The sequence below is a fragment of the Lithobates pipiens genome, unplaced genomic scaffold (assembly GCF_037356315.1).
Source record: "Lithobates pipiens isolate NorthernLeopardFrog02 unplaced genomic scaffold, aLitPip1_a1.2 Scaffold_22, whole genome shotgun sequence".
Lineage (NCBI taxonomy): Eukaryota > Metazoa > Chordata > Amphibia > Anura > Ranidae > Lithobates > Lithobates pipiens.
In genome coordinates, this window is record NW_027507784.1 from 312,369,099 (window position 1) to 312,513,277 (window position 144,179).

At 41.9% G+C, this 144,179-nt stretch overlaps 1 protein-coding gene across 1 annotated transcript; it reads left to right on the forward strand.

Moving 5' to 3' along the window:
• Nucleotides 1–45,642: 45,642 nt before the first annotated feature.
• On the forward strand, nucleotides 45,643–110,724 carry LOC143924890 (uncharacterized). Its single transcript, XM_077449398.1, has 33 exons — nucleotides 45,643–45,671; nucleotides 45,997–46,054; nucleotides 46,861–47,022; nucleotides 54,374–54,570; nucleotides 58,248–58,351; nucleotides 66,334–66,449; nucleotides 67,372–67,533; nucleotides 70,258–70,463; nucleotides 70,787–70,881; nucleotides 71,212–71,330; nucleotides 72,641–72,796; nucleotides 74,573–74,778; nucleotides 77,361–77,455; nucleotides 77,571–77,701; nucleotides 79,164–79,285; nucleotides 81,091–81,244; nucleotides 83,030–83,242; nucleotides 84,147–84,308; nucleotides 85,646–85,795; nucleotides 87,406–87,455; nucleotides 90,093–90,213; nucleotides 91,458–91,543; nucleotides 93,159–93,300; nucleotides 94,893–95,089; nucleotides 95,987–96,077; nucleotides 97,167–97,278; nucleotides 99,013–99,197; nucleotides 100,775–100,921; nucleotides 101,651–101,784; nucleotides 102,396–102,529; nucleotides 104,892–104,986; nucleotides 107,973–108,171; nucleotides 109,956–110,724. The coding sequence occupies exons 3-33, from the start codon at nucleotides 46,981–46,983 to the stop codon at nucleotides 110,024–110,026; spliced, it is 4,194 nt and encodes a 1,397-aa protein (XP_077305524.1). The 5' UTR covers nucleotides 45,643–45,671; nucleotides 45,997–46,054; nucleotides 46,861–46,980; the 3' UTR covers nucleotides 110,027–110,724.
• The last annotated feature ends 33,455 nt before the right edge of the window (nucleotides 110,725–144,179 follow it).

The following is a 144,179-nucleotide window of genomic DNA, read 5'->3' on the forward strand; positions in this document are numbered from 1 at the left end:
TCCGCTTCGGATTCCTGCTCATATTCAGATTGTGACTCTGATGTGGACTACGAGCCTGTCCTCAGCAGCGGTACCATGACAGCCTCAGATGATGATAGTCCGCCCGTCAGACGAAGGCGCACTGGTGAGGAGGCGGTACCATCCACCAGCACCGCAGAGCCATCCACCGGCAACCCAGTGCCATCCACCGGCACCACAGTACCTCGGCAAAGGCCACGTACAAGTGGGGTGTCAACTCGGCCCCAAAGGGTTAGGTCCCATGCCAGCCTTCCCTATTCCCTCCAGAACCCCTTGTGGCTTCCTCCTAACTCAGGAGAAGCCAACGTTCCCCCTTTCACTGCCAACCCAGGAGTCCAGGTGGACACACACAATTTTTCCCTGATGGACTTTTTCCACCTAATTTTTACAGAGGACATGCTTGAATCCATTGTGGTCCAGTCCAACCTATATGCCCAACAATTTATTGAAAGCAACCCAACGCCCTTTTATGCCCGTCCCTACAAGTGGAGAGCCCTAACAGTGGAGGAGTTTAAAAATTTTTTGGGCCTCACATTTTGTATGGGACTAAACAATAAAAATGAAATATGTGCATATTGGTCATCCCGCCCCATCTATCACATGCCCATCTTTTCCTCAATAATGTCCCGGACCAGATATCTAACGATAATGAGATTCCTACACTTTAACGACAATACCCAGTGCCTTCCCCGGAATGACCCAAATTTTGATAAACTTTACAAAATTCGGCCGCTAATAAATTATTTTTCTCAGATTTTCCCCCAGTTGTTTACCCCAGACCAACACATATGTGTGGATGAGTCCCTGATAAAATTTTCTGGCAGGCTGGGCCTAAAGCAATTTATTCCCTCCAAAAGGGCCCGCTATGGGGTGAAAATGTATAAATTATGTGATCGAGCCACAGCGTATACATATTCCTTCATGGTATACGAAGTAAGGACACCCAGCTACATCCCCCTAATTTCCCCGAATACATCGGATCGAGTGGAAAAGTTGTTTGGGAACTCATAAACCCACTCCTGGAGAAAGGCTACCATCTGTATGTGGACAATTTTTATACCAGTTTACCCCTGTTCCGCAACCTGCATAGAAAGCAAACTCCAGCATGTGGCACCGTAAGAACGAACCGGAAGGGCTTTCCTCAAAGCCTCGTCAACAAAAGGCTAAGAAGAGGCGAAGCGGCGAGTTTACGGAACGAGGAAATTTTGGCTGTGAAGTGGAGGGACAGAAGGGATGTCTACATGCTTTCTTCGATCCACAACAACACTTTTGTTGAGATCACCAGGAGGGATGGCCCAATACAAAAACCCACTTGTATCCATGATTACAACATGTTCATGGGGGGTGTCGACTTGAACGACCAGATGCTCGAACCCTATCTTGCCACGAGAAGAACATACAAGTGGTATAAAAAAATTTCAATTTATTTCTTTAATTTGGTCATGTGCCACATATGTAATTTATCGTAAGTCCACAGAAAGACCCATACCCTTCCTTGGCTACCAGGAGGAAATCACCACTGCCCTTATATACCCCAACGGCCCACCACAAAACATTCGATCCGATGTAATTAGCAGACTCTCTGAACGCCACTTTCCTGATAAAATCCCTCCCAGACCAACAGGCCGAAGACATCAGAAAAAATGTCGGGTGTGCAGCAAACGAGGAGTGAGAAGAGACACCACTTATCATTGTGCCCAATGCCCTTCCCAACCAGGCCTCTGCATAGGTGACTGTTTCCGCCGTTACCATACTTCAGTTAATTATTAGTGAAGTATGGTAACCATAACCCTCACTTCCTGCCATTTACCTTCAAACCCCTTATGCCTCTGCTTGCTCTGTAACTGACCCTGGCTTGTTATTCGACCACGCTTCTGCCTACTGATTCTGTTTATGCCTCTGCCTGATCTGGAACTGACCCTGGACTGTTATTCGACCACGCTTCTGCCTACTGATTCTGTACATACCTCTGCCTGATCTGGAACTGACCCTGGACTGTTTGACCATGCCTTTTGCCTGCCTCTTGGACTGATCTTGTACCCTCTGTGGACTAGTGGGATTCATAACAGGGGTCTCACATATGTGAGGGGCTCTAGAATCGTTTTTTTGGATAAAGAAGACAATTTCCTTTGTTTTCTCATTCCTAGATTAGGGTCTGGAGACTCGGAGGCTTCAAAGAGATTTGGGTGGGAGAAGCCTCTACCCCGATCCCCATTCTGTCCTGAACAAGGCCCTACTTCTGCCTGCTGCCTGTAGGACCTATACCATCATGCCTCTGCCTGTCGCATGAACTGACCACACCACATGGATGGACCATGTTCCTGCCTACTACCAGGACCAATATTTTGGCAATGCTGACGATCTCTGCCTGCACTGACCTTGGACTGTATATGGACAGTATCCCTGCCTGCTGCCAATATTGACTATGGACAGTATACCTGCCTGTTGCCTGGAAAATTGTGTTCACTTTTGCTGACCAAGTCCCTGCCTGCTGCCTGGACCAGTGCTATCATCCTGTGGACAACTGCGCTGCTAAAACCACAGGTAATCTTTTGTTTGCTCTTTTCTCAGTAGAATGTATTTTGGGGTGTAATTCTTGGTATGTGCATGCTATGTGTCCCTGGAACACCTGATGGTGTTCCTTGCATGTTGGGCCTCTGTATGTGGCCAAGCTGTGTAAAAGTCTCACATATTTGGTATCGTTATACTCAGGAGGAGTAGTAGAACGTATTTTGGGGTGTCATTTTTGCTATGTACATGCTATGTGTTGGAAATATCTTATAAATGGACAACTTTGCGTAAAAAACTGCGTTTTCTTTTTTTTTTCCACATTTTCCCAAAACTTCTGGAAAAAAAATGAACCATTCAAACGACTCAATATGCCTCATAGATTATACGTTGGGGTGTTAGCTTTCCAAAATGGGGTCACTTTGTGGGCATTTCCATTGTCCTGGTGCTCCAGGGCCTTCAAAAATGTAATAGGTGGTTGAGAAATGAGATGTGTAATTTATGCCCCTAGAACGCCTAATGGTGCTATTTCAATATTGGGCCTCTGTATGTGGCCAGGCTGTGTAAAAGTCTCACACATTTGGTATCGTTATACTCAGGAGGAGTAGTAGAACGTATTTTATTCTCTAACTTTCACAAAGACCAAATAATATCCACTAATTTGGGTTATTTTTACCAAAGATATGTAGCAGTATAAATTGTGGCCAAAATTTATGAAGAAAAATTATAATTTGCAAAATTTTATCACAGAAACAAAGAAATATGCGTTTTTTTTTCAAAATTTTCGGTCTTTTTTCATTTATAGCGCAAAAAATAAAAACCCCAGAGGTGATCAAATACCACCAAAAGAAAGCTCTATTTGTGGGAAAAAAAGGACACAAAATTCATTTGGGTACAGTGTTGCATGACTGAGTAATTGTCATTCAAAGTGTGAGAGCACCAAAAGCTGAAAATTGGTCTGGTCAGGAAGGGTGTTTAAGTGCCCAGTAAGCAAGTGGTTAACAGAAAATCTAAAGACAGTAAAATAAACTCCTGAAGTGCCAGTGAGAATTTCCCAGATTGTTTTAAGAAAAAGGTAACTGCCTGTATACCCAGGACATGTGGAATGCTAAAATATAGGCTTGTCACATCACAGGTTATACACCTGTAATTGTCTTTCCATTGTTTACCTTTTAGTTTGTTAAGCAATTGTTTGGTGTCCCTGAGAAACCCAGGGAGACCACAAACCAACAGTTGCAATTGACTGTCCAACCATTCCCCAAGGCGCTCATTCAAGGAGCCAATTCCTGCGACAATAGGTTGACCAACAAGGGTGTTTAACCTTGGATAAATGGTGTAACACAGGCATAATTGGACACTCAGGAATAAACAAATCTTTCTCTCTCTGTGAAGAGATACCAATGTGAACTGCCCTATCCAAAAGGGAAGACAGTTCTTTTTTAAAAAGTAAAGTAGGGTCAGCTCTGTTTTTCATAAGTAGTGATGTCAGACAACTGACGTGAAGCATCAGCTTTAAACATTAGAGTCTAACACAACTACAGTACCCCTTTATCTGCATTTCTAATCACAATGTTACTATCAGAAGATAAAGATTTCAAAGCCTGTCTCTCATTCATAGATAGATTCAGGGCCGCTGCTACCACTAGGCAAACTAGGCAGCCGCCTAGGGTGCCCTGCTGCCTAGGACGCCCAGCCACTTGTGTTCCTACTCTCTTCACTCTGCAGCAAGCAACTAAGGCCGCTTACACACGGGCGAACTGTTCGCCCAACTTTGTCCGCTGAACAGTGTTTCAGCGGACAGTCCGCTCGTGTGTGGGCTTCAGCGGACAGTTTCAGCAGACAGTCTGACGAACAAAGTTTTTCGGAATTCCCGTTAGACAGTCCGCTGAAACCTGGTTTGAGCGGACAGTCCACTCGTGTGTAGGCTTGTTCGTCAAACTAAGTCTTGCGCATGCTCAGAAAGAATTTACAGGGCGGACAGGGCGGAAGCGCTCGGTCTTGTAAAACTAGTGTTCGTATTGAAGCTAGCATATTCGTCATGCTGCTAATTTTGTGGTTTTTTAATATAGCCCGTTCTTTTCTTCTTCGTAATGCAAGAAAAGTGAAGTAGCTTTGCTGCTTATATTCACACAGAGTTATACCACATGTTTTTATTCATCCTCATCCTATGATTAATCTTCCAATTATCGAAAAAATATATTCAAAAAAAAAAAAAAAAAAAACCCCCAAAAAAAGGAAAAAAATAAATAAATAAATAAATATATATATATATATATATATACAGTGGTGTGAAAAAGTGTTTGCCCCCTTCCTCATTTCCTGTTCCTTTGCATGTTTGTCACACTTAAGTGTTTCGGAACATCAAACCAATTTAAACAATAGTCAAGGACAACACAAGTAAACACAAAATGCAATTTGTAAATGAAGGTGTTTATTATTAAAGGTGAAAAAAAATCCAAACCATCATGGCCCTGTGTGAAAAAGTGATTGCCCCCTAAACCTAATAACTGGTTGGGCCACCCTTAGCAGCAACAACTGCAACCAAGCGTTTGCGATAACGTGCAATGAGGCTTTTACAGCGTCCTGGAGGAATTTTGGCCCACTCATCTTTGCAGAATTGTCCTAATTCAGTTACATTAGAGAGTTTTCGAGCATGAACGGCCTTTTTAAGGTCATACCACAACATCTCAATAGGATTCAGGTCAGGACTTTGGCTAGGCCACTCCAAAGTCTTCATTTTGTTTTTCTTCAGCCATTCGGTGGTGGACTTGCTGGTGTGTTTAGGATCATTGTCCTGCTGCAGAACCCAAGTTCGTTTCAGCTTGAGTACACGAACAGATGGTCGGACATTCTCCTTCAGGATCTCTTGGTAGACAGCAGAATTCATAGTTCCTTTTATCACGGCAAGTCTTCCAGGTCCTGAAGCAGCAAAACAGCCCCAGACCATCACACTACCACCACCATATTTTACTGTTGGTATAATGTTCTTTTTATGAAATGCAGTGTTCCTTCTACACCAGATATACTTGGACACACACCTTCCAAAGAGTTCCACTTTTGTCTCATCGGTCCACAGAATGTTGTCCCAAAAGTCTTGGGGATCATCAAGATGTGTTGTGGAGAAATTGAGACGAGCTTTGATGTTCTTTTTGCTCAGCAGTGGTTTTCTCCTTGGAACTCTGCCATGCAGGCCATTTTTGCCCAGTCTTTTCCTGATGGTGGAGGCATGAACGCTGACCTTAACTGAGGCAAGTGAGGCCTGCAGTTCCTTGGACGTTGTTGTGGGGTCTTTTGTGACCTCTTGGATGAGTCGTCGCTGCGCTCTTGGGGTAATTTTGGGCGGCCGGCCACTCCTGGGAAGGTTCACCACTGTTCCATGTCTTCGCCATTTGTGGATAATGGCTCTCACTGTGGTTCGCTGGATTTCCAAAGCTTTGGAAATGGCTTTATAACCCTTTCCAGACTGATAGATCTCAATTACTTTCTTTCTCAATTGTTCCTGAATTTCTTTGGGTCTCGGCATGATGTGTAGCTTTTAAGGATCTTCTGGTGGACCTTACTGTGTCAAGCAGCTCCTATTTAAGTGATGCCTTGATTGTGAACAGGTGTGGCAATAATCAGGCCTGGGTGTGGCTAGAGAAATTGAACTCAGGTGTGGACAACCACAGTTATAGTATGTTTTAACAAGGGGGGCAATCACTTTTTCACACAGGGCCATGATGGTTTGGATTTTTTTTCACCTTTAATAATAAACACCTTCATTTACAAATTGCATTTTGTGTTTACTTGTGTTGTCCTTGACTATTGTTTAAATTGGTTTGATGTTCCGAAACACTTAAGTGTGACAAACATGCAAAGGAACAGGAAATGAGGAAGGGGGCAAACACTTTTTCACACCACTGTATATATATCTTTAAAAAAATATAAAATAAAAACCCCCCAAAAATTATATATATATATATTTATTTATTTCTAAAAAAAAAATATAGAATTTATCTATTACTATATATTTTTGGAACTACTATTGTCATATTTTTTTTTTTTTTTTGGGGGGGGGGGGGTTGAAACAAGATGGACTTGCATTTTTTTTGGCCAAGCAGGACTATGCAAGTAGAGATAGATAGATAGATAGATAGATAGATAGATAGATAGATAGATAGATAGATAGATAGATACCCAAACCAGCATTTTAGCTTACACATGATTGCATGTTCAAAATCAGCAGAGCTTCCCCTCATTTCAAATGTTAAGCCTCAAATTTACAGCGACTGCACTTCCAAGTGCACTTGCAGTGCTTTAAAAATTGCACTTGAAGTTAGCATATTTACATGAACGTGTGTTTTGTAAATAACCCCCAGAGTCTTTTGACATGTATCTGCCTACTCACAAATAAACTTTGTTTTTTAAGCCAAAATTAAAAAAAAAAAAAAAAAAAAAAACATACAAGATTTTTTTGAAATAATAAATTTTTATTTTTCCTCAGAACAAAAATAAATCAAGAGGGAGGCAACACTGGAGACAATTTTGACGTTTGTGAAGCCTTTTGTCCCCCAGGCACACATCAAGTGAGTGGCCACCAAAATTCCGAACCTGTGTAGCATGTAAATAGGGAGCACAACCAGGTCCTAGAATCCCAAAGACCAGGAACAGCAGCAGATGAGATCTATGTCCCCAGACTGTGGTACTACAACAGCCTGCGTCTTCTTTCAGAGCAGACTGAAGCCAGGCAGTCACTTGCGACTCTTCCGTCTAGCCTTCCCTCCACGCGTCGCTGGAGGCTGTGCCTCTGGTGGTGGAGTTGTGGTAGGAGGAGGAGGAGGAGGAGGAGGAGGAGGAGGAGCAGTAGGGTCTGCGTTGTAAAGCTTGGTGGTGGGTGTGAGCTCACCCTTCAGACCCCGTTGGATGGCATCAAAAAATATTGCTTCACACAAGTTGCGCTGTGGTTTGTCCATTTCAAGTAGCTTACTAGCCAGATAAGTGGCATAGGCCTCCTCCGGATTGGGGGGTTTGGACAGAACTTGTGTGGCTTGGCGTATAAGCGCCAAGGACTCCTCCTCTGTACGTGTCATCCTCCTGGGCCTTTTGCTGGCTAGGCGGAGGGGAGGGACCTGGCTTTCAGTCCGACTCCTGCTGGGCCCAGCTAGCTCTTGTGGGTGGCTGGTCCTGGCCTCCTCCTCCATACCACTGGTCCCGGCCTCCTCCTGGGTGAGCTCATCCTGTGTAAAAAACAAAGAAATCAATAAATAAAATATGTCTATATTTTGAAATCATCAATCACTAACAATTTTACAGTTCTCACTTGCAAATACATTTGTCTTGAAATACAAAAGGCTATCATTTTGACACCATCATTTTTCCATCAGTTCACCAAGATTTGAGCCACATTTGTGTAAACTACTGTATCCTTCTATCTAATTAAATTTGTGTTGAAATCCTAGATTTGGAAGCAATTCAAACATTGAATTTTACATCATTAATATTTGAGCAATCCAAACTTTAGAAACTAAAATATACCTGGCTCCAGCTGGGCGCATCAACTTCGTCCAGCAAGGAAGGGTCTGGATCTTCCAGGGATGGCTCACCTGAGGCGGAGGGAAGGGTGGAGGGACGGGTAGACGGAAGAGTCGAAAGTGACTGCCTGGCTTCTGACGTGTCATCCAGAAAACGCAGCCTGTCATAATACCACAGCCTAGGTACATAGACCTGACCTGCTGCTGATCCTGATGTTTGGGACTCTAGGATCTTTCTGCGCTCCCGCCTATACACGCTACGCAGGTTCTTAATTTTGGCGTTCACAAAGTCAGTGTCTGCCTGGGGGAGTCGGGTTTTCACAAACGCCAAAACTGTCTCCAGTGTCTTCTTCCGGGCAGCACGGCTTGAATATTGGGGGTGTTTTGAATCCCAAAGACTACTGTGCGACTCAACTAAATCCAGAAATGTTGAGAGGAAGGCCTCCTCCTTAAAGGGGTCTGGGGTATACCTTTGCATTTTCTGAAAAAAAAAAAAAAAAGTCAGACCAAATGCACACTATATTGTGACAATGTAGACGAGACACACACTACCACACACGCTACCCCCCCACACACACACTACCCCCCACACACACACTACCCCTCCCACACACACAAACACTACCCCCCCCCACACACACACACCACACACACTACTGCCCCATACACATATACACACACACACACACACACACACACACACTACCCCTCCCACACACACAAACACTCCCCCCCCACACACACAAACACACACACACACACACACACACACACACACACACACACACACACTACACACACTACTGCCCCATACACATACACACACACACACACACTACCCCCACCCCCCTATACACCCACCTCCACCCCCACACTACCACACAAAACACCAACCCCACTCAATCACCAACCCACATAAAAATCAATTAAACATCAATAAGATTAAATTTCAATATACACATTCCCAACGCAGGCTTTAAATTAAACGAAAATAAAACGATAACTATCTTACCGTCACGTGTAGCACTCGCTGCTTCCGTTCGGACAAGCGTACGGCCTCGCGGTAACGCTTTATATGCAGCGCATGCGCTCAGGCTCCGCCTGCGTCGCCCGCCCCTGACGTTCCTTGTGACCGTATTTCCCCGCCCCTTTTACCCTCGTTCCGCTGTGGGTGAATGATAGGAGAAAATGGCGGATGCAAATACTATTAGCAGCGTGAGCAGCGCGGAGGAAAGCCATGGCCCCCATGCTTCTGGAGCAAGGAGGAGATATAAGGCCACCAATATGGCCTTTGAAGAGATGGTGGAGATGGTGGCTATATTAAGAAGGGAGGACTATGATGGGGAACATGGCCCGTACCCTAAACCCAATGTCCGGAAAAGCGGCATCTTGGAGGAGGTCGTCACAACTTTGTACAACAAATTTGGGGTACGAAGAGGCAAGGACCAGCTCCGGAAACGATGGTCCGACATCAAGTCCAGGGAGCCGGAGCAATATCATCGCATCAAAAAGGCCCTGAAAAAAAGTGAGTAAACTCCGCGTTTATCGTGACTGTCGGACATAATCGTTCGTGTAGGTATTGTATGTGAATCTGGCGGATTTGATCGTAATCGTTCGTGTAGGTACCGTATGTGAATCTGGCGGATTTGATCGTAATCGTTCGTGTAGGTACCGTATGTGAATCTGGCGGATTTGTTCGTAATCGTTCGTGTAGGCATTGAATGTAAATCTGGCGGATTTGATCGTTCGTGTAGTTAATAGTTCATGTAATGAGCGCATATGGTTGTTCGTATATGTGGGCGTAAATAGCATGAATTTGTATATGGTGTAAATTTATCTGGTGTTGGATTAGATTTTAATTAGTTATTAATTTTCTTGTATTGTTCATGATAAACTGAATTGTCACGCTCAGTTTATAGGATATAAATTTTTAATAAAGTTTCATAAATTTATTCAGTGCAATGTAGACTCAATAAAAAAAAATGAGATAGATAGATAGATAGATAGATAGATAGATAGATAGATAGATAGATAGATAGATAGATAGATAGATAGATAGATAGATAGATAGATAGAATGCTGGTTCAACATCTGGACTGGGAAACATTTAAGTGTAGTTTGGGACATCATAGAACATTTTTTGACATAATCACACACAGGTACTCCAGGGGATGATTCGAGTGTGTCCGTCTGTGAATCTTGGACAAAAGATATAAAGTATCACAGTTTGGTTAAAGGCTAGGTTCACATTGCTGCAATGTACGAGGTCAAATGTGATTTGCACCGCACTGCATTGCAAATCACATGTGATCTCTGTGTGATGCGATTTCAGCCATACATATGGCTGAATTCGCATCGCATCCGGCCCAAACTTGTACATGGCCCTTTTTTTAGTCCACAGCCGAATCGGATCACATGGGTGTTCACACCATGTGGTCCGATTCCTGTCCGAGTTTAAAGATTGCACTGTGAAATGAGAACTAATTTGGAGGTGTCAATAAAACTTTACACTGATGATACTCCCAGCAGGTCACATAGGGCAGTGCGAACTGCGCATGCGATGCGTGAAACCACAGTAGATTTTCAGCGTTCGCACATCGCAGCAGTCTGAACACAGCCTAACTAAAAAAAAAGTCATTTTAAGGATGTATTAAACTAGGATCTTGTAATAACCAGCTAATAATTGTACACCACTTCAAACCAATGTTTCATATTCAAATTTCTGAACTCAAATATCACTATGCTTAAAAGTATCTTTTTTTTTGTTTTTTTTTTGTTTTTTCATTCTCATAGGGGAACAAAGACTCAGACAAGAGGCGGAGCAGCCCAGGACCCCCCGACCTCGCCAGCCTGATTGGGCACTTAGCCCCAGCCCCGCGTCGGTATTGGAGCTGCCCAGCCCAGTGTCCGAAAGGGAGCAGCCAAGCTCGGTATCCTCCGCTGGACCAAGCTCCGTAGCTCCACTGGATGAGCCGAGCCCAGGGCTAGATGTGGAGGAGGAAGAGCAGGTGGAGTTACACACCCCACAAAGTGAGTGTCTGACAACCCAGCTTAAGGTAAACAATTAATGGCTGTATATTTTAACCAATTTTTTATCTACACATGTTTTTAGGTGATGATCTGGTTGTGGTAGGAGAAGCCGCGGAGCCATTTTCAGCGGACAGTGCCCAGAGGCTAATTGGTGACATCATGGCCTGGAATGGGCAGATTGACCGGATGGAGAACCAGATTCTCAACATCCAAAGAGAACTGGTCACTATGAGGCAGGGAATGAAGAACATGATCGATGTTTTAGGGAGAATCTAAGCCCCTTTTCCCTAAAACCCAATCGATCATGTTCTTCATTCCCTTGTAAAAACGTTTTTAATGTTTTAAAAACAGAGTTTTTAGAGGCCAAATTTTGAAGATGCACACGGTGTGTCAACATGTGCTATGTGCCATCAGAGGATCGCAATGGACGCATTTGGTGTTTGCAAACCCTTCCTCATTCTAGTATGTGAGAGGAAGGGATTGCACACACCAAACACGTCCATTGATCACTCATGATGGTACATAGCACATGTTGACATTACCAATTTTTGGTGTGCATCTTCAAAATTTGGCTTTACCCCTTGTTTTATGTAAATAGTTAAAAATATGCTTTTATTTTTTTTTTTTGTGATAATTGTATTTTAGATATATCTATATATTTCTATGTTTACAAAAAAATAAAAAAAAATAAAAAAAAAAATAAAAAAATAAATAAATTAAAAAAAACAATTAAAAAAAAAAAATTTCCAAAAAAAAATAAAATAAAAAAACGATCTAAAAAAGAGGCACTGGTTGGAATGTGCACTATTAAAAAATCAAAAAAAAGATGTGTGTGTGTGTGTGTGTGTCTACTTCTTTCAATACTCAATACCAGTTTGGGAAGTCATTTTGTGTTTTCTGTCACAAAGGGCCTTATTTCCTATTGTCAAAAACCACTTTGCTATACAAATGCACTAGGACAGGAATATGCAATTAGTGGAAATCCAGCTGTTGCAGAACTACAAGTCCCATGAAGCATAGCAAGACTGACAGCCACAAGCATGAGACCCAGAGGCATGATTGACTTGTAGTTTTGCACCAGCTGGAGGTTGGCCAATTGCATATCCCTGAATTAGGACAATGTAGGAGACAAGCAACGTGAAAAGCAAACAAGAACCAAACTTAAAAATTTGAACAGACAAGACATATTTCAAGAAAAATAAATTTTTATTGCTCAGCTGGAATTGGAATAGCCCCCCTACCATTAAAATAGCTGACATAGCGGTCACGCACCTCACGTGCTGTTTGGGGGGCTAAGCCAGGAAGGGCATGATCCAGCCCTGTCAGTTCTGGAAATATGAGTCCGGCCTCAGGCCCAATAGGCTGCAGGTACTGGTTACCTGAAAATTTCCGTAGAAAATTGTGCAGAATGCAGCAGCACAGAATCACATAGTTCAGTTTATATTCTGCAAGGTTGATGGCTGTCAGTAACAGACGGAACCGGCTGGCCATAATGCCAAAGGCACTCTCCACAACCCTTCTTGCTCTGGCCAGCCGGTAATTAAAAACCCTCCTCTCCAGGGTGAGGGTCCTTTGGGGGAAGGGTCTCATAAGATGTTCACTCAGACCGAACGCTTCATCAGCCAGAAAAACAAACGGTAGCCCCTCCACATTCTCGGCATCTGGTGGCAAGTCCAGGCCACCAGTGATAAGACGGTGGCAGAACTCGGTCTGCCTAAAGACTCCTCCGTCAGACATCCGGCCGTTCTTCCCCACATCCACATAAAGAAAGTCACATTGTGCCGACACCACCGCCATTAGCACCACACTATGGAACCCCTTATAATTCCAATAGTAGGACCCCGAATGGGGTGGGGGCACAATCCTCACATGTTTCCCGTCGATCGCCCCTCCGCAGTTGGGGAAGTCCCAACGGGCAGCGAACTGGGAAGCCACAGTCTGACATTCCTGTGGCGTGGAAGGACACTGGGGAGTCAAACACAGGAAAAAAAAATTAGTCATTGAATAAAAACAATTGATAAGAAATAAAACTCAAAAACATTTTGGAACAACAGTTAAACAGAAATATTGCAAATTTGTTTTCTGCCAAAAAAAAAAAAAAGTAGGCGGACCAATTCACAGATTAATCAGCCCTCTGATGGACCAGGGGACATAAATTAGGTGGGTAAGTGGGGTGGGGGGACTAATTAATGAGTATCCAACACCTGCAAGCAATTTGAGTGGGGTGGGGGGACTAATTAATAAGTATCCAACACCTGCAAGCAATTTGAGTGGGGGGACTAATTAATAAGTATCCAACACCTGCAAGCAATTTGAGTGGGGTGGGGGGACTAATTAATAAGTATCCAACACCTGCAAGCAATTTGAGTGGGGTGGGGGGACTAATTAATAAGTATCCAACACCTGCAAGCAATTTGAGTGGGGTGGGGGGACTAATTAATAAGTATCCAACACCTGCAAGCAATTTGAGTGGGGTGGGGGGACTAATTAATGAGTATCCAACACCTGCAAACAATTTGAGTGGGGGGAATAATTAATGAGTTGACAATCCATATCTATATATCTATATATCTATATATCTATATCTATATCTATATATCTATATCTCTATATATCTATATCTCTATATATCTATATATCTATATCTATATATCTATATCTATATATCTATATATCTATATATCTATCTCTCTCTCTCTCTCTCTCTCTCTCTCTCTCTCTCTCTCTCTATCTATCTATCTACACACACAGGGTGTATACAAAGAGTATACAAAGGGTGGGGGGGCAAGTAAAATAGTACAATGGAGCTGACAATATGAATTATAGAGAAAAACAGTCTCGGCTGTGGGTGTATATGGGGCCCAGGATTGAATGCTGAGGACGTTAATGAAAGCAAATATGCATGTGGGACACAAAAAGGTAAAAAGCTAAAAAAAAAATGACACAAAAAAATAAAAAAAATAAAAAACATTTAAAAAAATAAATAAAAAAAAATAAAAAAATGCATGCATTCATATAAAGGGGACATTCACATCATATTCCTGTCATGGATATTAAAAGTCATGATGAAATGAATACAAACATACAATGCATATAATGCATATAATGCAATATTAAAAGAACAAACTTACCTTCATATATTCCTTCTGCAGGACCCGAATAATGGCAGAACAGGTCTCTGGAATAATGATCCCCAGAGCCTGGGGGGAGATGCCTGTCGAGAACTTGAGGTCCTGAAGGCTTCTCCCTGTCGCCAAGTAGCGCAACGTGGCGACGAGCCTCTGCTCCGGAGTGATGGCTTGCCGCATGCAGGTATCCTGCCTGCTGATATAAGGGGTCAGCAAAGCCAGCAGACGGTGAAAAACGGGGTCCGTCATCCTGAGATAATTCCTGAAATCATCAGGATTATTCTCACGGATCTCACGGAGTAAAGGCATATGCGAGAATTGGTCACGCTGGCGCAACCAATTCTTTGTCCATGAACTCCTCCTCACCCTGTTCACAGACTGGGCTCGGGTCAAAGTATTAACCCCAACACCAAGCCCCAATATAGCACGAACTCGTTCCCGAGTACGTCCACTCTCCATGGCTTTGAAACGGTCGGCTGGACAGACAAGCTCAACTGAACGCACTGAAGAACAGCCAGACCTATGAAGAACGACCTGAAACCCAGAAACGAGCGGACCAGAAGCGCCTAATAACAGGTACAACTGATCCACGCGTACCGAAAGACAGATATAAACCTCACAGGTAGACTGCGCCGCAGTGAACGGACAAATTAAGCTGAAGTCTGAAAAGCGCGAATCGTCTCTAACCAAACTTCTACTAACGCAAAGTCAGCAGAAGGAGCCCAAAGGGTGCTTTGCTGTGTCTTGGACTTCCTATTTCTAGTCCCGTCGTACGTGACGTACGTCATCGCGCACGCTTTCAGCGGACTGTTCGTTCATCGTGTGTGGTCAAGTCCGTTCATGCTAATTTTGAGCGGACTGTTTGTCAAACTGTTTGACGAACAAAGTTGGGCGAACAGTCCGCCCGTGTGTACGCGGCCTAAGTCTCAGCTTCAGCAGGCAGCCACCGCTCTGTTCACACATAGGGGGTTATTTACGAAAGGCAAATCCACTTTGCTCTGCAAGTGCACTTGAAAGTGCACTTGGAAGTGCAGTCGCTCTAAATCTAAGGGGTAGATCTAAAATGAGTGGAAGCTCTGCTGATATTATCATCCAATCATGTGCAAGCTAAAATGCTGTTTATTATTTTCCTTGCATGTCCCCCTCAGATCTACAGCAACTTTACTTTCAAATGCAATTTCAGTGCACTTTCAAGTGCACTGAAAGTGCAAAGTGGATTTTCCTTTAGTAAATAACCCCCATAGTGTCAGAGGCGCAGGACTGTGTCTGCATCTCATCTCCCGAATTAATGGAAGCAAGCAAACATTCATTGATGGGTGCTGGTAGGCTGCATTTGATGGGCGCTGGTGAGGCTGCATTGATGGGCGCTGATGAGGCTGCATTTATGGGCGCTGGTGAGGCTGCATTTGATGAACGCTGGTGATGCAGAATTTATGGACACTGGTAAGGCTGCATTTGATGGGCGCTTGTGAGGCTGCATTTGATGGGCTCTTTATTAAAAAGGTGGGGTTTACATGGGCAGTGGAAAGGGGGTGGAGCCAAGGGGCGGCAAAAGGAGGTTTCACCTAGAGTGTCAAAAATCCTTGCACCAGCCCTGGATAGATTATCCTGCTTATCCTGCTTTCGACAGCCCTGGGCCAGCCGGGGGCCAAATCTCTCTCTATTCATTTTTGAAAAAGATTGAGATCCTTGCCTCTGGATGCCACCGGATAGAAGTCAGATCTGCACAGAATATGATTGGACATATCGGTGGGATCATTGAGGCAAGGACTAGATTCAGAAGCCAATTCAATGAGGTCCTGCAAAGCGAAATCTAAATGGTTTGTCCTCTGGTGCAGCAAGGGTTCTACTAAACCCAGATTCCGTTGTGGCTGGGGTGGTTGTAATGACATCAATTTTAGGCTAATATCTCGTTTGTCCCATTTTTTGCTGTGGCTTGTATCTGTTGGACTTTTTACAAAAAAAGGCCATATTCCAGAGTGCGGCTGTCCAGAACTTCCTTTTTGCCTCATGTAGAGTAGGAGATAGCCAGACAGTTGAAGTAGAGAGTTCCAGAGGATGAGAGAGGCTCTGGAGAAATCCTGGAGATGAGCATGGGAGGAGGAGATAAAGGGAACTTGAGAGTAGGAGGTCTTAAGAGGAGCGTAGAGGAAGGTTTGGGTGATATTTGGAGACAAGATTGATGATGTAGCTCGGCGCAGTGTTGTGAATGGATTTGTATGTTGTGGTTTGTATTTTGAATTTAATTTGCTGGGTGATCGGGAGCCAGTGTAGGGATTGGAGGAGAGACGTGGCAGACACTGGTAAGGGGGATAAGTCTGGCAGCAGTATTCATGATAGACTGAAGCGGGAATAGCCTATGGAGAGATAGGCCAATGAGAAGGGAGTTGCAATAGTCAAGGCAAGAGATAACAAGGGAGTGAATGTGGTGTTTGGTGGTTACATTTTTTAAAAAGGGGCGTATTTTAGAGATGTTATGGAGGTGAAGTCTACAAGTTTTCAACAGCAATTGATTTGGGGCTGAAAGGATAGGTCAGAGCCTAGGATTAGACCTAGAACCCTGGCATGAGGGGAGGGATCGATGGTTGCATTACTGATTTTGATGGAAATGTTATGGGGGGCACAGGCGGGGGGGAATATTACCAGCTCGGTTTTAGAGAGATTTAGCTTAAGGAAGTGGTGCGACATCCATGCTGATATGTCAGTTAGTAAGTTAGTAATGTGATAGGAGACTGAAGGAGTGAGGTGAGGAGCAGACAGATATATTTGGGTGTCATCTGCGTATTGATGGTATTGGAAGCCATGAGCAGTTATCAAGTGACTAAGGGAGGTGGTGTAGATACAGAAGGGGTCCAAGAACAGAGCCTTGGGGAGCCCCATAGAAAGGGGCAATGGAGAGGAGGAGACAGTGTTGTAGGTAACACTAAAGGAGCGTTCTGATAGGAAGGAGGAGAACCAGGATAGAGCAGAATCTTGGAGGCCAAGGGAACAGAGTTTATTGAGAAGAAGCAGGTGGTCAACAGTATCTAAGGCTGCAGAGAGGTCAAGCAGTAGGAGTATGGAGTAGTGGCCATTGGTTTTAGCAGTTAGTAAATTGTTAGAGAGTTTTCGTAAGGCAGTTTCTGTGGAGTACTGCAAACAAAATCCAGACTGCAAGGGGTCATGAAGGTTATTTTCACTAGGTAGGAGCTAAGATGGTTGTAGACTAATGGTGCGTACACACGATCGGACTATCCAGTGGACTTAGTCCGGCGGACAACCCGCCAAACTATGCATGGGAGGTCCGCCGGACTTTCCAAAGGAGCGGACCTGCCCACACACGACTGGACTTTTCCGGCGGACTAGGTCCGGTGGACAATCCGCCGCACTAGGTCCGGTGGACAATCCGCCGGACTATGGCGGGAGTCCGCCAGACTTTTGAAATTAACGGACTTGCCCAAACACGGAGTAAAGTCCGTTCATTTTGAACGTGGCTCCAGGTAGACGAACTAGTGAAGGAAGTCAATGTCGCCGCCTCCATCGGCGAGATTGACACCTCGCTAGCCCCATCACCTGGTGCTCGGATAAGGGTCTGCTATGAACTTTGGGGGGACCCCATGCAGTTTTTTCAGCGTAGGGGTTCCCCTTTAAATCCATACCAGGGGCTAGTGAGGTGTCAATCTCGCCGATGGAGGTGGCGACATTGACTTCCTTCGCTAGTTCCGTCTACCTGGAGCCACGTTCAAAATGAACGGACTTTTCTCCATGTGTGGGCAAGTCCATTTATTTCAAAAGTCTGGCGGACTCCCGCCATAGTCCGGCGGATTGTCCACCGGACCTAGTCCGGCGGACTAGCACATAGACAGGCGGATTGTCCGCCAGACTGCCGAGTCCAGCAGACAATTTTGAGTCAAAACTTCTTTCTAAGTCCACTGGTCTGCCGGATAATCCGATCGTGTGTATGCGGCATAAGCATTCTAGAAGTTAGAGGTGAATGGGAGCAATGAGATGTGTGTTAAGTTGTTCAGATTGGTGGGGTCCAGTGAGGGATTTTTTGGTATGGGAATGATCTGCACATGTTTTAGAGAGGAGGGGAAGCTACCACTAGAGAGGGAGAGATTGAAGATAAGAGTGAGGGTGCATAGGATAGAATAAGAGGGTGACCGTAGAAGTTGTGAGGGAACAGGATCCAGGGGACAGGCTTGCTAGAAGAAAGTGAGCTGAGCTAAATGTAGTTTTGTCATATATCAAATGTAATTGCTAATACCTGTAAAATAAAAAAGAGCCTTAGATGCAGATGCTGTCTGAACAAAATGAAAGCTAGTGTCAATCATCCTTGACTCCAGCTACACCATATTAATGCACAAACAATACATATCTGATGTTCAATAAATATTTATAGGAAGCTATAAAAAAGTGTGTTGATATTTATAAATTAATTTGAATTGCTCTTGCGTTTTTTTTTGTTTATTTTTTAGTCATGTGACTGGCACAGCACCAATCAGGCCTGGTCAGACACAGACACAGGGAAAGATCATGTGACCACCCAACAGCGCTGTAGGAATAAGGTATTTAGAGGAATTTGAATTAATACAAAATAAAGTGGCATAATATACTGTATATGATTTATGTAAATATATTATGGCAATTAACACCTCCTTGTTTAATATCACTTTAAGACTTGTTATTTTGGGTATTTATTTACTCAGAGCAACTTCATATTTTACATTTTACCATGGTAATATATTGTGTTAGTGTGCTCTAAAATTAACTTGTATATTTTTTACTGACATTTTGCACTTGATAAAGTGTTGTGCCAATATTGTGAAACTACAGCTATTTTAATCTCCAGGGTCTCTGCTTTCAGAAAATATATAATGTTGTATAAGGTTTAACCACTTGTGGACCACGCTATAGCTGAAAGATGGTTAAAAGTGCAGACGTCCTGTAGCTCCCTCATGTTTAGACTAGAAGTAATGTTAGTGTAGTTGTTAGTGTAAGAAATGTTTAGCTTGGATAAGGGCCAAGCCTGGGCTATGAATCTGGGTCAGGGTTTAGTGACTCTGGGCTTGGTGACTCATCCTGGCAGCTTCTCCGGTGCCTCCCTCGGTTTTCTGGGACATTGGAGAATGTTCTGGACATAGTGGGTGGAAGCTAGGGGGAGCTGCTTGGAATATTTATGAGGTCCTCAGACAATCCCCAGTGAAGGACTGGCAGGGGGCAGGCCACCTCATCAATAGGCATGAGTCATGCCAGGGAAGGGCAGTCAGGTGAAAGATGGAGATGGAGTGCTGAGGAGGCTGTCGATGGCCCTTGTGGGTGCCCCCTAGTCTGCGGGGTGACCTTGGGCCTGGAGCTCGGATTCAGGAAGATTCCCATTAAAACACACAGAGGACAGCGTGAGCAGGTCAGTACATCTGGGAGATCTCCTGCGAGTCAGCCGGGTGGGCTAGTGACTGTCAGTCTGGAGGATTGAGGGGAGAAGTAATCCTGAAGAGGTAGTGCTGGGATTAGTAGCCACAGGATAGATGTTAGCTGGACACTGAAATTTTGCTACACAACTAAGAGACCCACAGGTTCCTGCCTGTGATGGGCCATTGCTTCATCTGACTGAGTGACTGTCAGGTACACACAGTGTTCCAGCTAGGTTCTGCAAGCAAGTGTGTGTTGGAGTGAAGAAGAGGAGCTGTATATAGAGACTGTATATAAAAAAAAGTTGTCCCTGAAATATTGTTGAAGTCAAATGAGCATCCCATAACCTTCCATCCCTATCCAAGTTATTACCCTCAATAAAACAAAAAAAAAAACAAAGTCACAGACAGTTCTCTTAAGTGTGCCTGTAAAAATTCTGCGTGCTTGGGTGTGCATGGTGGGGGATCCCATACTACTTGCGGCTTCTTAGGGGATACGCTACAGTCCAGTTCTGGGAGGGCATTTATTGATGTCCTCCCAGAAGCCCGCCCCTCTGCACACCCTCAGGGTGCACATTGGGTGCTCCGTGATCGCTGTGTCTTTTGAACACAGTTGATCACAGATTTTGTGATCAGCTGTGTCCAATCACATCACATGTAAACAAATCATCACATGTAAATACCAGTTATCAGCATTTTCTTTCCTCAGCACTGTCACTGTGAGGAAATTTGGCCTGGTCAGGAACGGGGTGGAAGTGTCCAGTAGGCAAGTAGTTAAAGGATGGTTTTTGCATAGAATGCATTAAGGTGAAAAACCTTCTGTACTGCTGCAGCCCCCTGAGGTCCTGTTTTACTTACCTAAACCTGATCTTTCTCCGGCCAGGAATGAGCACACCAGCTCTGGCTAGTGTCCCATGTCCTAATAGCATAGATTGATAGCAGCGCAGCCAGCGGCCTACATTCTGTGTGAATGGACAAAGAAGCAGGACTCGGGAGAGCTCCCGCATGAGTGTCTACCTTAGGAAACCCTTCTGCAACATGGGCACTCGATGCGGGGAGGAGCCACCAGCTCTGCCGGAGGACCCAAGAAGAGGCGGATTGGAGCCACTCTGTGCAAAACGAACTGCACAGTGGAGGTAAGTATAACATGTTTGTTAATTTAAAAAACACAAAAAAACGAGGATTGACAACCCCTTTAAGCAATCTTCAGGCCTAAAATAATTTTATAAACATTCATGCAAAAAATAAAAAAATGGCTTTGGCAGCAAAAGGATTGATACCCTAAGAACATTTGATCCTAAGAGAAAATAGCCTTCAACCAGAAGGAAAATTGACAGCTGATCACATATTGAGGTAAAGGAACAATCACAGCGTCCTTTACCATGTGATCAGCTCCATCCAATCACAGTTCACATGTAAACAAATACTGCTTATCAGCTTTTCCTTTCCTCAGCACTGGCACTGTGTGAGGAAAGGAAAGCCGATAACTGGCTATCCTGTGACAGGGGACATTTACACTGATTATAAATGCAGCTCCATCTGTGCCAATCAGTGTCCATCAGTGCAGCATATCAGTGCCCATCAGTGCAGCATATCAGTACCCATCAGTTGCTGCCTATTAGTGCCACCTATCAGTGCCCATCTGTGCCTTATCAGTGTATCCTCATCAGTGTCCATCAGTGCTGTGTCATATGTGCCCATCAGTGCTACCCCAACAGTGCCCATCAGTACTGCCTCATCAGTTTCCATCAGTACCCATCAGTGCAGCCTCATCAGTACCCATCAGTGCAGCCTTATCCATGTCCATTATTGCAGCCTCATCAGTGCAGCCTATCAGTGCCCAGAAGTGCAGCCTCATTAGCACACATCAGTGAAGAAGGAAAATTACTTATTTACCACATTTTTTTCTTTAGGCAGAAACAAAGAAAAAGCTTTTACTTTTTTTGATTAATTTGTTTAGCAAAAAATGTAAAACCCGGTGGTAATTAAATACCACCAAAAGGAAGCTCTATCTGTTTAAAAAAATGATAAAAATTTAATTTGAGTACCACGTTGCATAACTGCGCATATGTCATTCAAAGTGTGACAGCGTTGATAGGCGAAAATTTGCCTGGTCAGGAAGGGGGTGGAGGTGCCCAGATGGAAAGTGGTTAACTAATCTTCAGGCCTAAAATTATAAACATGCATGCAAAAAACACAAAAAATGGCTTTGCCAGCAAAAGGATTGATACCATAAGAACATTTGATCCTAAGAGAAAATAGCCTAGGAACATTCAACCAAAAGAGAAAATAGTTGAAGACCAAAAGAGCATTTGATCAGAATAGAAAATACTTTAACATTTGTTTCTGCCTTATTCTCACAACAGCCACAGCTGCATCACCAGATACCAGGGGCGGACTGACCATTCAGCAACTCGGGCACTGCTCGAGGGCCCCGGGCCACTAGGGGGCCCCATCAGGGTTGCCAGCCTCAGTAAAACCAGGGACAATATGTAAAAACCTGTGTTTCTTTTACATCTGCCATCTGAAATGTCCCTTGCCGACATCCTTTTGGTCTAAAATCCTGAGATCATAGCTGCCCCACCTCTCCAGTACCTTCTCAGCCAATAGAAACATATCTGTGTATACTGTGTGTACATGTATGTGTAACCTGTGTGATTTTATACTGTGTGTGTTTGTGTATACTGTGTGGCCCCATAATCTCTGATTGCCTGGGGGCCCCATAATCTCCTACTGCCCGGGGCCCAATGAGTTGTCAGTCCGCCCCTGTCAGATACCATGTACTGCTGCACCAGATTTTGCACTCTCCAATTTTAGTATATCAACCCCATTGCATAAAAAAAATCCCTAAAACTAATGGAATAATGAAACATTTTTTTATTTTTACACAGATTTTTTTTTAATAAAAAAAACTTGACAGATTTGGCACTTGAACATTTTACCATTTCACTGACCTACTGACGTTCTTGAAAAAAATGTGGCTTTTGTGTTAATCTTTGACATTAAAACATCTAGTATGCTTCAATAGTGTAAGAAAATGTCACTGTACCAGTTATGTTATCACAAGGTGATGCTCAGATCCTGAAATCTCGGAACGCTTCATAAAGTACGTTTCCTATCCCTTTTCTTAAACCAGACCCAACATAAAATGCCACTAGCAAAATTCACAAACCAGTGTTAAAAGAGAATTTTCCCCTCTGATACAAAGAAGCTCAAATGAGATTAAAGCCTTTCCTACATATAAAACATGATAGGGAATAGGGATGAGCCTGCATAAGTTTGACTCAAACATCGGGTGTTCTGGAAGAGGGCTTACAGATTCCGATAAGCCCCCCACCCACAGACCCCCACAACCACAGGGCAAGGGTTGTGGGGATGGGGCCCTTGTCTTACCCCAAAGCACCCTCCCCAAAGCACCCTCCCCATGTTGAGGGCATGTGGTCTGGTATAGTTGAAGACGGGGGTGCTCGCTCCCCCCCATCCTGTGCTCCAGGCTGCATGCTCAGATAAGGGTCTGGTATGGATTTTGGGGTGGCACCCACCCCAATTTTTTTTTTTAATTTTAGTGTGGAGTTCTCCTTAAATTTCATACCAGACCTAAAGGGGCCTGGTATGGATTTTGCTTTTTTACATTTTGGCGTGGAGTTTCTCTTAATATCCATACCAGACCCAAAGGGCCTGGTATGGACTGGAGGGGAACCTGCGCCATTTCTTTCCTTGATTTTTATCTATATTACCATGAGCCGGCAATACTTTACAGCCGCAAGCAAGTTTAAATTACATTTTTTCCTTTATAAATATAATTTTGCTGCGGGACTATAAACCACATCACACAAATGGGCTGCTTTACAGGCAGACTAAGGGGACCCCCCAGGCATGACATTTAACCACTTCATTCCACAGTACTTTCCCCCCTTCCTGCCCAGGACAATTTTCAGCTTTCAACGCTGTCGTAATTTGAATGACAATTTGATCACCATTGGGGTTTTTATTTTTTGCTAAACAAACTAAAAAAGACTAATATTTAAAAAAATAAGTTTTTCTTTGTTTCTGTTATAAAATGTTGTTTTCTCCTTCACTGATGGGCACTAATGGGCAATGATGAGTCGGCACTGATGAGTTGGCACTGATAAGGTGGCACTGATGGGCACAGATGAGGAGGCACTGATATGTAGAATTGATGGGCACTGATGGGCACTGAAAGGTGGCACTGATATGCAGCACTGATGGACACTGATAGACGGCACTGATGGGCACTGACAAGGGGAAATGATTGGCAGTGACAGCTGGCACTGATGGACACTAATAGATGGCACTGATGGGCAGCACTGATGAGGAACTGACAGGTGTTACTGATGGGCACTGATTGACACTGTGATAGCCACTGATTGCCACTGTGATGGCCACTGATTGCCACTTTTTGCCAATTTGTTGGGCACTGACAGGCATTTCTAATGAGGCACTGACTGGCAGCTGATGGGCACTGATTTGCATTGTTGGTGGCACATCTGATGGGGCTGTGCTGATAATCAATGTGCTGATTATCGCTGATTATCGCTGATCGGCTCTCCCTGGCAACGTGAACCGAGGAAAGCCATTTACCGGTACTTCCTGGTTCACGCTATGATCAGCTGTGATTGGTCACAGCTGATCATGTGGTAAGAAGCCTCTGTCAGAGGCTCCTTTCTATGATCGGAAATGCAGGGTGTCAGAGTGACAAACAGCACCACTGATTGCTGCACTGCACGCCCCGCGCAGGCACGCCGGCGTGTTGCCCTGCTGAATGTCATATGATGCCCAGTAAGGATAACTGAACCCCCGCCCAGCCGTCATTCTGCTATAGGCCGGGTGGGAAGTGGTTAAAGGAATATTTCATTTTTATTGTTTCACTTTAAGCATTCTTAAAATCACTGCTCCTGAAAAAAACGGTTGTTTTTAAAACTTTTTTTGCATTGATACATGTTCCCTGGGGCAGTACCCGGGTCCCCATGCACTTTTGAATTGCCCCATAGACTTTAACTGCGTTCGCATGTTTGCACAAATTTTTTGCCAGTTCACATGTTCTGGTGCGAACCAAACCAGGGGGGTGTTCGGCTCATCCCTAATAGGAAATCAAAATAAGTCACTGACTTTGCAAAATATGACACTCTATATTTACTGTGCTGGGATACAGTCCTGGAACTCACTCCCTAAAGCCCCGTACACACGAGCGGACTTTTCAACATCCAAAGTCTGACGGAATGATTCCGGCAGACTATTCGATCGTGTGTGGGCTGCAACGGACTTTTGATTCGCAAAAGTCTGACAGACTTTAGAAATGGAACATGCTTCAAATTTTTCCGCCAGAACTCTGCCGGATCCAGTTCCTACCAAAAAATTCGCTCGTGTGTATGCTATTCCGACGGACTAAAACCGACGCTAGGGCAGCTATTGGCTACTGGCTATGAACTTCCTTATTCGAGTCCAGTCGTACGTCATCACGTTCGAATCCGTCGGAGTTTGGTGTGATTGTGTGTGGCCAAGTCCGCTCATTCGAAAAGTCCGTCAGAACTCTGTCGGAACTCCGTCAGAACTCCGTCGAAAGTCTGCCGGACTTAAGTCCTGTCGTGTGTACGCGGCATAAGAGCTCATTTAAACCTTTTGCCCTATAACCCAGCCTTTCTGCCAGCACTACGATCTTATACCTTCGGCCCTTGAAACAAATATGACCACCGTCATCTCTCTCAGTTCCTCCACTCTGACACTTCTTTAACTGTAGATAACCCATCTAGTAGCTCCCTGTTCACCCCTCTACAGTGGTTGCAGAGGCAACAGCCCTTATAATACATTTGATCTATCACCCCACTAATGGATATAAACAAAGGTTGGACCACATTTGAATCCTTACTATTACAGAAAGATCCACTGATGCATACCATTTCCCATCTATACTCCAATATCCTAGCTGCTGCGCACCCAGACTTCCCCAACTATACGCATGTAGCACTACCCCACATAAGAGCTGCTGATGTATGTATAATCCTGTACCCTGCAGATCAACCCCAAGGACAATCTCAACCCCTCTGGCACACCTATGTGGTAATATTACTGTGAGACCCAGTAATAAACAGAAACACAATAATGGTACACCACACAGTATATTTACCGTAACCTTGGAACCAGTCACTTTGCCAGTTGTAGTAATGAATGGAGTCTCACACAAGCTGTCAATTAACCACTTAGAAAAATTACTAAGAAGATGCTTAGCACAATAAACACTGTGGTATAAAGAATGACAATAGAAAACAGTCAAAGTATACATGAAACAAGAATTCAATGATCGTCATAGAGGGTATATGCGGGCAGGTGCGCAGTGGGACAAATGCTCAATATTGTAACACAATTATATTATGTACCTTCCCACTACAGCCTCAATGCACACAACAAACCCAAATATATTACATTCACATAAATAGGGTAATGCAGTATAATACTAAATCCTATACTCTAGGGCTCTCCTTAGACTGCAGTTTAATGTTCATAAAGTATGGTGATACCCTGATGTTTTGTTGAGGGTGGCAAGAGTTCTTTATTTTCAATTATTCTTCAGCTAGCCCTATGATTTCAACTGCAGTTATTTGTAATACACATGAGAAAAACATAAAGAACAGACTTTAGACTGATGAGTTTACTGGAAACTATTCCTTTGGTGGTGATGAACAAATAACACTCCTGTAACATTTCCTTGGGAACTGTGCGGGTAATGCAATAACTCCTCTACAGCATGGGTTGTAATAAACCCCAGAGTTCTGCTGTGCACACCCTATGAATAAGCAGTACCACCTCCGTGGAACTACAAGTCTCAACACCAAACAGTGTATTCTATTGATCTGCGCAAGTGCCCGCTCACCACAACAGGCCCAGGTGCTTTAGGATTCCTTCCAAACTGCGTTCTTTGTGATCCAAAGCTGGCACCATCACACCGCACCTCTCCCTCAGATGGCCGATGGCTGATGGCTGGAACACAGGAAACTTCCAGAAATCTAGGGTCCTCAGGTCCGTCCACATCCACACACTGGTCTGGCTGGCTGCGCTCAGGAACTCCTCAGAGGCGGATCGATTCAGCTCCACGCCTTACAGGCTGCAGTCCTCCCGGCCACACACAGACCTCACTGCAGGCAGGTATTCATGGCGTCCCAAGAGAGCGAAAAAATGGCCACGTTGTCTCTTTTATTCCTGCTCCCAGCATGCAATACAGTAACTTTTGCCTTGTGGGTCTGAGGCCTGGCATTGTGGGTTTAATAGTTCCCATACTGAGTTTAAGCACATGAGTCACTTCCTCATCAACTACATCCCCCAGAATGCTCTGTAACTCTGATTCACAGAACTGGTTCAAAAGTCTCAATAACTGTAAAAGGACACTAGAGAGGTCCAAACTCTTATTTAAGAACTTATCATTAACATGAAGGCTTTGGTAGTAAAACCCCTGTGCTACACGTGGATATGGGAAAAATTCCAGCTCACATTACCCCTGCAGATTGGGAAAAGTATTTCATGTTGACCCACAAATTATCGCTTGCAATCAAGACTCCAGAAGAAGAGTTCAAACTTATAACCAGGTGGTATAGATGCCCCTCTGTTCTTCACTATTTCAATCATGCAGCCTCTGAAACATGCTGGCAGTACTTCACATCCAAAGGCACCATGTTCCATATATGGTGGGACTATCCCCATCCAGGCATTTTCGCTGTGAGTCTTCAACTTCTACTGTAAACTCATGGCAACTGAAATCCCACTTTACCCTATGGTGGTGCTCCTCTCCATGATCCCTCAAGTTCACAAAAAAAGATGTCCTTTGTAATTTTTTAGCAGCAGCCAGAACGGTTGTACCTCGCTATTTGAAAACAACCACTAAACCTGCCCTTGTGGAATGGGCAATTGAACTCGATGCCATAAGTGATTTGGAATATATGCGCAGAAAAACTGACAAGGAAGAACAGTTTAAAACAACTTGTCTCTTTCCTCCCATTCATTGTATTCCTTTGTTCTCTGTTTCACTTTCTTTCTTCTTTCTCTACCATTTGGTCTCATAGGGATAAATCATATCTATCATTTTGATGATTGGTGCTTCGTGTCTGGTTCCACAAGGAATGATTGGTCCAATGTTGCTATTTTAACCTGTTATTGAACCGACATTACATTTTCTCACTTAATCTTGTTTTTGGTTTCGATTTTGTATAGCACTTGAGTAACAAACGTTGTTTCGTGTCCTTGGGCCTCCTGGTCAATGTTTCCTTATTTTTCTCCAATTCAGGATTGGCTTAAGGAGGATACCCAACCGATTTCAAACAAGCCACGATGGAGTGACTATAACTCCTCTTCTTCTTGTCTAACCCCCGGTCGCCCTTCTCCTTCTTTCCTACTTTCTTCTTCAACTGGTTTATTCTCAGTCATCACCTCTCTACCCACTACTGGAAGCTAGTCTTACATACTCAATTACCCCCTTTCTTTTAATGAACGCACTTGACAGCTGAATTGTATTATTTTTCATTGGTCTTTTGATGAAGACAGCCTTTAACCAATGTGATTGGGCTGTCTACTTCCTAGTAACTCCCTAGATGACCAAGGTAGTAGTGCTTCAGCATTAGTTCCTTCTGTCTTTCATGCTGACCAACTAAGTACCTATGCAAAATCTTTTGATGTGTACATTCTGTTACTAGAAGAAGATTTGAACATATCACCTCTGTGCTTTTTATATTCCTTGTATCTGTAACTCCTGTTATAAAAACTTAAATAAAGCAAGACTGAACTATAACTGTTGCCTCAGTGCATTGTGGTAGCATGTATTTCTGCAATGCAATGCACACATCAGTGCATTACAGTGCTATTTAATTTCCATGGCACTCCAAGGCAACACGCCTCCAACATACATTCATCATATATTGTGGTGTCCTGCTTGGGAAAAATCCTGCATGTCCATTGGTAGCTCATTCATTTAAATAGGGTGCCTTACCATAATGTATTAACACAATGCACCAGAATTCGCAAACAGGGATGAACTTTATGTTCCAGTTGAACTCATGTTTGACTCGAACATTGGCATGTTTCCCGTGTTTAGAACAGTCTGACAGCAAAATGGCTTACCCCGTGATGTCAGAGGGGGACGAGGTCACCCGTTTACGTAAATGGGTGACCCCCGCATGGACATCTCAGTTTACAGTCCAGGGATCACTGTGAGCAGGCAGGTAAGTGTGTTTTATTGCAGAAGAGACATTACGTGTCTCTTCTGCAATAAAATGCCCGCTTGTTCAAAGTGTATCATATTGGAATTTTAGTACCGCTTTAAATATAACCACCTCCCCACCTCAAATATACCTTATGAAAGCTAGACAATCATAGCTAGTGGCTACAATCATTTATGTCAAAGTTACTTGTTTTAGGGGCAAGTATGAAAATATGGCATGAGGAGGGCGCATGTGCGGCAGCCTGAGGTGATGGTAATGTTACCTTAAAGCTCCACTCCTCTGGAGTTCCCACGGAGGACTACAGGTTTCAGCGGCGCCGTGAATGGCTTAAAACTGAGGAATATTAACACTAACATCATACAGCATATGAATAATAAATATGAACATAAACTCCAATCACCACATAATCCCCTGCTTTCATACCTTAATATTCTAGCCTTTTATCCTGCTTGGAAATTTTCAAGATCATTCTCTATATGGTCTTCTACGAACCTGACTCGCTTATACAAGCTATCCTCTCCAACCACTATCCTTACCTTTTCTGTACTATGTGAAACCTTTGGGTTACCTAGAACGCAAATATTTTGTTATTTACAAATTAAAAATGTTTACGAACCATTTCTTAATGCTGGCTCAACTCTCAACCAAATTACTCAATTTGAGCAGATCTGTATAAGTGACCCACACATAAGAGGACTTATCTCATTATTATATAATCAACTCAATGAGATTTCCAGCGAATTTTGTACCCTCATACGCTACTAAATGGGCACAGGATATGAACCGAGAGTTAGATAATAAAGATTGGTCTAATATATGGTTAGCCACCAAAACGTCCTCTCCTAACTGTTTCGCTGTAGAAACAAATTACAAGGATCTAGCACGCTGGTACCTAGTACCAGCTAGAATAGCTAAATTCATCTCCACATATTCACCTAATTGCTTTAGAGGGTGTGACACACCAGGTATTGTATGTATGCTTGAATCAATGCATAATATTCTTTTATTTTTCTTTGTGAAAACTCAATAAATATATTTAACAAGGAAAATATAACATGAAGGATATTACCAAGGAATGAATGTTTGCAAACAATGTCTTTGTACCTTGTATTTGTAAAAGTAATCTAGATTTATATTACATGTACTGTATGTTCTGTCTTTTAAAAACTGTTTAACAGAATATTGTTAAAGGAAACCTGTCATATAAAAGATTTGGAGGATGCCAGACTCATGCCGCGTACACACAACCGGACTTTCCATCAGAATAAACTCTGACAGTCTTTCCAACAGAGTTCCGCTGAAACGGACTTGCCTACACACAATCACACCAAAGTCTGTTCGTTTAGAACACGATGATGTACAACGGGCCTAGAAAAGGAAGTTCAATAGCCAGTAGCCAATAGCTACCCTTTTTGGTAATTTTTGGTCCGTCGGAATAGCATACAGACAAATGGTTTTCCCGATAGGAATTGATTCCATTGGAAAGATTTAAAACATGTTCTATTTCTAGGTCCATCAGAATTTTTGAAAAAAAAAGTCACATGAAGCCCACACATGATCGGAATATCCGATGAAATTATTCCGTCGGACCTTTTCTGACAGAAAGCCCAGTCACTCGTATAGTATACACTCTATAGTATTCATCTCCTCTCCTCTCCCAGAAACTACATAAGAAGCAATTTGGAAAGGGGGGTGAGTGAAGGCAGAAGAGCTGGGGCAGCACTTAAACCCCCCTCCTGCCCAGACCAATTTTCAGCTTTTTGCACTGTCGCACATTGAATGACAATTGCGCGGTCATACAAAACTGTACCCAAATTAAATTTTTATAATTTTTATAATTTTTTAAAATATAGCTTTCTTTTGGTGGTAAACAAAAAAATGGAAAATTTAGAAAAAAAAAATCACGTTTCATAGTTTGGAAAATATAGTATCTATTTGGGACTTTATATGAGGTAGAGACCATTTAGGTCATATAGCTCCATCCCTGTCTATTGAGACTGTCATAAGGGAAAGGGGGACAAGGGAAAGGTTGGGACTTTGTATGAAGCATGTAGTCTCCAGGGGCAGCCAACTATCAATAGTAGAATTTTTAGAGAAAGTATCCATTGAGACCATGTTCCATAAAATTGCCTAGATAAGTGGTAGTGGTACTGTAACCTCTGGGAAGAGTCTGAGAATGCCGAGGCATATATATATGGTACATCATCCCAGGGAGGACCTACTATCAATCCTAATAATGCAATTCTAATTGTTGGTATACAGTAAACATGATTGGTACAGTACAAAACAGTTTTTAATAGTGGTAGCATAGCCCCTAAATTCATACATATACACGTACACATCAATCATTTACATGTCAAACAGTATTTACAAAAATGGAAATTCTATTAACCCGCTGATCCGCCATATAGCTCCAAGAAAGGGGCTCTAGATATGGTGTCTCCATCTTATATCAAAATTAAATATAAAAAAATAGTATATACAATATATAAATCCAGGCATAGCTTTGAATAACTCATATAAGTGCAAACACAGCTTCAATTAGCTCGACGCGTTTCGTGGTTTGGTGGAACCACTCATCAGGAGCAAGCATGTGATGACATCTGGAATGAGATACATATTATTACAAATATTGACATGTAGTGAAAAAGATGATAAACAACTTTAAGGGGAGAGGCTAATCCCATGATAATACTCACAGACTGGTCTGCTGTGTGTGGAGCTATATGGCGGATCAGCGGGTTAATAGAATTTCCATTTTTGTAAATACTGTTTGACATGTAAATGATTGATGTGTACGTGTATATGTATGAATTTAGGGGCTATGCTACCACTATTAAAAACTGTTTTGTACTGTACCAATCATGTTTACTGTATACCAACAATTAGAATTGCATTATTAGGATTGATAGTAGGTCCTCCCTGGGATGATGTACCATATATATATGCCTCGGCATTCTCAGACTCTTCCCAGAGGTTACAGTACCACTACCACTTATCTAGGCAATTTTATGGAACATGGTCTCAATGGATACTTTCTCTAAAAATTCTACTATTGATAGTTGGCTGCCCCTGGAGACTACATGCTTCATACAAAGTCCCAACCTTTCCCTTGTCCCCCTTTCCCACGTTTCATAGTTTGTTATAACATTTTGCAAACAGGTAATTTTTCTCCTTCATTGATGTGCGCTGCTGAGGCGGCACTGGTGGGCACTGATAGGCAGCACTGATGGGCACTGATAGGCACAGATAAGGTGGCACTGATGGGGACAGATAAGCCGGTACTAATGGGCACAGATAATTCGGCACTGATGGCCACTAAGATGGCACTGATGGGCCCTGATGGGTGGCATTGATGGGTGGCACTGATGGGCACTGATAGGTGTTACTGATAGGTACCACTGATGGGCACTGATAGGTGACACTGATGGGCACTGGTAGGTGGCACTGGTGGGCACTGGTAGGTGATACTGATGGGCAGCACTGTTGATGAGGCACTGATTGGTGACAATGTGATAGGTGGCACTGTGGGCACTGATAAGGGGCACTGTGGGCACTGATGGGTGGCACTGTGGGCACTGGTAGGTGGCGCTGGTGGGCATTGGTAGGCGGAAATGTTGTGCACTGGTAGCTGGCACTGGCAGGGGGCACAGGAGGGCACAGATGAGCTGGCGGGAGCTCTCCTTGATCGGCACCGATGTCCCTCTGAGAGCCGCCTATGATAGTTTTTTTTTCCTCCTCACGCTATCAGTGTGAAGAGAAAAAAACAGCCGATCACCTGCTCTGTTTACATCACATGATCAGCTGTCATTGGCTGACAGCTGATCACGTAGTAAGGGGTCTCATAGGCCAACTGATCACAGAGCATGCCTCATGCGCCCTGCAGGCACAGGAGGACGTCTATTGACGTACTTCCGGCAAAGTAGGTCAGCACTGTAACCATCATTCGACTATAGCGGGGATCTGAAGAACTTAAGGTAAAAAATTTCCCTGTAGCACAAAATTCCACGCATGCTCGGAATCAAGCAGAAGAGCCACACTGGCTATTGAGCTTCATTTTTCTCGGCTCATCGTATGCGTTGTACGTCACTGCGTTCTTGGCGATCTTCATTTTCAGACAACATTTGTGTGACAGTGTGTATGCAAGACAAGTATGAGCCAACATCCATTGGTAAAAAAAAAACATGAATTTTGTTGTCAGAATGTGCGATTGTGTGTACGCGGCATTACAACCACTTTAATTATTGGTTATTCTAGTACAGTGACCTTGTCCTATAACAAAAACTTTAGAGGTTGTATGTAAATACCAACCATACGACCCTGCAATTTAACATTCCAATGTGTTGTGTCTCACGTAAAAACAAGAAGGGTCAGTCAGGTGTTTGAATCTATTACATCTTTGTTATCACTCCGAATCTAGGGACACACCCGTGACCCAACCTATATAATATGAAAAAACACAACTTTCCTCACATCCCTTCCTCACACTGAAGAGCTGCCAGCTGCAAGACACAGGTGAGCATCAAATATCTGTGTAAAGCCGGGGTCACATCATATAGACACAATTGCAGAAAAAGAAGATCAAGTGATCTATTAAGATTGCTTCTTTTTTTTAATCTTTGCTTTATCTTTGTTTGTTTTTCATTTTTAATTTTATTTTTTTTGTTTTAATTTTTAAATCAGATATATCATTAAGACTCAGTAGAAATTAAAAATAAAAACCAGTATATTAAACAAATCCGTAAAATTGCACCAAAATCCAATCCACATTATACTTGGATTATAATTGCAAATGATTTGTTCTTTAACTATTTTAAAGTGCATTTGTATTGCTTATGATCACACTTTTATAGTAAAATCACAGGGAAAACTAAAACATTTTATTTTTTTTAGATCCTGTTTTACCAGTAATGGAGTCTTGTACCATGTTAGCCATCCATTAATGGGATAAGTTTGTCATTTAAGTGATGTCTTCTTCTGGCCAGCTTACGTTATTAAAGATGTACGCTTTTAGGAACGCTTTGGTTACTTGCTAAAGCAAATATATAGTTCTGAATTCAGAATTCTGATATAAAAGTCAGAAGTTTGGGGTATTATTCTATGGGAAAAGAAAGCATTCTGGAAAAAAAAAATGTTATATTCTATCGAAAAAAAAAAAAAAATCATAATTCTTAGTTAATAAACTGGAAAAAAAAGTTACTCTCACTGAGATATCGAACATTTATCTCATAGATTTTACATTTATCTCAGAAATGTGAGTTATCAGAATGTCATCATTTTATGTCAGCATCCTAATTGTTTTATCTTAGAATTTAGTTATCTCTGGTTATTTCTATATCTCTATTTTAAGAGATCATAATTCTTAGATGAAAAGTCAGCGATAAAGCTAAATTATCTGACATTTGAAAATCTGATTTACAGGGCTAATTTATTGACATTAAGAAAAAGGTGTTTTTGAAACAAATTTAGAAATTGTAAATTTAATTTATAAATTGAGTAGAAGCTTAATGATGATTCAAAAAATATTATCATTTATGATAACAATTGTTATTTTATTTAAATGAATAGTTTCTTCTCTAAATGAAATTAAAGTAAAGAAATTACAAACATTACATTGGAGTTCAAAATGTTTGCTGAAATTTGTTGAAAAACCTAATTTGGTATATAGGCGTTGATTGAGAGGTAGAAAATAAAATGTTTAAAAAGGTTTGGTTAGGTCTTTTGTGCTGATAGACTGGACTGGATACTGTATATTTTTTTTTTTTAGAGGGACAAACTGCCTATCAGTTTTAAAATAATCAATGGCTTGTACAGGGACCTAGTTTGGAGGGAAAAATATCCTAGAATATCTATAGAAATGTTGCAATATCCTAAAGTATTTGATTTGGCTGTCAGCTCCAAACCCTTACCTGTACTTTCTAGCCTCCCAAGTACAACATATTTCCAGTTGGGACCTAGAGAACACAGATCAGCATTCAAGAATCTTAACGTGATTGTAAAGGCTAAAGTTTTTTTTTTTTAATCGCAATAAAAAAATATTTTATTTTTTCTTGCTCTGTGCAATTGTATTGCACAGAGCGGCCCGATACCCCTCCGGCGCTCTCCGCTCCTCCTTCCTCCAGGTGCTCCCTCAGCAAACCGCATGCTAAGGGGTACCTGTGTGGGCATGTTCCAGTGCCATATTGTGTGAGTTCATGGGCACACACAGAGTCGGTAAGGCACGCTCCCAATCCCTTCTCACAGGGGTTTGACTGACAACAGCAGGAGTCTATGGCTGTTACTGCTGCTTGTGTCTCCATTGAGACCATAAAGAGAAGGAGTGGTGCTAGACATATGCAGAACAATTTTTTTTTTAAATTTTGAGTTTAGTTAAAATTGTTTACCTTTGTTTAATTTTGTTTTTCAAATTTGTTTCATTTATTTGAATTTGAATTGATTCAGATTCAAAACGAATTGCATTTGAATCTAATTCCATTAGACATCGAATTTATTCTATTCAAAATTTGACGTTTGGGAGATGGTTATATTCTTTCTATTCCATTCTGTTCTATTGCTTTTTCTATTTAATTCTATTCTTTTATTTTCTGTTCTATTCTTTTCTTTTCTAATATATTCTATTCTGTTGTATTCTATTTGAATTCAAATTTATTTTATTTGAATTTCAGAAAACGGTTATAGTGTTATAATTTTTCTGTTCTATTCTACTCTTTTCTATTGTCTATTCTATTCTTTCCTAGTCTATTATTTTATTTTATATTCTATTGTCTTCTAATTCTATTAAATTTTTTCTGTTCTATTTGAATTTGAATTTATTCTATTCAAAATTCGAATTTTGGAAGAAGGTTATATGCTTTCTATCTTGTTCTATTTTTTCTATTCTATTCTTTTCTATTGTATTCAAATTAAAATTTACTCTATTTGAAATTCAAATTTCAGAAGATGGTTATATTTTTTCTATTTTATTCTATTCTATGTTTTATTCTATTCATTTGCTTTATTTTCTATTCCACTGTGTTCTGTTCTTTTTATTTTCTATTCTATTTTGTTCTGTTTTACTCTATTCTTTACTATTCTATTCTTTTATTTTCTATTTTATCCCTTTATTTTCTATTCTAATTCTTTATTCTATTCTATTCTTTTCTATTCTATTCCTTTATTTTCTAGTCTATTTTTTTCTCTGGAAATTCTAAATAAAACTATTCAAATTTGAAAAACTATTTGATTCGAAAACTATTTGAATTCAATTTGAAAACGATTGGATTTTCATACACAATTTTGTTTCACTACATCGGATTTATTTAAATTCGTTACTATTGTAATTTGGAAATTCGGATACATCCAAATTTCAGATTAGTGAAAAATTTGTCAGAATTTCATGACGAAATGAACCACACATATCTAAGTGGTGCTACAGCTGGAATAGAGCTGGATCTGTGAGAGGAGTCAGATAAGTGTTTGGGGAGGGGGTAAGGAAAGGGTATATCATTTTTTTTTTTTTTTTACTTCAGAACCACTTTAAATATCCATCTTAGTTCAATTCCTTAGATTCTTCTCTATATACCAGACCCTGCTCTTACCATGCACCTTATAAGGAATGTATGGAAAGGTCCAAACCCTCAGAGCTATTCTCCAAGAAACACACATGTGCATATGTGCTGCAATGGTGTCACAGATGGAACATTCCATAATATAAAAAAAAGACTTTGTGTCTCATAAAACAATTCTGATCACCCCACAGAGGTAAATGCCTCTCAGATGGACAGACATCAGGAAGCCAGGAATGATGGGCCTCCCATCCCCAAAACAGGAATCCCCCAGGACAGGGCAGACAGGAGCACTGAGGCCAACAATTGGGAGGACAGTCTGAATAGTGCATTTATCCAAACTGGGGAAGCTAGTATGTATAACAATCGTATGGTTTACCAAATCTTCAGAGAGATTGTAAAAGCGCACAGTGTCTTGATGTCCAGCTACTGTTTATGTCAGGACGCTGTGCGCTTTTCCAATCTCCCTGAAGATTTGGTAAACCACACAATCTTTATACATGCCTTTAAAGTCCATTTAGGGGTACTTATTCTTTTAATCTCCAAAATAGGGAGCACTTACCGGAAATGATGGACCTTCTAGCTCTAGAAAAGTCACAAAGGCAATAATCAGAATCATTCATGGTCACATGAACAATGATCTGAATCACCAAAGGAGTCCTTCCAATATTGTTATAGGGCAGCTCCTATAAAGAATGTACCACCAGTTCTCTTAACAGCAAGGCTCCACACAAGCCGTGGACAGGAGTATAGAAGGAAAAAAACACACCAATAGTATAAAATCTTTGGGTTGGTTTATTTAAAGAATGAAAATACACTAATATACGTTTGCAGCTAAAACACCGACATTGTACAATATCGCGCCCAGAAGACATAATTTATGACAATAAATGTAGGGCTACGTGCTGATGTCATCCCTACCGAGTGCTGGTTTAAGGCTAATGCCGGCGAGATATTGTAAAAATTTTATCTGAATACGTATATAAGTGTATTTTGTTTCCTTATATAAATAAACCCAAAGATTTTCATACTATTGGAGCATTTTTTCCTTCTACACTCCTGTCCATGGCTCATGTGGAGCCTTGCTGGGAAGAGAACTGGTGGTATATTATCTACAGGAGCTGCCCAATAATAATATCAGAAGGACTCCTTTGGTAAATCGGATTATTGCGCATGTGACCTTGCATGATTCTGATTATTGCCTATGTGACCTTTCTAGAGATAGAAGGTCCATAACATCTGGTAAGCACCCCCTATTTTAGAAGTGGTGGTTTCACACTTCAGTGGTTATTGCCGCGTGGTGCTGGATTTCTTGGAATGAACTTCCAAAGATGATTTTCTCACCTACCTTTCTCATTTATGTGGACTTTATTTCTGTCACTTGTATATATTTATATGGTACTAGCAAAGCTCATATTTTTTTTAATTTGGCTTTTAATAAATACATTTGCATTTGTTTAACTTACTACACTATGAGATTTACCCTTTTGTGTCTCTTATGCCATATGCATTTTTAATATAGAGTACTGCTGAGCCAAGGCAGTGGGAAGATTTTATAGCTACAGCATGTGACAGCCAGGCCCATCTGATCTTGGTTTCCAGAGATCAAAATATCCAGTAAAGGGCTTTGTAGCACTAGTGGCACATGAGTGGAGCACAATTTGTTTTGTAATAATTCACTGCTGGCACCATATGTCTTCACAGGATTGGATTGGAAGATTATTGATTTTTTTCTGGACTTTTTGTATGTGGACTTTGTCCAGAATCATTGTTTACATGCATGCCCCAAATGATGTGAAAACTCTACAAGTTGGCTTAAATAAACAGTAACTTGTGAGGAACAATTGACCTTTTTCAGCTTCAGTGCCACATGCTTTGACACTTACATATCTGGTGTGCATCCCTCTGATGTTAATGCATGTAAACAAACAACAACAAAAACAATCAAACAACCCCCCTAACCCACGCAACTACCCCCCCCCCCCCCCCCAACTACTACCATGACAGTGCAGAAATTTATTGTGACGGAACAGCCCTACTTCACCAAAAATGTGGTTTGAATGGTTGATGGCTATCACATGAGAATCAGTTCATTAAACAAGAGATATTTTAATTCCATTTATTATATTAGTTCATGATAATTATTCCCTAAAATTATTCATTCCAAAATATAAATCGTGTTGTTGTGTGGAATTTTTTTTTTTTTAACATTTACAGTGGCTTTCAAAAAAAAAAAAAGAGACCCCGCAGGGCAATGGCATAATATGCTAGCATGCACTGCACACCTTAGAACAAAGGCCTCCAGCACTGTGCTGCCACCGCTGAGAGGGCTTCCATCTTCACCTGATCTTCCTTCTGGGTTTGCAGGCTCTGGGTGTATGAGTCCCCTGGGACCACAATGACCCAAACATACCTTCCTGAATGCACCATCCGATCAACCATATGTTGTGGTGTAGCGCAATGCCAATAATGCTGCATGCACAATTACTGGTCTTTTGCAGTGCTTTAGGCAAACCTTTCAATGCAAAAGTGTGAATCCAGCCTATTAGAGTGCCCCATCGGTTTTGGTAAGAGACACCACACCACAAAGGAACTCATTTCACAGTGCATCCTCTTAAAACTCAAAATTTTGGATTTTCACTAAATTTTAGTTCTGGTGACAATGGACAACAGGACAAATAGAGAGGTTGAATCGTTCCAGACGGCAGTCATTAACCCTTCCCTATTCTTTCTAAATTAAAAAAGAAATAGTTTTGTTTTCAGTTACAATTTAAACAATCTAGCTGTTCTCCTCAACAGGATTTGGTAGCAGTTACAGATTGGAAAGGGGAAGGGGTAGTAGAGTTTTCTTCACACATTGCATACAAAATGTAATGCTACAAACTCAGTGCATGGGGTTCATGCAGAAATGTCCTTCTTTTTCATTGGTTTTCATCAATCGTTTTACAAGTTGCTATATTTTCCTTATGTTCATTTAACAGTACATAATAACATGAGCGGTATCTGTTCAAATCTTTATCAGATGTACAGTAGCATTACATAGTAATGTTGCTTTGAACCTGAAAATGTCTTCTATTATAAACCAGAAGAAAGTTTTCAATGTATTTCTTATCTCACTAAGTACTGTATCCACAGGCAGCTGATATCAGCCAGAACCAGGATGGCGTGTCTGACCAAATGGATAGCATCACTTCTCTTCATCGGTATGTTCCAATTATTCCATCCTTATAAAAGAATGTCCAAAAATTCCTGAAGGGATAGGAACAGTCCAGTAATAGATCAGGAGACATACAGCATCTCTTATGGAGTCAGTGGAAGGATGGGGAACCTTTGCAATGGATACCCAGATCTCTACCTGGAAATACTTCTCAGAATCCCCCCCCCCCCCTTTAAATCTTTGGGTTGCTGCACTTAAAGCCCAACTTTGGGCACCTGGATTTTTGGATGCCAATATGTTTGAAAGCCAAGCGTGTTTATGCACTAGATGTTTATTTTGATGAAAATTCTCATTTCATCTTAATTTTTCGATGCCCCTAGAAAATACAGCTGTACTGGTGTTGCGCCTCCATTTCCCTCTCTGAGCTTTTCAATTCACAAAGCACAGTCTGGGGTGATGCTGTAGCCGGTTAGGAGGAAGAAACACAATCTGCGACAGGGAGCGTGGAACTGTAAAATGCTGACTTTGCTGGAGACTGAGTTCCATTCACAGAATGAACTTGCATGAGATATTTAGGTGTTAGGACATATTTTGCCTAAATATATCATGCAATCCTGAAACTGTCAATTCACTAGACTGTTTGTGCAGTATTTACCGAAATTGCTTGGTAAATATCACATTGCCAGGCATTAAAATCCTTTCACAGAAGGAAACAAATAATTAAATGCAATGTGTACCTGTTGTTAAGGAGCGGGAGGCGGCCATTTCCTTAACAACCAATGAGTCATTAGCTGTCGGTACTATGTACCCTATACTCATTCACATAGAGGAGGGGTTGGGATCTGTGGGCCCCCTTGTAAAAGGGGGCTTCCAGATTCCGATTAGCCCTATGCCAGCAGACCCCCCACAACCACCAGCCAGGGTTGTTGGGAAGAAGCTCTTGTCCACATCAACATGGGGACAAGATGCTTTGGGCATGTGGCCTGGTATGGTTCAGGGGGGGGGGGGGGCACTTGCTCTTCTCCTCCCTTTCCTGACCTACCAGGCTGCATGCTCCGATAAAGGTCTGTATTGATTTTGGGGGGGGGGGGTGCATTTTGGCATGGGTTTCCCCTCAAAATCCATACCAGACCCTGGTATACACCACTGCATTTTTTCCCATATTTTTATTATTGTCTACAATTTTTTTTTTTAGATCCAGCCACCAGCGAAAACCCCACTGACAGCTGATGGCTCATTGGTTGTCAAGGACATGGTGGCTGCCTGGTCCTTAACAACCATGATGTTTACTGGATGTTTACGCTCCTTAACAACTGGTACACATTGCACAAATACTGCATGCCTGGACCACTACTTAATTTCTGCATGCATTTAATTATTTATTTCCTTCTGTGAATGGATTTTAACATAGCGTTTTCAATGCTTTTTGGTAAATACCGCACGCACAGTCTAGTGAATTGACAGTTTCAGGATCGCATGAGATATTTAGGCAAAATGTGTCCTGAAACCTAAATACCTCATGCGAGTTCATTTTGTGAATGGAGCCCGCAGTCAGGTGACCACTTTAATTATAGGACAAAGGAGGAGATTTACTAAAACTGGTGCACTCCAGATCTGGTACAGCTAATCAGCTTCTAACTTCAGCTTGTTCAATTAAGCTTTGACAATAAAACCTGGAAGCTGATTGGTTTCTATGCAGAGATGCACCAGATTTTGCACCATGCAGTTTTAGTAAATAACCCCCATAGTGGCAAGTGACCAGCTTATTATAGGACATACTTGCAGTTGACTATGTTATTATAGGACACAGTGTCAGGTGTCCATGTTTTTATAGGACATAGCTAGCATATTACACGACATCTTCTAAGGGTAATTTCCCTTAGCAATACAAATGGCTCCTTTGTGCAAACCCATCTTTCTGGTTTTTCTGACAAATAGTTGATATTCTAAGACATGTGAGAAAACCAACCACAGACTCATTTGCTTTCTATATTCACATTTTTAGACAAGGAATGTTGCCTTACCCTTGGCTATTTAATTCTTGTTATTGTTTTTCATTCTAGGGCTTTTTGTGACTTTATCTTCTGCTGCCAATGTCACAGTAAGTTCTGTTTCCAAACTTGCATTTCCAGTAGATATTTTAGGCGAACACATAACAAGGGAACATGTAATAAGAAGAAACAAAAACATTCAAAATGACAAGACAGAATTAAAGAAAGAATATAAGACAGAGAACTGAGTACTCATCCATGCACAATGTGTGAACATTGTATTGAAAAATTGGCATAAACAAGTATCCAAAAACATATTTACACAAATTCCACTGCATTTAAGGATAATTCCACCCAAAATTTTTATTTCAGTGTTTGGTTAGAATAGATACTGGAGAGTTTAGTCGCCTGACAGTTTCTTAAATCTCTCAAGGACTTTATTGGTGATATCTCTGCATGGAGTTCTAGGGTCTGCACACCTGTTGTGCTGATTATGAGGAGCTTCCAAGTAGCCCAGGACTGACTCAGTACATAAGGCTCAACTTAAAGTGGCTGTAAACCTCAGTCATGAAATCTGAGCAAAGCACATATATATCTGTAGTGTTTACTTATCTCTCTCTCTAAAGTGTGTAGTGTTGTTTCTCTCTGGTGCTTTGTTCCTCTGTCATCAGCATGAGTCACTTTTGAGAAGTTTTCACATGAGATAACATTTGTATCAGTGAGGGAGCTCAGCAGACAGCTTGTCTATTCAGAACACAGTTTTTCTGCTGTGTGAAAGGGGGGGTGTTCCTTTCCTCCAATCAGCTCTCACACACTGTAACTGTAACTTCTCCGCCCCCTCCTCTGTGATACTAACAGATGGAGAAGGATTTTTTTCACATTTCTTTGTAGGAGGATTTGTTTAATCTCTGTATATCCTCTGCAGTTGTTCACTTCACTGGGTGTATGTGAGGATTTACAACTGCTTTAACTAAAATATTACTTTTGAGCAGACTGAGAGTGTAAAATTAATGCAAAGCTCACTAGGTTCCCATGCTGCCATTCTTTTACAGTTCTGTTTTTCCCCCGGGGCAAGCCACTTCCCCACCTAATTTATCATTCAATACCGGGTCAACATTTAGGGGTCCATTCACACCAACCAGATCTGCTGTGGTGCGTAAAAATGTATGTGCATTGCATTACTACAGGCCAAACCAAAACCAGACCAACATTTGTGCACAACATTTTGAGCAATACTGACATTAGCGCATTGCTCTGCATTGCACTGGTACTGCAATGCATGTGCTTTGTTAAGGTGCTTCGCTTTACACCAAAGAAAAACAGTGGGTCATAGACATTTCACTGCATTTATGTAGGGCTACCCCAGCAGGAGCCACTTGGTAGATTGGGTTCTCTTTTCTTTTGCCTTAACTCTGTGAACAACCTCAGGTCCTCTGATACACCTGGTTGAATGCAAACCTTTATAGGAAAACCAGTATGGATACAGTGCACCTAGCTGTTCAGTACCAGAAAATAAACACCAGACTCATTAATGGTAAATTAACATATGCCCCGTACACACGATCGGACATTCTGACAACAAAATCCATGGATTTTTCCAGACAGATGTTGGCTCAAACCTGTATTGCGCACACACGGTCAACAAAGTTGGTCAGAAATTGCAATCGGCAAGAACGCGGTGACGCTCAACATGCACGGCGAGCCAAGAAAAATTAAGTTCAATAACCAGTGCGGCTCTTCTGCTTGATTCCGAGCATGCGTGGAACTTTGTGCATCGGAATTGTGTACACACGATCGGACAACGGATTTTGTTGTCAGAAAATTTGAGATCCAGATCTCAAATTTTGTGTATCCGAAATTCCGATGGAAAATGTCCGATGGAGCCTACACATGGTTAGAATTTCCAACCATGTGTAGCTCCCATCAAACATTTTCCATCGGAAAATCTGACCGTGTGTACGGGGCATTACAGGCATATCCCACTTTTAAGTACACAATGGGGTTTATTTACTAAAGCTGGAAAGTGCAAAATCAGGCTCACTTCTGCATAGAAACCAATGAGCTTCTAACCCCAGATTGATCAATTAAGCTTTGATAATAAAACCTGGAAGCTCATTGGTTTCTATGCAGAAATTAGCCTGATTTTGCACTTTCCAGCTTTAGTAAATAAACTCCATTATGTACTAAAAAGTGGGGTATGCCTGTAGTGTCTTGTAATGGGTTGAGGTAAATTGCATTATGTACATAAATTAGCAAATGGGTCAACCACAGTCCACTAAACAATATCATCATTAGGCTATAGCAGCAAGTAAGGTCAAAGAATGCTTAATCTACAATCTGCATGCTTGTTCTGGGTCAGTGAATCAGAAGGTATGGAAGCTGCAGGATCAGCATGACAACCAGGCAACTAGCATTAAAAAAAAGAGGTCAGCAATGGCATTCCACATATCTCTCTCTCAGTACAGGTTTCCTTTAGTGTTTCTAGTTGTTTGAAAAGGATGTGGCTGGAGGCATCTTAGTTCTGTCACATGTTGAATGTATAGCTTTGAAGCAGCCTGTAGGCAGGTGCCCTTATATTATAGTCAGTGTGGTGTATTCAAAGGTTATATATGCCTGGTAATTCATGGGTTAATATGTTGTGATGCTTTCTGTAGTGGGGAGTGGGGATATATATACAGTATATACAGCATATATATATATATATATATATTCTGTATATCCATAAAGCCATAGGGGGTTGATCCACTTGTTGCTGGTCATAGGAGTGGAGATGGAGATGTAATATTGCACTGAAAGTAGTGTAACCCCTCAGTGGGACATTGAAATGGGATACTATGGAAGTTAAACTACTTACTGAGTGGAAATGAATGAAAACTAAAAGTATGAGCACCAGAGCACAGCCCAAATACAGCACTTGTTGTAAGGGAAATTAAAGTTGCACTATGATTGGAGGCTGTACCGTGTTGCATAACTTTATTGAATCTACCAGAGACTGTATGACATATAATCCTCAGTTAAGTTAATTGCCTGTTCTGAATTACTCTAGTAAAAGTGGAAGTAAAGTATGCACTACAGTGAATGGGATTGGGGAATGGAGTGTAAACCTTTAAATACCTTGAAGGAAGGTGATGGAGAACAAGAAGTAAGGGAAGGAGGAGTTGCCAGCCTGAGAGAAGAGGCTGTATGGTCTACTCCTCTAAGCAGATGGTTCTCTACATTAGGTCCCACTGCATAACAGAACCCTCCTATGGACTGAGCCTGGACCATGGGTGTACGAGGCCTTGACAAGTATACAGGGGTGGTGGCTGGCAATGAAGGTTTCATTGGAGGTAGTGGATTGGTGGCTGTATGGTCTACCCTTCAAAGCAGTAAGTCCCCTACATTAGGGCCACTACTTAACGAAACCCTCCCATATACTGAGCCTGGACCATGGGTGTGCAAGGCCTTGCAAAGTATACAACAGCTTCCATCCATGGCTATGGGCTAAACCAAGTGTTAAGTGTAATATGTGTAAAAGAGCTTGTGGAGGAAAATAAATGTTCAATGCTATTTCCCTCAAAAAGTCTCTGTAGTCAGTACCGAGCCAGGTGGCATTGGCAAGTGAAAATATGTTATTCTTCCGGTGTGGTGCCCTTTGAGATGAGATGATTTTGCCTCCAGCCACAAGGGGCACTGACTCACAGTTCCCCCGTGCTGCCAGCAAACAAGCATGTCTCCTGTGTTCTGTCTCCAGATGTCAGGCACCAGAACACAAGGAGTGTGCATGAACTTATAGCTTATTAATGATTCTTTTTTTATTTTTTATTTTTTTTTTATTTATGATTCTTTATACCTATATAAAGCAAAAGGAGTATCCGTTATAAAGATAGCAGCTACAGTATAACATACTATACAGAATACGAGGAATATTTTTATCTTCAAGATATCTGCATTTATAACTTTAAGTAATACCTCAATGCTGTGAATATTATTTTTTAAATAACTACACATCTGGTATATTTTAATATTGTTGTCTGTATTTATTCCAATAGTGTCCGTCTGGTCCTCCCAATGGTAAGTCTATGTTTACCAGCTATTTTTAGTAGCTTGCAATACATATTTGCAGATAGTTCTTTACGTTAACTATTTTTTTTTTTTCTACAGAAACAGTCATATGCACTAATATAACAAGGTACGTTTAATCATTTCTAATCACCTTATTATCATGATACAGACATAGAAAAGGTTAATTAGACTGTCTAACATTCATGTATTGTTTGTGTAGCTGTTTAAATTGCCTTCAATACCTTGACACTTAAAAAAAAAAATGTAATATCACACCAGATGATGACATTGGTTTTATTTTTTTAGAACTTACACAGTTTGCCTTAGTCAACAAAGAGTCTTAGTAAAGCCAAGACATTTTTGTTAGTTTTTGATAGAGTTTAGAAGATAATTAGCTTCCAAAATGGCACCTGGCCTCCCATGTCTTGACACTCCTTTATCTTCTCTTACAGCAACATCAATACCAGTAATCCCTGCTCTTCATCCTTCCAGCAGTATGCTTGTTCCAATGTGAGTATCTTCATTTACATGTAATATTATTGGTCATATCCGTGAATTGTGAAGGCTTCTTATCATGGGACGTTGACATACCAATATAGAGAGACATATCATAGTTAAAGTGCACTTCCTTGGTATACCTCTATTTAGATGTTATGTCACAGCAACCATGCAACAGCATGTCATTTTTATCCTTTTTCTTTGAGGAACATGAATCAATTTTTATACTATGGTTTTTTTTATCATGCTAATTATGTTTGTTTAAGACAATTGGGTTGAGTTATATATTTAGTGTCAATTTGGGCACTATGATGCATATTGTGTAATCAATACTATCATTTTACTTTTTTATGTGATTTACCAATCATGTTTACTACAATTTGTATGTTATTTACTGTAATGAATTTCATTGCTTAATATGCTCTAGTGTACCCAATAAATGATTGTTTATTATATCAATTGATTCAGTACATTCTGGTGGTGTGTTGCATATAAAGTCCAAAATTCCTGTCTTTTTATCCCTCTCCCAATTACCATCTCCCTTTCCTTTTCCCCTCCCCTTCTTTTTTACCATTAGAGATTGAGACGATGTTACTTATCAAGCATATTAGCCATCGTCTCAATTATAGTCCTAACATTACTTGTTTTTCTTGATGCTACATTTTCCCCTTCCTTCCCTTCCCCTTTCCCCCTCCCCCCTCTTTTTCCTTCCAATTCCCTTTTTGATACAATTGATAGGGATGGAGACGATGGTCTATTTGTACTGCTGCCTCATCTAAAATCTCATTGTGATTTTTTTGTCTTTAAATTCTATTTAGAACTCATCATTGGCAGCACTTTCTGATAACATCCTGGTCAACCTGTCCAACTGCTACACCAATGATACTGCAGCGTCCCTGGACCCTACATACTTGTCTTTGTTTTTATCCAAGCTGGACATGGACAAAACCAATAACATATTTGGAAGCCTAAACAGCCAGGTAAGTAACAGTTTATTCGGGTGTATTTATCTGAACTTCCCATCCAGATTTTGTTAAGTGTTAATAAATTTGGAGGATTTTTATAAAGTTGGACACTGAAAAAAGCAAATGGGTTTGCCAACCTGACACATTTTCTGGTGTGTGGACTTGAGAGTTAGAATTTGGTTATGTGTTCTTAGGGGAAGGGTCAGAGTTCTTTATTTGAGCTTTCCTAGAATTTTCTGCTAATCATGTGGCAAATGCCAACATTAGGTCATATGACCCTAATCAGAAGATTCCTCCATGGAGATTTAAATTTTGACCTAGATGTGCATTTATTTAATATCTTACACAGTGGTTATTTCAAAATAAATGTAATGAGTCAGGTTTTTAAAAAAAAGTCTCTACCAAGGGCCCAATAAATATTAAGACAGGGCTAGTTCCTGCCACTGTCTGAGGATAGGTAGACAACACACAGGTTTTGTACTAATGCAAAATGCAAAAGCGGTCCATTGCAACTGTGGCCTGGATACCAAGCTTAGAATGGAGCCCGAAGCTAGAGACCGAGCTCCCAAGATCCCCAGGTAATGGGTGCAGGCTGCCAAGAAGCCCATTTGAGGCAGTACGTGCATGAAATCAAGAAAGCGCTACTCTCCCAACAAGCCACCCTAGTATAGGCATTAAAACGGCTTCAGCCTGTGAGTCTCTGCCAAAGGCAGGGTAATTGTAATTGTCCTTATGATTAAGCCCAGGTGGGTGGGTCAAAATGTGTCAGGGGTGTGGACTTTGGCAGAAACCTACAGGCTGAAGCTGTTTTTATTCCTGTACTATGGTGGCTGGTTGGGAGAGCCGTGCCTCCATGATTTCAGCTTTTTGCCACAGCAAAACATCCTAAGTAGTCAATGGTATGGGCATGGAAAGGATCTCCTAAAAAGTTATTTTTTGAAGGGTGATATTGTAAAATAGATGGCAGAGGTGATCACTGACACTGTCCATTCCTAACTGAGCATCGTGTCCCAGTTTATGAATGGAGAGGAGCCGCTGTCTCCTGTTCATTCATTTTCAGTGCAGCTGAGGCGATAGAGAAAGGGACTGGGGAATCTGTGTCCTCAGTCCCTTTCCCTGTCTCAAAGGGATGATGCCATCGGTCTGTTTAGACCCCTGATATCTCACCAAAGCCCCCCCCAAACAGGGCTGATAAAAAAATAAATTGTAATAAATATTTAAAAGTTAAAATTGTAAAAAATAGTTTACAATAGTTTAAATTCTGACACTGTCCGCTACCCCCCCCCCCCCCCCCAAAAAAAAAAATCATGAAAGCATTATTAAAAAAAATAAGAAAAATATATAAATTGTAAAAAATAATAAAAATAAACAAATTGTAAAAAATAAAATTGTAAAAAAAAAAAAAACTACTGACACAGGCCAGGCGTCATCAGTGCACATCAGTGCTGCATATTAGTGCCACTTTCACATGACATTAAAAAAAAGTTAAATCGGTAATCGGTATCAGCGAGCACTTGAAAAAAGTATCAGTACTATAAAAAAGTGGTATTGGCGTAACCCTAGCAGAAACACACTACAGTCTAAATAACATGTTTTCCTATGGGTCACGTTCACATCTGTTCGCTTTCCACCTGAGCAATTTTTGGAAAGGGTCAGTGACTTTTTTTCCCGCAGAAGATTGCATTTTTGCTTCCATAGACCTTAATGGAAATGCATCAAAAACGCAGTGCTTGCTTTTCTTATGCATTTCTGCTGCATTTTTGCTCTTTTTTTCTGCAATACAATAGATACCTCTCAAAAATTTTAAATGCATAAAAAAAAAAACCCTTTGAAAAAAAAACGGAAAAAGCATTAACCACAACCTGCATAGGTGTGAACCAGGCCTAAGAAGAAACCATGACATACCTCCCAACTATTTGAAGTGGGAAGGAGGGACACCTATTAGCAAAAGTATGCAGGCATAGGACACCCCTATCACGCCTCCTACAGGGGAATTATACAAAAAAAGAATGCTTAAACTAACATGTGTCTTTTTTTACCACTACTATTCCTTTATATTGGCTTTTGAAATTTACGCAGCAATTTAGAAATTGGATGAAAAGTTTACCACTGGGAAACACTTTTTGAAAGATAAAAGGTGAATTTTATATACAAGCATATAGATCAGACCAAAATGAGGGACACATGAGGAGGAAAAAGGGACAGAAGGACTTTGTTCCAAATCAGAGACAGACCCTCGAAATCAGGGACAGTTGGGAGCTATGCCATGACAGTGAATGAATAAATTCTATGTGCACTGACACTTTTGTGATGGGATTTCTAAGGTGTTGGCTTGGATTCTTACATGTCTCCGTGTTTGTAATGCCTGCAGGCAAATACTTTTTCCTTTGTAGCCCAGAAATAATGTACTATTTCCGGTTAATGGAGTCGTGGAGTCCTATAACAGGCTCTCCCAGATTAGTGAAAAAACTGGTTTCTTTTCAAAGAATTGTTTTTTTTTTGTTTTTTTTTTGCCATCTCAGTCTATTTCTTTGTGTTTGCGGAGTGTAATCAACTCACTGTTCATATCTCCGCTATCTCCTTTTGACATCATTGTGGCAAAATTTCCTTTTCTTTCTCTTTTTTCTTTCTCCTTTCATTTCCTTTTTCTTAGTATCTTTATCTTTCTTTTTCATTTAGTAAACAATTATACATTTATTCACCTATAAATACATTACAGAGAATTTCCCATACTCCCTTATTTCTTTAACCCCCCCCAAGAAAAAAAAAAAAAAAGAAAAAAAAAAAAAACCCCTGTCCTCCCCCTCTCTGTCCCCTTAGCCCTCAAACATTTCACGACAGTCCCCCCTCTCAAGCAATGCCATCCATTGTTGCCACTCCCCGTGATCTTTTTCCTCTGTGTCCTGTAGTTTATGTAGTGATTCCTCCATTTTCCTCGTTTGTTCCACCCTCTGGACCCATTCCGTAATTCTCGGGATTTGTTTCGATTTCCAATAGCGAGGAATCAGTACCTTAGCAGCATTTAGGAGATGGGGGACTATCGTGCTTCTATATTGTGTTACTCCTAATTCAGTATCATGAAAGAGACATGTCCAGGGGTTTTTCTTAAGTTTCTTTTGTGTCACCAGATTTATGATTTCTACAATTTTATCCCAAAACGGGGATATTTTAGGGCAACTCCACCATATATGTGAGAGGGAACCCTCTTCCGAACACTCCCTCCAACACAATGCCTGCTGTGCCCCTGTAAACCTCTGCATGCCTTGAGGAGTCATATACCATCTTGATAGTAATTTATACGACATCTCTATCATACGGACTTCTCTTGATAATGAGTGAGTTAGCTTACATATTTTTATCCTGTGTTCATCATTCCTTAGTGCCCCTAAATCTTCTTCCCATTTCCCTATAAATCTCGGAAATTCTAAATCCTTTTCTTGTCTTAATATTTTATAGATTTTTGATACTTTTCGAACCAAGCATTTATTATCCTTCAGTAAATTCTCCAAGGGTCTCAGAGACTCTAATCCCCGTAGTGGGCCTGGTAAACTCTGTGCAAAGTGTGAGATTTGGGTGTACCTCCATTTATCTAACGGTTTTTGTCCCCAATCTTGTATAAGTTCCATATATGTTTACAACATATTCCCTTTAATAATTTCTCCTAATTTTATTTCCTCTTTACTTGCCCATCTACTAAAATATAAACGTTCCTCTTTCCCTGGCAAAAAATAATCTGTGTCCAAAAGTGACATTAACGGTGAATTGTGAGTCCATTTATGTGCCCTATTAATACTATCCCATACTCTTAACGTGTGTCTCGTTAAATTACTCGTGTTTTCTCCTAAATTCCGCCGAACAGGTGGTATCCATACCATTTTGTCTAGCGGCACTCCACTCAATCCCATTTCCAATTTTACCCAATCCTTTTCCTTTTGATTATGTATCCAATCTGCCACTCTAGCCACTATTATTGCCTCATAATATTTCCTAGCATCTGGTAATGCCACTCCCCTTTATCTTTTCCCTTTACTAAGACTTTATATGGTATACGCGCTCGTTTCAGGGGCCACACAAAAGTCATCATTAACGTTTTTAATTTCCTAAAGAAACACATTGGGATCGGAACAGGAATCATTTGAAATGTGTAATTTATAATAGGGAGGATAATCATTTTTATTACGTTTACTCTCCCCATCCAGGATACTGCCCTGTACCTCATGTTATTCATTATTTTTTTAATTTTATTTAGGAGCGGGATATAATTTGCCTCATAAAGACCTTGTCTCTGTGGGGTCAACTTTATCCCTAAATACTTCAATTCTCCCTTACACCATCTAAAAGGTAAACTTGATGCTAGGGCACTCTGTTCGACCTCTGGTACATTCAAATTTAAGATCTCTGTCTTCGTGAGATTTATTTTAAAGTTTGATAATCTTCCATAGTTCTCAAGTTCCTTCAGGATCGGGGGGGATAGAAGTTCTTGGGTTAGTTACATACAGTAACACATCATCCGCAAATGCCGATAATTTATATTCCATCCCCCCCACCCTGATACCTTGGATATCCTGATTCCTACGAATTGCCACCAAGAGGGGTTCAAGGCTCAGAACAAATAGTAGCGGCGAGAGCGGGCATCCCTGTCTCGTCCCATTGAACAACTCTAGGGGGCGAGACAGTTAACCCTTATTCTGGCCGTTGGGTGAGTATATAATGCCTTGATCCATCTCATCATTCTCTCTCCTACCCCCTTATATCTTAGGGTTTCATACATAAACTCCCAATCTAGCCTGTCAAAGGCTTTTTCGGCATCAATTGACATCAGCACTGTTGGGCTCTTCCCTTTATTTACCTCTTGGATCAGAATGATGGATTTCACCGAGTTATCCCTTCCCTCTCGTCCCTGCACGAATCCCGCTTGATCAGCGTGGACCCATGCAGGTAGGAGAACTTTTAACCTATCAGCTATTATTTTTGCGTATATTTTTATATCTACATTCAATAGTGATATTGGGCGATAACTCTCCAGCGCTTCTGGATCCTTACCCTCCTTCAGGATTAGGGAGATATGGGCCAGAAGCGCTTCTTTACGGAACAATAGGCCCTCTCCCACTGCATTAAAATACTCACATAGTTTTGGAACTAACAGAGTCTTATATCTCTTGTAGTACCTGCTAGAGAAACCATCTGGGCCAGGACTACTCCCTAGTGGCATTTCCTTTATTGCTCTATCAACTTCCCTGGGTGAAATGGGGGCCTCTAGGGCCTCCATTTCCTCTCTCTCTTCTCTTGGGAACTCAAGCTTCCTGAGGTATTCCCTAATCGCTTCCTTCCTTTTTCTTCCTTTACCATTTATTCCTAGTTTATACAGGGTACTATAATATGAATGGAAATTCTCTGCGATTTCAGATGTCGCAAATTTCAACTCCCCCCCCCCTTATTTCTAATTTTAGGAATGAAAGTCCTGTTTTTTTGTTCCTTGACCCTTCTTGCGAGCCATTTACCTGGCATATTCCCCCATTGGTATCTTTCCTTATTTATCTCGTGATACCTTATTCTCCTGTCCTGTTCCAGGTGCTCTTCTAACTCTCTTTTTTTTTTTTGTAACTCCTGGCTCTCCTGTACCCCTCTAGGTCTAGTTTTCTGTTCCAATTGTTCTATCTCATTATATAATTGGGTCTTCCTTTTCTGTTTTTCCTGTTTTATTCCTGCTCCAATCCCAATTAACCTACCCCTTATTACTACCTTATGTGTTTCCCATAGGGTCGCTCTAGATATTTCCTGCGTGTCGTTAAGTTCGAAAAAATCATTTAACTCTTTTTCAATTTGTAGACTTGTTCCTTGTTCCTGCATTAGAGAATCATTTATTCTCCAGATCATCTCCCTCTCTGTCCCTTCCTGTGTTTCTATTTGGGCAACTATGGGGGCATGGTCTGATAAAGTAATGGGCTTGATCTCGACTTTTTTCAGGTTGGGTACCAGTCGATGTTCTATGAAAACATAATCCAATCTCGCGAAAGTTTTATGGACCGCTGAAAAATGAGTGTAATCCCGCTCTTTTTGATGGCTGATCCTCCAGGCATCCAGAAGCTGGGCCTTTAAAAGTGCTTTAATTACCCCCCTATATCTCTGTTGCGACGCTCTTAAACCCCCCTCCGAAGAATCTATCCTTGGATCTAAACACCAGTTTAGGTCACCTGCTAGTACTACTATGCCCTCTCTGAATTCCTCCAGTTTTGTTAAAATATTCTTTAGGAATCTATCTGGGTTTCTATTGGGAGCGTAAATATTTGCTATTGTATATTGCATTGCCCCTATTTTTCCCTTTAAAAACAGAAATCTGCCTTCTGGGTCGGTTAGGCGGTCTTGGATATCAAATTTCAGTTGTCTACCAAAACCAATGGCTACTCCTCTTGAGTGGGCCGATGGTGAATCTCCATAATACCACACTGGAAATTGTACTGATGACATTTTAATTCCTGAGGTACTGGTTATATAAGTCTCCTGTAGACAAATTACATTCCCCTTCAGGAAATGTAATTCCTCATTGATTTTAAATCTTTTTTCTCTTGTATTTAACCCCCCAACATTATATGTTATCACATTAATTAATGTCATTAAATATTAATTTCTTTTCTCGACTACAACCGACCGAGAGACATTTTTCAAGGGGACAGATCGGGGTTGACGGACAAAAAAAAAAAAAAAAAAAAGACCCACCACATGTAATTTCCACCTCCATTGTGTTTAGCTGGTTGGTGGGCATGAAGGAGGAGGGAAGGAGTGGGCTGTAATTTAGAAAGCATTGTGTATATGCCCACATGTGTGACTCTATAGTCACATGGGCTGCTCAGATGTGATGGGGAGGAAATGCTCAGCATAGAAACTCACTGAAAACTGAGCATGTGCAGAGCTGCCACCACTGCTCTGCAAAATCCCTAGCTGAATTGAAAACATGGATAGAATAAGGAGATAAGGAGAGAACAGAAGGATCAACCAGGTTTTTTTCAGACTACAGAAAACTAATCTCATAGTTATTGAGTGAGTATGACCAGCATGTAATGCACCATTTATTGATAGTTTTTAATGACATGGGTTTAGTGACACTAGTTGACCACAGTGCCACCCTGCTGACCCCCACATCTTCACAGCATTTCAACAGCATGAATATTTCTCTCATTAGATCTGCAAAAAGTAAAAAGGGCTGAATCGTAAGCCTACTGTGTTTGGCTTAGCAATGATAGTTTTCAGGGCATTTGCCCAATCTCTCCCACTTTGTATATAACACATTTAAAAATGTAATCAGCCTGGATGGTTGATGCAAGGAAAGTAAGTAAAAGCTGTAACTAATATATTGTTTGTGTTAAAGTTTTCCAGTTTCAGTCCAGGATGGAAGAAATTCTTGTGGAATGGGATTTGGTCTCAACAAATTCAGAATCTGAAAAACACAGTAGATCCTTCCCAATGGATCCCCAGTAGTCTCCAGCCATTCCTTGTTCAAGTTACCCCAGACATGATGGCTTGCCTGCAGCAGCAGAATGTAACCTGCGAAATTTACCAGGCACTGTGAGTATCTTCCTAATAGGACCATTTCTGGCCTTCTAAGCGAACCAAACTGGAGATAAAGTAGCTAAAATACACTTTAATGGTTTTTAATGCACAAAGACGTGATCTAATACCCAATTGTTTGGTAAATTATAAAAGATGATGTTACGCTGAGTAAACAGATACCAAACTTGTCACACTTTAAAATTTGCGTCCGCCCATGGGACAGGGCCAAATTACGTTACCTAAAAATCTCCATAGGCAGCACTTTTAAAGTATATCCAAGTTCCCAGTTTAGAGTTACACAGGAGGTCTGGTGCTAGAATGATTGCTCTTGCTCTGATGTTTGCGGCAATACCTCACATGTGTGGTGCGATCGCTGATTACATATGCATGTGGGACCTACATACGCGTTTAAACGTGAGGATGTTTTTTTTTTCATTTTGTAAATTTTTTATTACATTTTTTTTTTTTCAACGTTGCGCCTTTTTAACTTTTCTTTGTGATCAACTTTATTGCTATTAAGCCCAGGTTTACATTAGTGCTATCTCATACATCGCATGTGATTTTTACCCGCACCGCAGGTGCCGATCACATGCAATGTCTGAGCAATGTAAGTTCAGCTAGTCTGGGCCAGGTGATGGATAACAGCCATATGGAAGAGGGGGCGTCATAATACAGCTGTATTAGACAGGATGGATACACGGATTGGAGGATATTGGTGGGAATTTGCATGGAACATTTATCAATTTATTTAAAGTGGAGTTCCACCAAAAAGTGAAAGTTCCACTTTAAGCACTCCTCAACCACTTCCATGTCACATTTGGCATGTCATTTTTTTTTGGGGGGGGGCAGGTACAGTACCTAGTTTTGACAGGTACCCCGCTCTCACTTCCACTTGGGCCGCCTAGGCGACTCGTGCTGGAAGTCCTCCTCTCCCCCTCCCTCCCTGCAATCTTCTGGGACATGTCACAGGTCCCAGAAGATTGCCTGGCTACCCAGGAGGCGCAGAGCAAGGCCACACTTGTAATGGCAGTCCCGGGTGGAGGCAGGGGAAAAAAGGGTTCAGTTGGCTGGATCCCCGGATCGTGGGACAGGTGAGTGTGTGTTTACACGGCTTTTGTAGCTGCTGGCTTTTAATAAACACAAAAACGACTGGAACTCCGCTTTAAAAATCGCACACACAGTAAGTCTAAATTTTAATTCAGCACTATTGCACTTTGGCTTGAATTATGTTAGTACTTTAAGGACTTTTGCACTGGAATTTGACTTAAATAGATACAGTATATGACTTTATAGTTGTATGATGTTTTGCACTAGTTGGTATATGAGATTTTGCACATTTGGTAGGGTAAGCGCAGCTTTATTATAATTCTAAATATAAATAATAAATACAGCTGTTGTTGGTGTGGACTCTTTGCCTGATCCAGGTTAATTTAAAAAAAAAAAAAAAAACATTGTGTATCAATAACCAAGGGTTGGTGCCCTATATAAAAAAAAAATGAGTGAACAGAAATGTAGCTGCCCCTTTAAGGTGAAATGATCACCTGAGAGTAATGTGTATATCCATTGAAAGGCAGTGCCGCTCACTGTGTTCATGAAGTGATTGATGAGGTTTGGTAAACCATACATACAAAGCAATGTCAATAATGTGCAACACTGAAAATGGATCAAAAAACAAATAACAGATTGGAAGCAAGTCAGTTTATGATCATAATCCCAACATGAAAACAAGTTGCTCCTATATAGGTGACATCTAGTACTTCCCCTACAAGTGCTCAAAGGGAAGGTGGCAACTCACCAGAGGTGTTTGACCCCTTTTTTACAGGATGGTCAAAATGCGCATTTGGAAAACCAGATTGGTTCCACTACCTACAGCACTCCACACCATCTAGAGCGAGACGTGGACCGCATTCCATTGCCGGAGGAATAGCCATATTTGCACATGCTGTAAAACATTACCTTACTGCTTTTATATCAACAAATAAATATACTACACTATGAGACTTTTATCTATGTCTCCTGTGGAGTCATTTTTGTACATCCTAGCTCTATCCTGAGGGACCATTGGAGTGGAGTGGTGTAGGTAGTGGAACCAATCTGGTTTTCCAAATGTGCATTTTGACCACCCTGTAAAAAGGGGTCAAACGCCTCTGGTGAGTTGACACCTTCCCATTGAGCACTCGTGGTGGAAGTACTAAAAATCACCTATATAGGAGTAACTTATTCTGGTGTTGGGATTATAATCCTAAATGGACTATATGCTTGCAATCTGTTATTTGTTTTTTAAACCATATTCAGTGTTGTACATTATTGACATTTCTTAGTATGGTTTACCAAACCTCATCAATCACTTCATGAACACAGTAAGCACCACTTCCTTTCATTAGATAAACACCAAAAAAAACTGATTGCATACCTCCTGATTTTTTCCCCAATTTTTGGAGGGTTGTTATCATAGGTGGGTTTTCTTTGCACAAATATGCTCATATTAGGGTAAGGGGTGGTATCCAAAAGTAGTCAAATTTGGTAAATTGTGGATCAAGTAATTTCAAAACCTTGATTTCAATGTATCAAAAATGTATCGAAAATGCATAAAGGTAATTTGCTTATGCAATTGCAATATTGCAATTGAATTAACAACAAATATGTAGCATGAAGATTAACAATTGCTTTCATTTATATCCAGTCAGGTAGGCCCTGACACTGCATAGTTGTTGGTAAATCTAAACGAGATTGTACAAGGTTGTAACGTTGGTGGCCAGCTATGAGCTACTAATATGCTCACTTGTAAAGGATACAGAGGATGGCTAATTTATAAAAATATGAGACAGACATCTTAATAAGTATAATCAATGTAGAAAGGTTTAAAATGTACTTATCTTTGGATTACAGAGGGGCAGTATTAACAATCCCCTCTGGTAGCCAGTATTTAGGCATTGATCTGGTTACACAAAGGTTCTATTAACTACAGTCTGTGGAGTCCTAGATGAAGCTACATCTTAGGGGTAGTTGCCCAATCCAGACCTACTGTAACCTTAAGGTAAATCTCCCCACAATCTTTTTGTATTTTTCTTGTTTTTTTTAAATGCCTCTATACATAATTTTTCCTAAAGTCCTTAGGATGGTCTGATGGTGTCATGGGTTTTTCCTCTTCTTCTGCAGTGGATGAGTTCCTTCTTCTATATCACAATGAGGTGTGAGAGCCACCCAGTAGAGGAGTACTGTGAACTGCTGTGGTGTAAGGTTGTACAATGATGCTGGTCATCATTTAACCTGGTAGAATAAAGACATCTAGTGGTGGAGAAATACTGAAAGAGACAGCTCCCGATTGAAGATGAGTTTTGCATAGCTCTTGTTTTTTTGTTTTTTTAACCACTGACCAGGAGCTCATAAAATAGAGTTCTGTTGTGGGTACTAAACTATTCTACATATTTACCCAAATACAGGGGCCCATTTCATTTGTTATTTTACTTTCCACCTTCCAAACCTTATACAGCCCTTCAAAGCCTCAGCTCAGATTCCAAAAAACATTGACCTCACATTATCAAGGTCTTTCACAACTGACCAAGCTGGTTCTGTCTCTGCTGGAAAAATGCAGCAGCCACAAGTTGTCTTGTCCAGCCTATCAGCCCAAACTGGTTAGAGTGTACGATGAGTAATTATGCTGTGTATTTTTAAAATGATCTTCTTTTCAGGGTGAAGAATCTAAACTTGGCATTCCCCAACATGACAGATGTGAAAAGGCAAGAGCTGTACCTCGCCCTGAAATCACTCCTCGTCAACAAACAGAAGGTGTCAGGTAGATATCATTTCAAATCCCATATCAATGTTCACTGTTCTGGCTATTGTAATGCTCTCTCTGAAGCAGCCGCTGAGAATATGCCCAGGTCTCCCTTGCTAGTACAGAGGCTGCTTGTCACAGACACAGATCCAAGCACACCGAAAACACAGACTTAGTGTTGGGATTTTTTTTTTGGGGATTCTATTTGCAGAAACGTGAACAGGATGGGGTTTAAGGGTTTTGGATACTCAAAACATTAGTAGAAATCAACACTAGGACAAACGTCTTACAAAATCCTCTTCAAAAAACCTTGGCTGGTGGGAATAGGGAGTGGCCACTGGCCAGTATTTCTAGGTCTCTATAAGAGCAGGCCCAGTCCATCCAGTAATCTCTGGCACTCAATTTCCTGTAGCAACATGCACACCTAGAAGTCCAAAGCCAGGTCTTACTCAAAATATCTTAGGACAGATGTCTGCCACTCATCTTCCATGGGAAAATCTTTAGTGAGGCAAAGATCCTTCTCCAGACCAGACTCCAAGATGATGCCTTCCAGAAAAAATCATTTTTTGCATCTCTTCTCTAGGCCCTCAGCCCAGCACCTGTTGAGGCCCAGACAGCAACTCTAATGCCGCGTACACACGACCAGACTTTTTGACAGCAAAGGTCAGTCGTAACGAGTCCGTCGGACAATTCGATCTTGTGTGGGCTCCATCAGACCTTTGCTTGCCAAAAATAGAACATGTTTTCAATTTTGCCACCGGAACTCCCCCGGACTGAGAAATCCATTTGTGTGTGTGCTAGTCCGATGCACAAAAACCAACGCTAGGGCAGCTTTTGGCTACTGGCTATGAACTTCCTTATTCTAGTCCAGTCGTACATCATCACGTTTGAATCCGTCAGACTTTGATGTGATTGTGTGTGGCCAAGTCCGTTCATTTGGAAAGTCCATCGGAACTTCGCCGAAAGTCCGTCTGAAAGACTGTAGGACCTAGTCCCTCAAAGTCCGGTCGTGACTTCCGGTTCCGGCGCCACATGAGGAGGAGGTGATCGCCATTAGCTCCCGCGTCCCTCCTCGCCAAATCTGCCTAAAACGCCGGCTCAGGCACCGGGGAGGCTCACCGTAATCTCGGAGGACGGGTGAGCTATCATGGATCGCTATGTGGAGCGGTCGTACGCCAAGGCGGCTTCGGCGGGCATCCCCTCAGCGGCGGAGACACACGCTGCCAACATGGCGGCCGGGCCGCCCTCACACGAGCAGGCCTCACAGGTTCAGGGATCCCTGATTCCACCAACGCCCACCCCAGCTGACCCTACATCCCCGGAGGGGATAGCACAAGCTGTGGTTCTCTTGTTGGGACCCACACTCACAGCTACTGTGGACGCTGCGGTACAACGAGGGCTGGAACAGCTGCATCTGGAAGTGCGGGCCCAGGGACAAAGGCTGCAACATACGGAAGAACGTATATCCGCGCTCGAGGATGAAACGGCCGGATCTTCGGCGATGATTGCCAGGATCCTCCACACGCATAAAGAGATGTGGGAAAAGATCGACGATTTGGAAAACCGATCGAGAAGAAATAACGTTCGTATCATTGGTCTCCCAGAATCGGTAACCTTCGCTCAACTCCCCACTATCTGCGCCAAGTTAATCCCCGAACAGTTGGGACTCCGAACGCCTTGTACGATCGAACGGGCCCATCGTATTGGACAACCGTCGGATACACGAGCCAAACCTCGACACGTTATAGTCAAGTACTTGAACTATGCTGACAAAACAGCCATTATGCAGAAATATCGCAGTTCTCGTTCCCTGACAGTAGAAGGGGCAAAGCTATTGTTATTTGCTGATTACTCGGTGGAGGTAATGAACCGACGCAAAGCCTTCTCTCCAGTCTGCACAGCTCTCTACAATACTCATATTAAATTCTCCTTGTCCTATCCGGCCACACTGCGCCTCCAAGCACCGACTGGGGAACAGCTCACTTTTACTACACCAGAGGAAGCAGAAAAATTTGTTGACACTCTGGGCACGGACATGGAACACTCTCATGCGGCTGACGGCACATCTCCTCAGTCTGCCAATAGAGCTGCTATACTTCCTAAACAACAACGCAGCCCCACTAACCCACCATCTAAACGCATTAGAGTTACACCCAAGGACGACCGTTCAGGACACCGCTGATTCATCATGGTGTAATTGCCTTGGTTTAGTTTGTTAGGGAATGAGGGACAACAGTTTTCATTTTCTTTTGCATTTCCCTCCTTCTCCCTCCAGCTTCCGTGGGGTAGGATAACCTACCATGGTACTGCTGGTAACTGTTAGTTTGACTGTACATGTCCAGATATGTTCCGTTGGGCCTGCCCTTCTGGTGCACTTTGTAGCTCTTAACTGCTACGTAAGGTTTTTGTATTAGTTCTTTATAATATGTTACTGAAGATTGATATTGCCTTGGATACGGCCTTCAACTCGGCTTTCATACCCTGTAGTTTTTTCTCACCGTGATGGACGTCTACCACTGATGCATGGAACCTCACTGGAACTGGGGATGTTATTGCTCGTCCCTCTATTGGTTCCTTTACTATATCCTTGTCGGGATAATTGGTTCTACCCGTCCTCACATATATACCCCCTTTTTTCTTTTTTTTTTTTTTTGCCTCCCCCTTTGGCCCACCATCAGCCTTTAGGGGAGGGGCGGGACAGGGCTGATAGCCGAGACTGAAGTCTGTACCTCATGTGGAAAAAAGGAAAGTCCCTAATTGTGGACATTTTGTTTCTTATGTTATCTATTTTAGTTGTGTTAAGCTTTATAGCCTGTATGACCTCATACCAGTTACTGTTCTTCTCAAAGATAGTAGTTGTAGCACCCTTGGGGATTGCAGTCTCTATTAGGGAGCACTGTTGTATGAGAACCTTGCAACACAACGAGGTCACCCCTATCACACCCACAATGTTGACCATTCATCTAACTTTTAAATGGCTTCTGCGGGTAATGGGCGTCACTTAAACGTTATATCCTGGAATGTCAAGGGGCTTAGATCGCCATGTAAACGTATGGCTGTTCTGAGACACCTGAAACGCCTCAGAGCAGACGTTGCTCTGTTGCAGGAGACACACCTCACGGCGGATGATCTGCAGAGATTGCGAAAGTTGTGGGTGGGGGCGGTATATGGATCCCCAGCAGTTGGACGCAAGGCTGGAGTTGCCATATTATTGCATAAAAACTTACACCATGAATTTAAGGCGGTAAAAGCAGACAATGAGGGCCGAATGGTGACCATACAGCTAATGGTGGACTCTAACCCTATAGCCATCACTAACGTTTATGCCCCCAATTCGCCGGGTACCCCCTTCTTTCAGGATGTGATCAGTTGGATACTCGCAGCCCCTGAATCTAGGCACCTGGTCGGGGGGGACTTTAACTCTGTAATGACCACCGTGACTGATCGTTCTAAGCCTAGTTCTCATGGCACGCTACCCTGCACTACTTCCACCCCCAAGCCCACCCCACTGGCTCAAGCCATGTCGTCCATTCATTTTACTGATGTGTGGAGGTTGCAACACCCGACTAGCCAGGAATACACCTTTTTCTCCCCGCCGCATCAAACATTTTCACGTATAGATTACTTCTTTGCTTCCCCCTCCCTGCTACCCTCTCTACCTGACTCGGAAATCCTAGATGCTAGGATCTCGGACCACAGCCCTATAATGATACATATATCACGGACAATGTCCCCATCTGCACCAAAGACATGGAGATTTCCTTCTTACCTAGCTGACAACCCTGACTTTCAAGACATGCTGCGGACTGCCTGGACTGACTATGCCACCACTAATAACGTACATATCTCTAATCCTACCTTGTTTTGGGAAACGGGTAAAGCTTTTTTACGAGGAAAGATTATTTCTTATACTACACAACTGAAAAAACACCATAGGAGCCAATATACTGATGCCAGCCATGCGCTTCGTATGGCCCACGAGCGTTTGCTTGTGAGTCGTACACCCGACAACATCAGACACTGGACCCAAGCTAAGAGGACATTTGACCTCTGGGCAGAGCAACAAGAAACGGCCCGACTGGCTTATTCTAAGCTATATTTCCATAGGTTCGGAAATAAAGCGGGCAAACTTTTGGCTAAACTATGTGCGGGGCCTAGACGACCCACTCGCATTCTTACTATGAAAGACTCGGATGGGTCCGTGACATCTGACAAAGACAAGATCAATGCCATTCTCACCACTTATTATAAGACTCTATATGACGCTGACCCCACTGACACCACTAAAGCGGACGCTTTCTTGTCTAAGATGCAACTACCAACACTACGGGAGGAACAACTTGCAATGCTTAATGCCCCCATTACCCTAGATGATGTCAAACGTACCATCACATTGTTGTCCACCGCTAAAGCACCGGGGCCGGACGGTTATACTGCGGAATTTTATAAGTCCACATTAGATTATATTCCAGACACTCTTCACCTTGTTTATGCAGACATGTGGAAGGGGGGACCCTATATGCCTACGGGTTCACAAGCCTTCATAAAACTTATTTCAAAGAAGGGTAAAGATCCCACTATGCCGGGTTCCTATCGCCCTATTTCATTAATCAATGTGGACTCTAAAATTCTATCTAAAATAATTGCGTCTAGATTGGCCACTATACTCCCCGACATACTCCACCCCGCACAATCAGGCTTTGTCACTGGGCGCTCAGCTACACTTAATATACGTAAGGTACTCCTAGCCCTTCATTATGCCAAAACCCACCCCACTCAAGATGTAGCAATAATTTCGTTGGACGCAGAAAAAGCCTTCGATAATGTGAGTTTATCCTGGCTGTTTCGAGTATTGGCACAGTTTGGCTTTCAAGGCCCCTTTTTACAATTTCTCAAACAGATGTACCTGTCCCCCACGGCTCGCTTGGTTACACCAGATTTTATTTCAGACTCGATACCCTTATCTAAAGGGACCAGGCAGGGCTGCCCACTCTCGCCCTTATTATTTAACCTGGCGATAGAACCCCTATCCAGGCTGCTGAACTCGCGGGATGGGATCAGTGGTTTACCGATAGGATCGCAGACTTTACGTTCCGCGCTATTTGCGGATGACATCTTGTTGTTTACCACTGACCCCATGTCCGACTTTACTAAGTTACAGGAAATTTTTAATACCTTCCATGGGTGCTCAGGTTTTCGGATAAACTTTGACAAAAGTGAGATCCTATCTTTGAATCCTAGACTGGTCCCCAAATGGATACACCAGTCCCCATTCACATTGGCCAAAAGTCATATCACATATCTAGGAATACACATAGGCCGTGAGCCGGCTTCATTATATGGGCTTAACTACCCCCCGCTTTTGTCTAGGATTGTTAGGGAACTGGAGCTGTGGGCGACCCTGCCTATCTCACTCTTCGGGAGATGCCATTTGTTTAAAATGATATCTTTTGCCAGACTGTTGTACCCCTTGCAGACCATACCCCTCCTGCTAAAACACGCAGATATCCAGAAATTGTACAGGGCACTGTCTAACTTTATATGGTCGGGTAAGAGAGCACGCATAGCTTTACCTAAATTATGCCTCCCGAAGGCTGAGGGGGGTGCGGGTTTGCCCAATGTTCGTTTTTATAACCTTGCATGTTTGTTAAGGCAGGGTCTAGACTGGCTTTCAGGCACCTCTAGGTATTGTAATGTACATTTGGAGGGGGCTATGGCTTCTCCTTACACATTGGCAGCAGTCCTTCACTCCAATCTACATACTCTGCCGCCTCATCTTAAATCTAATCTGCTTATCAGAGACACCAACATTGCATGGAGGGAAATACGCAAGTTATTAGGACTACCGACAACCATCTCGAGTTTTCTACCCATTCAAGGAAACCCTATGTTCATCCCTTCCACTTTGCACGACGCGTACTCACAATGGAAACTCAAGGGACTTATCTCCACGAAAGCTTTATATCGAGCAGATCATCGTGGGTTTAAATCGTTTGAAACCCTATCCCAGGAATTCTTGCTACCTCCAACTCATGTTTTCTACTATCACCAGCTAATTGACTACTTGAGCTCGCAATATGGGCCCCAGACGAATCCTTTCCAACAGTCCTTCATTGACACTGTGTTACACTCAGGGGAATATTCCATTTCCAACCTTTACTCTTGCCTCACCCAATACCATTCGGATAAATACCATCTCACACCTTTCCAGAAATGGGCGACCTTACTAGGAGATGACGATCTCCCTACTAAAATTATGGAGGGCTACCGGCAAATACGTAAACTCACTCTCTCCGAAACGTGGCGTGAAACACAATTCAAGATAATTCACAGGGCCTACTATCCTATGTACACTGATCACAACAATATGAACTTGAAAATATGTCCATGGTGCTCTTCACCTCGCCCCACTCTACTCCATCGTCTTTGGGACTGCCCTGCCATAGCCAGCTACTGGGACACAGTAACTACCTACGTAACATCTGTTTCTAAACAGCGGATTCCGAAAGATGTTATGCTTTGCGTATTTGGATGGACACCTCGAACTCCCCCAGCGGGAGACGGGACTCCAACATCTGTTTCACACTGGGCACAACTGGCACTTCTTGTTGCTCGTAGGATGATTCTGCAATCTTGGATATCCAAACATCCCCCTACGTTGCTAGCGGTACAAAAGGCTATTGAATCACTTTTTTATATGGAACGTCTGGACGCCATCACCAGAACTCCTCGTCCTACACACCGTTTCTTTGCGAGATGGCGTAACTATATGGAGGTCACTTTAACTCACGCTGATATTCAGACAGCAATGCATCCATTCCGATTTACGGCATGGTATCTCCAAAAGGACCTGGCTGGCTCTTTGGGTAGACTTAAACTATCTCCACGGGGAGATCCTGCGGACTATAGGCCACCTTGACATTCTGACCCTAAGATGTGCATTTCTCATCATAAATGTGTGCTTCCTAGTCTTTTCTTTCCCCTAGAGGTTGTGACCCTGAGGCTACTGATTTTATTCATATATCTGGTGTATTCGGATTATATAGGCTAGTGGGACCCACTCGGGTCTGTTTGCCCCGACCCTGGGGCTATTCTGCCGTTGGTTCTTTTCTACTCATTACATAAATGGTTGTATCTGTATACTTTTATTCTGTACAGTTATCTTGTGTACCCTTTTATTTGTAAAACCAAATAAAAATTTTTCAAAAAAAAAAAAAAAGTCCGGTCGTGTGTACGCGGCATAAGGCCACATACACACTGGGCATTTACCAAGTTCATCTGAATGCCTCTTCTCCTGACAGGAGGAAAGCAGCATAAAAACGTGCCTAAAATTGCGTTTTGCAAAAGCGTTAAGGTTATTTTAGGGACGATTAGGTGAGTCAGGCATTTGCCCATTCTTTCATTCCATTGGCCAGAAAATTCATTTATTCTGGCCTTTGAAATAAATGAACATTCAAGCACTAAATGTGCCTAGCATTGGCTGTTTTTTTGCCCAAACACTCCTCTCCTTAAAGTATTTGTAAAGCCTTTTTTTCTTTCTATCAAAATAACAAACTTGTTATACTTACCTGCTCTGTGCAGTGGTTTTGCACAGAGCAGCCCAGATCCTCCACTTCCCGGGTCCCTTGTCTGTGCTCCTGGCCCCTTCCTCCTGCCAAGTACCCCCACAGCAAGCAAATACCACCAAAAGAAAGCTTTAATTTTGTTTGAAAAAAAATAATTTCATTTGGGTACAGTGTTGCATGACTGAGTAATTGTCATTCAAAATGTGAGAGTGCTTAAAGCTTAAAATTGGCCTGGGCAGCAAGGGGGGTAAAAGATACGCCTTCAGGTCAACACATTTCATGAAACAGTGTTTGTTTCTTTAGGGAGAGAGGAAAATCGTAAAATATAATTTAACTGGAGGCGCTCCTTTGACTTACGTACTCAGAATACAATATACTGGAATTTAAATGCTTGACATGAATCCTACTTCTTTCATTTTCTCTCTTTCTCTCTAGGATCAGCCTGCTCTCAGAACACCATCAGCAGTATGTGGATACTACTGAATCTTGGAAAGTTTTCTCAGTTTGCTAGCATAGGGGACTTTACAGCACTTAACCCCAATTTCACTGCTGTAAGTAAACTGTATTCCTAAATAAAAATGAATGTTAAAAACGTGTCATGTTAGGGAAATTCACATGCTACACTTTCCACAAACTGTTTAGTTTTTTACAATATAGAACACATATCTATTGCCATGGTTCCCAGTTTTCATCCATATGGACTCCTCTATCAACTGCCATTTTGCAGCTGCCAGAAGGTATAGCGAAGCTAGCGAAAGGGCCATGTGACATATCAAATAACAAATATTTCTTGTTCTTAAAAAAAAAAAAGGAAAACATTATTTTAAATATAACAAAATTAATTTATCCATCTCAAGAGGGTTTTTTGTTATTAAAAAAAATAGTACCATTTAACACAGTTTACAGTGGAACCTTGGGTTACAAGCATAATCCGTTCCAGGAGAATGCTTGTAATCCAAAGCACTTGCATATCAATGCAAGTTTCCCCATAGAAGTAAATGGAAACAAAGATAATTTGTTCCGTCTTGACTTCTATTGCATGCAATACCGCATGTGACCAGGGGTGGGGGGGTGCCGGAGAGACTCAACAATACTCATGGACAGCTTGGCTGAACTCAGAAAGGCTCGGAAACACTCGGGAACCAAGTGTTTCCGAGGATTTCCGATTGGTTGCGAGTATTTCTGAACGGCTCCGAACAGCTCCAAGTGTCACCGGCACCCCCCGCACCTCTAGCCAAATGCGGTACGGCACACCCCATTAGCTTGAATTCTGCTCATTTTATAAGACAACACTTGCAAACCGAGTCAGAATTGAAAAAAAAAAAAAGTTGCTCTTCTTTCAAAACACTTGTTAACCACATTACTCGTTGACCAAGATTCCACTGTACTTATATGTTGCATTATGAGATTTGGATTGCATATTTACCACTGAATTGCTTATATTACTCTGGAGGTTGTTGTTTTGTTTTGCAGCTGGAAGTCTTACCTTTACTAACTTTGCAACAAATTGCAAACTTCAGCGTAGCTCTCAACCTCACTAATAATTCTGCTGCAATTGAAAACATTGTGACCGCAGTATACGATGCTGGTTCAGTGCTTGACTTCCTGTCTTATTTGAATGCTGCTGCCATGGCGGTAAGTTTTACCTCCCAGTACATCTACAATTTTAAAGTAATATTAAACGCACACTGTTTAACTTACATTATTCCATCTCTTTATGTATGTGATTAATGGCACTGTATTTATTTAAATGTAAAAAAATGTAAATCAATATACAGCTGTCACATGACCCAGCTCTTTCTCAGACTGTCTACAGGGAAACAACAGCAGTTGGAGCTTCTAGTCCTCTGCTGCTGAAAAGAAAAAAAAAGAAAAAAGAACAGCACTCATAATGCCACAAAAAATGCCACAAAAAGGGGGTACTAGAAAAAGTAACCAAGGTCGGACTTTTAAGGCAAGGAAACAATAAAGAAGTAACAAAAATAATATTTATTGAAAAAAGTACATTGTATGATTATAGTATAAAAAAATGAAAAATCATGTAAGAATGATACAATTTGTACAATGAGCCCTTGTGCGTATACGCGTTTCGTCGTAAGGCTTCTTCGGGACGATCAAGGTTCAGAGATATAACAAAGAAAAAAGGGAGGAGAACGAATCTCACTATCTTTTGGTGGACTAGGCCTCATGTACAAATATCCAGTGGCTGCAGGATTACCAGAGATGTGGAATATTTTCAACAAATAGTAAGTAAATAAATGTAGCTACGACAGGGGCAGGAGTGCATCTCATAGCACTTAAATATCTAAGGTCCACAAGGGGAAAATCGCCATTGAAGTTCAGCAGGGCTAGCGGCATATAATATATGCCAGCTAGCAAAAAGTGCCCTTAATAGAGAGATACAGATCCTGAGATGAACGAGTCTGCCCCTGGGAGACAGCTTCACTTTTTCTAGTACCTCCTCTGCTGCTGGTCACATGTTAAAAAAAAAAACAGCCTTATTATGTGGTGTGAGCTATCTACGGGGCTATCTAAGGGACTATCTAGGTGGACGCTCTGCCAATCGCAGCCTGTTTCACCCCAAAGGCTACCATTGCTAACCTTCTAGCCTAGCTGCAAGGTTTCAATGCCTCAGAGTTAGAAATCTAAAATGAGCATGCAGCAATTATGAGTGTCAGAGGGCAGCCAACGTTCCTTAACTCTGCCCTTGCTCCAGGGCAATGACTTCCAAGGTATAATTACAAAAATATCAGGCAATTAACATTTGTAGAAATGTCAGCAATGGCAGCTCACATAATAGCTGCCTATGAAAAAGGAGTATGTTAAACTTTCTCCGTGTTTTAAACAGAATTGAATATGAAGAGAAATATTTTAAATAAGGGGTTTTCAGAGAATGTAAAACATAACAGGTTTTATCTTTTTCTATTCCATTAAAAAAAATGTAAAATACAAAAAGGTTTTGCAAGCATTTGGACAAAAATTATCCTTAACTGACTGTCCCTTCAACTAATTGTCTATAAAATTTTTTAACAAAACCTCACTCTTTTGTATGCCACCATTTCCTCAAAGCCTTGCCTGGCACTCTTTATGAAAGCTGGCCAAACACGAACCCAAAATACAAAGCTCCCCTTTGTCTCCTCGCATAATATTATATTAAGACGAAGGGCTAATTTGTGAAATTTTATTTCCCTTTAAGTGCTTATTTACATTTGTTTTCTGAAACCACCTAAATGCAAGTCTAGCCAAAACATTTTGATAGTGTGGGGAAGTTTTAGAACATGTGCCAAAATTGTATTCATGATGAATATGGTTAAATTGAGTGTCACAAGTATAACGCAAGTCCTATAAATTTTATTTTTGCATGACAAAAGAAAGCCAACATGTTCCCAGGGGCTCAATACTCCCCCCTTCATCGGGGCCTATATGTTGATAGTAAATAAAGAGAAGACTGGACAACAGATTTAAAAAAAAAAGGATAGGATTCTGCTTATTCCAAGCTCTGATGAAACGCTTTGGCTTTCTTTAGTGATGTAATATCATGCAAAATGCTGGACTTACATTATACCTGTGGCCCACCCCTTAAAAAACTCTGCTTTACAAAAACACCACTGAAAATGGAATATCAAAAATCTATGGAATATTAACAGACCTAGATGGACAAGGAAGACCTGCTTTCATAGAACAATGGGAAAAAGAATTGGATTTAAAATTAGAAGAACACCAAGTGGAAAGGATGATAGAAATGGGATATAGTAATGCTTGGGATATAAAAACTATCGAAATTAATTATAAATTCTTAACAAGATGGTATTTGACCCCAATAAGAACTCATAGATATCAACCAGAAAAATCACCATTGTGCTGGAGAAACTGCAATCAAAGGGCAACGATGGTTCATTTTATGGTGGGAGTGGCCAAAAATAATCATTGCGCCCGCCGGGCACTCGTAACGGCTCCGGGGGCATGCAGTGGGCGTGCACGCGTGCCCCTGGGGCGCACACGCACCCCTAGTAGCCACAGGGTGAAGCGACGGAACATGACATTGTTTCACCCAGCTGTGCCATTCTGCTGCAGTAAAACTGCAGAGGCTGGTTGGCAAGTGGTTAATCAGGTACATTGTCTATATCAGTGATTGGTAACTTGTGGTCTGCCCGACTTTTTTTGCTCATCAGCTCTCCTTATTGTTAGTGTATTTTATGTGTGGTCCAAGACTATTTACTTTTTTCCAATGTGGCCCAGGAAGGTCAAAAGGTTGGACATCTCTGATTTACATCATAGGCAGTGTCTGGTAATCACAGCTGAAACTGGAACTTTTAAGATACATATTGTATATCACAAAATGTCTTTTTGTCTCTATAGAAAAATATAAGTTCACTGCAACCACCCCTGGCTCAAGCTCTGTTAAGCACGGTATTTGAAGCTCTTAAGGCCAATATATCAAGCTTTAACATCTCAGATTGGACCCAGCTCTTCCAAAACACACTCAGCACAATCCTGTTTGAAATCAAACCAAATCAGCTGAACCTCATCTCTGTAAACCTCACCTGTGGCTCCTACCAGGCTATGTAAGTTTTAAATGCTATGTCACACATGTACAGCACCAGCCAAAACATGGGACTTTGCATTATGCAAATAGTAACAAATTTTCTAGTCACCAGCCTGCCAACTCATGTTCGTTATTACTGGCCCATCTCTAACCAATAGCAGGAAAGAGCTAATGACTACAGATGCTGGTTGCTATTTGCATAACATAGTGTTCCTGTTTTCTTTTGGTGTTCTGTGGGTGTTGAGAGGCTATACAATGTAAGTGCCATTTATGTGAGTTGTATGGGGCCATCAATATACTTAAAGCTGAACAACAGTTTTATTTTTACCTTATTATCCACAGAGTCGCAGGTTTAAACAGCAAATTCCCCCAAATGACTCCAGAAACTCAGAAGGATGTTTTTATAAACCTGATCAAACCTTATATGAAAAACAAAGGTAACATCCTACATAAAACATGTCTGCACATCTTTCCTCAGTATCCTTGACTTGGCAATTTCTTTGCATGCCCAAACCTGGGCTATCTATCAATAAGGCATCCTATTTAGCTCTGATCCTCAAGACAAACCTCTCACCAATTCCATCACAATTTATGCAAAGGATTAGCATGTAATTTCTTGGCTCTACAGTGGATTTAGTTTGACTTAATATTAATAATAAGAAAAATAACAACAATATACCCCCTATGAATGTATTTTTGTTTTGTTTTTTCTGTGTAAAACCCCAAAGAAAAATGTAATCTTTTTGGATTTCTCTTGATAATTTTAGGTCCAGCTTGTCCCAAGAATGGCAGCAGCAGTGCTCTCTTTAATCAGAACTTTGGAAAGTTTTCAGTGTTTGCAGATTATTCTGACTTTGTCTCTGGTCTTGGCGATAAATTCAATGCTGTAAGTTTTTTACTTTAAAAAAAAAAAATTAGGGTGTTCACATGCCTCTATTGCGATGCTTCACTTTGTGCCGATGGTAAAACATATCGCATTGGGCAAGCCTGCTGGACGTGACCCATTCAAGCGAACCGGGATGCCCCCCAGCCATGCACACAGTTGTGGCGTGTTTGTTTGGCAAAATAATAGGGTTAAGTGGGGGTGAGGAGGTATCACATTGCCTCCTCACTGCCTGTCAATCGCCTCTGAAAAGCAAGCCAAATGCGAATCGCTTCTTAGAGGAACGAGTTTGCATGTACCAATCAGCAGAGAATATGACAAAAGCAAGATTGTTTGATGCTTATTGTTAGTACTTTGTACCTATATATGTGTATAAATAGAGAAAGCTCAAAAGGGTGAGGTGCATGACGGTCAAAGTAACAAGTGCAAGCAATCAAGCCTTCCCAAGGGCTTATATTATATGAAAAAACAAGAGGGATTGCTGCACAAAAATGTTTTAATGAAAAATATTTAAAACATCCAAGATATACAGGCAATCATAGTAACGGTTTCGGGCTAGTAATCTTCTGTACTAGGCCGACATTGTTACTATGATTGCCTGTATATCTTGGATGTTTTAAATATTTTTCATTAAAATATTTTTGTGCAGCAATCCCTCTTGTTTTTTCATAAGTGTAAAAATAAGTATTTGTTATAAGCATAGCTATACAATCATATGCAAGAATGCTGTTTTTCTTTTTTTTTTTTTTTTCTCTTTGTATGTGATTGGGTATTCCTTTCACAGTGAAGCTTCACCTCATTTGTTAAGCTATGGAGCAACGGCGCTTGCAAAGTTCACAGTCTTTATGCCTTTAGTAAATCAACCCCATTGAGTATGGGGATGTGACACTGTCCCGCCCTCACCGGCACTGTACCTGAATGAGAGCTTCATTTATCCAGAGAGATGAGAGAGCTTGACACTGGTCCACCACACATTCGCAGAGGAAGGGCAGAAAGTCAACTGCAGCAGCAATAGAATAACATTTTGTTCAATTTGATGAATATTCAGCTCAAGGAACATGATGCAGATGAATGTAAAAATCATAGCAGCACTCACAAAAGCACAAAAACATTATTCTCCATGAGCTGAAGAGGCCAAGTCTTCTGACCAACATCACATGTCTATGTCTTATCTATGCTCAGGACAACGTCTGCTTTCACGTGGAGACAGAATTTTCATTTTTGGAAACTGTTACAGATGTGCTTGGTTAGGGTGTTTTTAGTAGGTAAATGGTTGTGTGTAATTTTGTTTGTTTTTTTAAACTCTTCTGTAGTTGGATGTCCTGCCCTCGCTCACTACCCCACAATTGGCCAACTTCGCCTTGAACACAACTATGAATGCACAAATCGCCAACAGCATTGTGGGCGCTCTACAGAACTCCACTGATATATACAACTTTCTCTCCAGTTTCAACGCAGCTCTAGCATCAGTAAGTGACAACAAAACATGTACTGGCTCCCATAGCTGTTATGTAAGGACTAATACGTAGGAAATGATCTATTTTGAGTGAGTTATCATTGTACAGTTTTCAATGTCTGTGTTCTGATACATGACTGACTAAATGTCATCAGTATACACAGTTGCACCAGTAAGAGTGCCAAAAAAATAATCCAAGAGTCCAACAATTAATTTTTGGTTCGGTAAATGACCATAGAAAGGACAACAAACAGGCAACGCCTTTCAGAAGCCCATAGAACTCCACTTTTCTCAGGGGTTAAAGTATAACTAAAGGAAAAACATTTTTTTTTTCAATTTTGGATAACATAAAGAGGGACTAAAAGACCTGTCAGCTTTTTATCACCATCTGTGTCCCCGTTAGGGAGATTCACCCTCTCTGTTTGTCTTGTTTACCGATATAATTGAAAGTGAAAGTAAAATAAAATGCCTAATTTTGGATTGTTCCGAGAACAGTAAAATAGCTCCCAACTGTCCCTGATTTTGAGGGACTGTCCCTGATTTGTAGCAATGTCCCTCTGTCCCTCTTTCCTCCTCATAATTGTATATAAAATTAGCTTTTTATTTTTAAAAAGTGTTTCCCAGTGCTAAACCTTTCATCCAATTTCTAAATTGCTGCATTTGTAAATTTTAAAAGCCAGTATAATGGAATAGAAGTGGTAAAAAAAAATCCCTTGTGGATTTAATGAACCTTTTTTGGGGTTATTCTCCTTTAAGGGGGCGTGGCGGGGGCGTGTCCCATGCCTACATACAGTTGGCTAGCAGGTGTCCCTCATTCCCATCTCAAAATGTTGGGAGGTATGACAGTAACAATGTGGACACTGGTGACAACCAGGGATTTCCTCTCACTTCCTGTGTTGGATATGGGACAGGAAGTGAAGGGACATCTCCCAATGGCACACAGATGGCAAAAACATTGATGGGTTATAACTGTAGTGCTCACGCCCCGTGAGGCCACTGAGAATATTCCCAGGTCTTTCTTGCTAGCACAGAGGCTGCCAGTCACAAGCACAATTGCATGTACACCAACAATGCATGCTTAGTTTAAGGGATGTCTTTTTAGAATTTATTGCAGAGAAACTTGAAACAGGAGAGGTGTTCAGGATACTCTAAAATGATGAATAGGAAGACAATCTTCTATCACAAAAAAATTGTCTACAGGCACACATGAAAGTCCCAAACACAGGACTTACAGTGTCCTAGATGCTGTCAGCCATCCAGCTTCTACAGGTAGATCCTCAGTGAGTGAGACAAAAGATCCTTCTCCAGACCAAGACTTCAGGACAGTGCCCTCTAACAAAAATCCATTAGTAGCCTTTTCCAGGACCTCAGCCCAGCTTCTGCTGAGGCCCAAACTGCAGATCTTGTCTCACTATAGCTGTGTCCAGGGGCATCATCCCCAGGAAGATTGGAACCCTCACAGCAGAGGAATAACATTCTGAAAAGGCCTCACAAACATTTATCAGCTGCCCAGCCGCCTTCTGGATGCCTCCTTCCGGAGATTGGCTGGGGCATGATAAATATTCATTCAGGACAATTTACTTGTTCTGCCCTATATTCTGAAAACTTCTTCCAGAAGCAGGTTGGAAACACCCTAACACCCAGACAGGAAACCCTGACCAGACGAAAACAAAAAAGATTCTCCATGTTGATAACTTATTTGTGTACTTATATAAGGAATTCTTGTCCTGTAACTGTATGAGCCATTTGATAAAGTAAGTGATTCTCTTGATCTGTGTCATGTTTACAGAACAACCAGACCTCTGTTGATCCAGCTTTGTCCAAGGTTCTGCTTCCCCAGATCTTCCAGAATATGCAGAGAAACTTCAGTTCTTTTAATAGCAGTGACTGGGCCCAGTTATTCCAGGATAAACTTACAGCTTTCTTGCCTTATATTACCCCAAACCAATTGAACACTCTACCAAAGAACTTGCCATGTGACTCCTACCAGACCATGTAAGTATCTTAAGTAAAATGTAAAATGTGTGGGGCCAACCAAGACTTCAATAGCAGAAATGAGGTGAAAGTCTGCAAGTATGTGTTAGTTTGTGGTAACAACACACTTGATTTGCTTCCAACATAGCCCCTTCCTATAGTCAGTGCTCTACTGTACAGTGATTGCAAAAGGCCAATATCACATCAAATTCAGGTAATTGATTTAGGTAAATTTGATTTATTAATACATGCAGAGCTGCTTTAAAATAAACTATATGTGTCTGGGGTTATTACTTATATAATATTAGGATTGGCCAGACTCCCACAGTCCAAAAGCATTTGTTCATTATCCCCTTTGCTCTCAGGTTCTCTACATCGGTGGTCTGCCAGGAAAATGCTTAAAAGTTAGGTTCATACTATTGTAAGTAGCTCACATTTGCACAGGCACAGTAGCCTATTCATTTGAATAGGCAGCTGAACCTGTGTAAAACACAGTTGAAAAGTACCTGACCCTTTCTCGAAAATGTGGCCGCATGAAACCGCATGGTGCTTTGACACCATGTGTTTTCACGCACCCAGAGCGTGGGGGTACCATTAAGAATCAAATTTCTGCTAAAGAGCAGCATGTTTTGGTTGTGGGTACCTGCTGGTACAGGATTGCACACAATTTACAGGCATTCCTGTCAATAGTGTGAACTTAGCCAAATACCGGACACGTCTGGATTTTTAATGGTTCATTGATACCGAATGACTTTACACAGCAAAAAATAACTCAATTTATCTGGTACCTGGTATTCACTGTACAAATTTTCAAGAACATAACAATGATAACAGTTATACCTTAACGTTGAAATGTCTATAGACACAATTTTTTTCCAGTTTGACCACATATGGTAGTATGGCGCAATCATCATATCTCTACAAGCACCCAATGTCCAAGCGTTCTTGGGGTAAGGCTTGTTTAGCTAGGTTGTATTTCCCCAGCAAACTCCAACTATTTTCAGCTCTTCTCCTGCCTGTCCTTGATTTAGATAGACTTTATGTTAGGATCAATTACATTCTTGTCTCAAATGACACTGGCAAGTATAGCGCAGAAGTGGCTGGGGAGCAAACACAAATAATATAAATAGCTGGGAGTGGGGGGCAATTAACCTCCTCTTTTTTAAGGGTACCACCCCCCATACGTATTATAATAATATTAACTTTTTTGTAACAATATAGAAAAGTTAAAATCCCAAAAAGGCATATGTTACACATTTGAAAAACAAATTGGTCTGCATAGTCTGTAACCACAATATAGACAAATACAAAATAATGTGAGCCCAAACTCAATCATTCATGGGACGTTATCAAGATGGTTTCGTTGACACATTTCACAGGACAAAGCCTGCTTCTTCAGAAAAAACAAAGCAGTTTACATATCTAAAAATATAAAAACACAAGTCAAGCAACTTGTTAGTTCCATTTTGACACTCAAGTATATGCATATTGATTATCTATTCAATACATATTGCTAGCTGCTATGGATGTTGACAGAGTATGCAGTGCGGTAAAGACCAATGTAGAACAGCAAGACCTATAGATGAATGGACCCCAAAAAAAGCCAGGCCTCCAACTAGGATGAGCAATAGATTTATCGGGGTGATAGATGCAATCATCCAGCTTTCTAAAAAAAAAAGAGAATGACATTTAAGCCCTTAAATTCTCAAATACTCTAAAATAAGAGACTAAGATCATATCTTCCTTCATATAGTTTATAAACATATGAAAAAAGGAGGGCAAAAATAAATGCTATAAGATGCAAACATCCTAAAAACTCCCACCAGGGAAGATACTCATAGCGGGAAGGGAAGGGAGAGCAGGGAAAGATAAATGGATCCCATATGGTAAACTGTATCCAATTATTTAAATATATCCATATGCAAATATAGATATAGAAAGGCCCATAACTACCATCTACATCCCTACTCCCCAATTCTGGGAACCCCATCAAATTTTTGGTATGGGGCCCCATGAACTTTGCCCCTGCACGGATGATAATTAACAGCTCTTCTTAGCTCTTACTAAGGGCTTGCATTCAGCCTTTACAACTTCTTGTGGATGTAGCCATCAAGGGAACTTGGGTTAAGGAGGGTCTGCAAGGATAGCCTTCATGATAAACTGGAAATATGGTAAATTCTCCCTGTAGATCAAGTTTGAAATTCTGGAGCCATTTGGTAAAGTTAAGCTAGTCATAGATGATTTGTTTTTTGAGTTTCTTTAACAACAATTTTCTGGATGTCCCTTCGACAGAACAACTTCTGTTAAGCGGGAATGGCCACACACTGATCAAAATGATGGTTGGTGTATGGCCAGCTTTAGATGTTCCTACTTTTTGTGTTACTCAGTGAGTTTGAATTAGAGATCCACTGTTTTCTATCAATAGCCATAGTGTGGACAGGGTAGATATCCATTCATAAAAAGCTTAAGCAATCTAGCAAGAGTTTGAACCCTACCCTGTTACCCCTGAACTCAAATTATCTGGTTTCCATGGATCATGCTTACAATTCAGAAAATAAACTCAAGACATTTTGCTAATGTTTATCTATCTTATTTTTTCACAGTTTAAAAGGCCTGGATACTAGTTCCCCCAGGATGTCAACAGGAACAAAACAAAGCATTTATAATACTTTTATCAAGCCCTATCTGACCACTAAAGGTATTCAAACTTCGTATTTAGTTCTCCTGACTGTTTTTCAAAAGCATACTATAGAAATACAATTTTTTAAAAGGCATGTTTCTACCTGTTTTTCATGAATTGCTTTTTCTCATAGATACTTCTAATGCCATAGTCTGCTATAACCAAACCAACGCCAACTCTTCTGCCTGGCTTGTGACTAATATGGCTTCATTCTTGTCGAGCGCAAGTGATGTAGATCTGATGCATTTTGCTAATGATACCATGGTAAGACTGGGTACCTCTTGCCCAAGAGCCCTTAGTCAGTCATCCAGTGATTTTATTTCTTGTATTCTAATGAATTTGACAGTATTTCAAAAAGGAAAAACTTGAGTCTGCCAAATCAAACTGAAAAAAATGATTTATGAATGAGTACAGAGCAACATTTATATGTGTCTTTTATATCAACCTGAAGCTCAACTAAAAAGATTGTCATATAAAATACTTAAAGAACTGAGGGATCCAAAAGAGGAACTGTTCCCATTTTAAAGGTGCCCCTACTCTCTTTTTTGACCTCTTCATTTATATTATGTTATGGAGAATGCAGAAGAAAGAGTGGGAACACTCCAGGGTGAGCACCTAAAGCTCACAAAGAGGTAGGAGCAGAGCTAGAATCTTTAACAGGGAGACTTCAGCTCTGGAATCCCCAAGAGATATGAATCAGGTGATTCACCCCAGGAAAGAACAGGAAGTAAAGCCTTAATACACCATATGACTAAAGGTTTGTGAACATGCAACAATCACACCTACTGTATATACAGTATATGGCCAAAACCAGGTGGACCACCTAGCTGTGCTCTCCCAAACCTTTGGCAACAGTTTGGGGAAGCTTTATAAATTCTAGACTTTAAACAGATGTAGGGAATTGAAGAAACACAAACTAGGGAAGCTCATGCACTAGTGCAATGAACCTATTTATTGATGAAAGATAAAAATGACATCAAGCTCATCACACAAGTTTTGTGAGAAACTAGCTCCAGAGCGCCTGTAAGGACAACACTGGATATATAACAAGTACAAGCCGGCAACTTGACAGCTTCTCCATAGAAATTGTATTGTAGTATTATAGTATAGCATCTATAGTGCTACAATACAATTTTCTATGGATTCACTGTGAACTTAGTCAGAGCACCGACCATGCTGCACACTAACTACATTATACAGCGGTAATGCTTGGGTGAGTTTTCTTTTGCTACTTAACATTGGATATAATCTACTCAGCTGAGACTCCTCACCCTGTGCCTGTGCATTGTAAGGGAGAGAGGAGAGTGGGAAGCCAGCCACAAGCCACAAGCCAGCCACAACACCTTATGTGTTTTGGCAGATGCCAGGAATATGGAGGACCGGCAATCATTCAATAGAGCAGCGTGCACCTGATTGGTTATGATGCATTTCGATAGTGTGGCTCCCTTTTGAAGCATTCTTTTTTAGTTGGTCACACTTGAGTATGAGAGTGGGATTAATGGTGAACTGGTGTAGGTAAGAGAGCACTGCAGATAAACAGGTACAATTTACTGTATGTAGGAGGATTTGTTTAATCTCTGTGACTGTGTAGCACCTGAGGCCAGTCACTTCCCTGGGTGTATGTAAGAGTTTACAACTAGTTTAAGGTGAATGTAGAATTAACTATGAATTTGTGTAATGGAATCTATAAATTAATTTGGTATATTGTTGACTCTTTTCTTTGCAGCTGCAAATTTTTGCCAACGATGCATCCTGTGTTGCACTGGCAAGTACGCTGAAATTCTCTCAGAGCACATCAGTTTATTATACGTCACTTCTGACATCCAACGCAAATTTCAATCTCTCCAGGTAATTGACTGAACCATATATTAACTCTCAGTATCCTAAAGTACATCTGCCACCACCCAACACAAAAAAACATTGATGCATGCAACTTATAAATTGATCCATCTTGCCATTGTCATTCCAAGATCATGCCAGTGGGCTCACATACAAATTTTGCATCTTGAAAAGGGATTCTGTGTATACCTCTATAAGAAAGTAAGCCTAGCCACTTCCTCTGGTCTCCTGTGTAGTTACCAGGGCCACTGATAAGGTAGTGCAGCCAGCCCTCCTGTACTGGACCTGGGTCCCATCAGTTCAACAAGGGGGCCTGGGCACCTGCTGAGCAGGAGGTCTGGCTGCATTGTCTATTTGCAGACACCAATCCTCTTCTGCCTCCCCCTGCAGTGTTGCCAGCTTCTCCTCCTCTTTCTCTCTCTGGCTGCACTGCAGGGGGATTGGTCCTAGCACATGTGCCCCTTCCATCTACTGTCCAGACACCTGAGGGTGGCTGCAAAAAAGCTGAGTGGGTGGCCAAGGGCTCCAGGGACAGCCCTGTTGGGTGGCCACAAAAAGGCTGGGAGAGCGGTGCGGGCTTCAGGAACAGCCCAGGATTCGGTGACCTGGCAAATCACCAGTCGACCCCCAGGTTGTGAACCACTGATCTAGGCGAACACTTTGAAGAAGAAGGGAACATTGCTGCACCAAGACAAATATGTAGGCTGTATGTCATACATGTATGTACGGTAATATGTATTTCATAAATTCATACAGAGGGCACAAAAACTGCCAATTTTTTACTGCAGGTTACATAACAACAGCAGTAAGAGTGCAAGAAGTGAAAGTAATTCCAAGCTGTTTTACACCCTAGGCAACTCTATGCTGTTCCTTTTGACCTCCAGAAGATTTATCCCCTTTCCCGACCAGGCCATTTTTTGCGTTACTTTAACTGACAACTGCGCGGTCAGGCAATGTTGTACCCAAATAAAATGTATGTCCTCCGCCCCCCCCCCCAAATAGAGCTTTCTTATGGTGGTATTTGATCACCTCTGCAATTTTATTGTTTGTGCTATAAACAAAACAAAAAAAGACAGTTTTGAAAAAAAAACTATATTTTTTACTTCCTGCTATAAAACATATCCAATAAAAAAAAATGAAAAAAATGTAATTTCTAGGCCAATGTGTATTCTGCTACATATTTTTTGTAAAAAAAAATCCCAATAAGCGTATAATGATTGGTTTGCACAAACGTTATAGAATGTACAAACTAAGGAATATTTTTATTTTTTACTAGTAATGGCGGCAATCAGCGGCTTATATTGGGACTGCAGAATTGCAGTGAACAGTCAGACACTAACTGACACTTTTGACACTTTTTGGGGTGCTAAAAATATGCATTGTCACTGTACTGAGACTGGCTGGGAAAGGGTTAAACATCAGGGTCGATCAAAGGGTTAACTGTGTTCCTAGCCAGTATTTTACTATGTGGGAGGTACTTTTACCAGGGGAAGACATGGATCCTAGTCCCTGCTTTGCAGAGACACAGGATCCATGCCTTCCCTCCTGTCAGAACAGTGATCTGTCTTGTTTACATAGGCATACTGCGGCGTTCTGCCTCTGTGGTGGATGATAAGCGGGTGCTGGCGCACCTAAAGTCTGTGGTACCTGCAGATCAGCTCCTGCTGTGTATAATCACAGCAGGAACCGGTTGATGGCAGTGCGCATGCATGCGCAAGTGCAGCAGTGCCACCTTGCTACCGTATATGTAAGTTATAATAGATTGGAAGAAACCAAGTCAATGATAAAAGTGTTTTCTGTTCCTATTTTTCCAGCCTCCCTGCAGTATTCCTCTGTTCCCTGAAGCCATCTTCTCTCAAGAACCTGACTGTAGATGACTCTTTAGCGCTTACAAACAAAATCAACAAGCAATGTTTCACCACTTCTCCAGGGCAGGCACCTTTCAACCCCACCACTGAGCAGCTGCAGGTAATGATGTGCTTTAAGCCAATATAATTTGTATTTAATGACATATCTAACACTCTGAGGCTATGTTTTCGTCATAGACAGCCACTATAGGTCATGCATGTATGCCCCGTATACATGATTGGACTTTCTACCAACAAAACCGTGGATTTTTATTGGAAGGATGTTGGCTCAAACTTGTCTTGCATAAACACGGTCACACAAATGTTGGCCAACAATTCCGAACGTGGGAACGCTGTGACATACAAGACATACAACAAGCCGAGAAAAGGGAAGTTCAATAGCCAGTGCGGCTCTTCTTCTTGATTCCGAGCAAGCGTGAACTTTTGTGCAACGGACTTGTGTACACACGATTGGACTTTCCGACAACAAAGTTTTGTTGGCCTAAAATTTGAGAACCTGCTATCAAACATTTGTCCAGAAAGTCTGACAGCAAATGTTCTATGGAGCATACACCTGGTCGGACTTTCCGACAACAAGCTTACATTCAACATTTCCTGATGGGCTTAGCATTATTGATCTCACTCTAGCTTGCGTGGCAATATGTACCATGTGTAGAACAATCAACGCTTTCATACATAGGTGCCAATTACGCATGCATTTACTTTCGTATGTGCATGTATGAGGCAGTGGGGAGGATCAAAAATTGAATTTGTGGGGGAGGAGGTTAAGTGCCTTTAATTTTTTACATTTTTTTTTTACTGAACTTTTTTTTCATCACATAGGGGACTTTTTTGGTGATAGGTTCTCTTTAATGAAACATTAGGGGACTAAAAGACCCTTGATGTCACACAAGCCCTTCAATTAATCTAATGGAGTGGTAATGGATTACTGCCATTGCTAAATGTGAAAGCTTCACACTCAGGCTGGTTGTTAGGGATTGCTGTTATTAACCAGCTTGTTATCCCCACCCAGCTAATTCAACTGTCAGCAAAGGGCTTTTAGAAGACAGGTGAATATAAACAAAGGTGCTGGGTAGTATAAAAAAACAAAAATGGCATGAGGCCCCCAAAAATGTATACCAGAAATGTATGGATTAAAAGGGGAAGCTCCACTCAAAGAAAATCAATACCAGAACATTTTGTTGACATACAGCCTGGCAGGCCAGGAAAGGAGATGATGAGCGTCCTCCTCAGCCATACTGAGGCACATGCCCTCAGTATAAGGGAGGTACCTTGCCAGGGAGTCCTCCCTGGGTAAAGAACTTTTTCCCTATGTGGAAGAGGATAAGTTCCTCTTCCCCACAACAATGGCTCAGTTAGTTTTGAAAATGTCAAGTTTTCTGTAGTAGCTTGTATACATCATCACTTTACAAGCAGATTAGGAGCAACCCCAGGCATGTTATTTGAAAGAACGTTTAATGTTTCTCCTTGCCAAATGGAATTATTTCAAAGATTTTTATTTGCCTTGGTATATGCCCCCCCCCCCCCCCCCTGGGGCAGTGCCTAGCCTACTGTGCCTATTAGCCTAGAAAGCGGCTATTACTCATTTTAAAGATCTGGCTCTCGCTGGCTTTAATGTGGTTCAACTTCAGCATCAGAACTTTGCTGAACCCACCAGGTATGTCCAGCTGATCACCAAGATTTATCCTTTTTTCTAATTTTTCCTCTTTCACCTTACTTTCAATGTTGTAAAAAGGCCAGGATTTACATAGATCAATAGCTGAAGCTTACAGTATACAAGCCTCCATCTAGGTCTGGCTAAACCCCTCTGTTATTAGTCTGATAATAAAGACAGGTGTTAGCTTTATGCATTTTTGCATCGTTCAAAATTTGTATTTTTCCACAGATGGCCATGTCTCTGGTCAGCCAACTGACCAACTTCTCATCTAACGCAATTACTGATCTGGGCCAGTCAGCCGTTGGTCTGTCTCCATTACAAATTGACAAAATAACCGATAAAGACTTGCAATCCAGCGTGTCTTCACTGGCCAGTGTCAGCGGCTGGAACAAAGGCCAAACCAAGTCTATCATGAATAAACTCTTGAAGTCAAACTACACAGTGAGTAAAAAAAATCACTAAATGCAATACTTCCTATTTATGCTTATAGTACCAACATGTGCTGCCACAATATGGCCTAGTTTACACTTGCAGCGAGGGGGTGGTAGAATAGGCAGTTGAGTCACTTTTTTTGCTCCCCCCAACGGCACTCCTTCAATTGATATTAAAGTCTTTTTTTTTGTTATTTTTAACCACTTCCATACAGGGCATTTTGACCCCCTTCCTGCCCAGGCCAATTTTCAGCTTTCAGCGCTGTCACACTTTGAATTAGAATTGTGCGGTTATGCCATGTTGTACCCAAATTAATTTTGATATTTTTTTCCCACAAATAGAGCTTTCTTTTGGTGGTATTTGATCACCTCTGAGGTTTTTATTTTTTGTGTTATATAAATATCCCAATTTTTTTCCTCAGTTTAGCCCAATATGTATTCTTCTACATATTTTTGGTTAAAAAAAAATTACAATAAGAGTATATTGATTGGATTGCGAAAAAGTTATAGCGTCTAAAAAATAGGGGTAACTCAAAACATGCAACCTGTAGAATTTTTTAAACGTCGCCTATGGGGATTTTTAAGGGTAAAAGCGAGCGGGCGCAATTTTGAAGCGTGATATGTTGGGCATCAATTTACTCGGTGTAACATTATCTTTCACAATATAAAAAAAAAATTGGGCTAACTTTACTGTTGTCTTATTTCTTAATTCAAAAAATTGTATTCTTTCCAAAAAAAGTGCGCTTGTAAGACCGCCGCGCAAATACGGTGTGACAGTAAGTATTGCAATGACCGCCATTTTATTCTCTAGGGTGTTAGAAAAAAAATATAATGTTTCAGAAAGAGGCTCGGTCCTTAAGTGGTTAGAAAGTATATCTCTATCTTTAAACAATGTTTATTGCCTTTGCCCTCAGATTACAAACTTGACAAACCTTGGCAGTTTGGTGAGTGGATTGTCGAGTCAGAATCTACTGGCCCTGGACCCGAAGAATGTTGTAAATGCTGTGAAGGATCCTCAGTTTGCTAGCCAGCTAACTAGTGCACCGCCAGCCCTGCAAAATGCATTTGTTAAACAGGTAGGAAAATCACTAGCAAGACACGCCTTTCCTGCAAATGGGTCAATAAGGCACTACTTAATAATACTGTATATACAATATTATATATAAAATAAAAAGTTGATCTCCTGATTGACTTCTGTCAAACAAGGAGGACCACACACAGATTGAGGATAGGCTGGTCCCTGCTGAACCAACTGAATTTTGATTATTGTGTATCAACCTTATGTTTGTAACCATGTTGATATAATAGACAATCTATATTACTAAAATAATTGTCTTTTACTAAAACAATATGCAGTAAATGGAATACACTTTTATAGGATGACTGGTATGTTTATTTGATTCAGAATGGTATTGCAATAGTCCCAGTGTTGTAGAAACAATAAAAAAAGTATTTTATTTGGAGTTATCCTTACTTTGGTAGTCAGTGGGAGAGTTGGCCCTTTAAAATGGTGGTAAGTTGATAGGTGTCCCCTTACATTAGTAGTCATTGGGAGAAGGGTATCCTTCCAATATACTCTATTCTTTCATCTACATTCAGTGAGAGGAAGAATGCTTCTTATATTAGTTAGACATGTGCAATTCGTTTCATTCCAAATTAATTTTTCGACGAAATTTAACAAATTCGTTCATTTGAAAATATTCAAATTAACTAAATCCCATTTAATGAATTTCTCTTAATACGAAAATTTGAAAGAACGAAAATCCCAAGTTCAGAGATTTGAAAAATCCGAAAATAACAACGAAAATTCAAAAGAATGAAAATCCCAAAATGTTAAAACCCAACAATTTGAAAATCTAAAATAAGAACTAACTAATAATATCTATTACTAACTATTAACATATAGGTATTTGAATTTCTTTTCAAATTTGTCTGTCAGTGAATGTAACGAACATAAATTTGCCTTGCAGGGTCTATTATTAATATTTTTTTTAGTTTGGCTTTACTTCCTCTTTAAAATATCATTGGTGTCATGTCTCTGTCAAGCGACGTTGGCCCTGGAACTGGATAGGCACCATCAGATGGCTGGATAATGTGCACTTATCATGGAACCCCTAGCAGCCTCTGTAGTAAATCTAGTATTGCAGAAAATTTGTTGGAGGATGGACAATGACCAATACTGTCGTGTTTCAGAGAATTGAGATTTCTTATATTGTCTCCTGAACTCTGCTGATGATTTGTTCTGCTCTCACATCCTTCCTTTCTTTAATGTACCTTAAAATGTAATAAAAAACGAGTTATTAAAAAAAAAAGTCCAAAAAAAAGTTGTGTAGCTTCATCAAGCCCAAAGACTTAAAAGGTTTACGTGCAATAGATACTGTGTGGTCACAATCCTCTTCCGTCTTCTTCCTAGATTATTGCTGCAGATTCCAGTCCATCAAGCATTGTGAAAAATGTTCCTGGAAATTTGGTTTCTTTCATCCCGAGTTCCAAACTGATTTATAAATCTGATACTAAGCCAGTTTTGCAAGACGTCAACAGCAGTCCATGGACCCCCAACCAGGTACGATGGGAATTCCTACCAAACTTTTGAAAAGCAGTCCTTTTCCTAAAATTCACACTTCGGATAAGTCTGTAGGGCACAGTCAGCATTATCAAACCATTTTATTAGTATAGAGTAGAACGCCAGACTAAACTTTTTAGTCTCGTACACACGATCAGACTTTCCGACAGACAATGTTCGATGACAGGCTGTTGGCAGTAAATCCGACTGTGTGTATGCTCCATTGGACAATTGTTGTCGGATTTTCCGCGGACAAATGTTGGATGGCAGGTTTTAATATTTTCCACGGACAAACGTGTGTTGTCGTATTTTCCGAGCATGTGTACACAAGTCCATCGGACAAAAGTCCAAAGTACAAACACACATGCTCAGAAGCAGAAGTGGTCGGTCTTGTAAACTAGCATTCGTAATGGAGAATTAACATTCGTGACTTGGCAAATTATGAAATCTCGAAATGCAGCGCACAATTCTCTTCTTATTTAATGGGATAATAATGAAGCTGCTTTGCTGGTGATACTGATGGAGTTATTGCAAACAAATATTCAAAAGGCTTTTTTTTTTCTAGTGATATCAAGAATAATATTATTATGCTTTTTTATTTATTTTTTTATTTGGGCAAGTTACCACAACACCATTATCCTGTAGTTTTTAAGATTAAGGGCCGGTTCACACTGCAGGCGATGCGAGGTGACACCGACTTGCCTCGCCGCGACCTGCCGCGACCTCAGCGGCAACTTGCAGATGACTTCTGTATAGAAGTCAATGCAAGTCGCCCCGAGGTCGCCCGAAAGTAGTACAGGAACCTTTTTTCTGAGTCGGAGCGACTCGAGTCGCTCCTCTCAGAACGGTTCCATTGTACAGAACGGGGGCGACTTGTAAGATAGCGGCGAGGCGAGTCGTGTCGCCTCGCATCGCCCGCAGTGTGAACCGGCCCTAAAGATACAACTATGTTGGTGTCCCTTGTCAATTTTACATTGTATTTTTTTAAATGTAACTGCTACTCCCAAACTGTCATTTGAAGTAAAACACTTTGCCAAGTATTATTCTACACAATTTTTTTATTGTGCATTAAAAAAAGAAACCAAATAAAATTAGACATGCTATCTGCCAATAGAACTCAACCAAAAAGTGCATTCTATGCATCCAAAAATATAGAAAATATACCAAATCATTATTCAACCAAAAAAATAATGTCAAAGCAATAACTACAAGGCTAATAATAAATAACACGTTATCTCCTCCGATTCCGCAACATGTCTGGTTGATGAACGGCCGTTCAGAAACGAACTGAAAAGCTTAAAATGAAAAGTGCGAATCAACACTCACCAAACTTCTCCTAACACAAAATTAGCAGGGTGGTTGGTGTTAAAGAGCTGAAAAACCACGTTGTACGTCACTACATTCATGATTGTTGCCCAACATTTGTGTGGCTGTGTGTATGCAAGAAAAGTTTGGGCCAACGCCCTTCGGACAAAATTACACGGTTTTGTTGGCCAACAATCCGTTCGTGTGTATGAGACTTTTTTTTTTTTTTTTTGGATAACGTGAGAAAGCTTTAGAACTCCTGTCAAATACTATATCTGTCTAAATTTACACAATTCTTTTGCCAGGCTGCCATGTTTTTTAATGACTTGCTCACTACTACAACCAACTACACACAGTGAGTATTTTACCCCAACATTCTGTAAAGTGGCACGTCTGTATACAGATGTCATATTGTATGTTTTCCAAAGAAGAAATTTACATTTACAATTACTGTATAAGTTTATAATGGAGAAGATCATGGATGTAAGTTTAGAACAAGTTTAACGCTTTCAATATATATTTTTTTTAAATATAGACTTTTAATACATATAATTAATTGATCCAAAAAAAAACTGTAATATACAATTTTATAAAAATAGATAAAAAAATAAATAAAAATAAACAGAATGTACTCTTAAATTCCCTGTCCAAAAAGTGTCCTTCCAAAGGATTTATAACATTCCCAAGTCCAAAATGGGTCAAACAACTCCAGAGATGTCCCCTCCCAAGAAGTTTCTGTGTGATGTTTCCCTCCCGTCTGTGAAAAATCTCGAAAGAAAACGTACTATAATATTTTTTCTTTCACCATTTCTCACAGATGGAAGGGAAACATCACAAAGAAACTTGTTTGGAGGGGACATCTCTGGAGTTGTTTGACCCATTTTTGACTTGGGAATGTTATAAATCCTTTGGAGGGACACTTTTTGGACTGGGACTTTAACCACTTCAATACAGGGCACTTTCACCCCCTTCCTTCCCAGCCCAATTTTCAGCTTTCAGCGCTCTAGCGCTTTCAGTGACAATTGCGCGGTCATGCTACACTGTACCCAAATGAAATTGTTATCATTTTGTTCGCACAAATAGAGCTTTATTTTGGTGTTATTTATTCACGACTCCGTTTTTTTTTTTTTGCGATATAAGCGCAAAAAAAGCAGAAATTTGGGAAAAAAACAATATTTTCTTTTTTCTATTTGAAAAGAAATCCAATAAAATCAAATTTTGTCATAAATTTAAGCCAAAATGTATTCTGCTACATGTTTTTGGTAAAAAAAATTCCGTTAAGTGTATAATAATTGGTTTGTGTGATCACGGACATATGTACGCAAATGATCATGTACATATGTGTGCAGGTGATCACGTACATATGTGTGCAGATAATCATTGGGACATGTGATTTTAGTGGGACATATGTGGGGGACATGTTTTTATTATTAGGGACATGTGTTTTTATTATTTGGGGACATGTATGTTTTGGGGACATGTGTGTTTTGGGGACATATGTGGGGACTGTGTTTTCACTGTGTGGTGTGTTGTGTGTTTACACTACACTGATGATCAGTGAGTAAAAAGCTGTGAAAAGCAGCCCATACTCACTGATCATCAGCCGGCTGCAGCGTTCTGCTCTCCTCTTCTCAGCGGTGATTTCCGTGTGAGGAGAGGAGAGCCGATTGCCTAGCAACCGGCTGTTTGTTTACATCACATGACGGCCGTGATTGGACACGGCCGTCATGTGATCAGGAGGGCCAATCACAGAGCCCTCCTGCCGATCTGAGATGTGCCGTGTCCGGGTGACACGAGCACATCGGGATCGCGCCGCTCCTGAACGTTCCTGAACGTCCTATCAGGAGCAGGCGGCTCCCACCCGGCCGTATATATACATTGGCCGGGTGGGAAGTGGTTAAGAGTGCCTTCTGTTTATTTTTAGTGAGCACTATTTTATAATTAGTCGTAACTTCCCTGTCTATATTTGCAGCTTATGCGTAATATTTAACAGAAACTTTTTTTTTAACAGAAACTAATATGTAATTAAAAAGTTTGAAAAAATTTTTTTCTTAATTTTCAATGATTTTCTTTAATAGAAAACGCTGTGATTTCTAGCAATAAATAGTTTAAAGGGGTTGTAAACCAATGGGTTTTTTCGCCTTAATGCATCCTTATGCATTAAGGTAAAAAAACACCTGGCAGTGAATGGCCCCCCAGCTCCCCCGTTTTACTTATCTGAGCCCTGGAACTTGACCCATGGGGATACGCTGTCTCTCTGCCCGGGGTTCTCGGCTCTTCATTGGATAGATCGATAGCAGCACAGCCATTGCCTGCCACTCCTGTCAATCAAATTCAATGATGCAGGCACAGGAGGGTGGGGGCGATTCCTGCATTCGGCATCTAAGAACGCTGAAAGCTGGACTCGGGAGCGTGCCCGCAAGGTAGCTCCCCGGGAGAGCGCTTTTCCCAGGCGGTTATCTGATGTGGGGAGGAGCCGCAAGAGCTGCTGACTGACCCCAAAACAGCAGGTTCGGGGGCCACTCTGTGCAAAATGAGTTGCACAGTGGAGGTAAGTATGTTTGTTCGTTTTTTTTTTTTTAAACGAACCCTTACAATCATTTTAAAGAGGCCCCCCCTATGGACCTCTTATAGCCACCTTGCCTGTGTTCCCCTGCTTGGGCAAGGTGAAAGTGTCTCTTTAAGATAAATGTAGACACACTAATGTGTGAATCTGAGGCGTGAATTGTCTCTTGTTGAACAGCTCAAGCAAATGTTTAATACATATAAATTGTGCCTAAAAGGAGTCATCTTTCTCTTAGCTAATCCATTGTGCTCTGGGAATCCTTTATCTTGAATTAAATAAAGAATGTATATACATCACAAAAAACAGATGTAAAACTGTGTCATAACATAAACATAAAAAAAGTAAAACAGAATCAACTCAAAACCATTATAGTTTCCCTTTAAATGCAAGCTGTAATTAACCATACATGTTACTCCCTCCTTTTAGGATTTCTGCATCTGTCCTACAAGGTTTTACTTGCAGTACCCCCAGCAAAATAGATAACAACCAGCTAAAGACCCTGGCCAAAGCTATGAAGACACAAAATGCTGCACTTAGTGAAGCTCAGGTGAGCTGTACATTTCACACTGCTATAGCGGGGAAGCTATTTAAAGGGGTGGTATAATGTTATTGTGCAATATATTAAATTTATTATGCTCAGGACTTAAAAAAAAAAATTAAATGTTTTCCCTTTTTATTTACAGGAAATTATAAAATTGTGTATGAATATTTCTTAATTACATTTCTCATCATTAAAGCGAGTTCTGCCAATTTTTTTTTTTTTAAAGTCAGCAGCTACAAATACTGCAGCTGCTGACTTTTAATATATGGACACTTACCTGTCCAGAGTGTCTGTGATGTCGGCACCCGAAGCTGATCTGTCCCTCAGCTCTCGGGTGGAGGCACCGCCATCTTCAGTAAGGGAAACAGGAAGTGAAGCCTTGTGGCTTCACAGCCTGGTTCCTCACTATGCATGCGCGACTCGCGCTGTGCAATCCCACTGGTCCCTGCTGTCTTCTGGGACCTGTGTGTCTCCCAGAAGACAGCGGGGGGGGGGGGGGCAGAGGAGGCGCAGGATATGGAATATGGATACTGCTGCTATCTATGCCCAGAAGTGGGAGAAAATACCTGGATTATACAGGTATCTGGTCTCCATTCCCCCCCTGAAAGGTGCCAAATGTGACACCGGGGGGGGGGGGAGGATTCCGATAAGCGGAAGTTCCATTTTTGGGTGGAACGCCGTTTTAACGGGAGCTGTATACTTCTTTTCTCATGTATACTTGTCTCACCCTAACTGCTCTGTTAAAAAAAAAAATTTTTACGGGGCTCGATGGTTTAAAGCAGAAGTAAGCTCATCGATACAACAGTTTTCGGCACGTGCAGGAAATGTAACACTCCCATTGGTTGTGCTCTCAACCAAACTGTCAAACCATCCAATGAATGGTGTCATAACTGATCACATGTGCAGCATCATGGCAGATGTAGATCAAACAGATGCACAGATGGCAGCTTCCTTGGCTGAAAATGATAGGGGAGTTTACTTCCACGTTAAGCGCAAATTTATAGACACCACTAAATGATCACAAAAGTGACTACTCCCCTCTCCCACTCCCCTTCTGCCTGCTGTAGAGGCCTCTGGTTTTTCATTTAGAGATTGATTCTCAGCAGAGAAGGACTAATGTGACTGTGGACAATCTGCATGTATAGGGACCTTAACATTGATTAGTAGAAGCACTGTATATGATGAGCTTAATTCAATATTGCCAAAATCTTGTAGATCATTTTAATCAGTCTTTTTTTTTTTCCTATTAGCTGACCTGTCTATCTAGGCAAGTGACCAAGAATGGCTACCCAACAGATCTGGATCAGTATCCTACAGAAGTGTTCCTGTTTCTAAAGTTAGTTCAGAACTTTATGTGTGGAAATAAATAATAAATATATTAAGTGAATACCAAGAGTTAAAGTCCAGTTGAAGTCATAAAAATAGAGATAATGTCAGGAATCCATTTTAGTAACAATCTCCATTTTTATAGTCCTACATTCTGTTTCCATTTACAGAAGTTGCGCTTAAGCTCTGGTTCACAAATGTGCTTGCCCCCTTGCATGTGCACATTGCGGATAGAGTAGCTCATTCATTTCAATGAGCTGCCCTACCCATGAGAAACGTAGAGAAAGAGGCTTCCGACCATTTTGTGTTGTATTGCACCGCACCGCCAATGCTGGGGGACTAATGGCATCAATGCTAGGGCACTATAGGCATCCTCCTGTGTCTGCTAAAGTTCAGTGCATTTCTCTACGGGTCAGAATAAGTGGAATTTGGCGCATTCCCCAGTCGCAGAGATCTGAACCTAGTCTAAATGTGATCTTGCAGTCAGGAATGCGTGCAATTTTGGGCGCATTCTGTGGTCACAGAAATGTGCACCTAGCCTAAATGTAATCTACAATCTAGCAGACACCAGATTTAGACCCAGTGCACTCTGTAATGTAAACAAACCTGGTCATACATGTCCTCTCCACTTTTCTGCAATTCAAGTCTGCATGAGGAGGGGTGTTACATAGTTGGTAAGGTTGAAAAAAGACACCCATCAAGTCCAACCTGTGTGTGTGCACTTTTATGTCAATATTACATTGTATATCCCTTTATGTTGTGGTTGCTTAGGTGCCTATCTAATAATTTTTTTAAATTGTATATGCTCTACAGCTTGTGGAAGAGAATTACACAAGCTTACCACCCTTACCGTAAAGAACCTTCTACGCAGTTTGTGGTTAAATCGCTTTTCCTCTCATTTTATTGAATGTCCGGGAGTCTTTTTAAATGCCTTTAGGGTGTGGCTAATACTCAGCTCTGCTAGCACAGAGCTCTGTAGTGTGAACACGAGAAGCATATTTTAAAGGGGTTGTAAAGGCTTGTGTTTTTTCACCTTAATGCATCCTATACATTAGCCCGCCCCTCCCCATTTTACTTACCCTAATTTCCGTCAGCACATCCCCGCCTTCCATCTCTCCACAGGTTCCTGGTTCTTGATTGGATAAACTGATTTCTGCGTGGCCATTGGCTCCCAAATCCAATGACGCGGGCATGGGGAGGCGGGGCCGAGTCCTGCATTCAGCCTCTATGGACATGGAATGCTGGACTCGGGAGTGCGCGTGCAAGGTAACCCCCGAGGGAGAGCGCTTCTCCAAGGGGGTTATCTAATGTGGGGAAAAAACGATCCTTTAGTATCACTTTAATTTCCAAGCAAGAATCAATCACAATTCATAGTGTGGAGATACAGCTCTATAAAGAGATAAAAAAGGGGCTTTAATTATGCTTCAAATGTTGTAACCCATAGCAGCCAAGTAGCATTCCATTGGAGCTTGCTGACTCTGGGCTAATATCCCGTATTTCTTCTCCACCAGTATGAATGTGTTATCTAAGAATACATTTACAGTAGATATGTCATGCTATAAAAAGGTACATAGGTATGTTTGTTTCTGGTGTTTTTCTGATTCCATCATTTTTTGTTCCTGCAGTTCCTCTATGTATATAAATAGTATAAATGGCTCCATTGGTTGCAAAGACTTCTATGCCAAAATCGGAGCTGCGAATGTGAGCATCCTACAGAAAGGATCTAAGCTTCGCAACAACCTACTAACTCAGGCCTTGTCTTGTTTGGTGAGTAGATCCTACACTGCATCATGAGTTCTGTCAAATGTAAACATTTTGTCAAAATAGTTTTTATGACCATTTAATAAGCTCCAGGGCAATAATTAAAATTGAGAAAAAATATATATATAAAAAATATTTTATGTAGTTTGATCCTGGGAAATACACTATATTACCAAAAGTATTGGGACACCTGCCTTTACACACACATGAACTTTAATGGCATCCCAGTCTTAGTCGGTAGGATTCAGTATTGAGTTGGCCCACCCTTTGCAGCTATAACAGCTTCAACTCTTCTGGGAACAGGATTTAGGAGTGTGTCTATGGGAATGTTGGATCTTTCTTCCAGACGCACATTTGTGCGGTCAGGCACTGATGTGGACGAGAATGCCTGGCTCCACTCTAATTCATCCCAAAAGTGTTCTATTGGGTTGAGGTCAGGACTCTGTGCAGGCCAGTCAAGTTCCTCCACCCCAAAATCGCTGATCTATGTGTTTATGGACCTTGCTTTGTGCACTGGTCCAAATCATTTGGGGCAGGGGGCTTATGGTTTGGAGTTTTTTTTTCAGGGGTTGGGCTTGGCCCCTTAGTTCCAGTGAAGGGAACACTTAAGGTGTCAGCATACCAAGACATTTTGGACAATTTCATGCTCCCAACTTTGTGGGAACAGTTTGGGGATGGCCCCTTCCTGTTCCAACATGACTGCGCACCAGTGCACAGCAAAGCAAGGTACATAAAGACATGGATGAGTGAGTTTGGGATGGAGGAACTTGACTGGCCTGCACAGAGTACCGACCTCAACCTGAAAAAAGACCTTTGGAATGACTTAGAGCAGGGACTGCAAGCCAGGCCTTCTCGTTCACATCAGTGCCTGACTCACAAATGCGCTTCTGGAAGAATAGTCAAACATTCCTATAGACACACTAACAAACCTTGTGGGCATCCTTCCCAGAAGAGTTGAAGCTTTTAGAGCAGCAAAGGGTGGGCCAACTCAATATTGAACCCTACAGACTAAGACACCAAGTTCATGTGCATGTAAAGGCAGAGGTCCCAATACTTTTGGTAATACAGCATATATTGATCAAAGTCAGGCTAGGCAGTCCATTTGAAGCGCAAAGTTTGGAGTTTTCACTTGCTTAAAATCTAAAGAAAATTAGAAGATTTGGGCAAAATGTGCAAATTTGCTAAAATGCTTTAGAATCTATGGATATGTAAAATTTAGTTTTGGTGGCTTTTAAGGTTGCAGTGGACTTTACATTGCTCTTGATGGTTTCAAAAGCTCCTTTCACCTATCCCGGACATGTTCCTTTACCAAAAACGTCCCCTCAATTGTTTTTATATATTTTTTTTACAGAAACAAATTAATGTTAACTATAAAATGTAAAATGACAGTATGCAAGGAATGTTCAAACACAATAATAAAACAATAATACTAAATAACCCACCACAAAAAAAAAAAAAAAAAAACACACTCTAAATAACAACAAATCAAATAAATAGGTTAATAGATTTTTTTTCAGTCAATTTTTCATTACAAAACAAATTCGAAGTCTTGCCAGGAATTGGGTTCACTCATGCTAACCGATTACCTGTTTTCTCAGAATGTTACAGGCTCTAATCTGACAGACACCAACATCCAGGTACTTGGTCAGTTGACCTGTGACCTGAACGGCACTTTCATTGAGAGTTCCTCAGGGTCAGGAACTTTACTTTCATACTTGTCTCAGTGTAACTCCTTCACTGATACTCAACAGACCTCCATCCAAAAAGTTCTCAGCAGTCCAAACTCCACATTAGGGTAAGTACAATTTTTTTTAAAAATATTTTGTTCAGAGCTAAATTATAAATGGTTCAAAAATATTATTTCTATCCATGTAAATATAAAGAATGTTCTATAGAACCAAAAGGTAGCTAATGTACTGCTATAGATCTCAATTGCTGGGGAGATCCGATAACACACACTGCAGACTTATGCCCTGTAGACGCGGTCGGACTTTCCAACGGAAAATGTACGATCGGACTGTGTTGTCGGAAATTCCGATTGTGTGTGTGGGCTCCATCTGACTTTTTCCATCTGAATTTCCGACACACAAAGTTTGAGATCTTGCTCTAAAATTTTCCGACAACAAAACCTGATCGTTTAAATTCTGATTGTGTGTAGACAATTCCGACGCACAAAGTGCCACGCATGCTCAGAATAAATTACGAGACAAAAGCTATTGGCTACTGGCCTCTTTATAGTCCCGTCGTAGGTGTTGGACGTCACCTCGTTTTGAACGATCGGATTTTCCGGCAACTTTGTGCGACCGGGTGTATGCAAGACAAGTTTGGGCCAAAATCAGTGGGAAAAAATCTGATGGATTTTGTTGTCAGAATGTCCAACCATGTGTACAGCCCAATTTGTCTTGGGGAAAAAAAAAACAAGGTATAATCCACCTGAATGTCAAAGTTACAAAATTGGGCTTAGGCATTAAGATTTTTTTACCCTTAGGCATGAAGGGGTTAAAGAAATAATTGCCCAGAGAGGGGAAATAAAACACTATTATAGTAATAAATAAGATATGATGTTTGATTGAATGACAGGATCTTTTTTACTGAATGATACCAGCCCTGGAGATCACAATTTTGACATATTTATTTATTATCTGAAAACTTTTATTGTTAATTTATTCTGTTTTTATTTGAATCTATCAAGGAATTCATCCACCTGGACGCCGGACACACTAAATTCACTTGGAGGAATAGTTGCTTATTTAGGCCAATCCTCAATTGGAGCTATTCCCACGGTAAGTATGGGGAATAAGGGTCTATAATTGTTATTATCTCATTAGTAGGCTCTGAATTGTATGCAACAAAAGGCTAATGCGTTTGGGGTTTTGTAGATTTAAAATGCATATAAACACTTGGTCTGTTATTTACAATTACAAAAGCATTTTTATACTTTTTTGATAAGTACAAATATCCCTGATGTCCCTGCCAGGGAGATTGAAAGTACCTGTGGACTTTGCTCTTTGCCCTGCCTATCATCTGAGAACTACAAAGCACATCACCCCTCACCTCCATAGTGTGGAAGGGGGGGGGGGGTGTTCTGTAGTTCACAGAGTTCAATGGGCAGAGCAGAGTGCACAGGAACTTTTGAGCTCACTGGATTTCTGTCAGGATCTGTGGTCCAAATTAGGTTAGAGCAGCCTAGGGTGGCAACTTTGCTCTTCAATAGATAAAGTACTGTGGGCAAGTGTTGTCACCCAAGGACAGGAAGTGTGTTAGTGGCACCACCAGGTAAAACTAAAGGAAGAAAAGACTGAAAATAAATAAATAAATAATGCATCCACCACTTCTAAGGTTTGGTGAGCTACAATATATTACAATTATAATTTTGGATTTAGATAAACCTTAAAGCGGTTGTTACCCCAACACTTCATATTCTTGATCTGTGCCTGCTGTACCATGTACTTGTATGAGAAAGTATCCAGTTCTTTTTGTATTGCTTAATTTATGAGACATCCCTGGTGTTCCTGCCAGTTGCTCTGCTTTCCTATTAAAAACTGACCACACTAAGCAGGAGAGCACATTGTGGTCAGTTCTCTAGCTATGCTGGGAACTCAGTGTTCTCTCCTCCAATGACCAGACTTGTCCTGACCTTTTCAGAGCTGTAAAAAAAAAACAGCTGTGTGAAAGAGGCCTTATTATGAAGCAGCTTGATGCAACTTAGGAAGATACTCAGAAGCATTTTCAACTGACCTTATGCACTGATCGCCAAAGCACCAAAACTGACCAGTGATGCATTGGGTGCACCTAAAGATTTGTTGCACATGCTTTCATATTCTTTATCTAATTTTACTTTTATCTCACAATTGTTTTCTTATTCTTGACAGGAAAATTTTAATTCCTGGATGAAGACTGCTGTACAAAATTCTGCCTACTCAAGGGCCCAGTTTGCTACCCTTGTGAAATATCGTGCTTCCTCCAGATCACGACGTGCTGCAAGTGAGTGTAGTATATGTAGTCAATCACATTCTGAACTGATGGAACCATTGAGCTTTTTTCCTTGGATGAATTAAAGGTTTTTAGGGGCCCATTCATAACTATGCGTTTTAATGTACATGCACGTGTTTTCCAATGTTATTAACCGCTTGCCGACCAGCTGCCACAGTTTTATTGTGGCAGAATGGCATGGCTGGGTGAAACTACGTTACCCTATGTCGCTTTGCCTTTTGGCCACTAGGGGCGTGCCACCGGAGGCGCGCGCTCCCACGGTGTGTGCCCAGAGCTAATGCAAGTGCCCGGTGGGCGCGATGACCGCGGGCTCCCGAAATCCCTTGTGACAGAGCGAAAACCGGGAGAGGAGACAGATTGTGTGTTCATACTAAGTATGAACACCGATCTCTCTCTCCTCCTAGACCAGTGATGGCAAACCTTGGCACCCCAGATGTTTTGGAACTATATTTCGTATGATTCTCATGCACTCTGCATTGTAGTTGAGCATCATGGGAAATGTATTTCCCTCCCCCCACAGTTAGAGACACACATAGGGAACACAGTTAACCCTGTGATCGCCCCCTAGTGTTAACCCCTTCCATAGTAAACCACCATAATGTCGCAGTCCCGATAAAAATTTCAGAGCGCTGCTATCACTAGTAAAAAATAATAATAAAAATACCATAAATCTATCCCCTATTTGGTAGGCGCTATAACTTTTGTGCAAACCAATCAATATACGCTTATTGCAATTTTTTTTTACCTAAAATATGTATAAGAATACATAGCGGCCTAAACTGAGGAAAAAATGTGTTTGTTTTTTTGATAAAAAATGTGGAATATTTATTATAGCAAAAAGTAAAAGATATTGGGGGTTATTTACTAAAGGAAAATCCACTTTGCACTGAAAGTGCACTTGGAAGTAAAGTCGCTGTAGATCTGAGGGGGACATGCAAGGAAAATAAAAAACAGCATTTTAGCTGGCACATGATTGGATGATAAAATCAGCAGAGCTTCCACTCATTTGAGATCTACCCCTTAGATATAGAGTGACTGCACTTCCAAGTACACTTGCAGTGCAAAGTGGATTTGCCTTTTGTAAATAACCCCTATTGTATTTTTTTTCAAAATGTGTGACTCTTTTTTTGTTTATAGCGCAGTGCCGATTCACAAAAAATGGCCTGGTCATTGAGAAGCCAAATCTTCCGGGGCTGAAGCGGTTAATGGGGCTAGTTCATATTTGTGCGATGTGGTGACCTGCATTGGCCAAAAAGCTGCTTGTCCATTTTTTAATGCCTTAATATGGGTTATAGAGACTGTTGATGGAAATGGAAGCACACTTCAACAATGACCATCACCCTACCCTACCCATAGCGATAACAAATGCTGGAAAAAGCAGAAACATAAGTGTGAAGCCTTAAGCAAATCATGGATTGTACAACTTTCCATGGTGGAAGGAAAGAAAATTGCTCAACACAGTCAATATGGATGGGGAAATCCCTCCCACATCACTATTGTGTTCTGCAGACAGGGAGTCTTCCAACTGCCACCAGTGATCACATGCAAAAAATCTGACAGGCCGGTTGTACCGAAGTTGATTGACGGATCAGTACAACCAGCCTGCCCATAGATGGATCAAATCTTGGCTGCTCACTGCCAACCGAGATTCAATTAATCTATGGTCCACTCTAAAGTAGAATTGTAGACAAATCTGTGATCTAACGAGACTTCTTTTTATTGTAGATTGCCCAAGCGGCAAGCAGATTACAGCTAGCAATGTGAACGATCCTCTCCTCCCGCTGAATTACAATGTCGTTGATCTGGATGCCTGCTTAGATAATGACACTCTTCTAAATTACCTGAGCATCTTGAGCAGTATGGCGTTCACAAATGAGCAACTGCAAGTCCTAAAGAATAGACTTGATGTGGTGAGTGTCTATCAGTTTTTATATATCTGTTTAAATGTTATCTGTTGCAGGAAGCCAAAGTTATTGCCATTATGTGCAGTATAAACTGCATAATTGCACATTATGGTGGACATAAGCCACCCATACACAGAGTGAATTGTGCCTGGTGCCTACAGGTACCACTCCACCCAACATCATTCTATCTGAAAATCTATGGTGGAAGATTGTTGGTTGATCAGTGACTGCAGCCAATCAGCCGGACAATAGGCAGCTGGATGAGAGAAATCTAAGCGTGTATGGCCAGCCTCTAGCATGCCCTTCTCCAGTGATACGAGGTCTACAATCCCTATTGTTGCTCCATTTATGGCTGCTGGCATCTTCTCCTAATCTTCTTCTGCATTCAGCCTCTTTTGGTTCAGCTAGTGGGCAGTCACTGGTGAAGTGTATGGTAATCAGGGCAGCCATCAGAAATTTTGGGGCCCCTTACACCGCTTTAGGCCTGGGCCCCCCCCCCCGGGTCAATATTCCCCAGGGCCTGCCCACTAGGGTTGCCACATCATCCAAGCAGGCACTGAATAAAAAGGGGTTTATTCAGTATTCAATTAGACTTATCAGAACAATTTAAACAAAACTGTCCCACCAGTGCAGCTTGTCAGGGACCACCAGTGCAGAGCGGGGATTATTATTAGAAATCAGTTGTATGACACAGCAGGAATGTCCCGCTGTGTCAGGTATAGTATATGAGAACATTGATCACTGATATCCGCCTCCCGTTATTGTGATTGACAGCACACTGTGCCAATACCAGAAGGAGGCGGACATCAGCTATCGGTGTTCTCATATACAATACCTGACACAGTGGGACATCCCCGCTGTGCCATACAACTGATTTCTAATAATAATCCCCACTCTGCATGGAGATAGCAATAGCAGGGTCGTGGTGCGGCTCTTGCGGAATGGATGGGCGGATTTCTGGCAGGGAGGAGGAGGAGGGAGGTGGACACCTCCTTTATGGGCGGCACAGACCGGGTCCGGTGAGACCCCATCTACCCACTACATCTCTGCTTCCTCCCTGCTCATTTTCAGAGGACTACAACTGGCAAAGTTGGTGAAGGTAGGAGATCAACAACAAGGACATGGAAAAAATGTTTTGCCTGGAGTTCTGCATTAAGAGAAGGTATGCCTGGAGGCAGCCCATTATTCCTTAGTTTGCTGGAATTGGCATAGGGCAACAGTGGATGCCTTTAGCTGCCATTGTGCTTTGGTGAGCCTCTGGTGTATCCTTGCTCCTTTAAAGGGAATGGGCATACTTGCCTTTTTCGTTTATCCATTGCAATACTATATATTTTCCAAGATGGAGATTTCCAAAGATTAAAGTTAGGAGCGCACATAGGGTCCTTAGTGAAGCAGTGTGGCTTTCACATACAGTATATTTGCAAATGCTGTGCAAATAAAACCCTTGCTTTTAACCCAAATTGTTAGACAGTGTAATCTGTTTTTTGTTTTTTACTTGCTGGTAAAGTGTACTAGGAAAATATTTGTTTTGTTTTTTATTAGAAGACCACTCTCTTATTATGTCTCATACATCTTTCCTACAGATCTATCCTGCAGGTTACCCAGAAACTGTTATAAGCAACCTGGGAGCCATCAGCTTCCTGTGTACATCAGCTGATATTATGAAATGGAATATCACCTCCGTAGACACTTTGGGAAGTTTGCTGACAGCAGGACCACCAAACAGCCTGGTAAGTAGAAGGTTATGAGCTACTTCTGTGACAGCAGAGTCCTGGCTGGCCATAAAACTCCAACATGTACTTATTATCCTATGAACTGTAGGTCCAGGGTTCTGGGTGAAGTATAAGACCAAGTCATGCACTTCTTCCATGGCTGGATCTTGGGGTGGTGCTATTGTGAAAACAGTGGCAAACAGCAGCCAATCACAAAACGGATTACTTTAAGAGAACCTGTCATTTTGTTTAAAGTCCAACTGCTGTTATAGTGTATATTTGAGTAACGTGTGCAGAAAAACAGTGTTCTGCATATGTCATACATTTATGTTGTGTCCTATTCAGCTTCACTGTTAGCAAAACATTTTAGCCTTGGACAACATGCTGCAAAGAGCTATGTGTGAGAGCAGCGGTCTCTCTGCAATGGTCCAGCGCGTCCTCTTTCTGAACTCAGACCAATAGCTTGCGAAAAGATGTAACTCCTACACCTTAAAAAAGTTTAGGCTGCAATTTTACTATTTAAGCTCAAATTTAATTTCATTTTTAGCACAGAATCGTAAGTCTAGGCAGTGTGCTCTGTGTGAGCAGCAGTCTGATGCCTCACAACCCTCCTAAGCCAGACCAGACAAGTTTTGCAATCAGCAGTGATTGAAAACTTTGCAGGTTTCACAGATTTAAAAATAATGCATCATTATTATAGGTACATTGCTGCTCCATTGACTTTTTTCCTTGCTTTGTTATTTTCAGGCTCAGATTATCATTACACAATATATTAATTTGGGTAACCCATTGAGTGGAGCTGCGATCAACACCATTAGCAGCAAATACATATGTCTCTTGAATTCAACCCAGCTGAACCTCATCGCACCAACTGCTCTAAGGTCAGTGAAACTTCTATAACACAGCAGGGCAGTCCAAAATTCATTTGTTTGGCATATATCTCCCAATGTAATGGAAGTATGTAAAACATATACTTTTAATAATGGGGAGCAGATACCATAATCCATAGGACACTAAATTGTTGACTGTAAACTTCACTTTTGACATCATTGATAGAATACTGGCCATGCTGTTAAGCCGGCGGTGTCCTTCAGAATGTTCTCTGCAAAGTGTCCCAGAGAATATTTTGTGATCGGAGAAAAGCCTGGTCACATGACTTTTGACAGGTGATCTCTTCTTCCCAGTATGCTTCTTTTTTTTTTTGCCCATTCAATAGTGTATGAAGCTTCACCCGCAGTAAGCTGCAACCAATGTTATGGAGATCATCCTGAAGAGTATGCTTGAGCCAACACAAGATTACCAGCCACCAATAAATAAAAGAGGTTAATATCTATCCTAAAACTAAAATATTAATTTTGGGAAGATACATCCTCTGCATGCAAAGTAATTTGGCACTTTAATGGTTTAAATTTCTATTCCTAAACTTAACTCATTATATGTTATGTTATGTTATGTTATGTTATATCTTATGTTCTCCCCTTACTATTGGCAGTGATGCCCAACCTCTAGACATATCAATCTGCAACCAGTCGGTGAAGGATGCTCTGTATATTAAAGCGAACTCATCCTATCTGGACATGGCCAACCAAGCATCTGCCTATTACAACCTGATAAAGCCGTACCTATGTAAGTAACATGGCTAGGACAGTTCACTTTAGGAACGCCTGGTGATTTGCTGACTCTATTCTATGAAGGTTGGGGAAGGTAACTCATGGACAATGGTCTTAGGTATTGTGTACATGGGCACCAAAATCAGAAGCAAGCAAAAAACACTTAGGCCGCGTACACACGCGCGGACTGTTCGCCCAACCTTGTCCGCTGAACAGTGTTTGGGCGGACAGTCCGCTCGTGTGTGGGGCTTCAGCGGACAGTTTCAGCGGACAGTTGGACGAACAAGGTCTTACGGAAATTCCGAAAAACTGTCCGCTGAAACAAGGTTTCAGCGGACTGTTCGCTCGTGTGTAGGCTTGTTCGGCCAACTAAGTCTCGCGCATGCTCAGAAAGGATTTCCACGTCGGAAGGTTGCATTGCAGTGTATAGGACGTCGTATTTTTCGTCCCGTCGTACGTGCCGTTCACGTCATCGCGCACGGTTTCAGCAAACTGTTCGTCCGTCGTGTGTGGCCATGTCCGTCCATGCTAAGTTTGAGCGGACTGTTTGCCGAAACTGTTGGACGGACAAAGTTGGGCGAACAGTCCGCGCGTGTGTACGCGGCCTTAGTGCCTTCAGGTTTATTCAACTTAAATGGGATTGCTCACTATAAATGTAATGGCCCAGACATGGAATGTACGATGTGTGTAATATGTGTGTGATTCCCTTGATCAGCAGTTGTTATTATGGTAGAAGAACCTCCAATTCACATGCGCACTTAATGTGCACTTACAAACTGTTTCCAGTGACAACAACTGAACCATATGGACTGCAAAAGGCAATGCAACACTACCCAAAAGTATTTACTGCCATATTGAGTGGGGCTTTTTCAATTGCCTAAGATAGATTAAACAAAATATCTGTGTGTGTCAGAGAACCGATCTGGACAACGTCTTTTTTTTTTTTTAATCAGATACTTTTTTATTGAATTTTTTTTAGCAATTTACAGCAAAACTAATACATACAAAACATGCCCACTGACCATATAAAATTACAACAAAATAAAAACAAAATTTTCAGTGGATCACAAAAGTGCTGACTGATCCTGTTCTGATGGCAGGGGCTCAGTGGAGCAAGGAAGTGTTAGAAACTCTTCTCAAAGAATACACAGGTGGCAACAAAACATATTTTCTAGTAAACTGGAAAACCGCTAGATCATATGTAAGGTTTCATGCATCCTTCTATTACTGTGACCCTTGGCCCTTCATTTTTTGTTCTGGTGTCACAGAGGTGACACTGGGACACAAACTAAAGATAAAGAGACAAAAATAAAATCTTGCCAGAAGCTCTAACCCTTTTTCATTCTATCACAGTAAAGACTCTTTCCCTAGGGAACGTGACTTGGTGATCGGCCAATTTTGTCATCCAATCAGCATTAGTATTGAGAAGTCACATGCCCAAAGGGAGGAAGCTGTTGCCAGTGGATTTAAAAATGTTTGGGCCCATTCAACCTTAAGCATTCTGTTGCATTATTAAGCATTCTGTTGCAATGTTATTCCTAATGTATATTATGGAACACTATAACATGCATTGCGTCAAGTCAACCCAGTCATTATGAATGAACTACTAATGCACAACAACAGATAAAAAACATACATAATCCTTTTTTACTAATGCTGATTACCACAGTTTATGTGTGTGTGTTGTGGTGTGTTGGGCTCCACTGTAAATTTTGTTAGAATGCCAATTTTCAATGAATGGCACCCCAATACACTGCAACATGGAACAGGCGTGCTCCCATGTTTTGGGGTAAGGTGCATTGCTAAAACACAAACATGTGAGTGGATCCTTAAGGTAAGAGATAAGAGTGATATAAAACTGTATTGTTGGGGTAATGTGAGTGCTGGTTAAGTTCACCTATTAATAACACACACCCCGTAAGATCCAATTCAAATGTGAACCCTGCTCTTAAGATTCTTTCCCAAATTTTAGTAAAAGCAGATCATAGAAGTCCATGTATACAAGCCCCTACAAAATGTGTGATCTTCAATTTTCATAAATTATTGTAAAAGTCTTTTCGCAATGGCTACCATGGACTGTATGCAAATTGTGGACTGAATGTGTGTTCTATTCTTTCCACGATTTTTTTGTCCTCAGACTATACAAAATATGATGTTGTTTTGTGCCAGCTATACTCCCCTCTTCCACCAAATCTGATATTCTTTTTAATACTTCTAAAAAAGTAAAATATGTTAGAATAAATTGTAGAAATTCCTGGTTCATGAATTTATGTTATCTTGAAAAGCAAACAATACTGCAGACAACAAAAGAATGTGAAAGAAAAATTCTCAAGTTTGCAATAAAACCACAATTATAACTACTACCTTTATATTGTCAGCTGGTGCACCATTGGCAGACCTGAAGGCACTCGCCGCCAAAAGTCCCAACATGGATATCTCAACCTTTGTGAGCTTGAACCCGAACTCGGTGGTGGTAAGTGTAAATTACACAATTGCAACACATTTACTTTTATTCAAGAAGGCAAAGACCTGCGTGTGTACAGTGACCCAGAGCAACCAATTATAATTCATCATAACTGATCTGAGAGTGGGGGAATATCTCAAATGTTGAGTTTTAACCAGAACAGGAATAGAGTGGATATCTTCCAATGGATGAGTATGTTGGTGACAAATGTTTATCAGGATATTTTCCTCACGAAGCAGAGATTTCTTTCACAATATTTTTATTGAATAAAGACAGACTCACAAAACAGTGAACAGACGCCGGAGCCAGTGGCAAAAAGTAATTTGAAAATGATAACAAATATATCACAGATAAGTAAGCCTCTTATATGGTTTGAACAGTAACTACAAATAAAAAGAAAAGGTAACCAGGTAAGGATGTCCTGATACCTTCATGGTCTGTAGGAACATAACTAACCATTGTAATCCCTATAATCAAAGCCTAGAAACTGCAAACAAGCGGTATTTCAAGAGTCCTCATACAACAAATATTATACAATACCTGAGATTTACCTATATTTGTATATAAAAATAAAGATAAAGGCCTGGGGTCCTCTCCGGGACTTAAATATAAGACATTTGTATATGAGAATAGTAAATCCAAAATAAAAAGGAAAAGGGAAAGGGAACTGTTCCATAAACTTCCTGATGTGCAAGAGGGCTTCACCCCCACCCAGAGGCCAAAAGCTATACCGTCAAGATAAGGGGTGGAAAAGTGACCCCAAAAGTATGGCCAGAGAGCAATTAACAGACTCTGAACACTGGTATTCAGTGGTAAATGGGCAAAAATAAGAAATAAAGAGAAACTAGAGACGGAGCGTAAGGCTTGATTCACACCTTTGCATTTTTTGTGCTTTTTGCATTTTGCAGATTTGCACTACAGAACGTGTTCCATAGGAAGCCATGTTAAATGGACTGTAGTGCAAATTTGCAAAAAGCACTGAAAATGCATAGGTGTTAATCAGGCCTAAGGAGTAGAAAACCAAAGAAAAAGGAATCATGGAGAAGAAAGTAAGCCTCGCCCCTGGGGATCCATGGCCAGCAGTGTCAGGCTCGTTAGAATTTCCTATAAATCCAAAAAGCGAGAAGGCAGGCTGTTAAGAACTTCGGGTATTGAGTCTGACTTAGTGGAAGGGGACCTCTCTTACGGCTCTGGTTCTGGTCTCACTGGAATGGGAACAGGGAGACCGGAGCGCAGTGGGGTAGGAGAGTCCAGCCAGGTGCAGCAGCAGGTGTCAGGAGATGAGGATCCTCTGAAACAGGAACTCTCTGTAGCAGGGAAGCAGAAGACTGCAGGCCACTGGATCAGGATGGATGGATCCTCTGGATACAAGGTAGCAGATACAGGAACAGGCAGGAGACAGCAGAGGTATCAGGTACAAGCAAGGGTTCGGCAACAGAAAATCAGTCCAAAAAGGGTCAAACAAGCCGGGGTCGGAGCAGGAGAGGTCAGCAAGGTCAGACGGAGCCGGGTCAGATATCAGATGGGTAGCAGGCAGATAAGCAGGTATTTTCAGGCACTAGCTGCAGACGAGACAGCACAGAACCACTGTAACTGCGCCTTTAAAAAGGGCCACTGGCGCCAATCGAGCTAACGCTCGTCCGTGCGTGCGTGTACCGCGCGCACATACGATCGACGTGCACCCGCGCGCGTTGGAAGACGCTCGTGCCCACGACGACCCGCGGCACGAATGCGCGTGCGCGTACGGAAAGTCGATCGTACGGAACGGACGGATTCCTGACACAGGCTCATCCCTGGAAACTGGTCCAACCAAGGTTGCCAAATCTTTCGAAATGTGTCCCTAGTATCGTCGTAAGCTTCGCGTTCATCAATGTACCGTGCACCCATCTCTTCAACTCATCAAAAGAGAGGAGAAGTGTTTTCCACACCTTCATGATGGTAGTAGCCATAAAAATATGTGTTGTCAAGACACGTTATTGTTTCGTTAATTCCAAGACGGGCTTATGAAGTAGAGCTTCCCATGGGTCCTGGGTTTTGGGAGAAGGGTCACCTTGACAGTGTGGCTGCGGCCCATCCAAGAAATTATAGATTTATCCTATAATTCCAGTAAACGGGTGAGTGATCTGATATGGGAGGGGTAGTTAGCCATATATAAGGAATGATGGATCGGTGTTTAGTTAATCCATAAATAGGGAAGAGAGGGTAACCAATGGAATGAGAAGTTTGTGGCCAAAGAATGTTGAATCGCATCTAGAAATGAAACATTTAATGCACAGGATTTGGTCTGGTTAACTTGAAGTCCCGACAAGGAGGCAAAACCGCGCAGAAGTGAAAGTAAATTGGGAAGACTAGTATGAGGGGACCTAATGTACACTAAAACGTTGTTGGCGAACAGTGCCAGTTTATGATGCACTCCAGCCAATTCCAACCCCCGAATATCAGGATTCAAACGGATGTGTTCCGCCAAAGGTTCGAGGGCTATAATAAAGAGAAGCGGAGACAATGGGCAGCCTTGATTTAGAGGATTCATACCCCATATATTTGACTGAGGCCATCGGATGGGGGTACAATGTATCTACCCATCTTAGGAAGGAATCATCCAGGCCTCTATAGTGGAGGACTTCTTTTAGATACTGCCAGGACAAAGTATCAAATGCCTTTCAAATGTCCAAGGACAATAAAATAAGGGGTATGGCTCGACGGTGGGCTAGATGAGTTAAAAGGAGCGTACAGTGTATATTATCTTTGGCCTGTCGCAGGGGGACAAAACCCATTTGATCTTTTGAGACCAGGTGATGCAAAATCTTGTTCAAGCGACTGTCCTAAGGAGAGATTTCATCTAAGCTTTTGTATCTATGGGGGGAAGTTAAAGGGACATCTCCCCCAAGAGACACAGATGGCAAAAAAGCTCTGATGGGGCTTTTAACCCCCACATTTTTAAATTTCACCAGGTCCTCGGAACAGTCTAAATGCATCTTATCTTTTGTCCTACCAGAAACTTACAGTCAGCGATGTAAAGAGCCTGCTTGGCAACAATACTGCCGATCTGCTCACCCAGTTATCAAGCACGACTGTCAGTCTATGGGTCCAAAACCAGAAACAATCTGACCTTGACACATTGGGCTTGAGTATCCTGGGAGGAATTCGTGATGTTGCCACCATAGCCACTACCACCACCACCACTACCAAAACGAGTAAGTATATTTACTTTAATATTAACCTTCCTTCTATTGAAATCATTATTCAGAATTTATATAGCGTCAACAGTTTTGGCAGTGCTTTACAATGTAGAGGGAGGACAGTACAATTACAATAAGGTTCAATACAAAAGAAATAGGAGGGCCTTACTCATGGAGCTTACAATATAAAGGGAGTGGAGGTGATACAAAAGGTAATAGCTGCGGGGAATGATCTGATAGAGATGACTCGGGTACAGTTCTTAGGTGGAGGTGGGGTAGGCTTCCCTAAATAAGTGAGCTTTCAGGGATCACCTAAAGGTGAACTGGGTAGGGGCTGACCAGCCATACTGGGGCAGGGAGTTCCAGAGGATGGGAAAGGCTCTGGAGGGGTCCTGAAGGTGAGCATGGTAGGAGGTTACAAGGGAGCTAGAGAGCAGGAGACCTTGGGAGGAGCGAACAGGACGATTTGGGGGATATCTGCAGATGAGGTTGGTAATGTAGCTGGGGGCAATGTTATGGATGGCATTGCATGTTTTGGTTAGTACTTTTATACGGTGGGGTAGGGGAAGCCAGTGAAGGGAATGGCAGAGAGGAATTTCTAATTAAAAAACAGGATTTAAAATGACAACTATGAATTTCTCAGGAATGTCCTAGATTCTAGAGGTCCTTCATCCAGGGAGCGGAAACGTTTAGTCGTTAATGCCATTAGGCTTTTATTATCAAGGCTTAATTCGTAAATGACAGGTTAAAGTGTATGTAAAACCCAACAACTGAAAATGTTTTGTAATATCTACTCTATATGTGTAAAAATACCTATAGAGCTTTTCTGTGATATCCCTAATAAGCCCTTCCATTTTTTCCCTTGTATCGCAAAACACCTAATCCCTATTTTGTAGAGCAGGGGTGTCAACCTCAATTTCATCACAAGCCATATCAGCATTATGATTGGCCCTTGTATGTGTAAGACTAGATGTCCAGAGCGCACCCCTGACTCCCCCCCCCCCCTTACATCAGATGTCAAGTGCATCCCCATCATCAGAAGTCAAGAGTCCCTCACCCTCTCTTACATAGCAATGCACCCCCTTACCTTCTACTGCTGCTGGGAAGATGCTGCGGGGGGAGCTGTAAAGCAGAAAGTACAGGGTCTGGAGGAGGACCAGAGAAGTGCTGGAGTCTGCTGCTGGCTGAGAGCAGGGGAGGTGGGGTTGAGGGGGTGCTGCAGCTGCACAGAGAGGCATAGGATCTAAAGGAGGAGGTTTAATGCCTCTCTGTTGCTGACTGCTGAGATGGGGAGGGAGGGAGGGAGGGGGGATGTGGCTGCTAGGAGAAGATCAGGATCTGGCAGAGTTCTGCTTCTTCTCTGCTGCTAACTGCTGAGACAAGGTGGGGGAGGAGATGAAGGGGTACCAGCAGCTGCAGGAGAGGTGTGAGGGCAACATGAAATGGTCTGGCGGTCCGGATGCAGCCCACGAACCTTGTGGTTGACACATGTTGTAGAGTGAAAAGAATTGGAGGTGTTCCACGGTTCAGAAAAGACAACTGGACAGGGCTGACACTATTCCTTGTGATTTTCAGGAAAGCCACTGTGTTGTCAGCACACAACAGGAAATGAAGAGCTGTGTGCATTTCTACCAGGATCAAATGTTTTTTTTTCTGTACTTGCATGGCCTTTAAAGGGATGATACATGGAGAAATGTTCACATATTCCACAGATGTACTGCAATTAATTTTATTTTATTATGCCCTGACATATACCGTACCATAAAATCTTACATATTAATTTCCATTTCTCTTTGCAGATGCTGCTTCAGTTTTCCTACAGTCCCTGTCTTTTGTCCTGACTGCTGTGGGGGTCACCTTTCTTTTCTGAGACACTCAACCTTGAATTGTGTCCAAGGACAGATCTAGTTTAATTATGGACAGCGCAAACCTTAAATTATGTTTCTTCCTTATATATGAATTATGGGGTGTCTTTGAAGGAATTATTATATGTTGTTTGTGGAAATAACAAAGATTGAAATTATGATAAATTTATATCTATATATCTATATTTATATATAAAATTTGCCCAAAAAGTTGACTAGTCCTCTAAATGGATATCAGCCATCCCTTTACTATCTTTTATAATCATTTTTACCACATCATACCACTCATTCCACTCTTTGTTCAAGCATTTTTATATCTGCATCCAAGGACTCACTAGTGCCTACTAAAGATATACTGTAACTTGTAACCAAATAGAAGTCTGCCCACGCATTATACAATTTTTCTTTAACTTTACCAAAACCATATAATATGAGGTCAAACCTAAACACTATTGATTTGTATACAATCAGGAAGGCCCTTGCACTACATAGATGAAGGTAAATCTAAAGGTAATGTAATAAGAAAATTGTATAATGTATGGCCAGCCTAACAGAGGTATGATTATGAATCTGATACAACATGGCTATCTCAAATGTGTGCACATGAAAGGTACATGTAAACCTTTAATTAACTGAATTGTAACCTCATAAGAAAATTGTTTACATGTAAAGATCTATTACACAATAAAACAAAGAAAGTGGATTATATGTGTACATTTTTTATGTATTGTATTATGCTGATATCTACATGTTGCAGATGCAACGTATGTGCAGTAACCCTTGTTTCATTGGCACAAGTTCATGATGTGGTATTATGGGAAATACAGAAGTAGCAGCCATAATGGTTCAATAGTCTATTTTGCCAGATAGTCATGTGACATGGAAACATTTGAAGCAAATGTTTATAAAGACTATGGAGACAAAGAACTCATTTGTTCAAGTTGGAAGGATGACCTCCTTCTAAAAATGTTAGTTGCTACATAGGCAAAGCACAGGTTTACTTTAAGACCAGCCCTTTGTTCATGATGATGCTATAGGTCAAATGATACAACAAACAAACAGTAACTGCCCCAACCTATAACTGACCTTAAAAGCAAGGAGCACATGGAAGGGTGACGCATTTCAAACAACAACAAAGAAAAATTCCCAGCTCAACTTACCAGCCAGCCTGCAACAAACCAAATTGTCCTGTTCACATTAAAAACACTGCTTTAGTTTGTAGACATTTGCAAATACATAGTAAGGTGCAGAGGCCACGTCATGGCAGCCCAGTATTATCTGCAATCCTAACGCTATACATTTTGAGAGCCTCCATAGTAGGAGTACATATATAAAAATGGATAAATTGATGGCAGATATGTCTGGAGGTAGTCCATCTCTCGCTAAAGGCTGAGGAGCGCATTGGATTCCCAGTAAACAGCATACACCAAATAACTAACAGTACAAACATATGGCAACTGCCCCATCCTATAACTGGCCTTAATAGCAAAGAGCACATGGAAGGTCAAACAACAACAAAGCAAATATCCCAGCTCAATTTACCAGCCAGCCTGCAACAAAATTGGATTGTCCTAACAGTTGATGTTAAAAACAGGGGTTTAGTTTACACACATTTGCAAATAAATGCGTAACATAGAAGCTATAGGTCAAATGAACTGAACATGTTCCATGATGCACATTCATGATGCTTGCAACGTCATAAAAATGATTGCTCTCTTGGCAGGTTATAATGAGGGCAGGAGAGGGCAGGTATATGTAGGAGCTTCATCCATTTCATAAAAATATTTAAATCATAATGTATGTAATGAACCTAGTATTTGGGTCTTATGAATATAGACTGTATACTACTGTTGTACTGGCTAAATATGTCCAGCAATAGAGAAAGAACCTTCTTGCTCCTAATATCAGCTCTCATCGGAGTTAATTCAGACTAGTTCCAGGGCAAGTTTTTTCTGGCATAAAAAAATTGGCATATTGAATGTCTGTGTCAAATATGGATACTGTATAGGGTATAGTAGGGTTTAGTCCTAGGTTACCCTAAAAAAGCCCTATATAGTCCTTAGTTCATTATATAGTCAAATGTTTGGTTATTATTATGGCACGACCCCTATCACTTTGTGACTATAACAGCCTCCACTCTTCTGGGAAGACTTTCCATAAGAATTTGGAGTGTGTCTGTGAGGATCTGTGCCAATTGACCCAAAAGAACCTTTGTGATGTCAGGTACTGATGATGGAGGGCAATTTTCATTTTAATCAATCCCAAAGTTGATGCTTGTGCTTGAGGTCAAGGATGTTGTGCACAGGAACACAGTCATGCTGGAACTGAAAAGTACCTTCCCTAGTCTGTTCCCACAAGGTTGGAAGAGCACAGTTGTCATTGCATGCTGTAACATTACCAGTGCCCTTCACTGAAAATAGCTGAACCCAATCATCTGGAGGGGTATCTACAAACCTTTGGCTATATAGTGTATGTACCTGAGAACTACCACATTTAGACAATCCCATATAATAAGATCAGTAAAACAGTAGCACACCCCCATAGGGGCTGCAGATGAACACGGATCCCCCCACTCCTGCACAGCCAGGCACGCCTAATCTTCACACGCTTCCACAATCAGAACAGTCCGTAGCTTTGTCCGTAGCTTTTTTTTGTCTTGTTCTTTGTTAGAGGTTAAATAACTTGGATAGGAATGGGAAGTTATAGGATGCCCACTTTTGCCAATTTGCATCCCCCAGAAGGTGGTGCTGTCGCATCGCTTGGAGAGGCGCGGAGGTGCATCTCCTCCCCACTGAGACTGAGAAGGGCGGTGTGAAACCCAGGTCAATGAGCGGAGTTGGAGGCAGCGGGGGTGACTGGGGGAATTGACACCCCATGGATACTGACAGTAGAGGAGGGCAGTAGAGACCGGGAGTGTCAGGCTGTTCAGGAGAGGCAGCGCATAAGTAAAACCATAGACTGGAGGGGGGAGTGTGTGACAGGCAGTCGGTGAAGCAGCGAGAGCACAGAAGCAGGCTGACCAGGGGAGACTAAAGGTACTAGCAAACTCTATAGGAGACTGTGACAGGGACTGAGTACCTGCGTGTGGCTGAGTATCTGAGTACTGCTAAGTGACTGAGTAACTGTTGAGTACCTGTGTATTGTTGGGAGTACCCTTGTGCTGTGAGTACCCGAGTGCTGTGAGTACCCGAGTGCTGTGAGTACCCTTGTATTGTGAGTACTCGAGTGCTGTGAGTACCCTTGTATTGTGAGTACCCGAGTGCTGTGAGTACCCTTGTATTGTGAGTACCCGAGTGCTGTAAGTATCCTTGTATTGTGAGTACTCGAGTGCTGTGAGTACCCGAGTGCTGGGAGTACCCATGTATTGTTGAGTATTAGTGTCAGGAAGCTAGTTGTTAGTTAATTGGACAGAGTAAAATTCACAATCCCCATTAAATGAGTGGGCACGATGCACGGCGGGTATGGAGATGTGACTCAGTGCACATCTTGCGTTATGTATGCTTTCCTTGATCATCGGATTGAGGGTGAATACTGCTGCACAAAATGTAAGCATTTTGTTCCCTTGGAAGCCCAGGTTCTGAATCTAGGGATGCAGCTGTGAACACTGAGAAGACTCTCCATACTATAGGAGAGTTGGGATCGTACCAGGCAGGTGTCAGCATAGGCCAGCACAGAGATGGGTGGAGACAAAGAGGTGCAGGCACCAGAGCAGAGTAGATGGGTAACAGCCAGGAAGGGTTAGGGGGGAAAGTCAGGGAGGCCGGTCTTGGGCTGGAACATCCCAATAAGTATGCCCTGTTGAGTGATATTGGGGAAACCAGTCGGGGAACAGCATTGCTGGAGCAGAGTGATGCCCCTAGCTTCAGAGGGGAAAAACTCCTCCAGGGAGGGTGGGGGTAAAGCCAAGGGAAAGGAAAGACAGATTCTGGTGGTAGGGGACACAAATATTAGAAGGACAGAGAGGGCAATTGGTTACAAAGACCTGAAGTGCCGAACTGTATGTTGTTTACTGGGCACTCGGGTTCGACACATCATGGATCTGGTGGACAGATTACTGAGAGGGGCTGGGGAAGACCCAGCTGTCATGGTGCACGTTGACACCTATGACAAAGTCAGTGGCAGATGGAGTGTTCCATAAAATGATTTTAAGGACTTAGGAGCTAAATTGAGGAATAGGACCTCCAAGGTAGTATTCTCAGAAATACTACCGGTACCTTGAACCACACCAGAAAGGCAGCAGGAGATTAGGGAAGTAAACAAGTGGCTAAGTGGCTGGTGTAAAAAGGAGGAGTTCGGGTTCCTGGAGAACTGGGCCGACTTCTGAGTCGGTTACCGGCTCTTTGGCAGGGGCGGACTGCACCTAAATGGGGAAGATGCAGCTCAGCTGGGAGAGAAGATGGCCTAAAAGTTAGAGGGGCTGTTACCCAGATATAGAGATAACCAGCGTGAAACTAATTTCAGAGGGTAGTATTGGAGGCATTAGCAGTAGGTTGACTAAAGCACCTAAACCCAAGGTAAGTAAATTAACAAGTCCAAATTTGAACCTCAGAACAACCAACAAGGAGATTGTATGCGACCGGACAAAACTATGGGGCTTGTTCACTAATGCCAGGAGTCTGGCTGACAAGATGGGAGAACTAGAGATGCTGCTGTATGAGGAGGATGTAGATTTTGTGGGAATTTCAGAGACTTGGTTTCACAGCTCCCATGATTGGCTGGCAACCATTCAAGGGTATTCCCTATATCGCAGAGATAGGGAGGGTATAAAAGGGAGAGGGGTATGCCTGTACATCAAGAATGATGTACAAGTGAATGTACATTTGATGATGTACAAGTGAATCGGTTGACACCACTAATGGGGAAAGGGAGGAGGTGGAATCCTTATGGGTAGAGCGTCAAAGAGAGGAAACCAAGGGGAAAGTAATACTGGGAGTATACTATAGGCCCCCTAACCAAAGGGAGGAGGGGGAGGTGGACCTCCAATCACAGTTTGGAATGGGGGCAAAGAGCAGAAGTGTCATTATAATGGAGGATTTTAACTATCCAGACATAGACTGGGCGGAAGGAACTAGGCATTCGTCTAAGGCTTGCCATTTCCTAAATGTTTTGCAAGACAATTTCATGGGTCAGATGGTAAATGCACCAACAAGAAACAAGACATCGCGGATGTGGAAATAAGGGGCAATTTAGGAAACGGCGATCACATGTCAATTCATTTCAGCATAAATCACAGAAACAGGAAACACAAGGGTAATACAAAGACATTGAATTTCAAAAGAGCCAACGTCCCTAAACGGCGCTCCTTGCTAGAGGATATTAAATGGGATAAAATCATAGGAACAAAGAACATGGAGGAAAAATGGGAGTGCTTTAATAGCATATTAAATAAGGGTATTGGCCAGTACATCCCAATGGGAAATACATTTAAAAGAGCTAATAAAATTCCTGGGTGGCTTAACTGCAAAGTAAATATGCATATAAAAGCGAAGGAAAAGGGCTTTAACCACTTGCTTACTGGGCACTTAAACACCATTCTGCCCAGACCAATTTTCAGCTTTCGGTGCTCTCACACTTTGAATGACAATTACTCAGTCATGCAACACTGTACCCAAATGAATTTTGTGTCCTTTTTTTCCCACAAACAGAGCTTTCTTTTGGTGGTATTTTATCACCTCTGGGGTTTTTATTTTTTGCGCTATAAATGAAAAAAGACCGAAAATTTTGAAAAAAAACGCATATTTCTTTGTTTCTGTGACAGAATTATGCAAATTATTAATTTTTCTTCATAAATTTTGGCCACAATTTATACTGCTACATATCTTTGGTAAAAATAACCCAAATTAGTGGATATTATTTGGTCTTTGTGAAAGTTATAGAGTCTACAAGCTGTGGTGCGAATCGCACAAAATTGATCACACCTGATGTACTGGTGGCCTATCTCGCTTCTTGTGACCCGAACAAGTCAGGAAAGTACAAATACCCCCCAAATGACCACTTTTTGGAAAGTAGACATTCCAAGGTATTTAGTAAGAGGCATGGTGAGCTTTTTGATGTTGTCATTTTTTTCCCACAATTCTTTGCAAAATGAAGATTTTTCATTTTTTTTTTTTCTCCACAAAATTGTCATTGTAATAGGTTATTTCTCTCACGTGGCATGTGTATACCACAAATGACACCCCAAAATAAATTCTGCTACTCCTCCTGAGTATTACAATACCACATGTGTGGGACTTTTTCACAGCCTGGCCACATAGAGAGGCCCAACATGCAGGGAGCGCCATCACGTGTTCTAGAAGCATAAATTACACATCTAACTTGTTGACTACTTATTACACTTTTGAAATACCAGGACAATGACACGTGACACTGATGACAGATGGCACTGATACGTGGCAATGATGACACTTATACGTGGCACTGATGACAGATGGCACTAATATGTGGCACTGATGACAGATGACACTAATATGTGGCACTGATGACACGTGGCACTAATATGTGGCACTGATGACACGTGGCACTAATACGTGGCACTGATGACACGTGGCACTAATACGTGGCACTGATGACACGTGGCACTAATACGTGCCACCGGTGACAGATGGCACTAATACGTGGCACCAATGACGCGTGACACTGATGACAGATGGCACTGATAAGTGGCATTGATGACACGTGACACTGACAACAGATGGCACGTGACACTGACAGGTGGCACTGATGACAAATGGCACTGATACGTGGCACTGATGACAGATGGCACTAATACGTGGCACTGATGACAGATGGCACTATGTGGCACTAATAACACGTGGCACTGATGACAGATGCCACTTATACGTGGCACTGATGACAGATGGCACTGGGGACAAATGGCACTGACAACAGGTGGCACTGGGGACAGATAGCACTGCGGGCAGGTGGCACTGGGGTGGGGTGGATTGCACTGGGGCGGATGGCACTGGGGCGGATGGCACTGGGGCAGGATGGCACTGGGGCGGATGGCACTGGGGCAGGATGGCACTGGGGGGGGCATGGCACTGGGGCAGGATGGCACTGGGGGGGGGCATGGCACTGGGGGGGATGGCACTGGGGGAGGATGGCTCTGGGGGAGGATGGCACTTTTTTTAAACTTTTTTTTTACACTTTTTTTTTTTCTTCTGTACACTGACGGCTGCTGCAGCCGTTCTTCTCTCCCCTCTCACACGCTGTCTGTGTGAGGAGGGAGAGCGGCGCTGAGAGATGATCTCATATGTTTACATATGAGATCATCTCCCATTGGACACGCCGATCACGCTGTAAACAGCCGCTGTGATTGGCCGTTTACAGCGATCTGTGTTTGCCTGTCCCCGGGGGACACGGCAAACACAGAACTTCCGCGATGCGCGCCCGCGGCGGCGCGCATTGCGGAAGTAAACACCAGGCCGTCCAGGGACGGCCAGGCGAAGGAAGCCGCCCGCTCTAAGGCCGTCATTCGGCTATAGGGCGGGCGGGAAGCAGTTAAACAATACAAGGCTGAGGTGTCATCATCAGTATTCCAACTTTGCAAAGAATGTAATAAGAAATGTAGGGGTACAATCAGAATGGCTAAGATAGAATAGAAAGGCATACAGAGGGTAGGAGAGTAAAAACAAAACAAAAAAAAAACAAGAAAGTATATAAATTGTAAGAAAGGGAGGTTGGAACATATTGGCCCCATAAAGAATGATGAAGGCAATCTGGTTACAAAAGAAGTCTTCACGAGGGAAACGGGGGGGATTCAGTAACCAAGACTGCAATGTTTATCCTCATGACACGACACAGGATGCACCCTCATGGCTAACAGAGAATTAAATTAGAAATAGACTTGAAAAACTTAACATTAATAAGTCACCGGGACCAGATGGCTTACACCCGAAGGTCCTTAAGGAACTCAGTAAAGTTAATGTCAGACCATTGTTTCTAATTTTTACGAACAGTCTACAGACTGGAATGGTACCAGCTGACTGGAGAAAGGCCAATGTAGCACCAATATTTAAAAAAGGGCCAAGTTATATCCCTGGGAACTACAGACCAGTTAGCCCAACATCAATAGTTTACAAGCTCTTGGAGGGGTTAAGGGTCTATATACAAGATTTTAGTAATAAAAACTGTATCATTAGCAGTAATCTGTATGGATTCACGAACAATCATTCTTGCCAAAACAACCTATTAACCTAGAAATTGAAATAATTACTGCGCTAACCCATAAAATGTAAAAGAAGCAGCTACATACCAATGTGACAAACATAAAATAGATACAGGTAGTGAAATAATGTAGCGCTGTAACAGATATACACAAATATCATGATATATGTGAAAAGAGGCAGTGATGATAAAAAATGAATTCAAAGGTCCATCTGTGAAAAATGGCAATGTGCAATAATGTCCAACAAAATGAATAGTGTAGAGCAAAAGCTGTAGCTTCCAACACCAAATGATGAGAGTTCACAGATGAGTAGGATGGAAAAACTCTGTCCGTTGAAGAATCATCAGGGCAATAAAACATCAACCAAGTAATGAGATGTAAATGGCAGTGACCATCTCAGGCTGTGCCTATTAACCTTCTATGAGGAGGAGAGCTGCCATCTAGATAAAGGAAGACCTGTAGACGCGGTGTATCTGGATTTTACAAAGGCATTCGATACAGTTTCCCATAAACGTTTACTGTACAAATCCAGAGGGTGGTCATAAATGGGAAGTACTTGGAATGGACTGAAAGGGTTCTGTCATGGGACCAATCCTATTTAATTTATTCATAAACGATCTGGATATAGAGTCTCGTCTTCATTTTCTTCCTACACACTCACTTGCTTTCTACAGCTGAATCACTAAAAAAATTATCCGACAGATGCTCAGTCAGATTAAGCAATATCCCTTTACAGGCAGGAACTCACAGGCCCTTTCTGTGTAGCTCAGATTTAGTGAAACAGCAGGTAACTTCTCCTCTGTGGCCACTGATCCCAGGACCACCTCTTCAGGCACTGCCAGTCCATCTGCCTGCCCCATTCACTAGCCTTCCTGGCTGTTCCCCGACATCAGCCCACCTGGCTGACTCTCAGGAGATCTCTCAGGGGAGGATTGAAGACTTAAGCACACTGCTGTCTTTAAACGAGAGTGTGTACATGTGGCAGTCTCCCTACTTTTTTAGTCCCCAACAGTGTTGCTCTACTCACTCTGTCCTCTCTTACTCCATTGCCTCCAGGAAAGCCTTCCTTCAATCCATGCATTTTGGCAGGATCATACCAGCCAGCACCCGAGCCTGGCCCACGGCAGGACTCTCCTTCCACCCAACTAGGGGGCACCCCTCAGGGTCACGACACCCTCCTTAACACTGTATCTCCATCTTCAACCTAACTGAAATGGCCCATGTCTATTTATGAGGTATTCTCTGCCCCCTGCCAGTCCACTACTGGGGATTGGTTGAGGCATCATAAATATGCATGGCAATAAGCCCATTTTAGAATTTAAAAAAATGAATCAAATTAAAACCAACCTCACATAACAAATATAACAGATAGACCAGCAGCAACACATATTAAGTTCATGGACAAAGATAAAGGATAATACAATAATAATAAACCACCCTACAAAAGATTCATTATCAAATCTAATAGGGTCCTTTAGCCTCGATATATACCTAAAGTGTAATATTGATATCAACTATTCATCTATAATACATTGTATTTATATCGCTGCTTAATATCTTCCTTTATTATTCCTTGGCTTATCTAATTTTAGGATATGAAAAGATACTTTCTTACAGAACTCAACATTAGGGGTCTGGTGACCAAATCTATTAAAAGGAAAACTGATAAATGAAAATAAAACCAAACCAAACAAAACCAAAAAAACAAACAAAGCAAAAAAAAAAGAGGCGAGCTAACTAGCTCAGACTCAAAACTTCATGGCTGCCACCCCCCTTCTCCTCCCCCTCGACCCAACCCATCAAAACCCAGCCTGCCATTAAAGATCTTCATGCCTAACCTAGACAGGGAGACAATCGACATACCGGGATGTGCAAGCAAAGGCCATCCATGGCCGCCAGGTATCCCTACATTCCTCCTCTCTACCATAGAGAAATGCAGTCATATATTCCATTGCAGTCAGAGTCTGGATACTGAAAGGACATGAAACCCCCCAACCCTGGCGACCTGAGTTGTGCCATGGTCGCCCGTGAGAGTATACTTAAAAGAGGGCATACCCTAAGAGTAAATAAATGAAAAAATGGGAACGGGTGGGAGGGAATCCGGAAATGCAGCCAAAGAGGCCATAGGAGGAGAGGAGGGGATTAAGAAGCCCCACACTCCTCCTACAAATGCAGGCTAACCAATGGCCAGCCTTCTAACTTGTAGTCAGAGTCTGGATACTGAAAGGACATGAAACCCCCCAACCCTGGCGACCTGAGGTGTGCCATGGTCGCCTGTGAGAGTATACTTAAAAGAGGGCAAAAAGACACGAACTAGGTATGAAAAGAGATTTAATGAAACCAACAAGAAAAGATCAACCTAACAACATGGTAAAAACTCGTCTGACCTCAGCATGTGGATCCAGAATGTACCTGGTATAGCATGACGATTGCCAACGCCCCATGAACTTAATGACATGGGAAGGGACCCCCTGTTTGGAAGCTGTGGAAGCTGCGCCAATCCTGAACGAGTGTCCCGAGAACTGTATCGGGTTGAGCCCCAACCTACCAAGCAAAATTCTAACATGGGAAATTAACTGGCTGGAGGAGAGGCCCTGAGAAGGAAAGGGTAGTAATGGGCTGTCGGGAGGAGCTGCAGTGAACAAGCCCATGAGCTGATCTAACACCTCCACTGGACACCAGTCAGAGAGATCTGTAAAACTTGATGACAAACCCCTGCCCCACCTGGCGGTTCTTATTGTTGGGAAGCTGAAGTGAATAATGATCCGGCCACCTGGTGAGACTATTCTTCAGGAGAACTGGAGCGTGACGCCCAGCACGAGACACCTCCCCTGGCCTCAGGAACCTAAAAAAACAAAGGTATATCGCTGCCTTCAGAACCACACTAGGACCCAACCCGAAGGGAGAGAGGGAAAGTAAATCCGCTAACCCCCGGAACACCTGCCCTGAAATAGGCAAACGTGTGACAGCTGGCCTCCCTTGCGTCTTCTGAATACCTTTAAGCATGGCTCTAATAGGATGAGCCGCAAAAAATGACGGAAACTCAGGATGAAGCAGGGAAAAGAAATGTTGGACCCCGGCGAGGTATAATTTGATGGTGTTAAAGGAAAGAGACAATTCCTTATGGCAATAAGCCATGAAAGCCAGAATGTAACTGACATCACCCACCCTATTGGAGGGGAAGAGGGACCTGAAACCATTGAAACACCTCCAAGCCGTTCCGTAAGCCCTGAGCGTGTTCCTGGATAACGATGCATTGATTAGGCCGGCCGCTTGAACACCTAGGGCATCTAATCCAACCTCAGCATGGCAAATGGTGGAACTGGCATGCCCCTCCGATCTGCCTCTGGATGCTGCGAAAAGAAACGCTGAAAATCAGCCCTAGATAACGCATCAGCAGCCCCGTTAAAAACCCCGCTTATAAACTCCCCCTGGAAATGAAAATTAAATTTGAGGCCCAACCACGTCAATCTGCGCAGGAATGCCATGATCACGAGAGAACCTAACCTCCCCTTGTTGATGATCTCCGCCGTGGCCATGTTGTCAGTGAAGAAAATAACCGTCTGCCCAGACCAAGAGGGACCCCAAGTGCAGGCAGCGGCCACCACGGGGAAAATCTCAAATAGAGCGGACGTCCGTGAGAAACCTGGAATGTCTGCTACCTCTAGCGGCCAGGGGCCCGCAAGCCACTGGTCCCCAAAAATATCAGAGAAACCTACCGAAGCGGCGGCATCTGAAAAAACCCTGGGGTAAACTGACGTGGGGGCATGAATGAACAAGGAAATCCCATTCCAACCACACAAGAACCGATCCCACATGAGAAGATCGGCCCTAGCGTCAGCCCTCAACCGCACCACCGAATCTGCTTCTCGGAAGAGCGGGAGGAGGGCCAGGAGTCTGGACACAAACGACCTGCCCTGAGGAATGATCCTCATGGCAAAATTGAGCATACCCAAAAGCGACTGTAGTTCTTTTTTAGAGCACATCGGAGACCTGACCAACTTGTGAATGAACTCGCGGATCCTCACCAGCTTGTCCTGCGGTAAGCTTGCCATCATATGGACAGTGTCCAAAGTGATCCCCAAAAAGGTAATCACCGTGGACGGTCCCTCGACCTTGTGGGTAGCCAAGGGGACATTCAGATCACTGAATAACTCGGTGAGAACCGCGAGATCCTTGGGTGGCTGAGCCGGGAACTCCAGCAGCAAGAAATCATCCAAGTAATGAATAACCTTGCCACACCCCAACTGCGTAGACAAAATCCAATTGAGCGCAGAAGCAAAATTGTTGAAAATCCAAGGGCTACTCTTGGAGCCAAAAGTAAGTTTGGTAGCGAAGTAAAACTGCCCCCGCCATTTGAAACCATGCCACTGCCAGAGCGATGGTCTGATCGGGAGGAGCTTGAAAGCGTCAGAGATGTCTGCTTTCGACAACCATGTCCCCCTGCCTGACTGCAAGATATGTTGAATGGCAGAATCCACAGATGCGTACTGCAAGGAAAACTCCTCAGATGGGATAAGAGAATTTAAACTAGGAATATGAGAAGAATGAGGAGCCGACAGATCGTAAATCAAACGAAATTTATTTGAAAATTTCCCTTTAACAACGCCAATGGGGCTGACCCTCCACATACCGAACGGCGGGGACAAAAAAGGCCCAATCACAAACCCCTTAGACAGCTCATCCTGCAACAGCCGGTCCACTACACCGGCATTGTCGGCAGCAGAGACCAAATTGGCACATTCGTGAGACTGCAACGGGAGGGTGATTAAACCCGTGTGAAACCCCTCTGAAAACCCATCCACCAAGAAACGCCTGAAACCCGGGGAAGGATGATGGCACAACCAGAAATCCAACCTGGGAATATTGACCCGGCTCAGTCAAGATGCACCGGATGGCTTGATCGGACAAGCAGTTTTAGGATGAGCCCTAAAGCAGTTGGCACACACATGCAGCAACCTACATTGATTGTAATTACAGGTTGTGTAATTGAAATTATTACAAAGCTGCGCCTTACCCAGCAAATGGATGGGCCTGCCAAGCTTGTCAAACTGCCCCGAAGGCCCAGAGGAAGGACCACAAAAACCTGACCTGTGAGCCCCAGAAACCCCTGGGTTGTCCAGATTGGGACACCAATTGGCAGTGTGGGCCGCAGATTGACAGTTAGCACAAGTTGGAGATTTCTGACTAGCAAAGTGTCTACAGAATAACTCTGTGTCAATGTTACTCCAACATGTGACCAACTGGAACTGAGCCCACATTGCTGCCACTTTGGAAGAGAAAGACCTATGATAGTCATAGAACGTGGAACCGCCATATTTGTGGGCCAAATCAACCACCTTGTGTAGGTAGAGGTCCAGCTCCTCCCTTCTGCCGGGACTAACCGTGCAGATGACATCCCTAAAAATACTGAAAGCCAGTACAAATTCAGCAATGCTCAGCTTGCGGTTAAGCCTGGGATCACGGGTCCTGAGGACCACCGAAACTTCCCCACAAGCATAAGCTTTGTTCTCTACCACATCCTGCGATGCAATGAGTAGAGATGCCAGATTGACATCTTTCCCCTCCAAGATGTCCTTCTTCAGATTGGCCGGAATGAAATGAGTGGGAGAAACTGAAGGCAATAAGGCAGAAGCTGAAGGATTTATCAAAGGTACGGGCCCACTGCTGTTACCTGCAGACGGCACCAGACCAGGGGACGCCACTGGCAAGACCGCACTGGCTGGACGGGCCTCCAATACATCCATCCTGTCCTACAACAGCTGAACAGAAGTGGACAAGGTATTCAATACCGCGTGGATCTGCGTCAGAGACGTGACCAGGGATGCCTGCTCCGCGCTGGTGGTAGGCTGTGGCTGGGAAGGAACTGGAAAGAGGAGTCTAAATAATTGCGCTTTCCTGGCTGAGGCTGGGAAAGGAATGCCTCTTCCCCGAAGTTCTGCCATGAGCCTAGGAACAGTCCAACTCCTCAAAGATGGTGTACTGCCATGCTCCGAAGCCCTAGCCGGAGTGGATGGGATGAACGTAAATTTGTCACTTTCAGACACGTGTGACATGATCCAATCTGTAGAAAAACCAACCAAAACATCAAGCACAACCTGACATGCCCAAACCTACCTAAACTAACCGAAATGGTGAGTGGTGCTGAGAACATAGAACATAGCGCATGAGATGCTAGTGACCGTGACCCCCTGCGTGAGTGTAGCACGAGCCCGAGCAACCTGTGGCGCTAGAACAGGAAATTAAAAACGAAAAACTCAGGGCTTAGTACCCACAGACCGTGGTAGGTACCAAATAAGAATGTAAGTGACGTGCAACGTATGACGTATGAAAGTACAGGCGAGAAGATTGCAAATACAACCAATTAAAAACGAAACCTCAGCCTGTATGGATCCGAGGACGTGACAGATCCAATTATGTAACCGCTCAACTAACCCCTGGGCAAGAAACAAGCGAACACACCTGAGGTTCCTGAAAGAACCGAAGACTCCACCTGTGACACTGCGATGAAAAGACCTGAAAACAATAACGAAATGCAAACGATATTACCCTAACCAAACAGAACCGAATCCCAAGGAAAAAACCCCTACCCGAACAGAGAGAACGTGCTCTGTGGTGGGAAAATCCCTGGGTAAGAACCGTGGTAACAGTGACCTTGAGCCCCTGAAAAGAGGCCGAGAGCCCACCCAAACCTACCAGGCTGGAACAACCCCCAGCCCCCCCACCCTGCAACCACCGTGACCCACCCCCGAGGCGTGGTCCTCCTGTGAGAGCTAAGTGGCAGCCCGAATGAGGGGCTAACCGTGGCGACATAGCTGAGGAAAGCCCGAACCCCATAGGAGAAACCTGTGCGCCCCAGTCCATGTGCATTAAACCGACAGAACTGACCCCAGCTCGCGCCAGCACCGATTGGACCCAGAGCAACAAAAACCACGATGCCCCCCCCCCCCCCCCCGGACAACCCATGACCTCCTAACAACACCAGAAAACCCTGAACCCCCAAAAGGATAGGTACATGAACTCCGCTACTTACCCCCCTTCCCCCCCCCTCTCACTTACCTTGACCAACAAACTGTATACCAACTGATCCTCCTGTGAAGTAAGGAAAACACCCTGTGCGTGGGGTGGAAACACCAATAAACCCCTGCAGCAGCATGACAAACACAAAATAAATGACAGACATGATTGCCCTAACCTGTAAAAAATTTACAGAAACCCAGACCAACACATGCAAACCCCCCCCCCCCCTCACTTCAGCCACCTGTACCCTCAGCAAGCTGCCACCCCTGCCCAGAGGCGACCCCCCCCCAGCCACCTGCCCAACCAGCATGCTGCAACCCCTGCCCAGCGGCGACCCCCCCCCCACCCCAACCCCCTGACCACAGACCTACCTGCACTGACAGCAGAGTCACTACCCACCGCAGCTGAACTGCAATCACTGGCGCCGACCAGAAGAGTGAAGATCCCTGGAACGAGCCTGCATGAGGGGAGATAGGAGAGTGAGCATCTCCCCTGACCGACCGATGCAGCAAGGACGACTGCAGACACCCACCGACCCCCCAGGAGGACAGCGCCGAACGTCCACGCTGTACAGCCGACTACCGTACGGAGCTGACCCGGAACCGGAAATGACGCTGCGCTCGTCGACAACCCGGAAATGCAGAACCCGGAAATGCAGCCGACAAGGCCATAGGAGGAGAGGAGGGGATTAAGAAGCTCCACACTCCTCCTACAAATGCAGGCTAACCAATGGCCAGCCTTCTAACTTGTCCTAATTTCACCTATTCTGGAAGACCAATGTTTCAAAGAAGGTGTAATGGTAGACTTCCACAGGTCTGGGATACATGCCCGGGCAGCATTCAGCACATGAGCTGTCAGCGACTTTTTATAATGATGGAAAGGTAGCTCATTTCGATGCAGAAGGTATCCCAAAGGATCCGAACCAAGGTCAACTGATGTCAAATGTTTGATCAGGTTCCCCACTTCCTTCCAAAATGTTGAGATTAATGGGCACAACCAAAAAATGTGTAGTAATGTGTAGTAATGTCCCTGTCTCTTTATTGCAACCCCAGTATAACTTAGAAGTTTATTAAGTAAGACCGGGACCCTGTACCACCTGACCAATAAATTATATCCCCTTTCTTGAAAGCGACTTGCTATAGAGGATTTATGAGCCAATGAAATAATCCTGTTAATTTGGGATCTTGTAAAGAGAGTCTGAAGATCCCCCTCCCAGTGACTTTTATATGGAGGTATATAACCTTCTGGAGGTTCAATAATTTGATTATACAGAAGTCATAGCATATGTGGTACATGTTTCCCCTCTGTACATAGGTGCTCAAAAAAATGTCTATGGCCTAGCATATAATACCACTTCCGGTATAGACCCTAAATAATGAGACAATTGAAAAGCATACCAAGAACTCGGGGGGGATAAGACTCCAGCCCTGTGGAATGACAAAATGCATGCATCTAGTTATACCTAGTCGTATCAGCCCCCAGAGCTGTTTATTGTCATGCCCAGGCCTAAAGTCTGGATTCTGAATCACCGGTGTTAAAGGTAAAGGATAGGGAGAGAGGTCTTGTAATGAGAGTATATGAGTAAGGACTGCAATAGTAGCCCCAATTGTAGGATGCCTCTTCAAACCATGATAGTATTTATGAGCAACCCAAGGCAGTGCAGACAGAGCGATCGATGAGGCTTGTTGTTCCACTTACACCCAAAGTTTAGCCTGCGAGGTGGAGCACCATGACACCACTCTGTACAAGTGTAAAGCTGGATAATATGAGGTCAAATCTGGCAAACCAATACCCCCCCCCCCCCCCCCGAGATTTAGGCAAGGCTAACAGCGAGTAGCGAAGTCTAGCAACTTTGTTGCTCCAAAGGACTTTACTTAACAGTTTCTGACACGAGAGTAAAAAAGCTTGTGGTAATTTAATAGGTATCGCTTGCATTAAATATAGAATCTAGGGGAGCAATGTTATCTTAAGTGCATTACACCTCCCAAACCATGTGAGGGTAAGGGTCTGCCAGAGTTGAAAGTGCGATTGCATTTTCAATAATAACGGGCAGAAATTTATCTCATATAATTAGGTCATGTCTGGTGTCAATTTAACCCCCAGGTATTTAAAAAAGGACTGAGCCCATTTGAACCTGTAGGCTCTTTGTAGTTTAGCAATACAATCCATTGGAAGGAGAATACCCAACGCTTCACATTTAGCATCATTTATGCGAAAATTAGAAAGATCCCCATATTGAGCTAAACATTGAAGTAGGAAAAATAAAAGGTCATCCGCATATGCGACAATCTTATGTTCCATGTTTGAGACGTGAAGTCCTCTGATCAAAGGGTCTTATCTTACTTCACAAAGGAAAGGTTCTAGGGTTAACACAAACATTAATGGAGAGAGAAGTACTCTCATTGAACCCTGTTAACTAGCACAGCGGTTGTTGGGTACAGTGCCTCGATCCAAGATTGCATTCGTTCCACCAGGCCAATATGTTGAAGGGTGGATCGTAATTGCCAATCCACCCGGTCGAAAAGCCTTTTCAGCATCTGTTGATAAAAGCAGAAAGGGTCGGCTCTCCGAGTGTGCAATATGTATCAAGTCTATCACCCATATAGTATTGTCCCTAGCCTCTCTCTCTGAGGGATAAAGTCTGCCTGGTCTGCATGTACAAGGTGAGGGAGATATGGCAATAACCTGTTCGCTAAGATTTTTGAATATCATTTTAAATCAGCATTTAAAAGTGCTATAGGCCAGTAGTTCCCACAATGAGTGTGATCTTTATCCTACTTATTCTAAAATGAGCTTATTTCCCTTTTTCTTGTTATTATGTATATGTTTTGTTATAAATGGAAAAATCTTTTGAATAAAGAATTATACTTAAAAAACATCCAACCTTCTAGGCCAGAGGTAGACACCAGAGAGCTGCCAGGATGAGTCATCCAGTCCTGAGCTTTAATGAACCCTGACCCAGATTCTATAGCTCAGGCTTAGCCGTGAGCCAAACTACAGTATATTTTACCTATACTAATTCTAGCACACACTAGAGGGTGCTACACACCAATAATAGGATTTGTTTTAATTAATTTTAACCACTTGGCATCCATATGACGGCCTCGAATTTCCAGGGTTATGTCTGAATGATGCCTGAGGCTACAGACATCATTCAGATATCGGCATTTTTAGCCGGCGATTCTCTACACCATAAGAACAATTGTAGTGGCTGTTCCACCGCTTGATCATTCTTACAGGCAGCGAAAGGGGACATACCCCCTCCCGCTGCCCTCCGGTGCTTCTACCGACTCACCCCAGAAATCGGTGAGTCGGACAGAGGATCCACCGGCCCCAGATGTTGATCATAGAGATTTCCAGTGGACCAGATGGTCGCCGGAGTCTCTATGATTGTCGGAGGCTGGGCACGATGTTATGACTTCACGCCCAGCCTCTGCGTTCAAAAAACTGCCTCAGCTGGGAAGCGGTGATCTTTTTTTTTTTTCTTTATTTCAGGCTTCTCAGCCTAGTGGTGAGATGTGGGGTCTTTTTGACCCCACATCTCACTGTAAAGAGCACCTGTCATGCCATATTCCTATTACAAGGGATGTTTGCAAATTACTGTGCAAATACAGTGCGAGATAAAAAGTTGCAATGACTGCCATTGCATTCTCTAGGATGTCTGCTAAAAAAACATATATAATGTTTGGGGGTTCTATGTAATTTTAGAGCAAAAAAAAATTATGATTTTTACACGTAGGCGCAAAGTGTCAGAATTGGCCTGCATGCGAAGTGGATAAAACACCAATGCAAAAAGTAAAAAAATACAACAGTAAAATAGAAGTAATGTGAAAACATAAAAAGTAAGGTAAATGTTTTAAATACAATAAAAAATAAGCATATATTTAGCATAAAAATATTTTTTTTTAAAAATGTATATCTTTCATTTCAAGCATAATCCATTTTTCCCCTTATTGTCTTAAAAAGAAAAAAACAAAACATTTTTAGACATAACCAAGAGGAGCTGAGACTTCAGAAAAAACTGATTAAATGTAGGAAGCATCTAGATTCAAAGATCACTGGCTGTAGCAAGGCCTTTACTTTCAGCAAGGATCCCCACATTCTTGGTGGGTACCAAGAATGTGACACAAAGTATACAAATACAAAAGAAGCGATAAACCAAACGGTAAAAGGAGTCCAAATTGTAAAATAATACCCCCATTTAGGGGTCAGCGCGCTTTTCTTTCATCAAGTCTGGCTTGTCTTCACAAGGGGCGTTACTGAAAGTACCATAAGTCATGCAATACTGACAATTCCAAGCCCAGGTGAAGTGGGAGTTAACTGACACCCAAAACACACAGTATGTGCCATGTGATCACATTACAAATCATTAAAGTCATTTGGACTCTTTTACCTTTAAGTTTGGTGCCCCTTTTGTATTTGTAGGTTTTTACTGTTTCCTGTGCCCCTGTTGAGGCAGATAATTCCTGATTTCCTGTCCTTTGGGACCATTATCAATATCTCTCCAGTAGGGACACAGACAGAAAGAAAAAGCTTGAAAATGTAGGTAGGTGCTGGATCTGAAATTAGCTCAGTTCCTCATTATCAAGATAATCCCATACTGTAGAGTATAATGATACTGATTACACACACCTACTGAACCACTTGCTGAAACATGCTCTTAGAATAAGACAGATTTTTCCCCACGTTTACACATCCCTTTGTTAACCCCACATTCCATTCATATCAATAATTTAAACTCAATGCAATGCAAGGGGCCGAGCCATTTAGTCCCTCAAACACATTGACTTACGGTTTTTGGCTCAAGTCGATGAGTATGATGAAATAAATAGTCTTGTACTTATAAAACTTTGGTGTGGTGTGGAGCTCCTGTTTTCCGTACACTTTCCAACAATAACAACCCTACTGAGGTTATAGCCCTTCCATGCTCTACTAAAGAATGTGTTTCTTTTTTTTCTTCCAAAGAAATTTTATTGAGAAAAGTATATCAATACACAATATCGACATACAGGGAATAATTGAACATCAGAAAAGCATACATTGTGGATGTGGTAGAAATCATTGTAAAATAGCAAAATCATTTAATTAGTCGATGGTCCTAACATTCAATAGGAGCCTATGCAGTAATTAAAAAAAAGGAACCAGGGATTCAACCAGACCAAAGCCTATGAAATGTGGTGCATGTTGGTATAGTACATCTTTTCCCTTGTGTTAAGTCTAGTCCACATGGGCTGATATACATGCTCGGTTTTCTAATCAAGTATGGAGGAGTTGGGTCCTAGAGACAGGTTGTGTCTATTTGAGGGTGTTCAGAACTTGCTAGCTTAGTAGTATTGGAAAGAATGTGTTTCTATTGCTGCATGTGTCTGTATTCCAGGGATCTCCTTTTACATACTGCCTAGATGACAAATGTCACTGGTAAATTAAATATAAAGGCTCGTTTAAGAAAGAAAATAATAACAAACGTGTTATACTTACCTTCTCTGTTCAGTTGGTTTTGCACAGAGCAGCCTGGATCATCCTCTTTTCGGGTCCCTCTTTGCTGCTCCTAGTCCCTCCCTCCTTTGAATGCCCCTCAGCCAGAAGCTTGCTACAGGGGTCATCCATGCTGAGTCATGCCCCGTACACACGACCAGACTTTCCAGCAGACCAGGTCCGACGGAATCAACTCGACAATTCGATCGTGTGTGGGCTAATCCGATCGTTTTTCACATAAAAAAAAATCAGACGGAGCTAGACCTGTTTCAAATCTGTCTGACAGACTCAATTCCAATCGGGAAAACTGTTTTTCTGTATGCTGGTCCGACGGACCAAATACGACGCAAGGGAAGCTATTGGCTACTGGCTATTGAACTTCTTTTTTTAGTCCCGTCTTACGTCATCACGTTCAAAACTAACTGACTTTTGAACGGACTTAGTCCATTCTTGGCCAATCCGTTCATTCGGAAAGTCCGTCGGAACTCCGCCGAAAGTGAGTTGGGAAGACCGTCGGACCTAGTCTGCCGGAAAGTCCGGTCGTGTTTAAGCGGCATCAGAGCTCCGTGTATCCATTCAGACACGGAGCCCCAACCTGGCCCTGCCTCCTCTTTCCCTTGATTGACTGACTTTAGATTCACAGCCTCGGAAGCCAATAGCGCCGCTGCGCTGTCTTAGCCAATCAGGTGGAGTGTACTGGATGGCTGAGAAGGAGCTCAGGTAGGTAATTGGGGGTGCTGGGGGGGCTGCTACACACAATTTTTTTTATCTTAATGCATAGAATGCATTAAGATAAAAAAATGCATTAAGATAAAAAACCTTCTGCCCTCACAACTCCTTTAAGTAAATCTATTATTTTCCAACAGGAACACAGACATCATTAGACCCTTCATCACTGTATTCAAAACTAAACAAAAAATGCCTGGATTTCAGCTTTAAAATAACGATGTTGCTGAATTAAAGCAGCTTTCACTTTTAGAAAAATGGTTAATACTTACCCGCCCTGCTGCTTACCCAGCTAATCTCTATCTTCTTAAAAAGCTACAGTGGATGAAGAATGTCCAGCATGCCTCCAGATGCATCAAATGCCCGGTCCCTCACAGAGCACTATTCTCTGGTACCTGCCTCCTGTAGTGACATGGAAGCCAGTAAATAAAGCCACAGAGGAAAACCAGGCACCTGACAGTCACTGAATTGTTGGTGCTGACTATTACTTTTAAAAGAAAGGATGAAAAATTATTGTTAAGAAACATATGATTCAATCATTTAAAAAAAATTAATGAATAAATAAAATTAACCTGGAACCACCTGGGTTTCCCCTTTTTCGCAATAGATCTTTCCTTTTCTAGAAACTGAGCTTCCTATGTTGGTTCTCATTGAACGGTGAATCAGCATCATCAGTTCTGTTCAATGAGCTGATCCAGGTCAGTGGTGGAAAAAACAGGAATTAGCAGAGCAATTTAACTAACTAACGGTGTGTTTATCACAAGAATGGCGGACCAAAATTACTATCAAGTAAAATCATAAACATGTATGCATTACAACCATGTAGTTAGCTCTTTGTCTGTTCCATTTTAAAAGTAGCAAGAAGTATATTAATTTATAGCCAGTAAAAAGGTACGGGAGAAGAAAATTACTAAACATGTACAGACCAAATACCGTATTCTTTCAGCCATCTGATAAATTTGTACCAGTCAGTTTTTTATTGAAAGTATTAGAACTATCTAGTGATTGAGAGAAAAAAATGACTCTGTGTTCTTATAGTAACCAATTTTATTCCACTTCTCCCATTGCATCATGGAAGAAAATCTGACTGGTTCCATTTGCCAACACAAAGGGTGATTCTTTTCTCTGATACATTGATAATTGAGGCCAAACATAACGGTGAGAGTCTGGCTATCCCACAGACCTGGCTGAGGAGGTTGTTTAAAGAGGTGGATGTTCCAATTTACTGTTCCTACAAGTTTTGAATCCTCTAACCGCCAACAAAATGTTGGTAAATATGCTGGTAAACAGACATTCAAGGATCACTGTAAAACAACTTTGGGAAGAAGGCAGACTATTAAACTCCCTGGTGGTATGATTATGTCAGATGTTTGCATCTCAAAGCGGTACAATTGTTTTGCATGGCAATTTGGCGTTCTATATTGTAGGCCTGTAATTCTTAGTAATAACACACTTAAATCTGTCCAAACAAGAGTCTAGTAGACATCCCAGGTATGATAAATTTCAAAACACAAAATCATAAATTATAATATAATAAATAACTATAAATTATAAAAAATAATAATATAATAATAAAATACATTTCGCCACGATTTACTATCGCAATTCTGCAAGTGTTCTAATTTACTATCCCTGTTTTGTAGCTGGTCTAAAACCACTTTTGATGTAAAGGGATACTTTTTGGGTGCTATGGACGATCTCAAGTTTCCAGGCAGAAAGAACAGTATATATAATATAAAACTGCATGCAGGGCACTGGACAAAGCACTAGGGACAAAAGGGATGTGAAATGATTTGATACAGTAATGTAATCTGTAATATTACAGTGTATTGTATGTTTTACATTTTGTGCACTTTTGAAATTCCCGCCGCTACGCTCGCAGGAAACGGAGCCCAGAACACAGTACATAGGGCAGATGATCCGGCAGAGGACACAGCGGGGGGACATTGCAGGATCCTGGTGACAAGGTAAGTAAACTGTGCCAGGATTCTGGAATACATAAGGACTTATACATGTTTGATTTTTGTACATCTATTGTATTACCAGGATTCTGCAATGCAATCCTGAGTGTGACTTGGAGTTACCGCTAATGGTACTGAAATTTAACCCCGAGCCACACTCAGAATTACCGCCAGGGAGGTAAATAAATATGGCAGCTGTTTTGCTATGCTGTATCAATAATCATAAAAAAGCAGCCTATGAGATCAGTGGGTAGTGACCTCACCAAGAAGAAAAACCTATCCATTCACCAGGAAGTAGTGACATCACTGAGGAGGCTCTAAATTAACTGGAAACCGGTAACATCACTGCAGGGGAAGCATATGAATTCACTGGAAAACAACGTATCATTGTTCTTTGCACTGTGTTAATGAATTATAAGATAACCCTCACTTTGTAAAACAACCCATACAGTTTCAAACTGAAGGTAAAACATTTGTGTATAGATATAAAAAAAAACATTATAAATACCTTTTTTTATAAGTTAAGAAAATGTCATCAGCATACCAAAGATTCCTCGAAAGGGATTTATTTTCATGGTCACGTGATTAACATCCAGCAACATTTCTGAGCCACGCAGGGCCCCTTCGTCACTTGCCTGAAGAAGGGGCCCTGAGTGGCTCCGAAATGTTGCTGTAGGTTTATCATATGACCATGAAAATCAATCCCATTCGAGGAATCCTACAGCATCCAGCACTACTGAATAGCCAATTTCTTCATAAGCCCTTGTACACACGGTCGGACATTCTGACAACCAAATCCGTTGGATTTTGTCTGACGGATTTTGTCCGAAACTGTTGCATACACACGGTCGGACAATGTTGTCAGAAAATCCGATTGTGCATAACGTGATGACGTTATTTTGTTTACGACGGGACTACGTTCAGGCTAGTAGCCCATAGCTTTGGTTTAGGAATTTGATCTGAGCACGCGTGGCACTTTGTCCATTGGAGTAGGCTACATATGATCGGAGTATGTCCGATAGGAGCATTTTGTTGGAAAAATTGGTCCGTCGGATATTCCGATGGAAACTGTCCGATGGAGACCACAAACAGTCGGAATATCCGACAAAACGGTCGGATAGGACACATTCCGTCGGAATCTCCGGCCGTGTGTACAAGGGCTAAGAGAAATTGAGGTTGCCCATGCTGATCTCTGTATGAAATTACAAGCTGCTCTGCTGTCATTCTGGCCCTCAGGCTTCATTATTTGAGTGCAAACACAAAACCTCACTCTACCAAGAAAAAAAATGAAAAAAAGAAAAAATCCAAAATATGTGTTACATGAAAACCAGGTTTCCAATAAACCACTGACATGTTCCTACATCCAAAATGTCTTTTATCAAAAAGTGCAGCGCAACCTATATCAATATCTTGGCAATCTCATACATATAATAAATATGGTAAGAAGAATAAATACAATGCGGTATATAATAAAAAATAAATTCTTGAAAAAACAAAGCGTCTGTGTGAAATTTCAAAGTTCACTTCTCTTGCAATAATACAATAGATGTATTAAATCAAACATATATAAGTCCTTATGTATTCCAAGAATATATATCCATTGCATTATAAAGTGCAATCTTGAGCCACTGACATGGAGTAAGTAAGCAGGCAAGCACATCTGACCTGATCTGTATACTAATTCCATACTTGTTCCGGGTGATTGACCCAAAAAGCCTCATAGGTGTCTGTTTATGAAGCAGTGATCAGTGGAGATCCAGAGGATCGCCGCTGATCACAGCCCATAAACAGTTTATGAACCAGAGATAATCAGGGGGAGAAGTGTCTGAACATGTTCTCCCGCTGATTATCTCCGCACATGGAGAATTCTCATAGACTGACACAGTAACGACCAGTTTATGAAGCTGCGATCTGAGCGCTTCACTGGCGATCTGTGTCAGAATTCACACTCACCAATTCACCAGCTCAGAGGTGGAGAATCGGGGAGTGAAGAGAGAATCTGGGGGGATCTGAGGAGGAAATAGGAAGATAATTATATATATATATATATATATATATATATATATAATGTGTGTGTATATACATGTATATATAATGTGTGTGTATGTATACATGTATATATTATGTAGGGGGACTCTTTATTTTACTAACATTAATCACACCGTGTGTCAGTGTATTGAGCTGTGATAATTTATCACTGACATCTCTGTGTATCGGTGAATTTCTAGTACTGTAATCTCGAAAAGTCTCGCGAGATTGCAGTATTAGGGCGCCGTTCTCCAGTGTTAGAAGCGTTTGTAGATCTCTTCACTCCTCCAAAGGTGAAGCATTCTACTCCGCTTCATAAACAGGCACACAGAGGAGAAAGATCTCCTCTGTGAATGCCGGAGAATAAAGCAGTGAATAGATTTCACTGCTTCATAAAAGGACACCAAAGTCAGAGGATCAACATGACAACTATCATTTTCAGAAAAACATCAGCAGAGGCATAAATGTATATGTGGATAGTAAGGTGTAATGAACAAGTAGTAATAAGCAAGTAGATAACAATCAAAAATAAAACAACATAACAAAAAATATGTAAAACAATCTATATAAATATGAAGAATAAGAAATTGGTACTCTCAACCAGGCATGAGCTTTATGTTCGCGTCAAACTCATGTTCAACTTGGCTGTTTGGAAGTTCGCCGAACAGCGAATAATTTTGGGTGTTCGCGGCAAATTCGAAAGCCACGGAACACCCTTTAAAAGTCTATGGGAGAAATCAGAAGTGCTAATTTTAAAGGCTTATATGGATGGTATTGTCATAAAAAGTGTTTGGGGACCTGGGTGCTGCCCCAGGGGACATGTATCAGTGCAAAAAAAAGTTTTAAAAACTGACATTTTTTCGGGAGCAGTGATTTTAATAATGGTTAAAGTGAAACAATCACAGTATAATATTTCTTTCAATTTCATAACTGGGGGTTGTCTATAGTGTACCTGTAAAGGGCGCATGTTTCCTGTGTTTAGAACAGTCTGACAGCAAAATGACATTTCTAAAGGAAAAAAACTCATTTAAAACTATTCGCAGCTACAATGAATTGTCGGTCCTCAATACACATAAAAGTTCATTGATAAAAACAGCATGGGGATTTCCCCACAGGGGAACCCGGAACCAAAATAAAAAAAACAAATGAGTGAGGGTCCCCCTAAATTCCATACCAGGCCCTTCAGGTCTGGTATGGATATTAAGGGGAACCCCACTCCAAAAAATTTTAAAAAAATTACATGGGGGTCCCCCTCAAAATCCATACTAGACCCTTATCCGAGCACTCAACTTGGCAGGCCGCAGAAAAAGAGGGGGGGGAGAGAGCACCCCCTCCCACCTGAAACCTACCAGGCCACATGCCCTCAACATTGGAAGGGTGCTGTGAGGTAGCCCCTCAAAGCACCTTGTCCCCATGTTGATGGGGAGAAGGGCCTCATCCCCACAACCCTTGCCCGGTGGTTTTGGGGGTCTGCGTGTGGGGGGCTTATAGGAATCTGGAAACCCCCTTTAACAAGAGGACCCCCAGATCCCACCCATGTAAATTGGTAATGGGGTACAAATGTCCCCCTACCATTTCACAAAAAAAGTGACAAAAATGTTAAAAAAGACAAGAGACAGTTTTTGACAAGTCCTTTATTAAATTCTTCTTCTTTGAGCTTCTTTCATCTTCTTTCTTCTGGTCTTCCTTCGGTGTTGTTCTTCTCCATCTTCTTCTTCCTCCACTCTTCTCATCCCGCATCTTGCTCCAGCACGATCCTCCTCTGTGGGAGTCTTCAGCAGTGTGACGCTTTGCTTCTTCTGACACTTCTTAAATAATGGAGGGCGTGGCCACCCGGTGACCCCGCCCTCCTCTGATGCACAGGGACTTTCCTATGGCTTTCCCTGTGATGTCAGAGGGGGCGGGTTTATTTATGGGTTTATGTTTTGTTATTTCCCCACTTTCCCTTTCCTCCTTATAAGTACAAGTGTCCCCAAACCAGGTTAGTTGGTTTACACCCTAGCACTCTTATGTTTTGAGTTTAGTTTAACCAGTTGTGTTGCTGTGGCTATTTTAGTTTTATAGCACAGATTAAGATGCTATAACATTTTAGTTACATGTGTTATTTTTGGAAGCTAGGCCCCCACCATTCATATGCAAATTAACCTGTTGGACTGGTTCATGATCTCAGGGCAGGGAATAATGCTACATGATCTAGGAAAAGGGGAAGGAGGACTTGGGACAGCCATGTGTTGAGAAGAGAAAGGAACTAGTACTTCTGAAAGACTCTAATGCCGCGTACACACGATAGGAATTTTAGTCGGAAAAAGCTCTGATGGTTTTCCCGATGGAATTCTGACGGGATTTCACTCAAGCTGTCTTGCATACACACGGTCACACCAAATTCCGACCGTCAAGAACGCAGTGACATGCAACATGTACGACAGGACTAGAAAAAAGAAGTTCAATAGCCAGTAGCCAATAGCTTCCGTCTCGTAGTTGAATCTGAGCATGCGTGAGTTTTTGCGCAGCAGAATTGCATACACACAAGAGGAATTTCAGATAGAAACTTTTTCCTTCGGGAAAATTGAGCACCTGCTCTCAATCTTTTGCTGGCGTAAATTAGGCCAGAAAAATTCTGATGGAGCATACACACGGTCGCATTTTCTGACGAAAAGCTCTCATCAGTCTTTTGCTGGCCAAAATTCCGACCATGTGTACGTGGCATAAGAAGTAAGATCCTGGATCCTCGATGATGACTCTGTCACAAAGAAAGATTGAAAATAGGAACCTGGAGATGACACTAAATCTACAAACCACGTTAAGTAATTTTTAGTGTATCCCTCTACATTGTCCATGCTAATTTGCTAGGAAGGATAGATAGTTTGGGCATGTATATATTGTATGCATATTTTGTCAAATTTTGTATGCTGTGAATTGTTTTGCCCACAGTTGTATGTGCAGCTACACTACAGAGGTTTTTATGCTTCCTTGCTATTACCGCAAGAATTTTTGGTCTTTTTCCATTTATATCGCAAAAAGTAAAAATCACAGAGGCAATCAAATACCATCAAAAGAAAGCTCTATTTGTGGGAAGAAAAGGACGCAAATTTCGTTTGGATACAACATTGCATGACCGCGCAATTACCAGTTAAAGCAGTGCAGTGCGAAATTGTAAAAAGACCTCTGGTCCTTAGGCTGTTAATTGGTCCGGGGCTGAAGTGGTTAATAGACACAAAGCAAAACACCAGTAGAAAACAGGTTCATTATATTAGACACCATTAGCGCAACACAAAAGCAGTGTCTAAGAAACATCATTGTAGCACACCATGAAAGATCAACAAAGGTTTTTTTTTCAATGAAAATATATTATAAGCATTTGTGGCAGATTCTGATATGGAATACAATCAATGAACAATACACTATTCTCAGCTGATCCTTACAATAACATAGAGAAATTATATGATAACACAACACTCCCATGTCTTATATGATTATAGTACATACAATATTCCAGTTCGTAGTTATTTATTTAACAAGACATTCTGTTGTGGGAGTATATACAGTATACATATATAATAAAGTTCACTGCCAGATTTCCCATTACTCCCAGATTATATTTACCTACAATGAGTTAATAAAGATAAAGCTTAGGTATATCTGCAATTATGGAAGAGCCATATGACCATACTAAAAATGTTTTAAACTGAATTCTGAGTTTATAAATGCAGTAGTCTCTATTAGAAGGGTTGGAATTTGTAATAGGACCAATGAGCAACAATGTAGTAATCCCCCCCCCCCCCCACTGACCGTCATTCTGCAGACAGACTGTCTTCTGTTCTGTAAGATGCAACTTTGATAAAATGTCAATGCGACTTTACTCACAGAAATAGTAAGATAAGATACAAGTAGTTACATTTATTTATTTATTTTTAAACCTCATCTCTCCTCCTAGGTCACCCTGATTGAAGCAGAAATGTGTGTTCCAGCTTGCATTTTTTTGCAAGTTTTTATGTGTAGACACGTGTAGCGCATAGAGCAGCCCTATCACTCAAAGAGGCTGCCCTATGCGCAACAAAATGCCACAAAAGTAGCTCAATAACCTTTTTGGTCGTGGAATGTCACACTTTTTTAGTGCGTGTACAGTTATAGTTACCCAAAATCAACTCCTTTGAATGTCATGGGCCTCCCAAGATTAAGATATTGGGTCCCAAAACCACCAAGAGGCTGAGATTAAGAGGAAAAGCTTTATCCTTGTTCACAAAAGCGCAGTTATGGTTATCTGAAAGTATCATTACCATCATTACCAAAATTCACCAATTGTATAGGATGGATATCCAGCTATAGATTATACCAGTCAATATAAACTTGGAATTCAAAGTCTAATTAAACTTTCAGTTGAGAAAGACTAAATGCATTGCAGGTGCATTAGAATATATTTAATGTGTTACAGTTTGTTTTCTTTAGAAATAAGCCAGAGCCTGTCCCCTTCTAGCATGCCATAGAGAATGACTCTTTTTCTCTATGTGGAAGCAGTGGTGCCTCTGCAGTGGTCCAACATGCTACCTGTCAGGACCTGGACTTGAACCCAGGACCTCAGCTGTGTCTGGCAATGAATCTTCTCTCTGAACTATCTGAGATGCTGGACAGGTCCTTGCCAGATCCTTTTGACAACCCTGCCTTGTACCTTGCTTTCAGCTGAACCTTGAACTCTTTGCTCCTCCCATGAACTTCCTGATACAAGCCATGTCTCTGCACTTCCTCCTTGCCAGAATATTGTGCTATCTCCAGCCTGTATCTCTCTCCAGTCTTCTCTGCTGCCGTTTATATTTGCTACTGCTCCTTATCGACCCCTTGGCTTGTTCCACGACTACGCTTCTGCCTGATCCCAATCTGCAACAACTCATTACCGACCTTTTGGCTTGCTTTCTGACCACACTTCTGTTTGATCCTTATCTGCTCATCCGCTACTGAACCCCCGGCTTGCTCACCTCCTGGTGGGGCGATCCTGAGGACCGCGACCTGGTACTAACACGCAGCTAAATCCATCTCTACCATCTGGAGCTCTGGTGAAAACCGGTTAGTACTTAGACTCCGCACCTCAGGTGAGCCTGTGTCATCTGCCAGGGTGATGGCCTGTGTTCCTATCCTGCTGGTTAGGGGTAATCCTGCAACTGCTATAGCAATTGGTCTTCGAGCCTGACCCCTGATCCTCGTGACACTACCTGCTGATGGGAAAGGGTGTGTTGGACTTCTGTAGAGAGACTGCTGCTTTCACACAGGGAGCAAGAGTCCTTCTTTTCATCATCCTGGCTGGGGACAAGCTTTTCAATTTATGTCTCGTACACACGATCGGACTTTCCGACAACAAAACCATGGAATTTTGTTTGAAGGGCGTTGGCTCAAACTTGTCTTGCATACACACGGTCACACAAATGTTGGCCAACAATTATAAACGTAGCGACATACTAGATGTAAGACGTGGTTTTTCAGCTCTTTAGTGCCACCCTTTGGGCTCCTTCTGCTAATTTCGTGTTAGTAGAAGTTTGGTGAGTGTTGATTCACGCTTTTCGGTTTGTTTATGAATGGCCGCTCGTCAACCAGCCATGTTGCGGAATTGGAGGAGATAACGTGTTATTTATTATTGGCCTTGGAGTTATTGCTTTGACTTTTTTTTTGGTTGAATAATGGTTTGAATTGGTATATTTTCTATATTTTTGGATGCATAGAATGCACTTTTTGGTTAGGTTCTATTGGCAGATAGTATGTGTTGGACGGCAACATGAGTCAATATAATATTTATGGAGTTTCTACATATCTGTTTCCTATTCCCAAGATCAGCCAGGCTGACACTTGCAGTTCAGATATTTAATTCCCTGACTGATACAGACAGATGGCCCCAAGCAGAATCTACATAGCAAGGGGGGCCTGGCTCCTGTCTGGATGAGAATCAGTGATTACCACTCTGCAAGCAAGCTTCAAAGAGAATAAGAGCTAGTTAAGGCTAGTGATGAAAGGCTACGCGCTTGGAGCTGACTGCTCCTTCTATTGGCCTCTAGAAGAGCCAATAGAAGGAGCAGTCAGCTCCCAGTGCATAGCCTTTCATCACTGCAGCCCTGATTTGAAATACAATACATTTGAAATTACTTAAATTACCAAATCTCTTAAATTCCTTCACAAGATTTAGTAATGTCATTATTGGATTGGTAACATAAATTAATAAGTCGTCCGCATATGCTGACATTTTATACTCCTTTCCCTTAACGCTTATCCCGTGAATATCCCCATTGTTTCGATAGCTGTGGTCAAATGTGTGGTCAATATATAACTATAACGTACAATAGGGGAGTTAAGGGGTATCTTTGTCAAGTAATCGGAAAATATCCCATTCATTCATATTTTTGATTTAGGATTGGAATACAACGTCATGATCCCATGTAGCATCCTAGGTCCTATGCCAAGTTGGTTTAATGCTTCCCTCAGAAACCCCCACTTCACCCGATCAAATGCTCTCTCAGCATCGACCGATAGGAGACATGCCGGAATACCTACTTTTTGAGCATTTTCTATTAATATACATGTTTTCACTGTATTATCCCTTACCTCCCTGACCCTTGTAAAACCTGTTTGATCTAGATTAATATGCGCACTTCCTGTCCTTGTAACATCAGCACAAGAAATAAAGGGTCATGGCTATCATTGGGACAAGTAGACAAAATGTGCAATAAAAACCTGACAGATGTTCTAAAATTGTTGCCCATTCTACTAAATGACTGTGCTTTTGCTGCTGTCACTAGTGAAATTCTATTCGTTCCTCTCCTGGTATTTCCATTAAAGAAGAAGTATAGCCAAAGCTTTTTTGGCTGTACTTCCCCTATGGATCACAGAAGTGCAGTTTGTGAAGGTAAACAAAACAAAAGAACAGAGAAATGCAACACACATCCAATGGAGAGGCTCTAATCAGTGCCTGAAAAAGTTCTAGTTGGGTTTTGGCTTAGAGATACCCAGTCCTATTTATGTGTAAAAAATGAATTTTCTCTTGGTTGGACCCTATCTGCACCGCCCTCTGATGACCATGACCTCAGCTACCCAGCTGGGACATGTACTTCAGGCTAGTGTGGATGTCTTCTGTAGACCCCAGAAGACAATGCAGGTGTTTACTGTGGGCCCTAGCAGACACTCTTGCCTGAGATAAGCTAAAGTTAAAGTCTAGTTTGGATTATTGTAAGACAGCCTATCATAACAGTAAGCAAGAATTGTGCCAGTAGGTCTGCTATTCCCGATAACAAGCACGGTTGCAATTAAGGTGAATATTGAGGCAGATCTGTCACTCTTCAAATTCTGAACTACCAGGGTCACAAAGGTTCCTAACTGACAGCCATCCAGTGTGCCATTTTATTTTTTAACATTTGGGGAAGACTTACAATTTCTCTGTCAGATGGGTTTTCCATTCCCAGTCTGTGAGAATGCAAAACTGTCTTGATGTGGGTCAAAAGTAGCAAAACTGCAGGTCAAATGCACCTGTCAGTTAATTCTAAATTAAAACTGATGTTAACAACACAGGCTCAATGTCTATTGACACAGGTCCAAAGAGAAGGATTTTCTATTTATATGATATATGAAGTAGTCTGTAAGGGGGGTGGACTGGTGTTCCATCATGTCCTCCATGGTTCCCTCACTTGTTGGGCACCAAGTAAGGGTCACATGAGAGGTTTCCCCTTGGGGTGGGTTCTTGGACTATGCCAGGCATTGAATGGGATCACTTACCCTTGCACTGGGTAATATTTTGCCTGAGGGCATACTCAAAGCCTGGGGACCAGGCAGGAGCCGTGGTCATGATGAGCTACATGTGTGTAGTATTTGTGATGTGCAGTATTTGTGTTGTGGAGTTCCTACCTAAACTTACACGTTTCATGTTCTACACACTGCTCTGATCTATATGTTGCATTTGAAGGGACAGGCAGAGCCACTGCTCACTCCACCAGTCAGCATACCTCTGTTACCTCATTCCCAGCAACAGAATGGGATCCTACAGAGCACGTAGCACAGAGTTCATACTGTATGTGCTCTCAGTTAAATCTTCTCTTTCCATACCAAGTGGCCAGGTCTAGATCTCTGTAACACTAGTCCACTCCCAGTAAATAATGGAGAGCTAGGAAGGGAGTCCAAGTACTGAACCCCTCGATACTGGAGGACCTGTCACCACATACCACTTACTGTGGTTACAGATCCAAGCTTTTTAATAGTATACCTAGACCTTACATGCGCCCCTCAGACCAGGCTCAGAGCAGTAGAATTAACATTTACTGTAAACTTGGCAACATTTATAACATGTAACAACATTCCATTCCAAACTGAACTGTGGCTGCTCCAGGTTACCTGCATGGGGGAAGTCTTTTAGAAGAAAGTCCAAACTTGGTGGTGCTCTAACAGAGTAGTCCATGTTGCAGGGTTCTTGTCATGGTTATGCAGTGATCTTCCTCTGGTTGCTTACCTCTCCTCATGTGTTCTGACTAAGAGGCCAGCCACTTCCACCTGGTGGTTTTTATAACCTCTCCTTTAAGCATGGCTCCACCCCAGGCCCTATCAGGGAACCCTATATTAACCTGTGCACTGCAAGCCAACAGGGATGATCAACCATTGTGTATTCATTGTGTGTTTGGCTTCCTGTTTCCTGCTTGCTGTGTGCTCTTTGTTTGTCTCTGGTACTGACCTTGGCATGTTCTCAACGATTCCTGTCTGCTTGTGACCTTGACCTTTTGGCATGTCCTTGACCATCCCTGTCTGCCTGTGACCCTGAAC

What these genes read in the sequence shown, in the direction of transcription:
- LOC143924890 (XM_077449398.1), top strand. Translation starts at nt 46,981, where the DNA reads ATGGACAAAACCAATAACATATTTGGAAGCCTAAACAGCCAG. An exon ending in TTGGAAGCCTAAACAGCCAG is followed by an intron (nt 47,023 to 54,373) that starts GTAAGTAACAGT and finishes TTTGTGTTAAAG; the next exon opens with TTTTCCAGTTTCAGTCCAGG. An exon ending in CTCAGGCCTTGTCTTGTTTG is followed by an intron (nt 93,301 to 94,892) that starts GTGAGTAGATCC and finishes CTGTTTTCTCAG; the next exon opens with AATGTTACAGGCTCTAATCT.